Source organism: Phaseolus vulgaris, chromosome 5 (assembly GCF_000499845.2).
Source record: "Phaseolus vulgaris cultivar G19833 chromosome 5, P. vulgaris v2.0, whole genome shotgun sequence".
Lineage (NCBI taxonomy): Eukaryota > Viridiplantae > Streptophyta > Magnoliopsida > Fabales > Fabaceae > Phaseolus > Phaseolus vulgaris.
The window spans coordinates 1862427-2006605 of NC_023755.2; the positions used below are offsets into that span (position 1 = coordinate 1862427).

The 144179-nt window shown below is 29.6% G+C and overlaps 9 protein-coding genes, 2 long non-coding RNA genes and 1 pseudogene across 20 annotated transcripts in view; 2 read left to right on the forward strand and 10 right to left on the reverse strand.

Annotated features, from left to right (window-relative positions):
* Nucleotides 1-25953: 25953 nt before the first annotated feature.
* On the reverse strand, nt 25954-39462 carry LOC137834747 (telomerase reverse transcriptase). 9 transcript variants are annotated; one of them, XM_068642919.1, is made up of 14 exons: nt 37944-38376; nt 36821-36877; nt 36267-36332; nt 36010-36163; nt 35316-35370; nt 34940-35228; nt 33449-33581; nt 32840-32984; nt 32455-32593; nt 30953-32185; nt 28283-28827; nt 27807-28079; nt 27039-27321; nt 25954-26278 (listed from the first exon to the last, which is right to left on the reverse strand). In XM_068642919.1, the coding sequence occupies exons 1-13, from the start codon at nt 38235-38237 to the stop codon at nt 27048-27050; spliced, it is 3657 nt and encodes a 1218-aa protein (XP_068499020.1). In that variant the 5' UTR covers nt 38238-38376; the 3' UTR covers nt 25954-26278; nt 27039-27047. The 9 variants fall into 9 exon arrangements, with proteins under 9 accessions (XP_068499020.1, XP_068499019.1, XP_068499016.1 ...); XM_068642918.1 differs by having other exon boundaries at nt 36797-36877; nt 37944-38375; XM_068642915.1 differs by having other exon boundaries at nt 34940-35370; nt 36797-36877; nt 37944-39462.
* A 12-nt stretch (nt 39463-39474) lies between these two features.
* LOC137836126 (MLP-like protein 43) lies at nt 39475-44347 on the reverse strand. Its single transcript, XM_068644984.1, has 4 exons — nt 44343-44347; nt 42899-43135; nt 40041-40344; nt 39475-39885 (listed from the first exon to the last, which is right to left on the reverse strand). Exons 1-4 carry the CDS (start codon nt 44345-44347, stop codon nt 39601-39603), a joined length of 831 nt encoding a protein of 276 aa, XP_068501085.1. The 3' UTR covers nt 39475-39600.
* Nucleotides 44348-45630: 1283 nt separating this feature from the next.
* On the reverse strand, nt 45631-47063 carry LOC137834748 (MLP-like protein 43). The gene is made up of 2 exons (XM_068642924.1): nt 46834-47063; nt 45631-46147 (listed from the first exon to the last, which is right to left on the reverse strand). The coding sequence occupies exons 1-2, from the start codon at nt 47024-47026 to the stop codon at nt 45873-45875; spliced, it is 468 nt and encodes a 155-aa protein (XP_068499025.1). The 5' UTR covers nt 47027-47063; the 3' UTR covers nt 45631-45872.
* Nucleotides 47064-51417: 4354 nt separating this feature from the next.
* LOC137834749 (MLP-like protein 43) lies at nt 51418-52689 on the reverse strand (annotated as a pseudogene).
* A 6229-nt stretch (nt 52690-58918) lies between these two features.
* LOC137834750 (uncharacterized) lies at nt 58919-61597 on the forward strand. The gene is made up of 3 exons (XM_068642925.1): nt 58919-59721; nt 60637-60822; nt 61297-61597. Exons 1-3 carry the CDS (start codon nt 59128-59130, stop codon nt 61579-61581), a joined length of 1065 nt encoding a protein of 354 aa, XP_068499026.1. The 5' UTR covers nt 58919-59127; the 3' UTR covers nt 61582-61597.
* A 218-nt stretch (nt 61598-61815) lies between these two features.
* Nucleotides 61816-63152, reverse strand: LOC137834751 (uncharacterized). The gene is made up of 3 exons (XR_011084956.1): nt 63025-63152; nt 62799-62873; nt 61816-62023 (listed from the first exon to the last, which is right to left on the reverse strand). It is a non-coding gene; the product is annotated as an uncharacterized lncRNA (long non-coding RNA).
* Nucleotides 63153-90525: 27373 nt separating this feature from the next.
* On the forward strand, nt 90526-99603 carry LOC137834754 (protein DETOXIFICATION 43). Of its 2 annotated transcripts, none has more exons than XM_068642928.1 (13): nt 90526-90945; nt 95077-95182; nt 95278-95399; nt 96108-96431; nt 96927-97120; nt 97217-97352; nt 97573-97669; nt 97760-97860; nt 98003-98166; nt 98572-98760; nt 98856-98951; nt 99049-99170; nt 99289-99603. In XM_068642928.1, the coding sequence occupies exons 2-13, from the start codon at nt 95103-95105 to the stop codon at nt 99332-99334; spliced, it is 1671 nt and encodes a 556-aa protein (XP_068499029.1). In that variant the 5' UTR covers nt 90526-90945; nt 95077-95102; the 3' UTR covers nt 99335-99603. The 2 variants fall into 2 exon arrangements, with proteins under 2 accessions (XP_068499029.1, XP_068499030.1); XM_068642929.1 differs by having other exon boundaries at nt 90764-90945; nt 95046-95182.
* Nucleotides 99604-100422: 819 nt separating this feature from the next.
* LOC137834755 (uncharacterized) lies at nt 100423-105035 on the reverse strand. The gene is made up of 4 exons (XR_011084957.1): nt 104896-105035; nt 104634-104799; nt 104410-104506; nt 100423-100770 (listed from the first exon to the last, which is right to left on the reverse strand). It is a non-coding gene; the product is annotated as an uncharacterized lncRNA (long non-coding RNA).
* Nucleotides 105036-105770: 735 nt separating this feature from the next.
* LOC137834756 (zinc finger CCCH domain-containing protein 30-like) lies at nt 105771-110343 on the reverse strand. The gene is made up of 2 exons (XM_068642930.1): nt 109854-110343; nt 105771-108513 (listed from the first exon to the last, which is right to left on the reverse strand). Exon 2 carries the CDS (start codon nt 108500-108502, stop codon nt 106334-106336), a length of 2169 nt encoding a protein of 722 aa, XP_068499031.1. The 5' UTR covers nt 108503-108513; nt 109854-110343; the 3' UTR covers nt 105771-106333.
* Nucleotides 110344-124579: 14236 nt separating this feature from the next.
* On the reverse strand, nt 124580-132715 carry LOC137834752 (cellulose synthase A catalytic subunit 3 [UDP-forming]). The gene is made up of 15 exons (XM_068642926.1): nt 132137-132715; nt 131575-131817; nt 131247-131442; nt 130326-130546; nt 130066-130177; nt 129768-129945; nt 129337-129603; nt 128875-129220; nt 128626-128763; nt 128145-128270; nt 127848-128060; nt 127435-127699; nt 126927-127129; nt 125915-126265; nt 124580-125544 (listed from the first exon to the last, which is right to left on the reverse strand). The coding sequence occupies exons 2-15, from the start codon at nt 131599-131601 to the stop codon at nt 124960-124962; spliced, it is 3228 nt and encodes a 1075-aa protein (XP_068499027.1). The 5' UTR covers nt 131602-131817; nt 132137-132715; the 3' UTR covers nt 124580-124959.
* Nucleotides 132716-134683: 1968 nt separating this feature from the next.
* On the reverse strand, nt 134684-139320 carry LOC137834753 (uncharacterized). Its single transcript, XM_068642927.1, has 13 exons — nt 139131-139320; nt 138961-139051; nt 138694-138871; nt 138529-138619; nt 138287-138322; nt 138078-138176; nt 137864-137994; nt 137698-137746; nt 137499-137588; nt 137358-137411; nt 135696-135761; nt 135041-135138; nt 134684-134954 (listed from the first exon to the last, which is right to left on the reverse strand). Exons 1-13 carry the CDS (start codon nt 139212-139214, stop codon nt 134888-134890), a joined length of 1134 nt encoding a protein of 377 aa, XP_068499028.1. The 5' UTR covers nt 139215-139320; the 3' UTR covers nt 134684-134887.
* A 3293-nt stretch (nt 139321-142613) lies between these two features.
* Nucleotides 142614-144179, reverse strand: part of LOC137834757 (xylulose 5-phosphate/phosphate translocator, chloroplastic) — a 1626-nt gene continuing 60 nt past the window's right edge. Inside the window, exon 1 of the mRNA XM_068642931.1 lies at nt 142614-144179. This exon is cut by the window's right edge and continues 60 nt beyond it. Within this exon, the coding sequence (XP_068499032.1) occupies nt 142821-144080 (1260 nt within the window). The 5' untranslated portion in view covers nt 144081-144179 and the 3' untranslated portion in view covers nt 142614-142820.

The following is a 144179-nucleotide window of genomic DNA, read 5'->3' on the forward strand; positions in this document are numbered from 1 at the left end:
TATACAATCAAAATAAATGAGTAAAGATTAGATTAATCAAGAGGGTATCATAACCATCATATGGGTTTCGTTTCTAAAACACGTGTCATTGTGAAATTTTGGTACGTATTCAATTCCAAATTTACATGATTGGTAGTTACATTCTAAGTTCATAATAGACAACATAATCAAAATGAATAGTTAATTCTTTATATGTACCTACAGTCACTACAGAGCTTAAGCAAGTTAACTCAGAAACTCCCATTATAATTTTGTAAATCATGATTCCTGTAAAAGGTATTAATTAGGACCCGAACAAAGTGATGAAAAGAAAAAAAAATCGTAATGTAATTGATATGTATGCAATATAAGGTAAATAGTTTGAAATCCTTCAATAATTTCCCCTATAATGAATTTCTGCGAAATTACAAAAAGAAATCCATGGATACTATATTTCCTATTAGAGGACAATCACTCATTGAACTCGTTAAAAATGTTGAAAGTTGGCTTGATTAGAAATAATTTATAAATTCAATTAATCACTTGAAAAGTTACTGTTACCAGTATTAACACAAGGAATACACTCAATACAGTAAAATGAACCAAAGTCATCAATCGTTGCATTATTGATTCGGCCTCACACGGAGCTCACACAAACAAATATCAACTAGTGGAATAAAAATAGAGTAATAGTAATTAATACCTGTGCTGAGTTTCAGCAATACCCATCAAAGTAAGATGATGGCTAAAGGCACGAGAAAGTGTGAGAGCTTCTTCTAATGTCATCTTGAATAACTCTGAAGCCAATCGCTTCTCTACCAGCCCAACCATGTGTTCAATCCCCTCATGTCTCATATTACAAGTACCGCAGCAATTACTATCTCAAATATGCTCCATAGTATCCTATCACATCCATCTCATTGACAAAATTAGAATTAGCTAGCCCTGCAGTTGAATCTCAGTTGAATATCGAGAAGTCAATGCATTTGGAATTCCTTGATTACTAGGACCAACCTGAGCACTTTCTTTTGTCATTCTCCTTTTGATCATTTTCTTCAGCTGGATGAGATTATCTAACACTGCTCAGTGAGGAACTGGATATCCTTCCTCATACTACCAAGGCAATCACAAACCAATATTTACAATGCCCAAACTATTTCCAGTCATAAATGATATTAAGAAATTTAGACAAGAAAATCCTTGAATATATGATGAGAATATAATATGATATTTGATATTGAAGCTCAACATAGTTAGAGATATGGGCACAATCACACTGGAAAGTAATACACCTTTCATATCCAAATATCAGGAAGAATGTGAGTTTAAATGAAATTGAAACCTATTCTAGAATAGACCAGCAGTGAATCAAAAAATACAACAACATTATTGATCCGGTCGGTCATCGGTTTAGGATGACGTCAGCGGCAGATGGCCACGTGGGCCGTTCTTAGCGGGACATGTGGGCCAGGGAAGCTGATGTGTCTTGAAGAGGGCGATCAAGCGGGGATCAGAGATCAGGCGGAGATCGGTGATCAGAGGGGATGCGCGGTCGTCGTCTAGATGAGCCACGAGGCTGATCGGTCGTCGTGTCACACGCAGTTAAGCCAGGATCGAGAGGGGGTTCCCGGTGAGAGCGTTGCATGCGAGCCTCGTGTGGCAGAGTATCAGAGATCAGAGAGGTTATGCGCATTGCGGTACCATGCATGAGAGTGGTCTAAGGGAGCTGGCAATTGGTCGGTGTTTGAGGCTCTCTTAGCCCATAACATGCATGGGATAGAACAGAGGTGATCGTTCGCGCGATAGGTAGTGCCTGGTATGCGTGCTTGTCCAAGTCGCACCTGGTACTCACGCTGAGGCTGCACGAGACACCCAATGAAAGAGACACGCTAAGTTACTTCGTACGCGAATAACTTGGGCGCGCGGCAGGGTATATAAAGGCATTCCACGCTCATTGCGAAGGTACGTTTTCATACTGGCAAGAGACTAGTTTTGCATAGAGAGAGAAAGGGGAGAATAACAGAGTGCACGAGTCTCACTGAGATTCTGAGTACACGATTCTTTGGTGGTCTTGTTTTACTGACTTGAGCATCGGAGTGCAATCGGCCGCTAGAGGCGCCGTTTGTGGTGTTTTCTCAGGTTCGCTCGGAGCTGGTTGGAACGCACTTGCGGAAGATGAAGTTTAACGTGGCGAGACCTTCAACGATCAAGTCACCTGTAAGGTCAATTATTAAATAAATAATAAGGAATAAAGAATAAACATAATAATCATCATTTTTCATCGGTAAAATATCGGTGCTCATATTATTTATCGTAGAAGATTTTATTACACACTAAATGTTTCATATGAAAAAAACACGTGCACCCTATTCTAATCATCGGCATCGGCATCCGAAACCGACGGCGGCGGCACCGAAGAAGACGCGTCTTCCTGTGGAGGTTCAGGATAAGTAGAAACAGGGTTCGACGACTCCGGCAGCGGGTTATTTGGCTCCGGCAGCGGGTCACTGAGATTCTGAGTACACGATTCTTTGGTGGTCTTGTTTTACTGACTTAAGCGTCGGAGTGCAATCGGCCGCTAGAGGCGCCGTTTGCGGTGTTTTCGCAGGTTCGCTCGGAGCTGGTTGGAACGCACTTGCGGAAGACGAAGTTTGACGTGGCGAGACCTTCAACGATCAAGTCACCTGCAAGATCAATTATTAAATAAATAATAAGGAATAAAGAATAAACATACTAATCATCATTTTTCATCGGTAAAATATCAGTGCTCATATTATTTATCGTAGAAGATTTAATTACACACGAAATGTTTCATATGAAAAAAACACATGCACCCTATTCTAATCATCGGCATCGGCATCCGAATCCGAATCCGACGGCAGCAGCACCGAAGAAGACGCGTCTTCCTGTGGAGGTTCGGGATAAGTAGAAACAGGGTTCGACGACTCCAGCAGAGGGTAACTGGGCTCCGGCAGCGGGTCACTGGGCTCCGGCAGCGGGTCACTGGGGTCTGGCAGATATGGTGACTGGACTCCGGCAACAGGTCACTGGGCTTCGGCAGCGAGTCACTGGGCTCCGGCAGCGGGTCTATAGGGTCTGGCAGATAAGGTGACTGGGCTACGGCAGCGGGTCACGACGGCGGCGGCCTTGAAGAAGACGCGTCTTCCTGTGGAGGTTCGGGATAAGTAAACACAGGGTTCCGACAGCGGGTCACGATGGAGGCGTCTTCCTGTGGAGGTTCGGGATAAGTAGAAACAGGGTTCGACGACTCCGGCAGCGGGTTATTGGGCGCCGGCAGCGGGTCACTGGGCTCCGACAACGGGCCACGACGGCGGCGGCACCGAAAAAAGACGCGTCTTCCTGTGGAGGTTCGGGATAAGTAGAAACAGGGTTCGACGGCTCCGGCAGTGGGTAACTGGGCTCCAGTAGCGGGTTATTGGGCTCCGACAGCGGGTAATTGGGCTCCGGCAGCGGGTCACTGGGGTATAGCAGATAAGGTGACTGGGCTCCGGCAGCGGGTTATTGGGTTCCGGCAGCGGGTTACTGGGCTCCGACAGCGGGTCACTAGGGTCTGGCAGATAAGGTGATTGGGTTCCGGCAGCGGGTTATTGGGCTCCGACAGCAGGTCACTGGGGTCTGGCAGATAAAGTGACTGGGTTCCGGCAGTGGGTTATTGGGTTCCGGCAGCGAGTTACTGGGCTACGGCAGCGGTTCACTGGGCTGGGCTCCGACAGCGGGTCACTAGGGTCTGGCAGATAAGGTGACTGGGCTCCGGCAGCGGGTTATTGGGCTCCGGCAGCGGGTTATTGGGCTCCGACAGCGGGTCACTGGGCTCCGAGAGCGGGTCACTGGGTTCCGGCAGCGAGTCACTGGGTTCCGACAGCGGGTCACGACGGCGGCGACACCGAAGAAGACGCGTCTTCCTGTGGAGGTTCGGGATAACTAGAAACAGGGTTCGACGGCTCCGGCAGCGGGTTATTGGGCTCCGACAGCGGGTAATTGGGTTCCGGCAACGGGTCACTAGGGTCTGGCAAATAAGGTGGTAGGAAGTTTGGCTGCCGGGGCGGCACCGGGAAAATGGGAAGATGGTAGGAAGGAGATGGAAGGAATGGGGGGGCAACGATGGGGGGCCTCCGAGAAGCTGGAAAGAGGGGGCCACTAGCGGTGAAAGACGTCGACATAGAAGAAGAAGTGCTGGAAGAAGAAGTGGAATTCGGCAGCGGGTCACTGGGCTCCGACAGCAGTTCACTGGGGTCTGGCAGATAAGGTGACTGGGTTCCGGCAGCGGGTTATTGGGCTACGGCAGCCGGTCACTGGGGTCTAGCAGATATGTGACTGGGCTCCGGCAGCGAGTTATTGGGCTCCGACAGCGGGTAACTGGGCTCCGGCAGCGGGTCACTGGGTTCCGACAGTGGGTCACGACGGAGGCGACACCGAAGAAGACGCCTCTTCCTGTGGAGGTTCGGGATAAGTAGAAACAGGGTTCGACGGCTCCGGCAGCGGGTAACTGGGCTCCGGCAGCGGGTCACTGGGGTCTGGCAGATAAGGTGGTAGGAAGTTTGGTTGTCGGGGCGGCACCTGGAAAATGGGGAGATGGTAGGAAGGAGATGGAAGGAATGGGGGGGCAACGATGGGGGGCCTCCGAGAAGCTGGAAACAGGGGGCCTCTAGCGGTGGAAGACGTCGACATAAAAGAAGAAGTGCAGGAAGAGGCACTGGAAGAAGAAGTGGAATTCATATATGAAAATATGGTGATCAGCAAAATAACTTGAATTTATAACAAATTTACTTGGAAAGTTGTTAAATGTTGTTATATAAAATTGTTTTGAGTGAATGCATGAAGCTGTACTAAGAGAGAGCGAAATTGTTTTGAGTGAATGCATGAAGCTGTACTAAGAGAGAGCGGGAAAAAGCAGAGACTCAACAGAGCAGGTCGGATTCAGTTACTGTCAATTTTATTTTATTTTTCTTTTTATTCTTATTCTTATTTTATTTTGTTTTATCATATTTTATTTTAGTTTTTTTTTGGTTTAGCTTAAGTTGTTTATTTAGAGTTTACGTAGTTTTTATTTATTTATTTTAATTAGTTATTTATTACTACTAGTTTCTGTTTTATTTTAGTTTCATTTTTATTTCATTTATTTATTTTTTCTTAATAGTTATTTATTTTATGTTATTTTATTTTTATTTTTAGTTTTATTATTTTCTTTGTTATTGAGCTCCGGCAGCGGGTCACTGGGGTCTGGCAGATAAGGTGGTAGGAAGTTTGGCTGCCGGGGCGGCACCGGAAAAATGGGGAGATGGTAGGAAGGAGATGGAAGGAATGGGGGGGCAACGATGGGGGGCCTCCGAGAAGCTGGAAAGAGGGGGCCACTAGCGGTGAAAGACGTCGACATAGAAGAAGAGGTGCTGGAAGAAGAAGTGGAATTCGGCAGCGGGTCACTGGGCTCCGACAGCAGGTCGCTGGGGTCTGGCAGATAAGGTGACTGGGTTCCGGCAGTGGGTTATTGGGTTCCGGCAGCGGGTTATTGGGCTACGGCAGCGGGTCACTGGGCTGGGCTCCGGCAGCCGGTCACTGGGGTCTAGCAGATAAGGTGACTGGGCTCCGGCAGTGAGTTATTGGGCTCCGACAGCGGGTAACTGGGCTCCGGCAGCGTGTCACTGGGTTCCGACAGTGGGTCACGACGGCGGCGACACCGAAGAAGACGCCTCTTCCTGTGGAGGTTCGGGATAAGTAGAAACAGGGTTCGACGGCTCCGGCAGCGGGTCACTGGGGTCTGGCAGATAAGGTGGTAGGAAGTTTGGTTGTCGGGGCGGCACCGGGAAAATGGGGAGATGGTAGGAAGGAGATGGAAGGAATGGGGGGGCAACGATGGGGGCCTCCGAGAAGCTGGAAACAGGGGGCCTCTAGCGGTGGAAGACGTCGACATAAAAGAAGAAGTGCAGGAAGAGGCACTGGAAGAAGAAGTGGAATTCATATATGAAAATATGGTGATCAGCAAAATAACTTGAATTTATAACAAATTTACTTGGAAAGTTGTTAAATGTTGTTATATAAAATTGTTTTGAGTGAATGCATGAAGCTGTACTAAGAGAGAGCGAAATTGTTTTGAGTGAATGCATGAAGCTGTACTAAGAGAGAGCGGGAAAAAGCAGAGACTCAACAGAGCAGGTCGGATTCAGTTACTATCGATTTTATTTTATTTTTCTTTTTATTCTTATTCTTATTTTATTTTGTTTTATCATATTTTATTTTAGTTTTTTTTTGGTTTAGCTTAAGTTGTTTATTTAGAGTTTACGTAGTTTTTATTTATTTATTTTAATTAGTTATTTATTACTACTAGTTTCTGTTTTATTTTAGTTTCATTTTTATTTCATTTATTTATTTTTTCTTAATATTTATTTATTTAGTTATTTATTTTATTTTATGTTATTTTTATTTTTAGTTTTATTATTTTCTTTGTTATTGAGCTCCGGCAGCGGGTAACTGGTCTCCGGCAGCGGGTCACTGGGGTCTGGCAGATAAGGTGGTAGGAAGTTTGGCTGCCGGGGCGGCACCGGAAAAATGGGGAGATGGTAGGAAGGAGATGGAAGGAATGGGGGGGCAACGATGGGGGGCCTCCGAGAAGCTGGAAAGAGGGGGCCACTAGCGGTGAAAGACGTCGACATAGAAGAAGAAGTGCTGGAAGAAGAAGTGGAATTCGGCAGCGGGTCACTGGGCTCCGACAGCAGTTCACTGGGGTCTGGTAGATAAGGTGACTGGGTTCCGGCAGCGGGTTATTGGGCTACGGCAGCGGGTCACTGGGCTGGGCTCCGGCAGCCGGTCACTGGGGTCTAGCAGATATGTGACTGGGCTCCGGCAGCGAGTTATTGGGCTCCGACAGCGGGTAACTGGGCTCCGGGAGCGGGTCACTGGGTTCCGACAGTGGGTCACGACGGAGGCGACACCGAAGAAGACGCCTCTTCCTGTGGAGGTTCGGGATAAGTAGAAACAGGGTTCGACGGCTCCGGCAGCGGGTAACTGGGCTCCGGCAGCGGGTCACTGGGGTCTGGCAGATAAGGTGGTAGGAAGTTTGGTTGTCGGGGCAGCACCGGGAAAATGGGGAGATGGTAGGAAGGAGATGGAAGGAATGGGGGGGGGAACGATGGGGGGCCTCCGAGAAGCTGGAATGAGGGGGCCACTAGCGGTGAAAGACGTCGACATAGAAGAAGAAGTGCTGGAAGAAGAAGTGGAATTCGGCAGCGGGTCACTGGGCTCCGACAGCAGGTCACTGGAGTCTGGCAGATAAGGTGACTGAGTTCCGGCAGCGGGTTATTGGGTTCCGGCAGCGGGTTATTGGGCTACGGCAGCGGGTCACTGGGCTGGGCTCCGGCAGCGGGTCACTGGGGTCTAGCAGATAAGGTGACTGGGCTCCGGCAGTGAGTTATTGGGCTCCGACAGTGGGTAACTGGGCTCCGGCAGCGGGTCACTGGGTTCCGACAGTGGGTCACGACGGCGGCGACACCGAAGAAGACGCCTCTTCCTGTGGAGGTTCGGGATAAGTAGAAACAGGGTTCGACGGCTCCGGCAGCGGGTAACTGGGCTCCGGCAGCGGGTCACTGGGGTCTGGCAGATAAGGTGGTAGGAAGTTTGGTTGTCGGGGCAGCACCGGGAAAATGGGGAGATGGTAGGAAGGAGATGGAAGGAATGGGGGGGCAACGATGGGGGGCCTCCGAGAAGCTGGAAACAGGGGGCCTCTAGCGGTGGAAGACGTCGACATAAAAGAAGAAGTGCAGGAAGAGGCACTGGAAGAAGAAGTGGAATTCATATATGAAAATATGGTGATCAGCAAAATAACTTGAATTTATAACAAATTTTCTTGGAAAGTTGTTAACTGTTGTTATATAAAATTGTTTTGAGTGAATGCATGAAGCTGTACTAAGAGAGAGCGAAATTGTTTTGAGTGAATGCATGAAGCTGTACTAAGAGAGAGCGGGAAAAAGCAGAGACTCAACAGAGCAGGTCGGATTCAGTTACTGTCGATTTTATTTTATTTTTCTTTTTATTCTTATTCTTATTTTATTTTTTTTTATCATATTTTATTTTAGTTTTTTTTTGGTTTAGCTTAAGTTGTTTATTTAGAGTTTACGTAGTTTTTATTTATTTATTTTAATTAGTTATTTATTACTACTAGTTTCTGTTTTATTTTAGTTTCATTTTTGTTTCATTTATTTATTTTTTCTTAATAGTTATTTATTTAGTTATTTATTTTATGTTATTTTATTTTATTTTTATTTTTAGTTTTATTATTTTCTTTGTTATTGAGCTCCGGCAGCGGGTAATTGGGCTCCGGCAGCGGGTTACTGGGTTCCGGCAGCGGGTCACCGGGGTCTGGCAGATAAGGTGGTAGGAAGTTTGGCTGCCGGGTCGGCACCGGGAAAATGGGGAGATGGTAGGAAGGAGATGGAAGGAATGGGGGGGGGGGGGGGGGGCAACGATGGGGGGCCTCCGCGAAGCTGGAAACAGGGGGCCACTAGCGGTGGAAGACGTCGACATAGAAGAAGAAGTGCTGGAAGAGGCACTGGAAGAAGAAATGGAATTCATATATGAAAATATGGTGATCAACAAAATAACTTGAATTTATAACAAATTTACTTGGAAAGTTGTTAAATGTTGTTATAAAATTGTTTTGAGTGAATGCATGAAGCTGTACTAAGAGAGAGCGAAATTGTTTTGAGTGAATGCATGAAGCTGTACTAAGAGAGAGCGAAATTGTTTTGAGTGAATGCATGAAGCTGTACTAAGAGAGGGGGAAAAAGCAGAGACTCAACAGAGCAGGCCGGATTCAGTTACTATCGATTTTATTTTATTTTTCTTTTTATTCTTATTCTTATTTTATTTTATTTTATCATATTTTATTTTAGTTTTTTTTTTGTTTAGCTTAAGTTGTTTATTTAGAGTTTACGTAGTTTTTATTTATTTATTTTAATTAGTTATTTATTACTACTAGTTTCTGTTTTATTTTAGTTTCATTTTTATTTCATTTATTTATTTTTTCTTAATAGTTATTTATTTTATGTTATTTTATTTTATTTTTATTTTTAGTTTTATTATTTTCTTTCATTTCATTCTTAGTTTTTATTTTACGCAAGTTTTTTTTTCTATCTATATATTATGTTTTAGTTTTCTTAGTTAGTTATTAAAGTTTGTTTTATTTTGTATTTTTTTTATTTATTATTCTTGTTTTATTTATTTTATTTTTGTCTTTGTTAAAAAATTTAGTTTTATTATTTTATTTAGTTTTTAGTTTTTATTTAAGTAAGTTTTTGTTTCTTTTATTTTTTTTATTGTTCTGTTTTTCATTTACTAATTTATTTCTCTTTCTTTTGTTATTTTAAATTTTCTGCTTTTCTTTATTTCTTTTAGAAAAAAAAACTATTTGCTTGTTATACTAATCCTTGCTTGAGTTGTCATATGATATGAAGGAAACAAGTTTTTATAGATTGAGCAATTGAGAAGACAACTCTAGAAGTTAAAAATAAATAAAAGAGAAGTAAGGAAAAGTTATAAAAGAATGAGAGATGATGATGACTATATCTATCACCAACTAAGAGAGAACATATGGTTTTAATAATGAAGTGACTGGGGAATTTTGTCTAGCCAATCACTCTTATCAAATAAGTCCAGTTGGGAAACCATGGAGAATTTTAAGGGAAACCCAACCCATATATGTCGCCTTGAAAGAAATAGGCGTCAAGCTATATGACGTTAAACGAGCGCTTACTAGGAGACAACCCAATATAAAATTTACTTTATAATTTGTTTGATTTTTACTTTTAAGAAAAAGAAAATTAAAAAAAAATCCTCAAAGGCAACCCAATTCCTATATGCTTCCTAATCATTTTGCAAGTTATGTATTTTGGCCTGGGGACAGGTTCTATTATTCAGGGGGCAAATCCAGCAAATGAAGCAAGACTATAGATGAAGATTTTAAGAAAGAGTTGGATGACTTCTTAGGAAGAGACACGGGTAACCACTTACATAGACACGGGTAATCAGTTTTTTGAACGAGTGCGTTGGTGCGCGAAATTGGGGGTTTGCCAAGTCCATGGTTGGTCCAATTGTGTGTAGTTGGCAATTTGGAGTGTGTGGGGGTTGAGCGTGAGATTTGAGTGTTGTGATGTTCATGAGGAAGTCATCATTCCTGGTTTTTTGGATAAACTTGGTCCTGTCAAGGGTTGATGACAATTAATGTAACACAGGTAACCACTTACAGAGACACGGGTAACCAATTTTTTTAGTAACTGCGTTGGTGCATGTTAGGGGTTTGGCAAGTCCATGGTTGGTCCAATTGTGTGTAGTTGGCAATTTGGAGTCCGTGGGGGTTGAGTATGAGATTTGAGAGTTGTGGTGTTCATGAGGAAGTCATACTTCCTGGTTTTTTGGATAAACTTCGTCTTGTCAAGGGTTGATGGAAGTTAACGTAACACAGGTAACCACTAACACACACACGAGTAACCAGTTTTTTGAGTGAGTGCATTGGTGCACAAAATTGGGGGTTTGCCAAGTCCATGGTTGGTCCAATTGTGTGTAGTTGGCAATTTAGAGTCCGTGGGGGTAGAGTATGAGATTTGAGTGTTGTGGTGTTCATGAGGAAGTAATCATTCCTGGTTTTTTGAATAAACTTCGTCCTGTCAAGGGTTGATGGCAGTTAACGTAACACAGGTAACCACTTACACAGACATGGGTAACCCGTTTTTTAAGTGACTGCGTTGGTGCGCGAAATTGCGGGTTTGGCAAGTCCATGGTTGGTCCAATTGTGTGTAGTTGGCAATTTGGAGTCCGTGGGGGTTGAGTTTGAGATTTGAAAGTTGTGGTATTCATGAGGAAGTCATCATTCCTAGTTTTTTTGGATAAACTTCGTCCTGTCAAGGGTTGATGGCAGTTAGCATAACACAGGTAACCACTTACACACACGAATAACCAGTTTTTTTAGTGACTGCGTTGGTGCGCGAAATTGCGGGTTTGACAAGTCTATGGTTGGTCCAAATATGTGTTGCTGGCAATTTGGAGTCCGTGGGGGTTGAGTTTGAGATTTGAGTGTTGTGGTATTCATGAGGAAGTCATAATTCCTGGTTTTTTGGATAAACTTCGTCTTGTCAAGGGTTGATGGCAGTTAACGTAACACAGGTAATCATTTACACAGACATGTGTAACCTGTTTTTGGAGTGAGTGCATTAGTGCGCAAAATTGGGGGTTTGGCAAGTCCATGGTTGGTCCAATTGTGTGTAGTTGGCAATTTGGAATCCGTGGGGATTGAGTATGAGATTTGAGTGTTGTGGTTTTAATGAGGAAGTCATCATTCCTAGTTTTTTGGATAAACTTCGTCCTTTCAAGGGTTAAAGTAACACAGGTAACCACTTACAAACACGGGTAACATGTTTGTTTAGTGAGTGCGTTGGTGCGCAAAATTGGGGGTTTGCCAAGTCCATGGTTGGTCCAATTGTGTGTAGTTGGCAATTTGGTGTGCGTGAGGGTTGAGTGTGAGATTTGAGTATTGTGGTGGTAATGATGAAATCATCATTCCTGGTTTTTTGGATAAATTTGGTTCTGTCAAGGGTTGATGGCAGTTAACGTAACACAAGTAACCACTTACACAAACACAGGTAACCAGTTTTTTGAATGAGTGCGTTGGTGCGCGAAATTGAGGGTTTGCCAAGTCCATGGTTGGTCCAATTGCGTGTAGTTGGCAATTTGGAGTGCGTGGGGGTTGAGTGTGAGATTTGAGTGTTGTGGTGTTCATGAGGAAGTCATCATTCCTGTTTTTTTGGATAAACTTCGTCCTGTCAAGGGTTGATTGCAGTTAACGTAAAACAGGTAACCACTTACACACACGGGTAACCAGTTTTTTGAATGAGTGCGTTGGTGCGCAAAATTGGCGGTTTGCCAAGTCCATGGTTGGTTTAATTGTGTGTAGTTGGCAATTTGGAGTGCGTGGGGGTTGCGTGTGAGATTTAAGTGTTGTGGCGTTCATGAGGAAGTCACCATTCCTGGTTTTGTGGATAAACTTGGTTCTATCAAGGGTTGATGGCAGTTAACGTAACAGGTAACCACTTATAGAAACACAGGTAACTAGTTTTTTCAGTGAGTGCGTTGGTGCGCGAAATTGGGGGTTTGGCAAGTTAATGGTTGGTCCAATTGTGTGTAGTTGGCAATTTGGAGTCCTTGGGGGTTGAGTATGAGATTTGAGTGTTATGGTGTTCATGAAGAAGTCATCATTCTACGTTTTTTGCATAAACTTCGTCCTGTCAAGGGGTGATGGCAACTAACGTAACACAGGTAACCACTTACACACACACGGGTAATCAATATTTTGCACACACGGGTAATCAATATTTTGAGTGAGTGCGTTGATGCGCGAAATTGGGGGTTTGGCAAGTTCGTGGTTGGTCCAATTGTGTGTAGTTGGCAATTTAGAGTCTGTGGGGGTTGAGTATGAGATTTGAGTGTTGTGGTGTTCATGACGAAGTCATCATTCCTGGGTTTTTGGATAAACATCATCCTGTCAAGGGTTGATGGCGGTTAATGTAACACAGGTAACCACTTACACAGACATAGGTAACCAGACAAAAACCACTAACTACGGCCAACCCATGTGTTGAAAAATGAAAAGTGGACACCCAAGTTCCAAAAACCATACATTGCAAAAAACAACACTTCATTACTTCGTCAACAGACAAAGACATTTACTTTTACCTTGTGTCGAACGCCGTAGAAAACAAATGACACCTTCTAGGGTTGTTTGACCCTCCCTCTAACAACATTATGGTTATTTCTCCCTCCCTCCGCCAAGATGACGACGCTACGAATGTTTCTTATGTGCTTTGATTAAAACTTTTTGCGGTTCTTTGTCCCTCGCTCCAGTAAGACCACGACGATATGGTTGTTCTTTGTCCCTCCCACCTCCAACAACAATGCTCTCAGTAAACCCTTTGCCTCCAAATTCTCCCGCTTCCACAACAAAGTAAAAACCAAAACCCACGCTCAAACCCTAAAGTTGCCATTCTACCCTCATATAAATGAATTTTCACACCGGTTTCCATTACAAACTAATGTAATATAACCACACAACTAAACTGCCCTCAGTTTAAAATACATGTATTACATCGGTTTCTTCTACAAACTGATTTAATATTCAAACGCATTTGAATTTGAAAAATATGCATTACATTACATCGGCCTCTTCTACAAACCGATGTAATAAACCCACACCTATGAATTTGCAAAACATGGCTTACATCGGCTTCCTCTACTAAATCCTAAACCCTAAACCCCACGAAACCACCATTAGTTTAAGAGCTTCACAAACGAAAGAAACAACCATGGGGGCGACGATGGCACAACGAAGACGTTTACTAGTTCCATCAGTTCATAACCGAAAGAAACCCTCTGCACATGGCAATGACAAAACAAATACGTTTACTTACATCGGTTGGTAGTGACGACGTTGCCATATTCGGTACGTGCGAATTACTATTACGCCTATTTCTTAACATTTGTTGCATTCCCCTTATTGCCACATCACTACTAGGACAATTACCATAAACCTCATTGCCTCATCGTCAATTACTGTCACACAAGCGGTGTCAAGTCTGTGTTAGTAGCAGAGAATTTTAATAAAACATTTTCGATTTTATATACATATAGACACATGTAGATGCAATATTTCATAATGAAATATAGGTTGTTATGTTATTACTTACATCAAACACTTGATTTGATTATGTATTATTTTATAATATTCTAATATAATCATGTACATATTCTCTTATCCTTTCAATATTATATTATGTTGCAAATTTTTTAACAATTTCAATTTCACACATTAATTATAAAAAGTGAGTAAAACTTTTAAAGATTTTAAATAGATAAATTATGTCAAACTAACACTACCTCTTCAATGAAGGCATGTTACATTAACACGACAAATTCATTACCTTAACACACGATTCACCCATTATAATAATTTTTTAAAAAGTTTATCTCACCTTAACATGACTTACTTACTTTAATAATTTTTTAAAATTCTACTTACTTGAATAATTAATATGTAAAATTACACTAGTAAGATATCGTTCCCTAATAATGGAGCCGAGTTATGAATAATTATATGTGCAATGAAGACGAAATCAAATTACTTGTAAAAGGGACAAGATTAAAATTTGTATGCATAATTCAATACATTTGAGGTTAGTGAAAATGACTTGCTTTTCTTAGATGTTTGAGATAGAAGATTTTGCTCATCATTCATAAAAATGGTCTAATTTCTAGTCATACATTTTTATGTTAAGTAGAATATTGAATGCTGTTATTTTTTTCAAAATAATTTGGTAAACCATGAATATAACCAGAAGATTCAATCCACACTCCAGGTGCGCAACAAAACTTTCTTCTCACTTTAGTTTTAATTCAATTTTGATTTCATTAATTGAGTTAAAATTGTTTGCTATTTTTTCATTATAGAAGTTGTACTCATTTGTTTTACATGTTACTCAATGCAAACACAAGTCGTGAGAAAAAAAAAAGTAGCTTCACTTCAACACAGGTTGTTCAAGACGTGTTAGACACAAGTTGCCAAAAAACTATCAACACTACGTTTTGAAATTTTTTTTTCTCGAAATGTCACCAATCTCGACTTTAACCCATCCAGATTTAAGCATATTCTGTTGTAAATATGCGTTATATATATATATATATATGAAGAAAGCGAATCGTTGCAGTGCACATTCTTCAGAGTCGTTGCAGATCGATGGACACCGCGAGATCTTCTCCGTTTTTTCTGGTGATCCGTTTCTCCACTTGCTTTCAGTTTCAAGTTCGTGCCTTTGAGTTTGAAAGGGTTTTGGGAACGTTGCAAGACCTGTTCCACGGTCTTCCTTTTGTTGTGGTGGCCTTCCACCATTTTCGACGCGTCTCCGGCGTCACCTTTGAACCGCCGGAACAACTTTCTCCATATCCCCTTTTTCGTGGGTTTTGAGCTTCTCTCCTTGCCTATAAATAAGAGGCACGAGAATGCTCAAACACACTGGCTTACTGCACATCCTTCTCCTCTTCTTCTTCCTCACAGCACTCACCACCGTGCCTTCCTCTTCCTCTCCTCTTTTCATTCTTTTTTTTTTAAATTATAACATTCCATTATAATAGATCTGGGTTTATTGTGTTTTACTCCTAGAAGGGCACCTTGCTAGTTATGATCCTCGGAAATTACTGGGAAGTTCCTATTATATCCTATGGGACTTACGCAATACATCGCGGATAAGTCCTTACGGACAATGATTACTCACGCCTCGGGAAACCAATTTTGTTCGTGTTTTAAAGCCTATTTTACTATAATCGTAAGGATTTATGGCTGAAAATACGGACAACAACAACACTGCTCCGGGACTGTCAAATGTTGTTTCCGCAACGCAAACCATTTTTGCGAAACCATTTCTGGATGTCTCCAAAATTGAAGTCTTCACTGGTCAGAAATTCCGACGTTGGCAAGAACGCGTGTCCACCCTATTGGACATGTACGAAGTTGCTCTTGCACTTACAACTTCCAAACCCGACTCAACCACGACTGCGAAACAAGTTGACGATTGGATCCATGCAAATAAGGTATGTCGTCACACTTTACTCAGTGTGTTATCTAACGATTTGTTCGATGTTTATGCTTCTTATAAGAATGCGAAAGATATTTGGGATTCTCTTATCCTCAAATATACTGCCGAAGACATCGTCAAACAAAGATTCGTAATTGCAAACTACTACCGCTGGGAGATGATCGAAGGCAAAGACATCAAAATCCAAATAAACGAATATCACAAGCTAATTGAAGATATCAAAACTGAAAGCATAACCTTGCCGGATGAATTCGTGTCTGAACTCTTGATCGAAAAGCTTCCACAATCTTGAACGGATTACAAACAACAACTGAAGCACAGACAAAAGCAGATGCCACTATCAGATCTGATCATCCACATCATCATCGAAGACACAAACAGGAAGGAGTGCACTGCTGCAAAGGCCAAAACTCTGTCTGCCAAAGCAAACGTGGTAGAAGACAAACTAGCTCCAAAAAGGTACGAGAAAAAATTTGATCATAAAAAGAAATATAACAAATTCTCTCGTCCCAGTGGAACTAACCCCTCTCTCAAGAAAAAGGGTAATTGCTTTGTCTGTGGAAAGCCATGTCATCATACACCTCAGTGCAGACATAAGGCCAAAAACGACTATCCTCTTAAGGCAAATCTAGCCGAAGGGGAAGATACTATTGTGGCAGTCGTTTCACAAGTAAACATTGTGACAAATGTGAGCAAATGGGTGATAGTATATAAATATATTTAGAAAATAATTAATAAAGTAAAACTTTAAAATTAATTTAATGTAAAAAATATTTTTTTGAAAATCTAAATTAAAGTTGAAATGAAATTGAAGTTAAAATACAAAATTATTATATAACTTAATAAATAGATAAATATTCCACAATAAAAATATATTGAAATAAAATTATCAGAATTTAAATAAATGGTTTTTTAATATAAAACATATAATAATAAAATATTAAATTTATTTTATTTTATTAAATATTTTCGTATTTTATTTTATTATTGATTTTAAAATAGTAATAAAATATATTTATAAATATTCAATTATTATGTACTACATATCAATTTAAAAATATATAATAAAGTTAATTTAAAATTTAATTGATTAAATTTATTTTTCTTATACATTAAAATAAGTTTTTTTATAAAAATATTATAATTCAAATTATTTTATTTATTATAATATTATTTATTTTAATGATAATTAATTATGTTTGTTGTTTAGAACTTTCAAGAAAAAACTACAAAAAAAAATTTCATCACAATTTTTCTTGCTTTAACATTTTTATTTTTGCACTTTTATTTTGGGAGCCGTCTCCATATTTTCATAGTGGGAACAAAGTGAGGTGTGCCTTTTGAGTGCCTAACTAAATGACATAATTAGTCATCAAAGCTAGCAACTTCATGGACCACTTTTCATTGCATATGAAAATACACTTAAAAAAATTTAAATTTTTTTATTGATATCTAAAATAGTTTCTATTATTAATAAAAATTTAAATATCAAAGTTTTAGTTAATAATATTTTAGATTTTAAATTAATCTTTATTGAAACCAATCTAAAATATTAGCAGTTAAAATCCTCATAGCTAATTTAGATACCAATTTAGAAATCATTTTATAAATTTTTATTAATAATAAAAATCATTTTAGATATAAATAATTTTTTAGTCTCTAAAATATTATCTAATTAAGTTAATATAGTGACTAATTATTTTTAATATCTAATTTTGGTTGCTATTTAATAAATTTTTTGTAATAGTGATATTATACTTCCTTTATATTTACAATTAACGAGTTTAACTTTTATTCATAATATTTACAAGAATATCATCTAAAAGGTATCACCATTTTTACTTATAAATATGCATTTGAAAATCATGCTTTTCAACAACATGGATACTACAAAGAAGTCTAGTGTGGCACTACTTGCATTTTCACTGGCTTTCTTCTTCATTGCTTCAGGTTAGAAATCATGTTTTATTTTCAACTAATAACTTGTTTTTGTCATTGGTTTTTATTTTTATTCAAACTTTATACTATTTCTGTGTTTGAAAGAAAATGATTCGAATAAATCATTTTATATGTGAATTTTATTTAATTTAAAATTTTACTATATTAATCCATTGAAAGTAATTATATTAACATCCGTCATCAATCAAAACAACGGTGAAATTTAAGAAAAGCTAACAATTTTTTGGATGTTCTAAAATTTTGAAAAAAATAAAACTAATTTCGTTATAATATAGTGACGAAAAATATATTTAATCTGTTATTTTAATATGAACCAAGTTAACTATTTTTATATATGCAAATATATTAATTAAATGTTAATTTATATATGCAGATATGTGTATGAAATGTGAAGCAAGGGACCCATTGTGCATATTCATTATGTTAGGAATGAAGACTGTGCACATCGTCCTTGAAATTTAAACTCTAAATCCTTTAAATTTTAATCCTAAATTCAGGAATTGTATATAATTTCCTCTTATGTCATAATTTTAATAAAAAAATATAATAAAAGATAAATCATAAATTTCTAAATTTTAATCCTAAATTCAAAGAGTTGTATACAATACTCCGATGTCATAACTTTAATAAAAATAAATAAATTTATAATTAAATAATTTGAAAAATTATTAAAATAATAGTATTGGAGACGGTAGATGTAAAAAGAATATATGATTCTTCATTTGATTATGATATGAATAACAAAATATAATTAAGTTGATTGATTTTAGCTTTTCAAAAGTGATGAAACTGAACCTTGAAATGGGAAAAGCTTATCAAAAGTGGTGGAAGGTGACAAAGGAAAAAAAATTAAGTAATTGACATGCACACTTGCTAAGAAGGAAGGTGTGCATGGATTTTTCAACAAGTAATTACAATTTTTAAAAAAATGATAAAAATAGAGAGTCATTAGTTTATAGTTAATTAGATATAATTTGATCTGCTTTTTATTTATTTGCATATATATATGGAAACAAAATTGATATTTAATTAGTTATTAATATTTTAGCTATCAACTTTACTAAAATAATTAATGATTAAAACTATAATAGCTTATTAAATATCAATTTAAAAATTAGTTTATAAATTTTATTAATAATAAAAACAACTTTATATATCAGTAATTTTTTTAATCTAAAAAATAATATTTAATTATTTTAGTCAATAAATAAATATTTATTTTTTATTTTTTAAATTTTTTCTAAAAGTAGTTTTTATTATATATATAGAGGGAGAGAGTTAAAAATGAAAATTCGTTGTTTTGTTATTACGGTAGAGAAATTGAATGTTTTCAAATCTCATAAATACTTCATGTAACTGTAATTTAGTTAACTTGAAGTCAAAAAAACAAAAATGTTGTGGTCAATTCATGTGATTTTGGATAAGTGTTTTTATGATAATTATTTTTATTCGTATCTCTAACTAACCTAAAAGTAAGAAAAACAAAATACATCTTAATTAAGTAATTATTACAATTCCTTCAATAAATAAGAGGAGTAATGGAGAAGAAAGAAAACATAGATAATTTAGAGAAAGAGAAAATTTTATTATTCTAATCTTTTTTCTTTTTTATTAGCATTTCAAATATTAAGGTAAGAGAACAACACATTTGTCATATTATTTACTCATTTTATAACTATTTTTTGTTGAGTGATGTGTCTCCAATTTTATTATATTTATTTTTATTGATTGTATAATTATCTTTGTTTAGGTATATTTATTTATTTATTTTATAATTATCTTTCTTTAATGTCTCTAATCTCAGCTTATTTATTTATTTATTAATTTTATAATTATATTTGGTTATTTTATTTATTTGATTACTTTATAATCATATTTATTTAGTAGGGTGTTCCTAATTTCATTAAATTTTATTTAATAATTATCATTAATTGACTGAGAAATTAAATTTTATTTAATAATTATCATTAATTGACTGAGAAATTAAATTTTATTTGATAATTATCATTAATTGACTGAGCAATTAAATTTTATTTAATAATTATCATTAATTAATTGAGTGTTTCTAAATATTTAATCTTTTATTTTTATTTAATATATATATATATATATATATATATATGTTAATGTTAATATTTATTATTTTTCTTTGGATGTAAATAAATATTTTTTTCTCATAGTTTTTCTTAATTTTATATTTTCATATACAAAATAATTATAATAATAATATCATTATTGTTAAGGGTAAATACTAAGTACAAATAAGTATTGATATATTTTATTTTTAGAACAATAAAAAAACTTACCGTCTAAATATAAAAGCTTTAATTTTGTGAATTTTTTAAATACAGTTATTGATTATGATAACTGACCATATGTTTTGTCTTTAGTAATAATTACGTATATTTATTAAAGGGAGAAATCAATGTTACAATGCAATTAAAATTAAATGAATAACTAAGGATTTTAAGTTTAAAAAAAATAGTCAAAATAAGTCTTACCAAAGACTAACACTTCATCCAATGTTAAAAACTTAGATTATTAATGAATCTAAGATAAAGGATTATGGTAAATTTAATAAATCCAAGTCGTGCATTTCATATGTCACGGTGTGTATGAATTCCTCTATTAGTTTCACCATTTGATATCTTAGTCTATATGACTTAAATCGGGATAAAAGTTAGATGATCTTGGCTAAACATGTGTTCTTCATACTTAATGTATCATCAAACAATAACTCATACATTATATCAAATGTATGTCATCAATTTCATACAATTTTCATTATTCATATATAATACATATCATTCAATCACAACATTTAAAAAATTCATAACATTCAAGAATTTTTCCAACATCAATATTTAACTTCCAAACTATAAAAAATATAATATTTATACATGCTCTCACAACATAAAATCAAACAATTTTATTAAATAAAATCCTACAAGACAAATTGAAACTTGGAACCACGTCTCATCCACATTCAAAGCCTAAGGTACTCTTGAAAGTTAAAGTTAATTTCTGTTACCTTAATTATTTGTTTTCCAAGAAACCTCTTGAATTTTATCCTCTCGGTCTGAATTAGCTTCAAGATATAAGGGTCTAATACAAGTTATCCAAACAGAACATAAATTCAGTCAGTATACAGTAGAATAACTTGAGAGGACTACTTTTCTCAATTGACCTCATTAAGATTGACGATTAAATACTAATAAAGAGAATAAATGATCTTTATAGCAAATATGAACTTTGTTTGATAATCTGTTCGAATAAGAATGTTCCTTAATTTCTTAGCTACAACTTGGTGCAATCAGATTCTAAAATAGATGAAAATTGAAAGAGGAAATTAGGAGAGAAGAGAAGTTGGGAGAGAGACTAAATTAAGTGTGTGAATTTTGGTAGTTAAAACCTTGGTAGCTAATTACATAACAATTTAAAAAATATTTATCAATAATAGAAACTAATTTAGAAATCAATAATTTTTTTAGTCTTTAAAATAATCTCTAATTTAGTCACTGTAACAACTAATTATTTTTTGTCTCTAAAATTGATTTTTATTTAATGATTTTTTTTGTGGTGGATCATATTTTTTTTATCATATTGTCAAATTAAACTATTTATTTTAATTTTTACGTTTTATTTAAATTAAAATTAAAAGACCTAATTTGAAAGTCAACTCTATATAAGAAAGTTGGTAAATGAAAACTGACATTTGTTCAAGACAAAAAAAATAATGTTTTTATTTATAATTAATAAATTAATTAATGCAATTTGACTTTTAGAATAGAACAAAATGCTTAAGATAGTGTCACCTTTTCCTTATATAAGTGTTCATTTGAATATCATCTTTTGCAACAAAATGGATACAAGAAAACCTACTGTTACTTTATTGACATTTTTATTGGCTTTCTTCATCATTGCATTAGGTTAGAAATCATGTCTCATTTTTCAGCAATAATTTCTTGATACAATCATTTAAAGCACAAAACTATAACATTTATCATTTTCTCTTACCCTTACATAATATAGTTTCTATGTATATTTTTCTCCATGACTCTCACTATATGTGATGATTTTTGTATAGAAATGTTATTTTGAAAAAAGTGTTAATTAGTTATTACTTTTTGATGCAGATATGTGTATGAAATCCGAAGCAAGGGGACCTATTGTGCATTTGCACTGTAGTAGTGATGCAGATTGTCAATATCGTCCTTGTGCTGATAAATGTGGTTGCATATGTATTGATTCATTATGTCAATGTTTAAAACCTTCTTTTTTGGATAATGTTCACACCCATCCACCCTCAAATTGAGTAATAGGTCTTCTTCACATGCAATCACTAAGACTCAGAATGAGGACAATGAATTTTGCAATTTTATAGTATTTAAAGGAAAAGTTGTACTTGTATCTTATAAATGAAATAAATGTTATGTTTAGTATTTCTTTATGGTAAAGAATGAATTAAATAAAATAAAGCATTTGATATATGTTTGAGGTTATCTATCTGTCATATATAGTCTCCAATACCAAGTCCAGTCATGAGGCCTTCATCTGATATTAGTTTTTGGAGTTTGCAGCATACACCTATTGAATGACCAGTTCAATAGTTATATATAATGAGATAATATAATGATTGAGACATGTGAATATTGACTACATGAACTTATTAAGGAAAAATGCTCCCTAACTTCACTAACAATTCAAATAATGTATATTAAAATATCAGGTGTGACAAATTGAAAAAAATTCTGTGACAAATTGAGAAAAATTCTTACACTACTATTGCGTATATGATGATTATTTTAAGATAAATGTATCAAATCATATGTATATTGAACCTACAAAGGGCAGTTTTAAAATCTTAAGTATAACATTTATTAAATAAAAGATAATATGTAAAAATTTGTTGAAAGGTTGTTTGTATTGTGAATTTGGAAGAAATTAAATAAAGTAAATAAAATGATTTGTATGAGTCAATTAGAAAAATTGGGATTAGGGTTCATCCGTCTCACTCATTTGTGTTTCTCAAAAGAATAAATATTTAATCTCGATTGATGTTGATGCACATATAAACATCATTTATATCGATTCCTCGCATACAAAATTATTAAGAAACTTTCCAAAATATCGATTCACGCATATTTATAAAAAATATTTATCATTACGAACCGATATTATAAAAAAATTAACATTTCAAATCAATTCCTAACATTCAAATATGTTAAGCATTACCATTTAGATTAGATGCTTAAAAGCACTTTCTAGTCATATTTAAGGATCAAAATCATGAATAATTCAAGCTTTGAGAATAAAATGATAATACCAATCATCGATAAGAACTGAATATTATAGATAAATATCATCTCAATACATAAGAGTTTGAACGAATTACTCCCAATCCTAAAGGGAAGAATTAGTCACTCATGTTAGCCATTACAAGCTTGGAAAACAAGAAAAGAAGATCCATGATGTTTCTCCTTGACGCTTATCTCTCCTTTAGGGTTTTTATACTTGTATAGGCAAAAGACCTAAACAGTACATGTGACTGGGCGTACAATTGTTGACGTGTCGATGTTGCTTCCTTCAAGCCTTCTTCCTCAAATGCTGACACTTGGTTGGGGATGACCTGCAAAAGGTACTATGACGCTTAAGTAAGTATTGTGTATTCTGGTAAATGGTAAAAACGTACATTATCATTTGGAGAAGGTTTTATTTATAACATTGGTTATGGGCATTTGCCATGATGGGCTGGATATCAGTTATCAACTGATATGCGTCGTGGTCCCTAATTAATAGGCATCTTTCAGTTAATCAGTTTATGACTGATTCTTGGAGATATTTCTCACATATTTCAAGATACTAATTATGACTCATTAAGTATCGTTGTAACTTTCGTTACTATGATTCATTGTGTGTCATGATATGTTATTCGACTCGGTCGGTTGGTCGTCGAGGTCGAGACTGGTTCATCTGGTACTGGTACAATTTTCTATCTCTCTCTATTCTCCCCATGGTATCTAAGGTTACACCTCACGCCTTCTATTTAACCTAGTTGGGTTTGGGCTAAGTGACATCTCACTTAAGCGAGTTTGACGAGAAAGCCTAACTTCATTGGAATGAACTTGTTAGGGCGAGTTCCTATGGAGTGATCTTGCTTGGGTAAGTTTGAGTGAGTTTTCAATATTTCAACTTTGTCTTTTTATCTTGTCTATTCTTCTTTAACCCGTTTATCTCCATCTTCCTCTAAAAACCTGAAATTAATATAAATTTGAGAATAAATTATTCACATTCCTCTTATAATAAAAAAGATATAAAAAAAATATAAATTCCAAAATTAAAAATTAAATTATAACTATTTTATTAATTAAAATTCATAAGTATTTTTTTAAAAAATATTATTAAATTACTACACTTATTAATGTATATTTTGTACCAGGATTTACTTAACAAAAATTGGTATACACATGAAATGAAATGGATATGACATTAGTCTCTAATATAATTCACTAAATGTGAATGTTATAAAAAAATATCATATTATATTGAATTACTTTGAGCTCGAAATCGGTCTAGGCCCGGACGACTCGACATCGGTTCAGGTCCGGACACTCGACAACGACCCGGGCCGAACGACTCGACATCGGTTCGGGCCTGCTCTGCTCGACATCGGCCCAGATTGTCTTGGCTCAACTTGGATCGGGCCAAGTCAAAACCCAACCCAAAATGCAATTTGAATAATCCAAAAATGTATCCAATCCATATCTAATCCATATCCAATTAAATGGATTGGATTTAAAATCCAAAAATATGGATTTGGATTTAAGATAAATCCATTTAAATGGATTAAAACTAATATGGATTTGGATCCTTATGGATTGGATTTTGTAATATGGATTTTTTGCCCATCCTTAACAAAGACAATTGTGTATCGACGTGGATAACATTACTCTGGTCCGACGTCCACACATATACATATATTTTTTTTAAATAAATGGGATACAGATGCACAAAAGCTTCATCAATATTCAAGTTAGATTATTATGTGACCAATAAACTGGAGAAATGCAATAAATACTAATGGGATAGGTAGAAAAATTTGTTATGACAGGTTTTGATTTTTTCGAATTAACAGAAATTATTTTTATACATGGATATAGTATATTCGTCGTATTTGTTAAAATAAGTTAGAAATTCTTAAATATAAATATGAAAATAATACTATTTTATTTAATTTTAAAGATTAGTTTATTTACAATTTGTCATTGGTATTATATAATATAGATCTAAATTCTCTAATTTCTTTTTAAAAAAAAATCTTGTAATTTAACTATTAATATTAATAAAATCAAATTTTAATTTTAATTTTACTAGTTTTATAAAAAAAAATACATTGATGAGATATTTATGGAGTTTTTTTTAAATCCCTACCATATTTTTTAAAAAATTAAAAAAATCTAAAAAATTAAATAAAATTAAATATGTTAATAAAAGTAAAATCAGTAATTAATTGTATCTACTAAAATAGTTACTTATAGATGCAATTAATTGTATCCTCTGATCCCAAAGTATCCTTAAAAAAATGGGAACCTTTTCTCATAGGTTTTGATTTTTTTTTTTAAATTGAGTAAAAGTATTTAATAATTTTGTATTAATTATTAACTTATGATAAAAAAAGTGAATATAAATTTGTTTGTCTGTAATGATTTGTTTCATAGTTTGTTGTTTGAGTATGTGTATATGCAATTTTTTGTTGAATATGAAAAGCAACCTATAGAGAAGAAAGCAGTAGCAGAGGAAATCTTTTAGAATTTCATGAAGCAACATGAAAGGATTGCTTTCACAGGTCAAATACAAAAGCAACTATCCATCTAAATAAAATCCCAAAGAAAAGCAGAGCAACAAACATGTATCATGACTTTTTATTTGTTTCGTCCAATCTTATTGCATCAACCATGTGTTACCGTGTCTAAGAAAAAGAAAGAAAAGTATACCTGTTCTTTTACAATACTTACAATTTACAAAATAATATATATTAAAGTAATGAGATGAATTCTCCATTTTTATTTTGCATCAATAATATATGCATGCAAATAATTTTCACCAAATAAGACTACTGGAAAGACCAAATCTTATAATTATCATTAGATAAAACTCTAGCTTTCCAAATTAAATCAGATTTGATATCTATGTTTTATTTTCCAAATAAAAGATGTTTTGGACTGGGACGGGAATTTCAGTGGCAGCATTTATAGAGTATGTTGGGATACAAAGTTGAAAGTGGTTAATAAAAGCTTTTACTGAAAAAGGCTATTTCTAGAAGAGAAAATTTTAAAAGAACTTGATTTTATATCCAAACAAGAACTAAGGCTTGAGCATTCAACATCTGACCTTTCTAATTTTCATTCGATCATATAGATATTTGTTTCACCAAGGTATGTAGGTACCATTCATACCTGCTTTACATCATTACACAGCAACGATGAATATATAGTAGAAGCATTTGCATATGTTATGTAACTAAAAAAGCAAAGGAGGAAGGTGAACCTCAGATTTCAAAACTCCCTTTTTCTAATCATTTTTTCCTATTGTTGAAAGCCAGGTAAAAAAACAAAACCAACTTTACCATTCAGAATCATGTAAACCCAAAAAATTGAAAGAGTGAGCATTCCCATCATGTTAGGACTATCTCTTACCTGCAAGGAAGGGCATTTCAAAATGTAACAATTATCAGTACGTAATCGTTTTTTTCTCTTTCCATTTTAAAAATTAATCACTAATCATGCTGAAAAATTGCTGCTAAAGTGTTCAACTTTGTCTAAAAAACTAGCAATTTTTTTAAAATACATTTTCCATGAAAAAAAATATACAAATTTAGACAAGTTATTCAGTTTAGCAATAGTTTGTTTACACAATTACTGAAATTTATTTTTAAAAAAGGACAGCATGTGTAAAACATTGCATTATCCCCCAATGCCACAGGCTAAAGTAGAAGGCTGGTACCCGAGTTAAGGGGAAACTCGAACCAATTAACTATGGTCAGGTCAAATTGGCTAGGTTTCTCAATAATATAAACTAACCTAGCTTGAAGCAAACCAATCAAATTTAGGTCAGGTTATGATATTGGTTATGAATATTTATATATTTTTTAAAACTTTGACAGAGAAAATTAAATTAAATAGTAAGGAGATTTCAGATTGTGTATTTAAAAAATTTAAAATATTATTCATAGAAGAAAAAAACTGCAGTTCAAGACAGTTTGAACTCAAGTGGTTCGACTGTATGAGTATGACCTCAATAATCGTTGGTTACATCCCTGTGGACCTGATTTAACCAGTTTATCCAAACTAGAGGTATTTTGGTTAGGGTTCATCAATCTATCCGGATTCTTGATGACCCCATAGAACTTGCAATGCAATATTTGAACAGAGAACTACAGTAATTATCGAAACTAACCTTTAAGAGCTAATACTTGATGTCCCAAAGCAGAGAGGAATTTTTGGTATCAATCGCATATTTAAGATCAGGTGACACCCTCCCAGACATTCTATGTGATAACAACCTTGACTTCAAAACAGCCAGCAACTCCTTATGACGTGATTCCTTTCTCTTGAGTACTTGTATGTAAGCATGGAATCCAAGCCATTCCACTTCTTCCTTCTCCAACTCCAGAATCGGCTCTACATCTGAATTAAGACTCATGGAGCACATCCTTTTCTTTATCAGCATATGCATATATCTGGCAGTTCAGCATGAAAGAAAACAATTGATTAATGGTTGTATACTCCATAGAGTTGAAGTATTCAGAAAGAAATACATAATCATTTGATCGAAAACTCATGCAGAGCATTAGTTTGATGAAAAATAATAGGTTAGACACTTCAGAAAGAAAACTACATAATAATTCATTGATTCTGAAAAGTAAAAAAGATAAAAGTTCAGGGTGCTGCTGACTAAGTATTTCTAGAGTTAAGCTAAACAAGTTTCCTAACTGACTAGTAAGATCAAACTGTCACCAAAAGACTGGTTTAGATCCATCTGTCAACTAACTAACGACTTATAATTACACAAACTTAAGGTAAAACATACAGTATAAACATGTGTATGTTAGGTGCTAATTCATCCGAGAAAGTATACTCTGATAAGAAAAGTCTATCAAATCAAAATGAGAAAAGGCAGTCTTAATATAAGCTCGAAGGTAAGATCATGATATTACATTCATACCTCAAAGATCCCTGAATAATGTTTGAACAATATCTTTTGTGAAGTTTGAAGATGAATGATAGATCCCGAATATAACAATGAAACTTCATTGCACATAACAGAAATACTTGAAAAATATTTAATCTGACAACAGCTGCTGAATTTATATTCGAATCAAAGAATATCGGGTGGCATTTAGGTCTTAGAAAGAGACGCAGCTTCTCCTTAAGATTAATGCCTGGTTTACCTTGCCAGCGAACAGTAAGTGTGGAGCTTAAATGGTTACCCAAGTACCTGTTAGGCACATGGAATGGAACTACTTATTTCAAGGAAAAAAACAAAATCTTATCAAAATTTGTAATAGAACTCAAAAAATCTTATCAAAATTTGAAACTCTACACTCAAAATGATTAATAAACATAGAAGAAGATGCCTATCTATCAAAAATGCTAATTATGACAACAAGATCTATCAAAAAGCTTTAAAAGAATATTAACCTAGTGTAGTCAGCCTGAATTTCCATAGTGGAGCAATTGATAAGAAGACCACTCCATCGAAGAAATGAAGTAGCACCATCTTCACCCACATAAACCCTGTTCAATGAGGAACCTGATATCTGTTCTACATCAAAGTTCGCACCAAACTTTTTCCCATTCATGTAGCAATTGTAACCACGAAACCCTCTTTGTAGCCTGGAGAAAAAGCTATCTGCCTGCTTTTTAGAGGTTGATATGAAAAGGAAATCATCAATAAATCGCATTAGCATGTAAGAGGAAGATGATACTTTATCATCACAGTTGGTTTGCCCATCATCATTCTCCTTGCAGCTACCAGATTCAAGAGTCTTTTCAAGAAATGGAAATATTATATGTTTCTCCAAATGTCCATAATACATGGAACAAAGCAAAGATGACAAAATTCCTCCCTGGGGAATACCAATATCTTGCAAGTAAAATTTTCCATCAAACTGCAACACATTGTGCTTCACATGCTCCGTAAGATATGAAAACAGAACTTTCTTTTTTACAAGCTTACACCGTTCCTGATATAATACACGAGTTTAAATTAAGTAAAAGAATTTTTAAAGTAAAACTTGTTGGACATAAATAATCATATACTTTGAGAATTTACCACAATTTCTTTGAAAGTAAAACAATACTAAGACATTATAGCTTGAGAAATATGTACAGTTTGGCAATTAGGCCGGCTTACCCCATATTTATATCAACCATATACATTTAATATTCCTAAAACACAATAAATTTAACCCACAACTCAATCGCTCTTATTGTTCTCAAAGATAGATGAGTCACAATTAGAACAATAGACTTAATTATTTCATTTATTTAAATTACATAGCATTAAACGATCATGTTTTGCTAGATTTGGATACGAGTACCAAAATCTCATAAAAAAAGCCACACTAGAGACATGGAAAAAAATGCATGACATTGCACTATAACTAAAATCTATGAGAAATTTGAGTTATCATTGTTAAGAATGAGATATCATTTGTCTGCTCTCTCTCCTTTCTAGTAGTTACAGGTCTCGTTTTGTGCCTTTAGAGATTTCACATCAAAATCTGTAGGGACTTGGATATTATGAGATGCTCAGTCCCAAATCGAGTGGTATGAGATTCTCGATGGAATATTTAAATATTGGTTGACCCCCTTAATAGCTAACTTTTAAGGAAAGGTTTCCCAAGTGCTTAGGTGTTTATCAATTGGTATCAAAGCTGACTGTTGATGGAATGCTCGGTAGAGTAGAATAATTAAGCTTTTGGTTCTCCGCCTTTAACAATTAGATTTTAAGGGTGGGTTTCCCAAGTGCATAGGTGTTTATCATTTTCTTTTCTCCAAACTGTATTTCCTGCTGAGATTTGGACAAAAGACTGTCAACAATAGTAAAATTTCCTGCACTGGGCTAAAGGTCATCAATATTAAGTGGGGTATGATATGCAACAGTGTTTTGGAGAAAATGAGGAACTATTTACTAAGGATGTTTCCATGAATTTGCAGGAAGCACTAGCTGACTAAGTTGTGGTATGATATGATAGACTGAAATTCTTTTACTTCTATATATGGTTTGAATGGAGAACATTAAAAGATAATAGGCTTATTGCTTATTATTGCGCAATTGGATTAGCTTATTTTGATGAAACATCGCTTTTGTTTGCTGCATCCTGAGAAAGCTTTTAAAAAAAAGAAAAGAATGGTTCCTAGAAAAAGAAGGCAATACCAAACATGCATTTAGTCTTATTAGTGTTAGGCACGGACCTACACTTCTAGTACTAACATAGCTATCAATCTTGAATAGCAGTATAGAACAGCTGATCCCAAAACAGCCTCAACGGGAAAGCAAGTAGTGTGACGGCCACTATTACAAAATTTTATATACAATTTACATAATATATATACTAGAAATGTATACAATTTCCTAATGTATAAATAAATAGTGCAAATTAAATCATATTAACTGAGTAGAAAAGGATGCTTCAAATTGTCTTTTGTGCCCAAGCCAATGCCTGGACCATGGAATCTAGTATAAAAAGATAATTAAATAAAACAAAATGTCATTTTAAAATATGAGTAATTTTAGTGCCTTTCTGCAAGGGATAAAAAGACAGTTTAAATTAAGGAAAATTCTTCCTACACCCAATCTCAATCTTTTTGAACATGCACCCTACATAATTTTAAATTTCCAAAATTGCCCTTCATTCTGAAAATAAAATCTGAAATGGAAAATAATACATTCCAAAAAAGTTGATCCAGAAGAGATTATTGTGTTCCGGCATAAAAATCTGGAAATCAAAATCCCTTTCCAGATAAAAAAAATTGTAATACAAAAACTTCATTCCAGAAAAAAAAAATCAAAAACATATTCCCAAAAAGGGGTCCAGAATGTATTTTTACATGTACCCCATTTTATTTAGGGGTATTTTTGTCTTTTCATACTAAAATTGGGTGCAGGAAGTAATTGCCTTAAATTAATATACATCTCCAATACCCAGTCCACATGTTAATTAATCATAAATAGGAGGAAAAGAAATATCATATTTATACATTTATGCTTGAATGTGTAAACTTGTGACAAAATTAAACAGAATAGATGATGACGTGACGTGCAGTATACACACCAAGTTGACTTTCTCCCATGAAAAATAATACCTGGTTAACAAAGACAGAATGCCGGGAATGAGCGGATGTAAATGAAGTGAATCGTGTGTGACCATTGTTGCTTGTTTCATCCAACATTGTAAATTGCTTTTGAACCCACAAAGACTTTTTTGTGCAAACAACTTGATCACACTGCTTAAGAATATATTCATCTTTCAGTAGAACATTTTTAACTATGCCAAGAAGGTTGTTCTGATCAATAGAATCAAATGCTTGCAACACATCAGATGTAACAATGAATAAATTAGGCATAGTTCCTGGTTTTTTCTTTTGGCCAACCAAAAATGGGCATAGTTTTTTGTAAACATCATTGTAGTCAAACACCGAAGAACCTAGCTTGTCAGGATTCTCGAACAGAATTCCTTTTAGAATAGTGTGGGCATCACGAAGAACAGAATTTACAGATGGATAACGTTTACACTTGATTTTCTGGTGGTTTACCTTCCCTTCGGTTCTACAATTCCGAACTCCCATAGTGGACAAAGACAATGGCATTGTTGACGAACCTTTCAGATTTGCCACCATCCTTACTCCATTTTCTTTGGGTTGAAGTCTAAGTTTTGAAAACCCAAATGGTCTACCTCTAAGAATATTATGTACAGCTACATCATCCAGGTAACTGTATCTCCGGTCTCTGAAGCAGGCAATAGTGTTAGCAACCAACTTTTCCCAAACTGGTTTTGGATAATAGTAAATATCTTGCTTCCCTTTCTCACTTTCAGTAACATAAAAGTTTGCTTGCAGCAAAGGTACAACCAGACAAGAGAAATACCAGAAGATCCACTTCTCCAACAGCTTGCGTTTGACAACATGCACAACATCATTCCTATTCTTGAATTCTTTATGAAACAATTCATTTTGCCCTTCTATATACTTTAGAACACGGGCATTTTTACTACTTAAGAAATATTTATTTGATAAGAAAGGAAACAATGATATTTTAAGTTTGTGCATGCATAGCTTTAAAGGGAATTTCTCAAATCTTCGTAGGTGTATGAACTTTGAAATATTTCTCCTCATTATTCTCCAAGCAGGAGGAGTACCTAATATTTCCGAAGGAAGTAAACTCCTAGAAACAGCCCATATGAAAGATACAACTTGACTTTTTGAGCAGTATGAATTAAATTCATCAGATTGCGAAGATATTGCTTCCAAAGTATCCACACAGTCTTTAGTACCCAACTCCTGATATTTCTTGCGCAAATTTGTCCCTGATTCATTGACCTGCAGTAAAAATTTAGTTTCAAAGGTATATGATATTTCTTTGAATATGGAAAAGTAAGAGTATCATAACTATTAGGAAAAAGCTACAAACTTGCAAGCACTAGAGAGATTCTAATTTCTATGTGTGAATCAACTTGAACACAAAAATGTACCCATGCACATCCACTGAGAATTCTAGGGAAAGTTATACATAACCTCACCAAGGAAGTGGAAACTTCTTGAATCAACCGACTAGCACTTTAGTATTCTAAAAGGGGGGGAAATATAACCTGAAGTCCGGAACTTGATCTTCTAATTTTATTTTTAACCAATGACGGAAAAACACAATGCTTATTCAAGAGTTTTGTATGCTGGCAACACCGTGTCCTACGAATGAGATGCTTAAACCACTTAACAAGAGAGTGATACCTGCAGAAAGAGCACTTAATTTTTTTTTAAATAATTACAATTTATAAGAAATTAGATAATTCATCATTGACTTAAATCTAGTATATCAAAAGATCATCTAAACTGCTCGATGCGAATCGTTAGAAAACTGAAATAATAAAAGGAGCAATTCGAAAACATGAAGAAACAAGTGTAATTAAAATTGAAAGTGTAATAACATTCATATTTAAGAATGTGTTGTAATAAAAAGGGCCTGCCTGAACTTACAGGCATTCAGAGTCAATGAGACATGAGTCATTGCTGTGCAAACAAGACGTTGGCGGAGCACTCACATTTACATCAGAGAAGCCAAAAATATGGCCAATGAGATGCTTTGAACAAGCCAAATTTGGCTTTAAGGAATATAAAATATCTGAAGATAATCAGTGAAGGAAAAAGCATACTATCTTTGAATTAGAAGGAGCAACACAATAGGCTCTTATGACATTATTATAATAGGGTAAAATAATGTCTTTAATACAAGGGTAAAATAAAGTAATGTCTCTATACGGAATTTGAACAGCAAGAAATTGTGTAAGAATTAATAAAACAGTTCAAGCTTGAGCTTGTAAATATAGGAGCAAATCCATGTAAAGTATTAAAGTATCAATGATGAAGGGAAACCAAAATATCCCATCCAAGAAGTGCCAAGTACAACATTGAACGTCTTAGCTTTGGTGTATAGATAGGATTGCTGGTAATTGTGTGTCTTGTACACATATGAGTACTCTTATTTATAGTGAAGAAAAACAAAAACAATAACTAAAAATGAGAAATGTTTGCTAAGATATTTCCCTATTTAATGTAATCAAATCATATCTCTAACATGGTGGATACTTTTCTTTGGAAGAACTGAATGAGAAGATTCCAGGCTATAAAAAATAGATTGCCTTTGGATATTGGTCCTCTTAGGAACAGCTGGAAGAGATTGCAAGATTAAACAGCAAGAACATTGCAATGACATCTGCAGCTAAACAACATTTAAGAAGCATGTGAATATAAGATAAACAATTATTGGAAGATAAGTTATGCCAAATCAGCATTGAAATAGTAAATTACTGTTGGTGAAGATTGAAATAGATCCTATGGTCCTCTTGTAGCTCAGCATTAATAATTTTGGTAACGGAGTTGTAACCTACCATCAACATCTCAACGCTCACTCCATCATTAACATATTCCAAAACTATAATCTGCATTCTTCTGAAAAAAGGATTTACTGTAGAGTAACTAGAATCTGAATGAAGATATGTCCATCAACAGTTTTCATCAGGCAGGCTAGTTTCCGTTGCTTTTTTTTGAGATTTTGCTAGCTGGATTTTAAAGCTTGCCTGGAGAATATGCTTGAAAATATTGTAGGTCTTATGACTGAAGCAAATTCCTTTACTCTTTTATGATGTTACTTTGTAACCTAAGGTATATTATTATGCCTCCTTTCTATCTTGGTGAACTTTTCTATTATGAAGAAAAAGTACTTTGTGCTGTGCCTATGGTAGATATGCTAACTTTCAGGGAATTCATTGCATGTTTCTCATTGTAATTAGTTACTTTTTTGCTCGTGGATTCCACCACGGTACAAATTTCTACACGCCAGAATCTAGCTTTAGAGAATTACTATTTTCAATACCACTTATTGATGCAAATGATTATTGGAAGCAGACAATCTAAACTATTTCAGCACTTCATAAAAATATCACATGATTCTATCAACAGTAAAGACCAAAGGTAAAAAACATCAAATATAATGGAAATAGATTAGAATATGTAACAAACTATGTGAACTTTTCTAGCACTTTATAAAAATATCCCGTGATTCCATCAACAGTAAAGATCAAGTATAATGGAAATAGATTAGATTACATTTCCTCCAGTTAGAAATGAACCGGACCAACTCAAGTACTCAACTACAACGTTAGCTAAATGAAGGATATTTCCCAAGTCTCATAAGGAGCACTATGTTCATATTCCGAGTCAATAAGGAATCTAATACCTACAATATCAAAGTACAATGAAATGTCTTTAGAAGTTTAACTTCCTCTAAATGTTGAATGATTACAGAAGAGTAAATAATTATTATCATTATTGCACTATGCACTGAATCCAAAAGAAGTAAAACAGCCTAAAGATTTCCTTCATTCTTATCAATCCATACAATTATAAAAATTATTACACAAAAAATTATCAATATTTTGCATTGATGCTAATAAAAAAAAGTGTGGAGTACATGAAGAATACAAGTTCTATACAAAAATGAATCAAATACATACCAAAATTTCAGGACAAATGTTTGTAAGTGGCATTCTATAATAGTTGATCAAAACAATTAATCACCTTTGCATGATAACTTAAGCTGCTGGTGCTTGGCGGACGCAGGCAATCCGAACCAGTGGGAAGTATATTGCAATGTATATTTAGACTATTTCCTTCAAGGGTTGACTGATTTTGCATTTTGCAACGGCGTCGCTGCCATCTAAATGGCCTACAACGCTTTCCTAGCCTAGGTGTAACACAATTTGAACCTTGTTTTCCTTCAGACTCCAACTTCCTTATTACAGTTTCAGTTCTTGTCGACTTAGGAACTTCAGAAACACTGACATCATAATTCCTGCTCCCATGATGCCTGATCAGTTGCATTGAAGACTTATCAGTTATGCCAAGGTTACTTGAAAAGCCCAGAGGATCATTGATACTACAAGAAATATCACACTTTCGTTTCTCTACTGGTAGGTCATCAGCATCAGCTCTCTTCCTCTTTTGCTCGCCTATTGCAAATAAAACCCATTATTGCAACATCTTACATTCCCAATATGTCACGTTTCTCGAACTAATGATTTAAGTTGTCAGGAAACATGACACAAGATAACGATAAGAATAAATTGGTTCAAAAACATCCACAGTTCATTGATTTCTGAGTTTATCCATAACTGATATACAGCAAAGACAATGTTTACTGATTTCTCAAATGTGTCAATTTACATTAAAATCTTCTAAGAATTTCTGAATTTCTAGACAAGTAATTTTAAGATCATAGAATCAAATACTGATCAACAGTCTGGCACTGTATGGAAGTCTAAATCAATAACAAAACCTTGTATGCTTTAAGAAACACGGTGGATTTATGAGTTAGGATCCATTTATACCAGGTGTAATGTAAGTATGAAGACTTACACCCAATCCCAACCATTAATTTTATCAAATATGATGATGTTGAAAATTTAATCAGAGAAGATTTTACAACCATATCCATGAACTGATTCAAACCATCAGATATGATAAATTAATGGTAGGGATTTGGTGTAAGTCTTACACATATTGTAAGCAGGTCCTAATTGTGGATTTAAACATGCTAAATGCATATATATTATTGCAATAACAAAAATCATAGATAAACAGACACTTACCATATGCCTGATAGCCAAACCTTCGCGAACCCGTGAGCATATCAAAACATAGACGACTGATAGGAGGACCTCCCACCTGGTGGTGTTTTCCAAGGGGAGTTGCCAAGAATATTGATGTATTCCTTAGTAGGTAAATCATAAAATCATCCCCAACCTGCATTGATGAAAGTTTTTACCAAGTTTTGATAAGAATAAAGCATAAAAACTACATAAATCTAAACAATGATGATCCTAAAAATCTTTATATCATCAAATACCCTGCTTAACAGAAGACACCAAGATGCACTGGATAGAAGCTCCACAGTAAGGCTTGAACATTTACTCTGCATATGAAGTTCAAACGGGAAAACAAACACCCTAAATCATAATAGTCTTCATAAAAAATTGTATTATTGCATCCTTTGATATTCCTCCATTTGACAATTTATATCATGTCAACACTCAGTATTTAACTAAAATATCAGATAACAGACCTAGTGTGCAAACAAAAACCATTAACAAGAATGCAACCTTGAGAGATGAAATAGCATAAAAGCCACTTAATTCGCAGTGCAAAACCATAGTTGAAGAACTAAGGATCAACAACGTCTTAATTAATAAAACAAATCACTTTAGGTAGTACCGAATGAACGCAATTGCATTATAACTCCGTGAAATATCTAATCCATCAGTATGAATATACAATGGAAAAACGGCAACATAGACAACAAAAAAAACAATTCCCGAGTGTAAAAAATAACACAAATAACCTAAAAAATGGTACAATAGAAAGGAAGAAACTTGTCACCCTATCATAACCAGAGCACAATACATTGGAATCTGCTGGTACCCTTTGATGCAGCATCTGTTCAATGGTCCTCTTTACAACCTGAAAGCCAAAAAAAGCATTTATAAACCATTATCTCGAGGATTCTACCCAAAAAACCAAACCCCAACACAGGGGAAAGCATATCCTACATTTTTCAACAAGTAAACTGTCAAAAACAGAAATCAAACAGTGATAACCATAATCTATAACGTTCAGAATGAAGTGGAAAACTGTATTAATCTCACTATGGGATGGAATTAAATATCCGAGTATCAGAAACCTAAATATAAATTAGCAGAAAACAATCAAGGAAACCCTCTATTTCCTTGCCCAAGCTAGGTTTAATTCTCAAGGACATATTTCCTCCCCGAGACCCCTCTCTCTGTATAACAGATACCTCCTTCCCCCAACCATCATAGCCCCCTGCATCGTGCCTTCTCATTTTAACTATGTTTTTGGAACCTAACTCAACTCAACAAATCTGGTTTATTGGTAAGTAGTGTACCCCATTTATTTACATGTTCGTGACAATATCTCATAAGTTTATGTGAGACTTGGGTTGTTTTTCTAAGCACTTTTGGACTTGCAGCAGTAATAATATTATAAGTAGACAATAATGGATTAGACAAACTCTGACATCATATAATAAAATAATATGATATCAGAGTTTCTCCCAGTTATGTACATTGTTATCTTGGTACTATCGCTAGTCTATTGGAACATTTTTCCCAATAATGATTAAGGATACAGTAGAAAAAAAAATTATTGTTCAGTTGATTGTTGAATATAATATATTGAGTCAGTTATTAACAGTCTAATGATTAAGAGGTTCTTATAATGCATTGCAGTCTTTTGTGTTGTCTAACTTTTTTTATTTGTCAGTTTTTTAGAAGGAGACTTATTGGTTCTTATAATGCTTACAGTTCTGCAATGTATCTATTTAAAACGCTATATTACTCTGAATAATAGGTATAAGAGAAAGAAAAAGTAAACTCATATAAAACACTATGATACACATTCAACGTAAAAACCTTAACTATGAGTGATTTGGATCTCTTTTTTCCTTAAATCTCACTTAACTTTCAGATTTCTAGTAGCTCAAACTTGTACTCTTAAGATTTAGTACCTGATTTTGGGACAAGCCGGAGAGGGGGACGAAGACCGGGAGCGAAGGTGCGTTTTCGGAAACGACGACGTAGCACTGACTGAGGAGTTTGCGGTAATCGGAAGGATCGTCGGGTCGGAGGAGAAAGGACTTGGCGTCGAGGGTGCAGCCAAGGCAACGGCGTCCGTTGCAGCGGCAAAGCTGCGGCGGAGGAGGGAGCAAGGATGTGACGGTGTCGGAGAGGGTTCGCGCTCGGTGGCGGAACATGCGCCACAAAACGCCGGGAACCGATCGCTTGTTGCGCTTCCGTGCCATTTTGGCGGGAAAGTGATGGAAGAGTGAACGACAGAAATAATTTCAAATTAGAGAGAGTGAATTATTAATTACTTTAGATGATAAAATGGAAAGTAAAAAAAAAGAAAATTAAAATAATAATAGAAAGTAAGATTATTCGGTTTAATTTATTAATATTTATAGCCTTTACTATGAAAATTAAAAAATATTAAATAAAATAAAATTATTAATAATAAAGAATTTATCTAAGTTTTTAACTTTTTTATTTTTTATCCAATCTATCTAAAAAAAATCTTTTTTTTCTTCTACTTCTTCATTTTTTTCATCATGCAAACTCTGTCAGTGATGTTGATGGAAATACCTAAATGATATAACTTAAATAAAATAAAAAAATCATTTTGATACTAAAAAGGAAAAAAGAACCAAATTGAAACTAATAAATAAAATAAATGTAAAAGGTATAGTTAAAAAAATGAAGTCTATTTTTCAGAGATATGTTTGGGTTTGCTTTGCTGGAAGACTTTTTAAAGGCTATTTATTCTAATTATAATAGTAACATTTTATATTATCATGTAAATATATTGTATGTATTTATATATAACTATTTATATAAAACGTAACATAGTAAATTATTTATTTAAAAACTTCTTTGCGGAGTAATAAAAAAAAATCTGTCTTTCTCTTTCTATACGTATAAATACTTGTTAAATACTTGTTGCTTTAGTATTGATCGATGGCAAAAAAATTTATTTAATTTAGTTGAGAAGAATATAAGTTTTTTTTTTTAACAGCAAGAAGAATATAAGTTTGATAATAAGTGTTGAGTAAATTTTTGTCAACCTAGTTCGAATGAGTTATCATTTTAATTAGCAATTCACAACCAACTGTTTATTAATTAATTGTTAACAAGAAGATTAAGAACTACTTATTAGTTAATATTAATAAATGTTCATCTCAAAATTATTGCATAGCATTTAAAATTATACACAATCAAAATTCACAATGACTAAACACAAAACATAAATTTGTTAAGCTCACTCCCGTTAATTCTTGATGCACTAGTTTATAATACTTTTTTTTGGACAAAACATTTTTTTTTATAATTTTTCTTTTTACTTTTGATAATACTTTTTTATTTTATAATAGTTTATGATTGTTGTTACTTGAGGTGTGAGTCTAACTGAGATGTCAAGTGTCTAACTGATATGTCAAGTTGCATAATGATACCTAATATGAAAGCTTTTATGACAAAAAACAATTTATACATAATATTGATGGAATTAATTAAGGGGTAATTAAGTAGGCCCCACAATACATCAATTATTATTTCTTAGATAGGAACAACACGAGATATGAGCTTTATTTATATTTGACAACTAATGATCTAGTTGTGCTCCTTAATAAGCTGAGTATCAATGTTCTTGCTGAGCTCAACTCCCCATTGCATAAAGTTGTGAGGATCAGGAATGTGGTTTTCTTGTTTCTCAAACTCCATTGCAAACTGCATCACACTGCCATTTTTCTTTGGAGTAACTTGCAAATTAAATTTAAAGCTCTTGTAATGTTCCAACAGGTCTCCCTCTATAACTTTGAAACTCACTTTATAATTTTCCCTATCTATGCCTTCAACCACCTCCTTTGCCACACAACTGTTTCCATATGTTGTTGTTCAAACTAAAATTTTAGCTTCTTTATAAACTTATTTCTCTTTAATTTCTCCAAAAAAATGGCACCAAGAATCACAATGTCTCAAATTATTCATGTAAATCAAATTCTGATTATGATGCTCTTAAGAGAAATTGTAAGGAACATAATGTTTTGTTAATGAGGTTTTGAAGTGGAAGTTTGCATACCATGTGTGTAATTCCAAGAAATGATGGATCCCTCGGTGCCCCATTCTCCTTTGTGAATTTGAATAGACTTTACTTTCTGAGGTGACATGTTAGCAATATGGTGTGGCCTATTGCAAAAAACATCATAAAACTGCTTAGCAGAAGCCTTGATATGGATCTTAGTTTCAATCTTTTGAAGTTGAGAGTATGCCATTTTTGCTTCACTCCTGAGAAGATATGAAAAATATGTGGACAATACACCTATATATATACTCATCTTGTCTTGTTGGAGTAACCTAACAACACATAACCTAATTAAGTCTTTTATAAATTGAGTTATTTATTAAAAGTTTTCCTTATTTTAGATGAAAATAAAAGTATATTTAAAATATTTAATATAATTTAAAAAAAAAATTAAAAGTATTCCAATTTATGAAGCAATTAAAACTTAATTATATATAATATGATCTAGAAAAAATCACATTAGTTTAGGAAAAGAATTGGAGGCAACATTTCTTAATAAAAAATAACCTTAGAATTCATTTTGCGTTTGGTTTGATCATTGATTTTTTCTAAATTAAAGGAATATGTGTTTTTGAAGTTTCAGCTGAACCACCACTAGTGGAAGAGGCATCTTCTTTTCTTTGCAATAATATGACTTTATGGGCTCACATGGCAGAAGATTTTAGTTTCTCCCAATCTGATTTTTTTTTCTATAAATGTATACTTAAATTAAGTGTTAGCATTTAGAGAATAAAATTATCAGCCTTAGGAATAAATTGAAGTTAGTTTTGTTCACACAAATAATTCAAGGTTAGCTTACTTTAATAAATCATGCTTAAGTAATATACTAGTCAATAATTTAAAGTTTGAGTGGAATTAATAGTTGGAGATCCCACATCGACTAGAAATTAGAGTCTTTCATAGTATATAAGTGGGTGCAAACCTCTTTTCATTGAATTAGTTTTATGAGGTTGAGTTAGATTTAAAGTACACTTTGTAATATTAATGTTAAGATATTTTTTTATTCTATGGAATTCTCATCATTCAAACAACAATTAGTCACTTAAATTAGAGACTTTCACCTTTTTGTCAGTACAAGTCACTACAAAGAATGTCTATTGCTCAAATGACACGTCTCTAATTTAAATTACATGCTAATTAAGTAAACACTTATTTTTGTATGCTTCAAAATATATATATATATATATATAAATGAAATCATTGAGTTGACGTGTATGAAATAAATGGATATATTTGAGATATAAGATTGAATTGAGGGAAAAAAAATTAATATTTAGAATGGTAACATAGTCAAGTTATTTTTGTTAAGAAAATAATAGATTTTAACTTTACTAATAATTTAAATTACATATATTAAGGTATTTCAAATAATGAGAAACTGAAGAAAGGTTATTACGTCATCTTCCATATCATAGGTGCAAAAAATCACCTCAACATAAGAAATTGAGGTTGAATTATCAAAAGTACTTAATATGAATATTCTATAAGGGATCAAGTTGTAGCAAAATTATCTTGATGCTATAAGAGATACAATGCGTATTTGTGTTGGCTTTTAAAATAAAAAACATTAGCAAGGATCAAACCCATACTAAATTAAATACATTTTAAAATATAAAACACTAGTGTGGGTTAAGCGAATGCTAAATTAACTAAAATTTTAAATAAAAAATATTAATATGAGTTAAACGGACGCTAAATTAAATAAATTTAAAAAAAAAAACTAACATGGATAAGCAGACGTTAAATTAAAATAAAAAAATATCAACTTGAGTCAAACTAATGCTAAATTAAATAAAATTTAAAATAAAAAACATTAGTGTCAACTAAACTGATGCTAAACTACATTAATTAAAAAATTAATTTAAAAATGAGTGACAAATCGATCTTCAAAAGTGATATGCTCATTATTTACACAGTAAATTACTACTAAAGAAAATGTTTTTTTGTCTGATTTTTAGTGAAACGTAGGACATACAACATTAATTTAAAAAAGTAACCGATATAGTATGCACACTTTTTACATCAATTGATAATCGATATAGAAACTTCCCTATTTTTTATATCGTCTGCATCATCTATGTTGATCATGCAATCGATGTAAAAAATAATTTTCTAATAGTTATTTTAATAACTAATAATATTTTATGACCAAATTTAATAATAATTAATTTAATGACCAATTTTAATGATAAAAGAAATCATTTATTAGAAATTCAAACTTTATTTAAGAAAATAATTAAAATAAATAAGTATAATATAAAACATTGAGTTCATAATTAAAATAAATAATTATATTATAACAATGTAACATTGTTAGGCCAATAAATGTCAAGTAAAGTCTTTCCAACTTAATTCGAATTAGTAGTCAGCGATTGATAACTAATTATTTATTACTTAATCGTTAACTAGATTAATAACTATAAGCTTAGTAACATTCAAAGTTCTACACAAAGGAAAATATTGTATGATAGGTGATTGTTGAAGTTTGAAATGTTAGTCCAGATAAGATGTCAGACTTCATAGTGATATATAACATAAAGATTTAAAGGAAAAAAAAAATTTCAATGCAAACTTTGTGTCCCAAAGTTCTTAATGACAAAACACCAAACACAAATCATACAACATAACATAAATTTGCTAAGCTCACTCCTACTAGTTCTTGATGAACTTTATTATAAGTACTTTATACATAAGATCGATGAAATTAATTAAAGAGTAATTAATTAGGCCCCATAATACATCAATTATTATTTCTTAGATAGCAACATCATATAAGATATGAGATTTATTTATATTTGACAACTAAGGATCTAGTTGTGTTATTCAGTAAGGTATGAATCAATTTTCTTGCTCATCTCAACTACCAGTTGCAATAAGGTGTGAGAATCAGGAATGTGGTTTTCTTGTTTCTCAAACTCCACTGACCACTTAACCACACTGTCATTTTTCTTTGGAGTAACTTGCAAATTAAATTTAAAGCTCTTGTAAAGTCCCAACAGGTCTTCCTCTAAAACTTTGAACCTTAGTTTACAATTTTCCCTATCTATGTCGTCAACCACCTCCCTTGCCACAACTTTGTTATAAACTTATTTCTCTCTAATTTATCAAAAACTTGGCATCAATAATCACAATGTCTCAAATTATTCATGTAAATATTATTATAAAACTGATTTTCTTTTAATCCTTGAAAATAAATTGAATGTGAATAAATAAATAAAAGAATATAATGCATAAAAATAATACTTGAGTGTTACTAAAGACGTCAAATAATATGGTTAAGCAAATCAGATTATGATGTTCATATGAGAAATTGTGAGGAATGTAATTTTTTTTTTAATTAACACTATAAAAAAATTATTAAATCAATTTTAGAGAAAAAATAATTAGTTGTTATATTGACTAAATTAGATAGTATTTTAGAAACTAAAAAAATTATTGGTATCTAAAATTACTTTCTATTATTGATAAATAGTTTATAAATTGGTAGCTAATTAAATAACAATTTAGAAACTATTTATCAATAATAGAAACTAATTTAAATATCAATAATAATTTTTTTTCTCTAAAATATTATCTAATTTAGTCAACATATAATAACTAATTATTTTTTTAAATTAATTTTTATTTAATCATTTTTAGTAATGAAATTTTATACCATGTTGAAATTCCAGGAAATGATGGATGATGAAAATGAAAATATATTTAAGATATTTAATGAACTTTTTAATAAAAATTTAATTAAAAATACTACAATTTATAAAGTAATTAAAACTTAACTATTTATAATATGATATAGAAAAAATCACATTATTTTAGGAAAATAATTGGAGGCAACATTTTTTAATAAAATTAACCTTGAATTCACTTGGCGTTTGGTTTGATCATTGAATTTTTCTAAATTAAAGGAACATGTGTTTTGATCATTGAATTTTGCACAAAATATGAATCAATATTTTTAAAACCCATTTCATAAAATACATTAAATAATTAAAATAGATAAGAAAAATATTTCTACGTGTAAATGAAGATGAAAACCATAAATAAGGGAACAAAATATAAGGTGACTTGGTAAAACATGATTAATTTCTATCACAAAAATTTCTTATAAATTTTAAAAATTCATTTCTATAATATTTTTGTCTTTTAAGATTTATTGACCTATTTGAATTTTGAGTAACTACTTCATATATATAGTTAGAGAATAAATTTTAATTTCATCTTTCTTGTGGTTTAATAACACGATCTTAGAAGAATTATCGTGTTCACATACCTCATCATTTTATGATACTTGTTGCTTTAGTATTAATTGAAGACAAATTTTTTTAATTTAATTTAGTTAAGAAGAATATAAGTTTGATAACTTGTATACAATTTTTTACAGTTATACTGTGAAATTTAGGATAAATCAAACAATTATTATTAAAAAAAAAACACTTTCTACATTAGTTGTAGATTGAACCAAGGTGATATGTTCATTATCTACTGATTCTAGTAACTATTACTGAAGAAAATGTTTTTTTTTATTGTTTTTGAGTTATATTACTAAAGTTTTTTTTATTGTTTTTGAGTGAAACGTGAGACCTACAACATTATTTTAAAAATTAACTGATATAATATGTATACATTCTACCTCAGTTGATAATTGATATAGAAACCTCCTACTTTTTATGTTATATTTATGTTGGTAGTAGAATTGACACTAAAAAAATTATTAAATAAAAATTTATTTTAGATATTAAAATAATTAATTATTATTTGATTAAATTAGAGATATTTTATAAACTAAAAAAATTAAAACTATTGGTATCTAAAGTAATTTCTATTATTAATAAAAATTTATAAAATAGTTTCTAAATTTGTATTTAATCATTAGCTACCGGTTTTAGCTACTTACTATTTTATATTCTAAATTAGTCTTTATTAATTCTTTAGAGCAATTTAAAATCTAAAATATTAGTCATTAAAACTTATGTAGCTATAATTTTGTAGTCTTTAAATTAGTATATATTTTAGTTAATATAGTGACTAATTATTTTTGTTTCTACATTTGGTTACTATTTAATTATTTTCTTGTAGTGCGATATAAAATATCAAAAATAACTTATATACAAAATTAGTTTTTCTAGTAGTTATTTTAATAATTAAAAATATTTTATGACCAAATTTAGTAATAATTAATTTTATGACCAATTTTACTAATAAAAAAACATAAATTACGAATTCAAAAAATAATTAAAATAAATAAGTATAATATAAAACATTAAATTCATAATTAAAATAAATATATAGTATAAGAATGTAACATCGTTAGACAATAAGTGTTGAGTAAATTTTTTTCAAAACCTAATGAGTTATCATTTTAATCCGCAATTGAGAACCAACAATTTGTTAATTAATTATTAAAAAATTAATAACTATTTATTAGTTAATATTAATAAATGACCATCTCATAAATTATTGTAAGATTGATGATTGTTGAAGTTTGAAGTGTAAGCTTATTTCATATGCGAGATTTCATAATGATGTTTAGCATAAAGTTTTAGAGAGAGAAAAAAAGATTTCAAAGCAAACTTTGTGTCTCAAAATGATAAAACACCAAAAACAAATCATACAACATAACATAGATTTGTCTAGCTCACTCCTATTAGTTCTTGATGCACTTTATTATAAGTACTTTATACATAAGATTGATGGAATTAATTAAGGGCTAATTAGTTAGGCCCCATAATACATCAGCTATTATTTCTTAGACATCAACAACATAAGATATGAGCTTTATTTATATTTGACAACTAATGATCTAGTTGTTCTCTTGAGTAAGGTAAGAATCAATGTTCTTACTCATCTCAACTACCAATTGCAACAAGGTGTGAGGATCAGGAATGTGGTTTTCTTGTTTCTCAAACACCAGTGTCCACTGCACCACACTGCCATTTCCCTTTGGAGTAACTTGTAAATTAAGTTTGAAGCTCTTGTAAAGTCCCAGCAAGTCTCCCTCTAAAACCTTGAAGCTCACTTTACAGTTTTCCTTATCTATGCCTTCAACCACCTCCTTTGCCACAACTTTTTTTCCATCTGTTGTTATCCAAACTAAAATTTTAGATTCTTTATAAACTTATTTCTCTCTAATTTCTCAAAAACTTGGCACCAATAATCACAATGTCTCAAATTATTCATGTAAATACTATTATAAATTAGGTGTTCTTTTAATCCTTGAAAAATAAACCGAATGTGAATAAAAAAATAAAAGAATTATAATGCATAAAAATAATATTTGATTGATAATAAAGACCTCAAACAATATAGTTAAACAACTCTGATTATGACTATCATAAGAGAAATTGCAAGGAATGCAATGTTTTGTTAATAAACACTACAAGAAAATCATTAAATCAATTTTAGAAAAAAAATAATTAGTTTTTATATTGATTAAATTAGATACTATTTTAGATACTAAAAAGAATTATTAGTATCTTAATTAGTTTTTATTATTGATAAATAATTCCTAAATTGATATCTAATTAGTTACCAGGATTTTAGCTGGGAAGTATTTAGATTTTAAAGTTGGTAGCTAATTAAATACCGATTTAAAAACTATTTATCAATAATGAAAACTAATTTAAATATCAATAATAATTTTTTTTAGCCTCTAAAATATTATCTAATTTAGTCAATATAACAACTAATTATTTTTTGTCTCTAAAATTGATTTCTATTTAATGATTTTCTAGTAATGAATTTAGAAACTAAAGTTTGCATACCAAGTGTGTAATTCCAGGAAATGATGGATCCCTCAGTGCCCCATTCTCCTTTGTGGATTTGAACAGACTGTATTTTTTGAGGTAAAATGTTGGCAATATGGTGTGGCCTGTTGCAAAAAACATCATAGAACTGTTGGGCAGAAGCCTTGAGATGGACATTAGTTTCAATCTTTTGAAGTTGAGAGCATGCCATTTTTGCCTCACTCCTAAGAAGGTATGAAAAATATATGTGGACAATACACCTATATATACTTCTCTTCTCTTGAATTTGTCTTGTTGGAATATCCTAACAACATATATTATTTATTAAGAGTTTTTGTTCTATTATATGAAAATAAAAATATATTTAAAATATTTAATATAAGTTTTTAATAAAAAAATAATTAGTTATGGAAGGAATATATGTGATATGTGAGCCCATAAATGAAAGGAATATATGTGCTTTGAAGTTTATATGTGCTTTGAAGTTTCAGCTGAACCACCACTAGTGGAGGAGGCATCTTCTTTCCTTTAGATTTTATGGGCTCACATGGCAGAAAAGGGATAACCATGATTCAAAGTTCATAATAAAAATGGCAAGTGCATATTGTAAGTGCTGATAGAATTTTAATTCTCCATGTTACTAAAACATTATTTTAATCCATAGTGTAGAATATTCTAGTTTCTCCCAATCTGATTTTTTTTCTCTCTAGAAATTTATACTTAAATTAAGTGTTAGCATGTTTGAGAATACATTGAAGTTAGTTCTCTTCACACAAATAATTGAAGGTTAGCTTAATTTAATATTTTGTATAAGTAATGTGATTATTTTACTCTAATCACAAGTTTAGTCAAGACACCACCCTTGGTAAAAAAAAACTGTGGTTAGTGGTAGATAAAAAAAAGGAAAATTTCCTTATGACACCACTATTTAAAAATACATCTATTCCACAACTATTTTTTATATTAAAATAATAACTTTATATGGATATCAAATGAATGAAATAATAATTTTATACGGATATCAAATGAATGAAAAAAAAATTAATGATAAATGATTTAATGTAGCTAATAAACTCCAAGCATAAAAGTTTTAAAATCTATACTTATTGTAGTAATATCAAACTCATGAATTCACTTAATTTTAATCGAATCAAATTTTTTTTCGCTCTAACATAAGTTTTTATTAAAATAAAATAATGTTCATTAATTATATATATATATATATTCGATATTTTACTCCTATATTTAGTAGAAATGTTAAGTAACTCATAAGGGAATAGTTATTGTTTTAAGTGAAAGGTTAGGACCGGTTAAAGCACATTATTAAACCAAAAAGAAAGTAAACCAAAAAGAAAGTAAAGAGAATTACAAGAAATATAAAAGGATTGCCAAAACTTATGAAAGAAAAAAAAATTGTCTCACAAAATGAAAAAAAAAGGAGAGATTTGTCTTATTTTGAATAAAGTCATAAGCTATGAGTTTTTTTGGGATGATTGTTTTCACTTAGGTTAAAAAGTATAATGAGATTGATTTACTGTGATAATGAGTGAGACTCGTAAGAGTGTAGGTTAAATAGTCTCTCATTCTTTTGTATCTCATTCTTTGTATATAGTTTGGAACATTTCTTAAATATTTCACTTTAATTTTAATTTATCTTTTATATTAAATAATACATTTCTTATTGAAAGTCTAAAGAAAAGTCACATTCAATCTATAAAAAATGTCATTCCATTTTTACGATGTACTCCAAAGCAAATATGATGGAAAATATTACAACAACAAGAACTAACTTTGTATTTGTAGAATGTGGTTAGGTCATAATACTAGTCACTTTGCATGTATTATGAGCAATCTCTATGATTCTATTTATGTTTAATCTTAAACATTGTTACATATTTAAGTTAGTGCCAACAATCCTATACTTATATTAGTTGACTAGGTGATTAGGTTCAAAAAAGAAAATAAGAAGAAAATACTCTAAGAGCAAACACATTTCATGATTTAATGGGGATGACACATATTTGGATCTTTTTAGCAAGACAATTGGATGAAACAAATATGTCTATTTTGGAATAACTCAATTTGGATTATATGTGAATAGAAACTAATTTTAGAAAAAAAAATAATTAGTTACTATATTTACTAAATTAAATATTAAAATAATTATTTTAGTCTCTAAAATAGTATCTAAAAAAAATTAATTATTTTTTGTTTTTAAAATTAATTTCTATTTTTTTGCCTCAATCTTAATTTTTAAATATTGTATTCATTATTTCTTATGGAATTTGTGCTCGAAAATGACACTGAACCACTCTTTGATTTCTTATCCAGATTCTAGTAATAATTGGTTTTTAAATTGATATTTAATTATTAGTTATCAAAATTTTAGCTTACTCACAACTTTATATTCTAACTTTATATCTATTAGTCTTTTAGAGATTAATTTAGAATTTAAAGTATTAGTAACTAAAATCTTGATAGCTAATTTAGATAATAATTTAAAAATTATTTTATAAATTTTTATTAATAATAGAAATCACTTTAGTTACAAATAATTTTTTAATCTCTAAAATAGTATCTAATTTAGTTAATATAGTTAATATAGTGATTAATTATTTTTTGTCTCTAATTTTAGTTATTATTTGATAAATTTTTTAGTGTAAAATATATAGTTTTTGAAAATTTATGGTAGATATGATTTATTAAAATAAGTAAAATATATTTGTTCATTACTATTTATAATTGAAAGTAATTTATATTTTATTGTTGGGAAAGTTCACAAATTTGTAAGAAGCTGAACTTGAAAAGCTATTTTCGGAAAACATTTTTAAGGAATATTATTTTTTTAAAGCATCAATCAAAAACCTTGAAACAAACAATTCTTAACTTCTTATTTATGAGAAACTACTTTTTCTTTATATTAAATATTTCTAATATTTCTTATGCCTCATTTAATCAAATTATTATTGTCGATAAAAATAAATCACCCCAAATATTTTTATGTTAAAATAAAAATATTATTTTTATATCTTAATTGAGGGACTTTCGCCTTTTTTGTGAATACAAGTTGTTAAAGCGAATGTGTGTTGCTCAAATGACACATCTCTAATTTGAATTATATGCTATTATATATATATATATATATATATAATCATTGAATTAATGTGTATGAAATGAATGGATACATTGAGATATATGAAGATTGAATTGAGGGAATAAAAAATTAATATTTGGGATGGTAACATAGTCAAGTTATTTTCGTTGTTTTAAGTGTAAGAGTCCGTAAGAGAATAAGATATTGTAATTTTACTAAATAGTTTAAATCACATATATTAAGGTATCCCACAAAATGAGAAACAAAAGAAGGTTATTACGTCAAGTTTTCATATCGTAAGCACAAAAAATCACCTCAACATAAGAATTGAGGTTGAATTACCAAAATTACTTAATATGAATATTCTAGAAAGGGTCAAGTTTGTAGCAAAATTATCTTGATGCTATAAGAGATACAATGTGTGTGTGTGTTGACTTTTAAAATAAATAAAAAAAACATTAGCAAGGACCAAACCCATGTTAAATTAAATAAATTTTAAAATATAAAACATTAGTCTAGGTCAAGCGAACGCTAAATGAAATAAATTTGTAAATAAAAAACATTAGTATGGACTAAACGAACACTAAATTAAATAAAGTTTAAAATAAAAAAACACTGACATGGATCAAGCGGACGTTAAATTAAATAATTTTTAAAATAAAAATATTAGTGTGGGTCAAGTTGACGCTAAATTAAATAACTTTTAAAATAAAAAACATTAGTGTCAATCAACTAAACTGATGCTATACTACTTTAATTAAAAAACTAATTTAAAAATGAGTGACAAATCGATCTTAAAAAATCAACACTAAAGAACTTCAAATGTGATATGTGCATTATCTACATTGACTTTGGTAAATTACTACCAAAAAAATGCTTTTTTTTATTGATTTTTGGTGAAACGTAGGACATATAACATTATTTTTAAAAATTAACCGATATATTTTGGAAACTTTTTACGTTGTTGATAATCAATATAGAAACTTCCCTATTTTATATATATATATATATCAAGTAACCGATGTAAAAATTGGTTTTTCTAGTAGTTATTTTAATAACTAATAATATTTTATGATCAAATTTAGTAATAATTAATTTTGTGACCAATTTTAATGATAAAAGAAATAAAAAACTTATTTAAAAAAATAATTAAAATAAATAAGTATAATATAAAATATTGAGTTTATAATTAAAATAAATAATGATAATATAACGATGTAAGGCCATAAGTGTCAAGTAAAGACTTTTCAACCTAATTTGAATTAGTAGTCATTTTAATTAGTAATTGATAACTAAATATTTGTTAATTTACCACTAACTAGGTTAATAAATATAAGCTTAGTAACATTTAAAATTTTACACAAAAGTAAAGAAGATCGTTGTAAAATGGATGATTGTTGAAGTTTGAAACGATAGCCTAGCCGAAACGTCAGACTTCATAGTAATATATAACATAAATTTTTAAAGAAATAAAAAAGATTTCAAAATGACAAAACACCAAACACAAATTATACATAACATAAATTTTCCTAGCTCACTCCTATTGGTTCCTGATGCACTTTATTATAAGTACTTTATACGTAATATTGATGGAATTAATTAAGGGATACATCAAATGTTATTTCTTAGACATCAACAACATAAGATATGAGCTTTTTTTGTTATTTGACAACTAATGATCTAGTTGTGCTCTTGAGTAAGGTAAGAATCAATGCTCTTACTCATCTCATCTACTAGTTGCAACAAGGTGTGAGGATCAGGAATGTGGTTTTCTTGTTTCTCAAACACCAGTGTCCACTGCACCACACTGCCATTTCCCTTTGGAGTAACTTGAAAATCAGTTTTGAAGCTCTTGTAAAGTCCCAGCAAGTCTCCCTCTAAAACCTTGAAGCTCAGTTTACAGTTTTCCTTATTTATGCCTTCAACCACCTCCTTTGCCACATATTTTTTTTCATCTGTTGTTATCCAAACTAAAATTTTAGATTCTTTATAAACTTATTTCCCTCTAATTTCTCAAAAATTTGGCACCATTAATCACAATGTCTCAAATTATTCATGTAAATATTATTATAAAGCTAGTGTTCTTTTAATCCTTGAAAATAAATCAAATGTGAATAAATAAATAAAAGAATATATAATGCATAAAAATAATATTTGATTGATAATAAAGACCTTAAATAATATAGTTAAGCAACTCCGATTATGATGCTCATAAGAGAAATAGCAAGGAATGTAATGTTTTTTTAATAAACACTACAAGAAAATTATTAAATCAATTTTGAAGAAAAAATAATTAGTTTTTATATTGATTAAATTAGATACTATATTAAAGACTAAAAAGAAGTATTGGTATCTAAATTAATTTTTATTATTGATAAATAATTCCTAAATTGGTATCTAATTAGCTATCAAGATTTTAGTTACCCACTATTTAGATTTTAAAGTTGGTAACTAATTAAATATCAATTTAAAAACTAAAATGATATCTAATTTAGTTAATATGATAACTAATTATTTTTTATTTTTAAAATTAATTTTTATTTAATGATTTTCTAGTAATAAAAGTTGAGCAATGGAAGTTTGCATACCAAGTGTGTAATTCTAGGAAATGATGGATCCCTCAGTGCCCCATTCTCCTTTGTGGATTTGAACAGACTGTATTTTTTAGGTAAAATGTTGGCTATATGGTGTGGCCTGTTGCAAAAAACATCATAGAACTGTTGAGCAGAAGCCTTGAGATGGACCTTAGTTTCAATCTTTTAAAGTTGAGAGTATGCCATTTCTCCTTCACTCCTAAGAAGGTATGAAAAATATATGTGAACAATACACCTATATATATACACTTCTCTTGTCTCTGTTTTGGTCTTGTTAGAGTAACCTAAAAACATATATTATTAATTAAGAGTTTTTGTTCTATTATATGAAAATAAAAATATATTTACACTACAATAAAAATATGAAATAGAAAAAAAAATAATTAGTTGTTATAGTGACTAAATTAAAGACCATTCTAGAGACTAAATTTTTTATTTATTTTTAAAGTAGTTTCTATTATTGTTAAATAGTTTCTAAATTTCTTGGTAGCAAAAACCTTGGTAGCTAGTTAGATACCAATTTAAAAACCATTTAACAATAATATAATAGAAACTAATTTAGAAATATTTTTTTAGTCTTTAAATGGTCTCTAATTTAGTTAATATAATAACTAATTATTTTTTGTCTCTAAAATTAGTTTCTATTTAATAATTTCTTTTATAATTTTTTAATAAAAGAATAATTAGTTATCAAATGAATATATGTGTTATGTGAGCCCATAAATTAAAGGAATATATGTACTTTAAAGTTTCAGCTGAACCACCACTAATGGAGGAGGCATCTTCTTTCCTTTGCAATAATATAGCTGCTATGGGTTCACATAGCAGAAAAGGGATAAAAAAAACTTAAAAACTGTGGTTTAAACAACTCTCACCAATCTTTAAAAACTTAAAATCGCATGTAAAAAAAAGGAAAATTTCCTTATGACACCACTATTTAAAAATATATCTATTCCACAACTATATTTTATATTAAAATAATATTTTTTTATGGATATCAATCAAATGAAAGAAAAAAAATATTAATGATAAATGATTTATGCAATGTAGCTAATAAAATGTAGTTAATAAACTCTAAGGATAAAAGTTTTAAAATTTATACTTATTCATGTAGTATTATCAAACTCATGAATTCACTTTAACATGAGTTTTTATTAAAATAAAATAATGTTCATTGTATACGTATTTTTCTCTCTTCGACATTTTACTCCTATATTTAGTAGAAATGTTAAGTAACTCATAAGGAAATAGTTATTTTTTTTAAATAAAAGACTAGGACGGGCTAAAGCACATTATTGATCAACAAACCAAAAAAAAAGTAAAGAGAAATACAAGAAATACAATCAAATATTTCACTTTAATTTTAATTTATCTTCTACATTAAATAATAATTTTCTTATTGAAAGTCTAAAGAAGAGTCACATTCATCTATAAAGAATGTCATTCCATTTTTAGGGTTTAATTCCATTTTTACGATGTACTACAAAGCAGATATGATGAAAAATATTACTAACAACTAGTACAAACTTTGTATTTGTAGATGTGGTTAGGTCATAATACTTGTCACTTTGCATGTATTATGAGCAATATCTCTATGATTCTATTTCTGTTTAATCTTAAACATTGTTACATATTTAAGTTAGTGCCAACAATCCTATACTTATATTAGTTGACTAGGTAATTAGGTTCAAGAAAATAAGAAGAAAATACTATAGGAGCAAACACATTTCACGGAGATGACACATATTTGGATCTCTTTAACAACACAATTGGGTCAAACAAATATATCTATTTTGGAATAACTCAATTTGGATTATATGAGAATATTTTTAGCGATATAGTTGGATCAAACAAATATGTCTATTTTGGAATACTTCAATTTGGACCAGAGTCTTTTTACAATATATACTACTAAAAAATCATTAAATAATATAGAAACTAATTTTAAAGACAAAAAATAATTAGTTGTTATATTTACTAAATTAGATACTAAAATAACTATTTTAATCTCTAAAATAGTCAATATAACAATTAATTATTTTTTGTTTTTAAAATTATTTTTTATTTAATGATTTTTTTATAGTAATATATGTATTTTGGAAATTCAGTTTTTCTTATCATGCTTATAGAATATTAGATGAGAACATAATTTGATTGAAATGTTTTGATGACCTACCGAAAGTTTTTATATTGGTGGATGATGTTCATCAATCTAATTTTTAAATATTGTATTCATTATTTGTTATGGAATTTGTGCTCGAAAATGTCACATTCTTAGAGAAATCTTTTGCTTTCTTATCCAAATTCTAGCAATAAAGATGATCACATCTATTGTATTTTAAAAATTTATAAAATAGTTTTTAAATTAATATTTAATTATTAGTTATCAAAATTTTACTTATTTATGTTTTTATATTTTAACTTAGTTTGTATTAATCTTTTAGGATTTAGGGTTTTGATAACTAATTTAGATATTAATTTAAAAATTATTTTATAAATTTTTATTAATAATAAAAATCACTTTAATTATAAATTATTTTTTAATATTTAAAATAATATCTAATTTAGTCAATATAATGATTAATTATTTTTTATCTCTAATTTTAGTTATTATTTAATAAGTTTTTAGTGTGAAATATATAAGTTTTTAAATCATAAATTATGGTAGATATGATTTATTAAAATAATTAAAATCTGTTTGGTCATTACTATTTATAATTGAAAGTAACTTATATTTTATTCTTGGGAAAGTTAACAAATTTGTAAGAAGCTCAACTTAAAAAGCTATTTTCGGAAAACATTTTTGAGGAATATTACTTTTTAAAGCATTAGTCAAGAACCTTGAACAAAAAATCCTTAACTTCAAATAAGAGAAACTACTTTTTCATTATATTAAACACCTCTAATATTTCTTATGCTTCATTTAATCAAATTGTTATTGCCGATAAAAATAATTTTTTTTGTGAAAATAGAAATATTATTTTTATGATAACAAATAATATTAAATATGTAGTACTGTTCTAGTTAAAATATTTGTTGAATAATAATCAATAATTTTTTTTGTTATTTTTTATAGAGTTTATTTTTTTTATAAGATGTTGGCGAATAAACCATTTCTTTAAAAAAGTAGAATAAGATAATGCTTTATTTTTGTGTGGAAATGATTAATTTTTCTTTTTACTTTTAGTTACACTTTATTTTCTAACGGCTATATTTTTTAGAATTACATCATATTTCATAAATATACTGATTGTTTTATGAGACTTTCTTAGAAGTTAGTTGTTAAAAGTTAGTTGGAGAGAGGTAGGTTATTTCATCGAAAAGAAATTAGTTACTTTTTAAGAAAAAAAAATATGAATTTGGATTTCTAAAAATCTAAACTACTTACAACATTTAAAGTGATGTAATTTATTGTTATAAAATATGAATTTTTGACTGGTAAAAATATTAAAAAGGCATACATAATAAATAATTAATAGTATATGACTTCGGATCAGCATCTAATAAAAGATAAAACAATTTTTTTATACACTCTATATGATACTTAAATCGTTTTACTCGAATCTAGAAGCAATGTAAATTCACAATTAATCTTCTCTCACTTATCTCGATGAAAGGAATAATCAATCGAAGACTACCGCGCCTAGAGGTCGTGAAGACAAGAAAAATAAGACAAAAATAGTTATTTTAGAATGAATCCTTCCTTGTAAGAACAATATATAATTTGAAATTATAAAAAAAATTTATTAAGCGACCTAAGAGATACATTCTTAAATGATTAAAATATAGAATAAAATTCTAATACATTTTGATTATACATTCATAAATACTTAGGTCGCTTAATAAGATTTTTAGTATCTAATTAAAAGGTTAGAAAGATTTCAGAGTGGCCGAATCATATTGCCACTCTTTTCATCCATCCATACTTACATTACCATTCAATAATTAACTACAATCAGCGTATAGCTTTTGGTTTTGATGAATAACTTCTTTAGGTTGAAGATTCAACATTGTTTAGAGATGTAGTTAACATAAAAAAAAATATAAACTAATATCAAACTTCTTTTATAAATTCATTTTTTAAGATTAAATTAAATTTAAAGACTATTTTCTAATAAAAATTAAAGAACACTTCCAAAGTTAAGACAAAAAATAAGAGCAAATTTTATATAAGTAAATGATATTTTAGCATATCTTAGCCAAATCAGAATTTAGGGTTTAAAGTTTAGAGTGTAGGGTGAAATCACTCCAAATAAAAAAAAAGGATTCTACACTATAAGGAAACACATAAATAGTGTCATTTGTAAAGGTGGAATGGTAGATGTTTTAAAAGTTCTCTTGTTCAGTTAAATGTTTGGTCTTGGGTTACGTTCAAGATACATTCAATTGTTTTCTCTTATTTTGACTGGTGTCTGGATCATTTGGGTTGTATGAGGATGGTTAAATGATGTATTAGATTGTTGGTTAGATTTTTAGTTGAGTTTTGGTAGTTTGCAGGTTTTTTGGGCGAGTCTGAGTATTTTTCTTTCTTGGTTTGTATAAGAGTTGAACTACCTGAAGTAATTCACATTAATTTATTCTTTCCTACTGATAAAAAAACATTATAAATAAAGGATAAAATGAAAATGAAAATGAAAATGAAAGAAGCGCAAAAAGTTTTATTGAAGATGAGTAATATATATGCTTTGGAATGTACAATGATGGTACTAGAGGTGCGATTCATAATGTTTTTGTACAAAAGCAAAAGATACCCTCTTCATTACTCTATTTTGCTCAATCTTCTCATCCTTATCTCACAATCATTACAATATATGTTTTTCACTTCCAAAGGAAGAAATGATCTATTAAATTCTATCTCTACTTCACTCTTAATCTTTTCCTCACTTTTCTAAATCTAAACTTCATCCAATATTTCTATGTTTTACCATTAACTTCTCTATCTAATTTATTGCGAAAGAAATTAATTAACATGTAATGTAAGAAACACGAGATAGTTAACTTAATTATAAGGACGTTTGATTAATTTTTTCTAAAAAAAATGTAAGAGGAAAAAATTAATAAATTAAAATTAAGCTGTAAATAAATTAAATTATAAAAACCTTTTCATTTGGCTTTTTAAATTTTTATTTCTTAAATTATAAAAAATCTATTATATTTTTGGGTTAAATATGTTTTTCGTCCGGTAATATAACACAAAATTAGTTTTGGTTCATAGTCCAAACTTTAGATTATCCAGTTACTTGGTATATGAAAATAATTGGAATGAGTTTGGTGTAGAATTAGTTTGATTTGAGATTTCATTTTATCACTGAAAGTAGTTATTGAACATCAATTTGCAATTAAAACAATAACAAAGTTTGAAAAAAAACTAACAATTTAAAAAAAAAACTAACAATAATTTCATATACAAAAAGTCTCATTTCAATATTTTTATACTACAAGACCTAAAACTACTTTAATGTTCTAATATTATACTACAAATAAAAAAAAAACATATTTAACCCTTTATCTTTTTATTTTTTTTTCAAAAATTTGCAAGGGAAAACTTCTCTAAATATTTCGCCATCTGAAAATATTGGTGCACGAAGTTTTACAAAGGAGGATTAATTTTCAATCACACCAAATTAACATTGGGATGAGGGATTAATTATAGTGTATACAATGCTAATTTATATGGAAAATTGATATATGTCTAGCTTGAGAAGAAGCAATGGAAGAATCATGATTGCTAACATTCAAATGTTTTGAGTTCTGAATCCTGATATTATAAAAGTGTTGAGATTATTTTACTTAATCATTTTCTTGACTTCAACGCTAATCTTTAGATATATTTTTGGAAAGAGTAAAAAATAATAAATATGAGAAGTTATAGTAAGAGAAATTACAGAAAAATAATTGTTTATTTCACCTTTTATTTTGATAGTTTTAAAGAGCAATCAAATTTTAATAATTAAATTATAAATTATAAAAAATAAAATAAAAATGGAATAAATCCTTCATTGGTGGCATTAAATAGTATTATCCTTTAGGGTTAGATCTGAACCTTTTGCAGAACATTAGAAATATGAAACATTATGGTTAAAGCGTGCTTACTTTGTTATCATTTGTTGGATGTGAAAAGAGAAACAATTCGGTGTAAAGCAAAATTAATTAATGCCCTCATAGGTATGCAAATCAGAGTTATCATAGTGCCTTTTTCCTTAATAAATAGATTAATTGGATTTACTTTCCCTAATAAAAAAATGTTTCTATTTATTTTTATTAAATATTTTAAAAAAATAATAATATATTAGTATCTTATTAATGTTTTAACCATGTGGTTCTCACTTCTCCATTTGTTACTTTAATATACAAATATTTTTGCACCAAGTGGCATTTGTAATATAAGAAGCAACAATTATGTTCCTCCATAGTTGCACTCATGTCCCTTAATGAACACCTAAAGGAGTGCTATAATGCACCAAACAAACACAAAACTTTAGGCATGAGGAAAAAAAAAATGCCCTACACTTTGCCACTCCTTCATAATGCAACCCTTCTCTTTATTCCATTTTAAAAACCCCTCCCTCATACCTTCTTTCTCCATGTAAGATAAAACACTCACAAACACAAACACACACAATAATGTCCAACCATAATGCAATGCACCACAACAACGTTGTTGAAGATCATGAGGCTCTCATGTATCAAACCTACCCTTGTCCATACTATGTCCAGAGCCCCTCTACTCTCTCCCATGCTAACAGTGCCGACATTCGTATTCAAAATGATCCAGAATCAACTTTTCACTCTCCTATTCGCTCTGAGACTCATCCTTTAAACCCTACTCACGAAGAGGATGAAGCTTCACGCTTCGCCCTCTGTCGTTATACGTCTTCTCGTGGTTCTAGTCACTCTTTCTCCCATCATAAGAAGGTTTCTTATGATGGGAGTCATGTTACTGGCACCGAAAATGGTGACGTAAACCGTTTTGTTATTGTTGATGGTGGTGGTGAGAATGGGAGGGATGAAAGGGAGAGTAGGGAGGGAGGGTCATTTTTTGAGTATCATTATGGGAAGAGAAAAGGAGGGTGGAAGAGGTACTTCTCTTACCGGAACTCGGATTCTTGTGCATGGATTTGGTTGCAAATGTGGTGGAGAATTTTGGTGAGCTTTGGAATTGCTTTGCTTGTGTTCTACATTGCTACAAAACCTCCATCACCTAATATATCCGTTGAGGTAAGTGCACATTTACATTCTATAAGATGATCATGTGTCAATTGCATTAATTGAAAAAAATGCTAAGTATTAGTGTTGTTTCTATTTATATAATTTAAGTTTTAGTATATATATTATAAAAAAAACGTGTTAATTAGATTATTTCTCTTTCAAATTTCAACAAAAGAGTGTTTATATGTTAAGAATCCTATATCAAATTATAATTAGAAAGATAAATAATTTTTTACTGAAATTAATCAATATTACAAGAAAATCATTCAATAGAAACCAATTTTAAAGACAAAAAATAATTAGTTGTTATATTAACAAAATTAGATACTATTTTAGAGACTAACAAAATTATTGGTATCTAAATTAGTTTGATAAATAGTTTCTAATTGGTCTCTAAAACCTTGATATCTAATTAGATACCAATTTAAAAACTATTTATCACTAATAAAAACTAATTTAGATACCAATTATTTTTTTAGTCTCTAAAATAATATCTAATTTAGTCACTATAGAAACTAATAATTTGTTATCTCTAAAATTAATTTGTATTTAATAATTTTTTAATAGTAAAATTTAAAATTTTATTCACCAAATTTATGAATGTATAATTGTGAAAAGTAATATCTTCTTTCCAACAATGAAAGTAGGTGGCAATGTAGGTGAAATCATTGTGTAAAATTAGATGTGTCATCTTTTTGCTATAACTTTCATGATGCTTCTATCTTTTGACTGTTGGTTGTGTTGCAGCTATCATACACTAGTCAAGTCAATCAATATGAAATAGTTTTATAAAATTAATAACTTTATAACATATTAATTATATGGAGTATATGTTGTTTTAAGTATATGGTTGGTTCATTTTTTTATTTTATTTTTATTATTATTATTTTTTAATCAGCATATGGTTGGTTCATTGATCTGCAGATTGCAAGGTTTCCACAATTTAAACTAGCAGAAGGGGTGGACAGAAGTGGAGTAACAACAAAGATTCTGACCTGCAATTGTTCCTTGAATTTAATTGTAGAGAATAAATCCAGGTTCTTTGGTCTTCACATTCATCCTCCCACCATGGACATGAAATTTTCAAACTTACCCTTTGCATTTTCAAATGTAAGTACACCCTAATCTTGAACACATATATATCTCTATTTTCTATATATCAATAATTTTTTTTTATTAATAAAGATATTATATAATACATAAGTAAGGAGAAATCTCATCTTTTAAGTCGATTTATAAAGTTAAGTTAGACTTAAGAGTTTACTTTTTAATAGGGTATCAGGGTCATTTATATAGTGAAAGTTTGTTAGGTTTATTATATCATCCGTTATTATATTATCCATGAATATATAGTCTTTACACACGAGTTGAAGAGTATCAGCGTGTAAGAGATATGTTGAAAATTTCACATCAACTATATATTAGGACATTTCATAGTATATAAATGGATATAAATGAGTGAGTTGGGTGAGGCCTCACTGAAACTTTTAAGATGGAATGTTATATAGTAGTAATAATTTTATAAGCTATATTTTTTTTTTTAATCAACAATAAATAATTTAACCTAAAAGTCGAATATTGCAGGGTCCTGAACTGTATGCTGAGAGTGGTTTAACAGTGTTTGAGCTGCAACTGGGAGCAAAGAACAAGGCAATGTATGGTGCAGGAAGAAACATGCAAGACATGCTGGATTCTGGAACAGGATTGTCTCTAGTAATACGTGTAATGTTGAGTTCTAGTTTCAAAGTGGTTCCAACTCTCATAAAACCAAGCTTCCATCACCATGTTCAATGTTTGGTGCTTCTCAAGAACACTTATGATAACAAACATCGAACCCAAGCATTTCATAGCACCTGTGCTCAAAAGTAAAGTTCTTCATTCAACTGCATGCATGCCTTTCATGTTCTTCAGCTCTACACACATTATTGTATGATATAGGATGAACACCAAAAGTAAGGGTGGACAAAAAGTTTAATTGGATGAAACTGCTCTATTTTTGTACGAATTATTTTAAAAAATAAATAGATCTTTATTTTTGTATGAATCCCTTAAAAAAAATGTATTTTATTTTATCAAGTCTATGAATCTTTTCTTCATGCACCAGATCAATTATGACGTACACCCGGTAACACCCCAGAAAATAACATCTAACTATTACAATACAAGTTCTACGTATTTCTATACAAACTTGAAGTTTTTCAAAACATTCCTAATACATGATTAAGATTTATAGAAATACAAATATTTACATATCCATAACTCAAAATAAAACTCTGAAACCTCTAAGGCTTTCCTGCACCTGTATGGTCATCTACTCGTGTACATAGTACAGTCATCGCAGTTTAAACACAACACAAAAAGCAAGGGTAAGCTAGTGAAAATAAAATTTTATAATATATGAAATTAAATTAAAATAGAAAATCAAAATTACATGGTCAATTTCTCAATTATTCAATCTTCTTCAAATTCCAACATAAATCAACCACATAGATCTCACATGAATCTACACATCCAGAATATTCAACAAACAACGTCTTCCGGAAGACCCGTATTAAGTAAGTCCTACCAGAGACTAACACCTGATCCAAAGATTACCAGCGAATCCAACAGAAAGGATCAGGGTAAGTTCAATGCAACCCAAACCGTGCATCTCATATGTCACGGTGTGCATGAACTCCCCCATCAACTTCTCACCACCTGATATCTTAGTCTATGTGACTTAGATCATCAGTGAAGCTCGGAGATCTCTGTTACCACATAGGCATCAATACTTAATACACAACAAACATTAGTCCATACATTATCCCAAATGTATGAATTCAATTCCATACCATTCCGTCACACAATATCATTCAAAAAGTGATCCACAATATTCAAAAGTCTATTTGACATAAGAAAAAATAACACTTTAATACTAAATCATCAAAATATAATATTTTTAAATTTAAATAATACACAAACAAACAACCCAATATATAAACACACAACATCCCTGCAAGAAAAATTGAATATTGGGACCACGTCCCTTCCGCATTCAGATCTTCTATCCTAGGGTGCTATTAAAAATTAAATTTAGCTTCCCTTACCTCAATTGCTTGCTTTCCAAGCAACTTTTAGAATTTTATTCCCCACGATGTGGATAAGCTTCAAGATTTATGGGTCTAATGCAAATTATCCAAACATAACAAAAATTCAGTATATAATAGAATAAGTTGAGAGGATTAAACTTCTCAACTGACCCCACCAAGATTAATAACTAAATCCTAAGGAAAAACAGAGAACAAAGGATATTTAGAGTAAAAATGAACTTACTCTGTTTTAAAATCTGATCGGGTAGAAATGTTCCTTAACTCCTCAGCTACAACGTGGTATGATCAGATTCTAAAATAGATAACGTATGGAGTGAGAAATTAAGAGAGAAGGGAGAGGAGAGAAGTTGGTAGAGAGAGAAAGGGAGATAAGGAAGAAATGAAAAAAAATGTGTGCAGGTGAGGGTTTCTGTTTTGTTTTTAAAAAGTTACGTTTGTACACACCCAATACTGATTTTTTTTTATATTTTACCCTTATTTTTTCAGATATTTATATCCGCAACACAAATAAGATAGTTCTGGATATACAAATCCAGAACTGAGATGTGCCTTCTGGATATGACTATCCGCTACACAATAATGTTTTCTGGATACTAAAATTCGAAAGTTATTTTTCATTCAGATACGAAAATCCAGAAAATATGACAAGGGCCATTTGAAGTTTAAATATAAATGATGGGTGCAGATCAAAATTAATCGGGTATAGGAAGAATTAGCCATTAAAATATCCCTTGATAATACATATTCCATTTGAGTAAGTCTAATTTAAATTATTTTGTTTTAAAGTAAAATATCCACGGATAATTTCTCCTATTTAGATATTCACAACTAAAAAGTATTAATTTTTTTATTCAAATAGACCCAAAAAAAAAAAAAGGTTGAAATGCCAACATATCCATGAAAAATTCATTCATTTAAATTTAATTTTTCTTTTATTATTTTTTAGATTAAATTTTCATTTTATTTATACAAATTTTACATATTGAAAAATATAAATTTTTATATAAGGATTAAAACATTTTTAAAATATTTTAATTTATTTATTTTGTTCGATAAAAAGAGTATGTAAAAAATAACATATGAACACAATACCCATAGACCCTCCTTTGTTGCCATTTAGTACATCAGGGACAAAATTGGTACTTTAACATTTATGTGGTACTAAGGAAAGCATAGAGGTGCAAAAATAAAACCCCTTATATGTTTAACTAGAAGCCCAGATATGGGTCCAACGTCAAGGGGAAAAATGGTACGAATTGCATGGAGGCTGTTTCTTGGTACACCTCCATATATTCTTCTCTCGCCTCCATAAATTTTTATATTTCCAAAATTACCTTTCTGTAATATTTTGGATTATATAATTAAAAAGTTTTTTTTCAAATTTGTAATTAACTTTTAAATAATTACATAATCTGAAAGTTTTTTTTAAATACGTGTTCGAATTACATAATCCGAAAACTATTATAGAAGTGACACTAAAAAGTTAAAAAGATATTTTCACTATGTGTATAGTTGTGACAAAAAACCTCGGGTGCAGAAAGAAACAGTCTTGCATGGAATGTACTGAGTAAAAGGTTATTCTAGCAAAATTTATAATAGAACACATTACACTTCAAAAATTTATTTTCTACCATTCTAATTTCTAATTTTTTAACTGGTCAAACGTCAAATAAGATTGAATTTATTTATATTTTAATACTAACTAATTAAATTATCTTAGATTTTTTCAATCGAAATTTCTGAGTATTTTTGCTATGGTATAGGAAAAAGTTTAATATTAAAGTTAAAATTTTAAAAAGAATTATATTTTGAATTAAATTTCCGATAAAGTTGGAAATAAAATTTTGGTTGATACATTTAGGATGAAGCATCGTCATTAATTAATATTTGTGTATAATAATGATAAAAATAAAGATTGTTTCTAAATATACTAGACAATAATTTATTCCACACTATTAACAATATTCTCGTTTCAAAAAAATAACAATTTAAATGTTAAATAATAAATCAAATCATTCCCCATTAATGATCCTTTTTTATAAAAAAAAGTTAATAAGTTATTTTAACATTTTAAATTTTTTAATTAAGATCTAGGATTCAACTTTCAACTTGAATATAAAATCATAATTGAAGACTCTATTTCATAAAAAAAAAATGGGTCTCTTTGATTAAAGAAGTACTATACCTCTTGATTATAAAAAAAGTTATAATGTTTTAGAAATAAATTTTTTTATTTTTTAATTAGTGACGAAAGTAACGGGTCTAATTTTATATTTTTTAATTAATATGTTATAAGAATAGGGAATTATTTTCTTATTTTATTTTATTACTTTTTTAAGCTCCTATATTATTTAATTAAATTATTATGTGACTAATAAAAAAATTAGAGCTATTATTTTGAGAATAAAAAAGATTCACCACTTGTCCACTTGTATTACCAAAATATTCCCACTAGTCCACTTGCGATATTTGGTTCCCATGTCTAATTATCAATTATTTATAACATTTAATAAAAAATAATTATACAACTTTATCATATCATTAAAGACTTAATCATAATATTGTAAAAATAACCTATTTAGTCTTTTAACATCATTTGCATATGTAACCTCAAAAGTTCAATAACATTTTATTCGTTACTATTTTTTTCTTTTACAAATATCGTAAAATTTAATTAGAAGTGCTTCACATAAACCATTTTTAAAAGCAATAATAATTTTGATTTGAAATTTAGTGATATATTATTATTATTAATATATATATATATATATACATATATATATATATATATATATATATTTATATTTAACGGGAGAGTTTTGTCACTTAAATGAGTTCTATCAAGTTCAATAATTTTTGTTGTTGTGAAAGAGACTTCTAGTTTGAAAAAAAATAATAATTCAAAGTTATTGTACAAGTAAAAATTAATTATTATATTAATTAAATTAGATATTATTTTATAAATAAAAAATATTAATATTTAAAGTAATTTTTATTACTAATAAATATTTTTTAAATTATTATCTAATTAATTACCAAAATTTTAGTTATCAACTTTAGACTCGAAACTAAAAAATTTGGTAACTAATTAAATACTAATTTAGAAACTATTTATTAATAATAAAAATTATTTTAGATATTAATAATATTTATTTAGTTAATATAATAATTAATTATTTTTTATTTAATTATAGTGTTGATTTATATTTTGTTCACTAATAATAAAAATGAAATGAATATATAATTCGTGTTAATTAATATAATAATTAAAATTAAATTGTCACAAGTTATAGCAACATAAATATTTGTAAAAATTATTATAAGTATTCTAAAGTGAAAACAGAAAACATGATGTTTACTTCTAAGTTAATTTTTAATTTAAAACTTGACATACTGCTGTTTAACTGTTTTTATTTTTTTAAATATTCATAAAAGTTAATGTTGATATTGATATAGATATTTAAAAATAGAAAACAAATAAAAATCAGATAAACTAAAAGTAAAACAGAAAATAAAATTATCCCATGTTTTCCATAACTTCATTGATGTGAAAGAATGAAGAGGAAAAATAAAAGGATTTCATTGATAAACAAAGTACAATTTTTTTAAAAAAAAAAAAAATTACAAACAAAACTAATTTATGAGGTGAGGTTTACACCCACTTATATATTATGAAATTTCTTGATCTCTAGTCGATATGGGAGTGAACTTTAAGTCGGTTTTCATCCACATATATTATGAATTTTTTTAATCTCTAATCGACGTTAAACATAAAGTAAATAATTTTTTTTTCTATTAAAATGTAGAAAAGAAAGTTAATAATTTTTTCCTCTTATTCTTTGTATTCACCCACCACAATGAAAAAAAGCATAATGTGTGTGTTTCTTTAGTTTGTATACTAACCCTAGAAAGAAAAGAAGAAAAGAAGAGTGGGAAAAGATATAAAGAAGAATGATGAAGAATGGTAGAAGAGCATAGAAAGGGTTTTTGAAGATGTTGAGTTAGAAAGATGTTGAAGAAGAGTTGTTATATGTCAAATCCATCACCAATGTTGGCAACATTACGACATGGATGCCATGATGTGCATCAAACTAAACTCACTTCTGCTATCAGCGTGCAAAGAACAACAAGATATTTTCTCTATCACACCACTTTCAAGCTTTCAAAATGGAGCCTATCATCCACTTTCCATTATCTTTCAAAACCTTCACATTATTGTGGGAAAGAACCACCAACACCACCAACCATTACAATGCAACACTTTCATCTAATTATACTTCAATTACAAAATAATATTCAATTTTTACATTACAAGAAAATCATGAAATAGAAACCAATTTTAGAGACAAAAAAGAATTAGTCGTTATAATGACTAAATTAGAGACCATTTTAAAATTAAAAAAAAATTGGTTTCTAAATTAGTTTCTATTATCGTTAAATGGTTTCTAAATTAATATATAATTAGCTACCAAGATTTTTGCTACCAAATTTAGAATATAATTAATTGGTAGTTAAAACATTGGTAGCTAATTAGATACTAATTTAAAAACTATTTAACAATAATAAAAACTAATTTAGAAACTAATTTTTTTTTTAGTTTCTAAAATGGTCTCTAATTTAGTCACTATAACAACTAATTATTTGTTTTCTATAAAATTGGTTTTTATTTTATGATTTTTTTTAGTGTTGATAAGAAGTTATAAACTCTTCCATGCAATTTTTGAAAAAATAAAATTATTGTTTTTTTTATAGTGAGTTCAAGCTACCCCATTCAGTAATGTATCTAGGTATCTAGATTTTCTGTAATGTATCTAGGTATCTAGATTTTGATAGGATATGTTTATTGGCTGAATATATTACTTAAATGTGTTTTTTATACCAATTATTTTGTATATTAGAGGTCATTATTTTGTATATGTGTTCAAGTAACTCTACTACTCCTCCCATTTAGATAAAAAAAAAATACACAAACCAACCAATTTTTTTTATTAAACTATTCATTTTTACATTATTTAAAGAACTTTGATGAATAGCTACTTAAAAATGAGTAATATAAAGTTCTATGAATTAAATATAGTAGTATATTTTGTTTCAGATAATATCATAAAAAGAATGATAAATCTATCGTTTGGTTAAATATATTATCATGTTAGTTTAGTTATTGGCTTTTTGTCTATTAGTAAAGATTATTTCAATATTAATTTTTTCTTAGATTTTTCAAGCCTAATGTTTTTATGGAAAATGAGTGTTGTATTTTCCATGGAAAATTACCAACCAAAGTTTTTTTTTTTTTTAACTAATTAGATATCAATTAAAAATTTCTTTATAAACTTTATTAATAAAAAAATTACTTTAAATATCATTAATTAATGAATTTAATTAATATAGTAGTTAATTTTATTTTATTTTAAAATTATTTTTTATTTAATAACTTTTTTTATAGTATGCTTCTCGAGCTTTTGTTAAAAAGTCATCTATTGTTTTATAGATTTTAACACATGTGAGATTATATTAATAGATATTTTCATTGCCCAATACCCACTATCCGCATGAAACTATAAAACTATAAGTGAATTTAATTCAAATCTTTCATCATGTTACTTTTTATCTCTTTTAATCATATCATACATATCGTTTTCATCTTTCTTGTTTACATCATCATTGTACACATACACACCATTTTTTCTTTAATGTGATACTGAAAATTTAGGTCATAGAGATGAAGTTTTATGTTTAAGTTTTACAATTTGAGTGAAATTCTATATAAAAAAAACTTAATAATTGAAAGCTTTTTCAAAGCTCACTATTGAATTACAGAAAATCGAGTTCATGAACTTGAGAGAGATAAGTTTTTATTAATTTTTCTCTGTAAAAGAATTTAGTTCATAGTGTTGGGGAAGGGATCCAATGATGAAAACTCAGCTACAATGAAGATGATCAATCATTTTTATCTCTAAGTTACGTGATTTTATTTAAATATTTTAAAAATAAAAAATTACATCCGTCCATGGGTTGACAAAATGAGAAAAACTAGAAAAATACACTACAAGAAAATCATGAAATAGAAACCAATATTTAGAAACCAAAATAATTAGTTGCAATAGTAACTAAATTAGATACCATTCTAGAAACTAAACAAAAAATTGGTTTCTAAATTAGTTTATATTATTTTCTATTATTGTTAAATAGTTTCTAAATTGGTATCTAATTAGCAACTAAGGTTTTAACTACCAAGTATTTAGTTTTTAAATTTGGTCTCTAAAACCTTGGTTGCTAATTAGATACCAATTTAGAAACTATTTAACAATAATAGAAAATAATAGAAATTAATTTAGAAACCAATTTTTTGTTTAGTTTCTAAAATGGTCTTTAATTTAGTTACTATTACAACTAATTATTTTGGTTTCTAAAAATTGGTTTCTATTTCATGATTTTCTTGTAGTGATATTAAAACAAAAACAAATTTTCATCTCAATTTTTTTTAAAAGTAAAAATTTAGGGTAAATAAAACTAGGTTAAACGGTTAAAAGAAAAAAAATAAAGATTAAATATTTTTATCAACTAAAAAAAAAGCATATTATAAAGAAATAGAGTAAAACATGTGATAAAATCTAAATTTGTATTTACAAATATACAAGTATAAATAAATATGAATTATTTTCAAGTGATTACATTTAATCATTAAATTCAAGAACTCATGATAAATTTTTATACCACTACGAAGAAAATCATTAAATAAAACTAATTTTAGATACTAAAATAATTAGTTATTATTTAATTAAATTAGACATCATTTTAAAAACTAAAAAAATTATTGATATCTACAATGATTTATATTATTATAAAATAGTTTTTAAATTAGTATTTAATCATTAATTACCAAGGTTTTAGCTATTAACTACTTTATATTCTAAATTAGTCTCTATTAGTTTTTTAGAGATTATAATTTATAATATAAAATATTAGTAGTTAAAATTTTGGTAACTAGTTTAAATACTAATTTAAAAATTGTTTTATAAATTTATATTAATAATAGAAATCACTTTATATATCAATAATTTTTTAGTTTTTAAACTAATATTTAATATAATAATGATTAATTATTTTTTATTTCTAAATTTAGTTGTTATTTAACAAATTTATTGTAGTGTATATACAAAACATGTTATTAATAATATAGTATAAATAAAATAATAAATACAAATATTCAACATACTAACAATTGTACACAATAATAAAAAGTTAAAAAATAAGTTTATGCAATTTCAAATATCTATGTCACCACATTAGTTTTATTAGGGACAGTGGACCCGTTGAAGTTGTCCTAAAGGTTATTGAGAGTTAGGTTGGTGTTGTGAAAAATTGATTTTGTAGATAAATTTTGAAGAAATAATTAGGATGATGAGTCAACTTTTTTATTTGTCTTATGTACCATTGAGAAAAAAAATATTTAAATTAGTAAATGACTAAATATTTTCATCTCTCAGTTTGTGAATAATCGGTTTAAACATATAGAAAAACATAAGAAATAACTACCAGAGCCTATAATAAATGGGTGAAGTCCCTTAACCCAAATATTAGAATATTTAATTAAATGAATTAAATAACTTAATAATAGTAACATGTAATAGTGTTTGAGGGTGTATTGAATTACGTAATACAAGAAAATCATGAAATAAAAACTAAATTTATAAAAAAAATAATAATTAATTGTTATAGTGATTAAATTAGAAATCATTTTAGAGATTAAAAAAAATTAATTTTTATTATTGTTAAATGATTTCTAAATTGGTATCTAATTAGCTATCAAGGTTTTTGCTACCAAATTTAGAATCTAAATAATTGGTAGTTAAAACCTTGGTAGCTAATTAGATACCAATTTAAAAACTATTTAACAATAATAGAAACTAATTTAGAAATTATTTTTTTAGTTTCTAAAATGGTCTCTAATTTAGTCACTATAGCAACAAATTCTTTTTGGTCTTTTTTATTTCATGATTTTCTTGTAGTGAGCACATGATTAAATACTATAATAAAATCATTAAATAGAAACTAATTTTAGAGATAGAAAATAATTAGTTACTACATTGATGAAATTAGATACTATTTTAAAGATTAAAAAAATTACATGTATCTAAAGTAGTTTTTATAATTAATAAATAGTTTCTAAATTGATATCTAATTAGATACCAAGTGTAATATTAAATATCTTTTTAAACCTATTTATAGCTTGGTCCTTTTGTCTTTTCATATCTTGACTAGACTAGGGAAATGTTCTTGTTTTTTTTGCAGATTCTCTTGGTGAAGTCTGACGGAGAAACTGGTAAAAGAAAGACTACAACTGGCGTGGAGGCTTTTAGAAAGCTATTCGACATGTGTTACAGTGTCTTCTTAGAGGTTTTTGGAGCAACTCACGCATGGAAATTTGTATCTGTTGTGGAGTTTGCTTTCTGGGGAACAACACTGCATGCTGATTTCCAACACAAGCATGCTTTGGATTATGTTGGTGGGATCAAGAGGGTGGATGTTGCTAGCACTTTTGGGCTTTGAACTCCTACACTTTGGCAACTATGTATTTTCCATGGTGAATCTAGAACACATAACAGATCGAAGCACGATGTTTATCGGGTTTTGGTTGCCACAACTACAAAGCTACCAAGAAATCTAAGTACTCTAGACAACTTGTGGCTTTGATATTTTTTGTTAATTATTGCATCATTATGTGATGTTTTGAGTTTCTAGTTAGGTTTTTATGTTTAAACCATTTTATTCAGATATTGCATAACACACGTATATAAGTTTTTGAAACAATATATTGTTAAACATTTCTTAATTGTTCAATTTTATTTAACGTAATTAATTCACTGGAAATAAAAAAAGGTTTACAACTTAAAACCTTGGTCTATTCTTACTTTTAACCATGATTTTTTTTAATGGTGATAGATGTAGACATGATTGTATTATGAATTGATGTGGTTTGTTATAGATGAGGACAAAACCCTTAGTAATTAGGGAAGTTTGTGTTACTTATGAAAAAATGATGGTAAGGAACATGATATGATGAAGTTTGGAAAAATAACGATGTTTATGGAGTTTGTACTTTGAACATTCTCAGTCTGAAAGCAACAAGAAAAGGTTGTTCCCACCAATGTCTTAACTGATACTGATATGATCACAAACATTTTATTCGCGCATGGATCCATTGTTTGCCTCATGTTTAGAATGATGCAAGAACCGGACAAGTTCGTACACACAAATTTCAACTCAAACCATAATAATTCATCTAATATGGTAAGCCACAAATCTAGGGTTTTGTGGCCGACAACTCTCACATAATCATCATCAACATTTTCTTTATTTTCATTATTATTATTATTATTTATTATTATTACTATTTATTATTATTATAATGTCTAAATCCTATCTACCCAATCTAAATCAAGTGCTTTTATATTTCTATGGTGATTTGACATGGTAGGTTGTGAAATGTCTTCCATGGTGGGAAGTATATTTATATCTTAATTGGGTTTAATCAAAATTTAGATTCAATCTTTTAGGGTTTGCTTCCACCTCATAACTCTCCACTCACTCTCTCTCTCATTTTCACCTCTTAATTATCCATTTGTATGTTGTATCAAAGAAATTATTTTTTTTCAATAATCTAAAATTAGCTTATCCATGGTTTAATTTGTAGAAGTTATTTCATAGAAACATTTTTAAAATCTAGGTTTTGATTCATACACAAAATAGTTTCACCTTATGAAAAAATTAATTTAATTTTTTTTATATTTTTATCTTATAATTACTTATGCATAAATTTTCTCTAAAGAAATGGTTCTTTATAAAAATAATTGTATTTGAAATTTGAGGTGAGTGGTTTTTGTCTCCCAATATTAAAATAAAACATCATTTTAGTTTCTAAAATTAAGATGGGTTAAAAATGTTTTTTTTGTCTTTATATTATAATACGAAATTATTTTTTTTCATAGTCTAAACCATAACCTTCTGATTGTATTCTAATTGTCATGTAAAACAAATTTGTTAAGGACTATTTTAATAGTTTTCTTGCTATAAATATAAAAAAAAACTCTAAAATTTTGAATAAGGAATAAAATTATTTTTGTGCGAAAGTATATGGTTATTAAACATTAGAAAATGTTTAACCTAATTAAAAAATATTTAACCCAATTAAAAAGGAAACGATATTTTTATCTTGAAATCAAATGACATTAAAAAAAATGGTGGTGATAAGTTGATTAAAATGGACATGTTTAAAATATTGGTAATATCACATCACCCTCTTCCTTTAATACTATTAACACCATCTAACTCTAGAGATAAAAACCTATTTTTAAAAGTCAAAAGTGAAATAATTTATTTTGAAATTGTATTTGACTAAAACCGAATTATCCAAAAATTTGGAAAACTAAATATTTTAACCAAAGTTTCCGTACATTGTGTCACCATTACTAATTGACTTTGGAAATTAGTTCAGTACGATTACCTTTTAGGCCATTTGGTATTTCAACAATCAAAAGTAACACTCTATTTCGACAATTAATCATCTCTATTTCTATCTATTTTTTCTTTTGTTTTTCGTTTCAAAATCCTTCACATAACTTTTTATGTACCCAATTTATTAAAAACCATTTTCATTTGCACTTATGTGAATACAAATTTGGATGAATATCATCGCAATAAAGTAGACATGAATTTACAAGTCAAAGAAACGTATTTTTTAGGACAATCTGATAAAAAAAATAGTTACAATAACACATTATAATATTATCTAAAGTATATAGATATTTGCGGTAAATTGTTTTAAGTGAAATATTAATTATGAGTTAGATTTGCAATATAAGATTTTCTGTTTCGATGGTTCTAGAAAATGTAAGAAAAAAAATTATGCAGATAATTAAATAATCAAAATAAATACCAATATTTTTTTCTTATTTTATAAGAGAACTCCTTTATATGAAAAAGTAAAATAATATTATATGTTGGAACTATTAAGTTTTGAATTTAAAAGTGTATTATAATAATAAAAGTTTAGATAGTATCTGAAATTAATAATAATAATTATTTTTTATATCTTAATTGTTTTTTTTTTTTTATTTGTTCTTTCGTATTAGGTAGTAGCAAATAAAAACACAGTTACCACAAATAAAAACATCACAAAATTCATCTCAACTATTAATTTTGATTACTAGTCACCACAAATAATTACAAAAACAACCATCATCACTTTTAAATAAAAATTTAAAACGTGACACTTTCCATTGTACTAAAAAGAAAAATTTATTAAAATAAAAAAAAATAGTGGTGAAGAGAGAATGTACGGAAAAAGAATTTTCCTAAAACTATCATTGTCAAACAAAAAGGATCCAAAATTAATTTTAAAAAAATGCATATATCTCCTTGAAAAATATATGAAGATTTTACATGAACAAGATCACATAAAATTAAAATATATAAATAGATATAAATCTTATTTTATAAATTAATTTTATGGTATTAATTTAGATTTAAAGTGTATTCTTTTAATAAAAGTTTTGTTCTTAATAAAAAAGAGTTTATAAGTGATATTGATGGTGTCGAATCACGAAGCAAAGTAATGGTTTCCACAATTTCAGTAAGGAAATTATTAGAACTCAACGATTTAAATTAATTTATGTTCCTACGAAAGTTATCGTTTTGTCGTCTTATAATGCGCATTTCATCAATATGCCAACCTCTCATTTCACTCACCATGCATTTCATTTTTTCTCTCTTTTTAATTATGCCAATATTATTTTAAAGTTTCTTAAACAAACTACACTAACTTCTCTTAATTATTTATTATTTATTATGTTTTATGTTTTCCTCTGGACTAATTCATTCTTGATGGTACTAGAATATATTATATTGGTAAACAAACGATTAATTTAGGATAAATAATATGGAAAATTAAGAAATACATTGTTAATTTTGGCCAAACATTTTATTGTTGATTAAAGTCTTATAAATAAACACGATAATCAAAATTAAGATACACTATTATTATTATAATATTTATTATACTTAAATATTAAATTCTTATTTAATCGTCGTTAAAAACAATTTTGCAACTCAATCAAGAACCAAATATCATATGTTACGAGAAAAAGTGAAAAGAAAAAGAACATGACAAAAAGAATAAATCAATTGTTCATTCATTTGACAACTTCCTTACAATAACAAATTCTATAATAATATTACTTTGAAAATTTCTATAAACTGCACTATTATTTACTTATTTGAAAAATATTTTATTTTGTAATTATTTAAAATGGTAGTTGTAAATTTAAAAATAGAAAACTTAATATTGAAGTTTATAGATTTTAAGTTTTTCTTTTTTCTTTGGACCTTTTTGTCTAACGATTTAAGTTTTTTTCTCATCTTTCCTCTATTTTTGTCTTTATATAAGTGCGTCGAGCATCAACGAAGATAATAAATTTTGTAATCAACAATACATTAGACATACTTATACTCACTTGTGAATTATAGTGCATTAATTTTTTTTTATTTCTGTTTTTGTTTTTTTTTTATATTTTTTTTCTCATTAATGGAGGTAAAAATCAATACATAAATATTTTAGGGTTTTATGACCATCATGGGACTTTTTTTTTCATTTATACCAAAAATGAGGTCGTTTTCAAAAAAATTATAAATATGGGCAAGTCGTACCAACTTAGCACAACTTTATATGCAAAAGTCGTGCTAAATTGACACGACTTTGTCACGTCGAAGTCGTGCCAAGTTGACACGACTTCTGCCACGTCAACTCCTGAAGTCGTGTCAACTTGGCACGATTTTGTCCACGTCATATATATATATATATATATATTTATTTTTTTTTAATTTTCTTGTAAAATTTTCTTATTTAGATATTGACTAGTAAGTTATGTGATGTTTAAAATTAATTTGATACATAATTTTCTAAGGGTGTTAGTTTTAAGCAATAAAAAAATGAATAATTGTGTATGGATCATGTTTGACGATAATGTAATATATTAATTTGGTTATTAGATTAATAAAAGATATGAAAAACAAAAAAAATGTTCATATTGTAGAACCGAAGGTCACAATAAAAGTAATTGTCCGCACAAACAAGCTAGATAGTAAAATTCAATTTCAAGTTTGATTATTAATTTTCTCATAGTATTTATACCTCATAAAAAATTTATTTATCAAATTAATTTCAAATATTACATAACTTATAATTTTAATTATAATTAAATAATTATAATATATATTTATTTAAAAACAAAAAAAATTAAAAAATATGATGTGGACAAAGTCGTGCCAAGTTGACACGGTTTCAAGTTGACGTGGCAGAAGTCGTGCCAAGTTGACACGACTTCAGGCTGACTGGCAAAGTTGTGCCAACTTGGCACGACTTCTACATATGAAGTCGTGCCAAGTTTGCACGACTTGCCCCATATTTGTAATTTTTTTGACAACAACCCCATTTTGGTAAAAAAAAAAAAAAAGACACCATGATGGTCATAAAACCAATATTTTAGGCTATTTGAAAAAACTATAAAACTGTTATGTAATTTATTTATTTAAATTTTTATTTGTTATTTCCTTTCTATATGTTTATTTTCTAATATTATATATATAGAGAGAGAGAATTCTAAAAAATTATAATTGTTTAATTAAAAAAAATGACTGATTCTTAATAGAGATGACAATAGAGCTATACATGTATAAGTTTGATGATATCATTTCTATGTTTTTAAATAAAAACTCATACTTATTTTGCTTCTGATAGTTAATAGGTATAAAATCTATATTCATTGGTTTCTTTGTTAGGTAAAGTTAAACACATACTTGCTCAAATATTTATTATTTTAAAAGAATAAAAATCAAAATAAATATAAAAGAATATTATCAAGACACTAACGTATAAAAAGACTTACATTTTCTCCTTTACATCAAAATTATAATTTCATAAATTTTACAATAGTACTAAATAAAATAATAGTGTTTAGTAATTTATAATATAAATAAGTATGAGAATAAAGACAAGGTGATATCTACTTACATATTTTATATTTAATTTATTTAAAACTTAGATATTATGCATGTTTGGTTAATTCAAATATTTTCTATCTATATTATAATGAATTTGAACTATATTTGTAAGTATGAGTTTATTGGTTATCTATAATACTTTCTAAAGACTAAATTATTGGTTTACTTTATTTTTTAAAATTATAATATTTAGAAATAATTATACATTTTTGTTCTTATAAGAGACTGAATATCCACTATCAAGTATTTTCTATCCACTGTCTTCTTCCGTTATCCGTCTGTCAAGTCCAAAAAGTGGAGGTACCTGCAAAGACACTCCAACGTTCAAATTAACTGAGATTGTTAATATGCTTATTTGGGTTTAAAATTAGAAAAGTCATTACTTTTTACCACGAGACCTATCTCTATTTATACTTTTTTATTGGGTTTTATGCTTTATGAGAATCATCGCAAACCCAATAATCCTTTAATCATGCTTTATTATCCTTAATCTATTTTTTGACTTTAATTAACGTATGAGAATCTTGTTGCAACTCGATCAATCAACTTTTGGTAGGAGAACCTATATAAATATTATCTCTCAAAATAACAAAAATCTTGTAAAGTTTTGTTTGGTATATACAATTAAAATCGATTTAGAAATTAATTATTAGTATACATGAAAAATAAAAAAGTAAAAACTATGTTATAAACATTAATTTAACATGCTGAAACAAGTTAAAATGGTATTCTACGCTCGATAGTTAAACTATATGCGAATATGAAATTCATTAAAAATGTTATATTAACATTTCTATACAAACAAGATAAAAATAGGAAAAAAAGTCCTAGTCAATACACTTTGATTTTTCCAAGTTAGGTTAATAATTTACTACTCTAACTAGCTCAATTTATTTATGATCAACCCACTTTTATTTTTTAATTTCTTAAAAAAAACACTAACCTTAAATTAATAATATAATATTTTTTTTATTATGCATGTATATAACATTTATATAAAATTATTCACCAGATATCTTATTATTAGAAATGATTTCATCACAAGTGTGTTTAACTATCATCTTTATTTTCATCTCTATGTTGACTATCATATACATCCTCATTTGATAGTGACTGATGTTAGTGATTCTGCATTATATCAAATATTAATTAAATATATTTTATAAAAAATTAAAACTAAAATAAAAAAATATACTATCAATTATTTAATATTAAAAAAATCAATTTTAAATTTTTAAAAAATTTATAACTTCATAATATTAAAATGGATTATCAAATAATAATTATATAAATATCAATTAATTATATAAAAGTAAATAATTACATATTATTCAAATTTTAAAATAACTATAACATAAATTATTTTTATAAATACCGGAAGGAAAATTATTTTCAAAATTTAAATGAATTTGATGAATATTAAATATGTGGAATTTTTAAAAGAAAAAATAAAAAATTGTATGACAAAGTAAGAGTTTTTGAAGTTAAATAAAACCAACAACTAAATAAAAAAATATAATTTTTTTTATATAAACTGATAAACTAAGAATTTAAGTGGTTCAACATTCAAAGTTAATTCTTAGAAATTCTCACATCAGAAAAAGTAAACAATAAAAAATGTGCACTAAGATTTTATATGTGATGAGACCCAATGAAAGATGTTCTATTCCTGAATATAATAAGCGCATTTAACATTAACAATAGTTTAAAAAAAGGTTTATATGAAATAGTTAATAATATTTATAAATTATTCGTGCTGACCAAATTTTTTTTTATGAATTATTCGTGGGTTAAAAACAGTTTTTCTTTCTTTATGAGATTTATATTCGATAATTTTTTAAAATTTTGTTCCATTATAATATTTTTCAAATTTATTTATTTATTAAATTTATATTCAAGCATTTTTCTTCATTTTTTTAATTTATTAATTCTAAAACTGTTATTTTGTGTGTCTAAGCATATGGTTATTTTTTTTTATACCCACAACTTCTAATAATTTTCATTGTGTGTTTTCTTATAATATATATATACATTTCCTTATTTTTCTTCTTATTTTTTTCTGCTGTAAACTAATTAATAAAAATATTGAATAGAAAAAATTTGTCATTAATTATAGAAAAAAATGCCCAACATTTGTCATTTTTCTTTTATGTAAAACAAAGTCAAAAAGGTTCTTTAGACCCCTGATTTTCAGATAAATGTTAGTTAACCTAATTAGAAGAAAGATAAGTGCATGAACATTTTCACTCAAAAAAAAGTGTAGAATGTTCTAATCTGTCTTCAAAGTGAGAAGATATGTTAAACAAAATGAAGTAATGACAATGATGGGAACATAAGTTAGCTGAAATAAAATTATTTACTTTTCTATGCTTTATTTTATGTTTTATGAAACATCTCAGTGGTATAAATTTATAAAATGTCAACATAGAAAAGACATGCACTTCTCTGTTTATTATATTCCTAGAAATTTATCACTATGATTCTGGGAGAAGAATGAACCACTTGTTTTACTATATGCGCAATTTTTTTCTATATAAGCTTTGATTATTAAATGTGTTTTGCCAATAAGATTAGTATTTTTTTAATATGAAGAAAAGGAAGAGAATTTTTAAATATAAGGGATAAAAAGTGGGATAGGGATTTACATGGTTTGGGTCTTTCACATGCATGGCTTGTTTGATACAATGGGTGTTATTATTTTAATTTGATATCATGTTAACATCATGGAAATTGTACCAAATGATGCACTATAAGCTTGTTTTGATAGGCATGATGCACTATAAGTGTTTTTTTGATAGGCATGATGCACTATTGATGATAAAGTAAGGATCATTACACATATTTGCATTAGTTTAAATAATTTAAGTATTCATCCATAAAAGTTTAAGCATTTTGAATATTGAATTTCACATAGGTGAGTTGAACTTTAGAATCTAAATTAATCGGTAGCTAATTAGATATCAATTTAAAAATTAGTTTATAAATTTTATTAATAATAAAAATTACTTTATATATCAATAATTTAGCTTCTAAAATAATATTTAATTTAGTTAATGTAGTAATTGTATTAGTGGAAATCGGACGAAACCCAGAAGTTTTGGTACTCGATTTAGGTCAACCGACATGTTCAAAATGTATTAAGATCAGAAGAAGATTAACAAGCCTAAACAGGACAAAAACATTAGGTAATATGTTCTTAATCATGATCCAAACGCTAATCCGGCCTAATAATAGTGGACCTATAATAAACATATAAATAGTCATAAGTTTCGAGAAAAAAAATGTTATTATGGCGCATTTATTTGCACAAAGCACCAAATACCGAGTACTCACTTGAGCGTTGGAACACCTTTTGTAGATGTCCTCCCGATCGAGAGTCGGCGAAGAAAAAGAGAACTTAACTGAAGGGAGAGAGCAAGAATAGACGAAGGTGAAGTGAAGCAGCTGATCTGAGTGGAGAGAAGAGAAGTGATCGATCAATCGAAACTAGAAGGTAGAGATTCTCTCAGTCTCTTCTATACATAAACAATAATAATTGAATAAACATTAGGTAAGATTGCATAGCGCGACTAAAGCTATTTTTATTTAAGATAAATTAATCTATTTTTATTTATTATTTATTAAACTAAAAAAAATAACTCAAAGTATAATAATAATAATTAATGTATGCAACCTAATAGATTAATTTTTATTAAAAAGATCCAACTAAACTTGGAATTAGTGTCTTATAAATAGCATAAAAGAAAGCACCAAATTTACTTTGATCCCAACCTTAGAAAACATTTCACTTAACGAAAACAAAATTAGTAATTAATGTATTGCCTAATCAGAAGCAGATTGTTTACTAAGAATTGTTAATGCAGCACTAAAAAGTGAGTGATGTATACTTTTGTTAGATCAAACAATGTATGCTTATTAGTGTTTTCTTTTATGTATAATGGTGATGATGGAGATTGTACTAAAATTTTGTATGTTTTAGAACTTTCATCTAGATTGAACCTGGTTTTATGTACACTTTTGGTTAGTAATAAGCTAATTTTTTTATTTTAGAAACATTTCAAAAATATTTCAACTCGTTAGATTATGACTTAGCATTTCTTTTTTATCAGCAAGAAAAAATAAATAAATATAACTCACTTAAAGGGTGGTCCAACCCTTATACAAAACATCATCTCTCCAAATAAAAACAAAAACAACAAAGCTACCTCGAACTACCTACTCCAAAATTACCAGCTAGACAACGACAAAATCAAGAACAACTCGACTGCCCTATAAACAACTTTTAATCGAGTGCACACATACCAGGTGTTCTAGACACCAATCAGAGAAAGAGAAACTCAATGAAGGTATCTTTAAGAACATCCAAGACCAAATCTTTAACTGGACTAAGGAGAAAATTTCAGAATAATCAACCACTCCACCAATAAAAATGTATTTATTCTCATGTTTCCTTTACCATTGCAATCCAAACATTATGACTCCAAGAGAATCATCAAGTGTTTATACAGAAAAATGTAACCCTCTACTAATATTCAAAAAATAATCCATAAAAATGTTTTTTTTGTCTTACAAATGTCTAAATATTATAGAAGGAGACCCTAAGGTTTCTAAGCATTTAGAGTAAACAACTCTACAACACAAACTATAATCTTATAATTATATGAATTAATTAAGGTTCCAAACAATGTTCTGAAATAAGGTGAGTGGATTAAGTGGAAGCATCATGAATTAAATAGGTAAGTAAAGCTTGATAGCCCACAAAATTTGTGGAGAACGCAATGATTAGGTTCAATGAATTGCACCATTTGTATCCTTCATGTCTTTGACTACTTTTCTATCTTTGCTAAGCACGCTTCACTTTGTATAGCAATTAAATATAAGTGACAAAGAAGAGACTCCAACACATACATCAATTAAATACCAATACTTAACTTTTCTCTCACATCAAACTTCAATGTTTTCATAAATCCATTTAAGTTTCATAAAATGGTGTAACCATTCTATGATTTACTTCTCTTGAATTAGTTTTAATTAATTTATGTCATGTAGACCAATGTGTCATTGTGTCGTCATATGTTAGGTTCATAGGGCTTGTATATTTCAACATTAATTTAATATAAGTTTTTGAGATGAAGATGTACTATAAAGGATGTATAACATGACATTTTTTTGGCAAATGGAATAATTTAGTGAAGACTTAGGAAAATTACATTTCATAAATGTTTAATTTATTAAAATCAAATTAATCATTTAAAAATTTAATTAATCGTATCAATGGAGGATAATTGCACATTTCATAATGATAATGTAAAGTTTTTTTTTTAAGAGAATGGAAATATAAAGTTGTTTACACTATCATCTAATTAATTATACTTCACTGCTTATCTGTATATTGTTCTACTATATTTTTATAATAATAATTATTATTATTTAGGTTTTTTTTCAAAGAACAAATAAATATATTAAAAATAAAGTATTTGGAGTGCTCTAACTCTTTGTATGTACAAAAGTTATCTTGAAGAGACATGTTATTTATAATAGAGAATAAATTGTCTATCCAAAAATCACATTTTAGATAATGATTACTGATTTCAATGTTGACGTCCAAAATGATTCATCTAATGTACGATAATTGTTCAATAAGGTTATTGTACTCCTTTGAATATGCTTCCCTATGCATTATAATTGGTTTTGTTAGCCTTGAAATCGAACCAGAATCTAACACACATGGTTGACGACAACTCTTGGATTTACTTGATTTTTTATTTCTAGAATTGGTATGTTAATTCTGCATAGGCAAACGGTAACAGCAATGTTGTTCAAAGATTTGTAATTGCTGATATGTTATCAATCCTCTAAAATTGACATGCATAGAGAGTGAAAATCTAAACTAGAAAGTCTGATGCGGTATTCTATAGTTTTATTCTGTGTTCAAGTTTTTGGCGTGAAACACAGTACATGTCATTAAATTAAACCACAAGGATAACTACCTAACATAGATTTGTTAACAAAAAATATTGATGCAACAAATGATTTATTTCATCTCCTTAGTAATGTAGACTATCCCCACCCTAAATTGTGCTACATCTACCTATAAGTATCATGGTTCAGCCTAATCATTGTAGATTTAGATACTGACTTGTTGCAATTCGAATGCACTCAATTAGGCACTAGACCCAATCAAAAAATGAAATTTGTGTCGGAGTCTTGTGTTTCATCCAAGCCCAAGTTTTCAATTGTGCCATACTAAAGATCTCTCATGCGTCAACATTTTCTTGTTTGAAGCATACCCTATTTCTATGATTCCAAATGCACCAAATAACATATACTCATAAACATTTCCATAACTTGTTTATGTCTTTATTGATACACGTACAATCAAACTATTTGAAATGCACCATCAACAGGTTGTGGTGGACAAGACTAACACCTAACCACTTGCTGCACTGAATCCACACTTTGATGACTATTTGGCAAGTTATGAAAAGATATGTGATAGTTTTATCCTCCCTCCCACATAAGGCACCTAATGTATCCCCTAAAATTAATCCTCTTATGCTGAGACTTTCCTTAGTTGGTACCCTATTCAATAATGCTTTTCAGAAAGAAAAAAAATATATTGTGTAGATGGCAGCACCTTTAAACTCTACAACTCAAAATTGACCATGTGACATTGTTTCTTCAACTTATTGTAAGCAGATTTTACAATGTATTGTTGCACCACTGTGTCTCTCCATAACCATTTATCTTCCATATCTCTATACATAGAGTATTGTTGTGTTAAACACGTCATGAAATCTGCTAACTAAGTCTTCTCCCACTCGAATTACTCTCCTCCACTTCAATGTTCATTCTCATCCAATGTTTGTCCACCTTCCAAACTGACTTATTAGTTTATCTTTAATGTGAGAATTCCTATAGACCCCAGGGAACCTGATACTTAGTTGGGTATCACCTACCCATGTGTCATCCCAGAGTTTAATCCTAGATCCGCATCCAACTTTCTAGTATATGTATGGTCAAACCAGCCACCTTCGTCCCCTACCCTACAGACTAGTCTTAAATCTTTCAGCCACCTAGATGTGTTAGTTGTTCTAGTATTCACATTTAAACATGTCCAAGGGTTATACTTTGATTTTAACACTTGCTTCCATAAACTTGTCTCATCATAATCTCATCTCCACTTCCATTTGGCTAATAAGATTTTATTAAAGAGTTCTACATCTTTGACTCCTAACCCTCTTCTTCTTTTGATTTGCATATGGTGTCCCAACCTAGCTATGTTATCTTTCCCCTTTCCCCCTACCCCAAAAGAAGTTCCTATGTAAGCTCCTAATGATTTTATAAGCATTGGTAAGGGATTTATAAAATGAGAAAAAAATACAGTGGTAGAGCATATATCATAAATTTTATTAAGCATATACGTCAAACAAATGTTAAGTGTCTTCCTCTCCATTTTGACAACTTATTTTTTATTTTATTTACAACAGGCTCCCAAAAGATGTATTTAGCTAGGTTTTCTCCAAAGACAAACCTAAGTACTTGAATGATATTTCCATACTATAGTGCATGATGCCAGAGAAAAATTCAGTTACTCTATTATCAACCTCCAAAGCTTCTAATCTGCTATTGTGAAAGTTCATCCTAGGACTCAAACTCAATTCAAAACACCTAAGCATAGTTAGATAACCATAATATTTTGGATACTTGTTTCGTTTAGAAAAAATCTATCATTAACAAATTGAAACAATTTGATCTTAATATTATTATGAACACTATTTTCAAACCGTGTGCAATATTTTTTAGTAACAATCTTGTTTACCATCGGAATAGACCTTGTACCACAATTAAAAGCATGAAAGGACCAATTGGATCCCTTACCTTAGTTCTGTTTAGATGATAATTATTTTAAAGTCATGAATAATTTCTATTTGATTGATAGTGTGAAAAAAAATTAAGCTAACAATACATAAAAATTAAACATTTTATAAGAAATAAATAATATATTACTACTAAAATCAAGTAAGTTGTTTTAATATTAGAAAACAAAAAGTGTATGCACTGTAAGTTAAAAACTAAACCATAATAATCTAAGTGTAGATTTTACACTTTAGCTTTATGCATGATCATGTCAAAAAGTATTTCTGTATAAATTTAAAGAAAAAACTATTCAAATTGATTTGCAGCTGTCACTGGTTTTCAATAGTTTCTTTATCAATTGTTTGCTCCACTGATATTTTCAACTGTGAATTGATTGGTTCACCAATTTTTCATCAACCAGTTATTTTAATCTTCGTTTGTTCCCCACACAACAAAAGTATTTGTTTTGATTTTTATATAGCACGAGTACATGCCTTCCATAGGTAAAAAGTAAGTGGAAAAACCAACTCAGTTTTTCTATAAACTATAAATACACTTATAGAAATTTGATGGTATTGGATGAAATTTTCCACAACATTAAAAAAAAGAAAAAATAATAATTTTTCTTAAGTTGAAGCCAATAGTATAGACTAATTTTAGATTATGAATAAACTTATATTTTTTAAATCTTTACAAGAAACATTTTCAAGCATACTCTTATGTAATGGACTCTTATATTTTGCTAAGATTTTTTATACGGGTTAGGGTATTTTTAGTACTCTCATTAATTTTATTTTTTGTTACTAATAGAAAAAAAAATATTACATTTATCCACTATTTTTAATCCGAAAAAAAGATGTGAAATATGAGGAATCTTTAGAAGTTCAGTCATTTTAATACTACTATGTTTAATATAGTGTATAAGTAACATAAAAGAATATTCTTTTTTAATTGTATATGCTTTGAAGTATAAGATGAAACTTATTTTAGTGTGCATAAACTTGATTAGTATTATATGATCACTATGTTTGCTTGAAATAATTTAATGAAGTAATGGGTAGCATCGTGTGCCTCCCACACGAAAGTTAATTAAAGATTAATATTTAATAATCGAGGGCACGCAGCTTCCACATGAAAAAGTGAAAATGCCAACTTAGATATTATTGTGTGATTACTTTTAGTATGATTGTGATATCATTAGGACCAAAGTGATATAAGTGACATAAGCATATGCTTTAACGTTTTACCTTTTTATTCAATAACTTCTATATATGAATAAAAGGATTTGCTTTTGTAAGAATATTAAACTAGTGTAAAATTGTATCTTTCTTTCCATTTAAAAAATAAGATGGGATAGGGATCTTTTTGAAAAAATCTGGAAGATAAAGATTCTCCCTTAGAACAGTTTGGAGGATGCTGAATAATATCCTTGTAACAAAAGATAATCTACTGAGACGATGAGTCTTACTGGTAGATAGCTTGTGTGGATTGTGTGGTGAGGAAGAGGGGATAATTTTTCATTTATTCTTTAAGTGTAAGATTGCATGGAGAGTTTGGAGTTTGTGTTTGTCTTAGTTGGGATGCTCGTCAATGAATGACTTTGATGCTAAAGTACATTTCTTGTTGTTTGGACCAACAAATGATAAATGATCATTATCCAGAATCTTGGGATGAGTGTGGATTGCAATTGTAGGTGAAATTTGGAAACATCGGAATATGTGTCTTCAAAAATGGGAGAGTAGACCATATAGAGGTTTTTGCGATGACATAAAGAAAGTTTGGCTTGGATTACTAGTAAAGAAAAAGGATGCAGAGTTCTCTTATTCTGATCGGTGTTTGGAACCCATGGTATGTATGAAATCTGTTAAATAATTTTGTTTTCTTTACTTTGGTATGTAATGCTAAACCTTTGTTTTTGGAAGGAAGAAGTTGTGTGTTTTATAGATTGAGTGTAGGCAGTTTGAATATTTGAATGGAGTAAAGGGATTTTTGCAATAGGATTTTTGCAGATTGAGTGTTGAGCAAATATTTTGTATTTTTTTGTTTTTGTTATTTTTGTGGTTTGTTAATATAGGATTTAGGGTTTAGGGTTTAGGGTTTAAGGTGCTGTGCTTTAAAAAAAAGGTCTTATATTGTTGGAGGTTAATGTTTGGTGAGTTGTTTATATTTGTATGTAGTTGGGAGTTTGTTGTCATGATATACCCTGACTACTGTTATGGACAGACCTCTTTAGTTGTTTTTTGGAGTAAGGATTTGTTGGTGGTTTCTGTTGGGAGTTTAGGATAGACTGTGGAATAAGGTCCTATATTATTTTGTCTATATAAGGTTGGGTTACCCCTTAAGTGATTCATATTTATTTAATACTTCTTGCTGATATTTTTTATTTATTTATAAAAATAGATGGTACTCATATAAACACTTCTTATATTAATCTTCGTGTGTTTGGATCTAGGGGTGCACTGTTTATGCGTACATACGGATGTGAGGGTGCACCCCCTGTTTGTATTAGCTTATGCACAAGGGTGAGGGGGCGTGGAAAGAGAAAGAGAAGAGGAAGCCACGTAGGATATGTGATTTTACTTAGGTGCCCTCTCAATATATGCATCCGTAAATTGATCACTCACTCCCAACCACTGTTATGCATAACTACAAACCTCCTTTATTCATGCATGGAGAGATTCCTTATTTTTCAAAGAATCTCATTGACTGAGTGTCTATTGAATACATTGACTACTAGATTAATATAAAAAATACATCAATACATACACTCCTTCACGCTCAAGTTAGACTTTTTCATAGTACCTAATCGATTATATCTGGAAAAACACATAAGACTTAATCAGTTATATCATAAAAAGCAGTTGATAATAAATTAAGCATACAACATAATCGATTACCCTATATTTTTAGGAGGATAATTAATTATGTGGTGTGTGTTACAACAAACCTAATCGATTATGTTGTTAAGATATTATACATAATCAACCAGGTTTGTTTTTTAAGAGAAGGTATAGTCAATTAGGCTCCTAAAAACAGTGGATAAAAGGTTATGTTTTTTTTAAGGCAAAACATAATCAGTTATGTTATTCTTTTTTCAGATTTTCAAGTTTTTTGTTTTTTATGAATTTTTTCTTTGATTTTTCAGGTATTTTTGTTTGTGTTTTTTTGTGTGTTTTAATTTAATATTGTATTTGTATTTATTTTAGAAATATTAAAAAATATCTTTTATTAATCAAAACTAATAACATACATTATTTAAAATTACAGGCTATTACTTTTAGTAAATTCAGTAATCCAGATTTTGATTTATTAATGACTATGGAAAATTCATTTAAATATTTAAATTATAAAAATAAAAATAATAGAATTCAATTAATATATTATAATAATTCAGATCTTGATTTATTAATGACAATAGATAATTTATTCAGATCTTGATTTATTAATGACAATAGATAATTTATTTAAATATTTAAATTCTAAAATTAGAAATAATAGAATTCAATTGATATATCACACTAATCCAGATTTTAATTTATTAATGAAAATAGATAATTTATTTAAATATTTAAATTCTAAAATTAGAAATAATAGAATTCAATTGATATATCAATTTTAATTTATTAATGAAAATAGATAATTTATTTAAATATTTAAATTCTAAAATTAGAAATAATAGAATTCAATTGATATATCACACTAATCCAGATTTTAATTTATTAATGAAAATAGATAATTCATTTAAATATTTAAATTTTAAAACTAGAAATAATAGAATTCAATTAATATATTATAATAATTCAGATTTTTTAATTTATTAATGATAATAGATAATTTATTTAAATATTTAAATTCTAAAAATGGAAATAATAGAATTTAATTGATATATTACAGTAATCCAGATTTTAATTTATTAATGAGAATAGAGAATTCATTTAAATATTTAAATTTTAAAAATAGAAATAATAATATAACTATTTTATTTTTGTAATTGTTATTTTTGTTTTACTAAGTATCCATTTTAATATTAAAAACTTAAAATAATTATATCATATTTTTTGTATATTACATTATTGATATAAGATATTTTTAAAATATATTAATTTTTCATAATAGTAATAATGAAAATTATCATTAATATTAATATTCTTATATAAATAAATATATATTTAATATATATAACATAATATAATACAAATTAAATAATCATAAATAATATTAAAATAATCTAAATACACTAATTTAACTGACAAATTAAATTAACAAAATGAATAATGATATAATTATATTTAAATATTTAATTTATTTATTTATTTAAATTTTACATTATTTTTTTATTTAAATTGTAATTTTATATTATTTTAATTAACTAAAATATGTACAAAATTATTTAATATTTTATTTTTCTATTTTTTTATACATAAGGGTAAATTTGTAATCTTACAATTTACACCATTAAAAATAAATTAAAATACACTTATAGTGATCACATCACACTTCAACAATTTTTTCTTACATTTCCAGTCTAACCTACCTTAATCCAAACACACTCAACTTTTTTTACACTTTCTTCTCGAATTCTTACACTTTCACTCCCTTACACCATCAACTTTCCATTCTCTAATCTAAACAAAGCAACTTCACTTAAATTATAAAATTATAGTAAAAAAATATTGTAAATATATATTGAACTTAGTATGAGGATCTAGATTACTATAATATATTAATTGAATTTTATTATTTCTACTTTTAGAATTTAAATATTTAAATGAATTCTATATTCTTCTAATTAATAAATAAAAAATCTAGATTACTGTAATATTTCAATTGAATTCTATCATTTCTATTTTTATAATTTAAATATTGTTGGAAGTGAGTGATCAATTTACAAATGCATATATTGAGAAGGCACCTAAGTAAAATCATATATCCTACGTGTTTTTTTTTCTCTTAGTTGATGTTTCTTCGCAATAGTGCAAAGTAAAGAAAATAAGGTCTCTTTATCTTTCTGTGTCCCCTCACCCTTGTGCATTAGCTGATACAAACAAGGGGACCCTCGCATTCGTCTGCGTGAACAGTGCACCCCCTAGATCCAAACACACGCAAAGAAACTTAATTCAGCAAACAAGAAAACTTCTTAAATTTCACATTTTAGTATCAAATTGCCTCCACACCTCAATGAATATCAGGGTTTGCTTGGATAAACTTTTTCTCTAAAAACCCATAATAGAAAAAGTAAAATAATTATTTTCATAAACTAAATTAGTGTATATTCAAATTACAAAAAGTTATATAAAGTAAGTTATACTGGTTAGAGATCTCACATCCACTAGAGACAAAAATATTTTATAATATATAAGTGGGCATAAATCTCACCTTATAATTTGATTTAGTAAAGCTCAACTATTTAAAATCTATCATAGTAAGAATTTGTTGTTATCAGACCATTCAAGGTCTTTGCATGAGAATGTTAGAGATCGATAACAACATTTCATAGTATATAAATGAATGCAAAACTTGTAGTTAAACTATTTTTTTTTTTATGAAAAAGACAAACATTCCCACACGTACATGAAAAGTAAAAAATGATGATATGCATGTTGAAACCTGAAAAAATTAGGTCAGATTGTGGAAGTAGATTTAAATTTTTTGGAAGATTGGGATATTGGAGGTTAATGGGATTCCCACGTAGCCCACAATGCTACTCTCTTTGATGCCCAATGAACAAAGAATGGAAAGCACCACAATTTGTAGCATAAAGTAGAACAATATTATATACTTCACTTCACACCTTGCTTATCAATCTATCATAGTGGACATCATCAACCATTTTCCCTTCTCATTCTCTTTGCTTCATACCACAATTTCTTAATTACCAAGCCAACACCTGTAAATTGTTGTTGCCACATGTCACACTTCACACTTTTATTCACTATTTTATTTCTTTTTTTTATGTCCTTTTAAATGTATAATTTTGAAGGCCTTTCTCAAAATTAACAAGTTGCCATAAACAATATATAATATTACACGCTTAAGTCTCTCATGTGTCAAAATCTACATTTTTCTATGTGTTTTGGAAAATAGTGGGGCAAAGGGTACTTATAAAAAGGGGGGTGGTGTAGGTTGGGTTTGTCATGTAAGAAGTTTGTGATAGTGTTTTGAGTGAAGAAGCATTGAGAGAGTTGGTGAAAGCTTCAAGAATAAGCCTTGCTTGAGGAACCTTAAGGTGTTGCTTTCACTCTTTCATTCTTTGTTTGGATATGCATTTCTCATTTACATGCAATTCTTTTCATTTCTCACCTTTTTTTAATATGCATCTTGATTCTCGAGAGTTAGTTTTAACAAACTCTTATGTTATTTTTTTATACCCTAAATTCTATATATACCTATCACACTCGAAATATTATCGAGTCAATCATTGTATTTGAAATATTTATTTAATTAATTTTTATTTTCGTATTTTTTATTAAGTTATTATTTTTTATTGATCAAAGTCGAACGAATCACAGTTCTTATTAATTTTTTAGAGTGAAAATGATAAGATTGTAAATATTAAATACGATAAAGATACATGTTTTTCATCTTTCCACATCATTGATTTTTCATTCTTTGTTTTGTTAAAATGGAGAAGCTCTATCAAACCACACCACTAGGAAAACAATGCTTATTAAAAAAACCTACCATGATTCTTTCATTTTGTTGCATACAAAAACTTAAAATTATTGTAATCACTTTTGTGAATTCAACATCACCCCACACCAAATGGCTAAATTAGTCACACCTCTAACCTAAAGTTTATCAACTTCATGCAACTTGCATGCCACCTACCTTCCATACCCTCTAATTGGTCACTTGAAAACTCTTTTTTTTTTCTTATACTTTTTTCATACACATGAGCTCATTTTAATTGTTTAACATTCTAAAGGGGAATGTAAAAGTATAAATTATCATACCTACCAATTCACCATACACACTAAAGCACATGTTACTTATCACAACCAACCATAACAAAATATCTAAGTTTTTATTCTAAGTTTAAAAAAAAAACCTAACACATATTTGAAGATATTTAAGAAATTTAAGCAAAAGCATATTAATATTGAGTTTGATAAAAAAAAATGAATAATTAATCCACATTTCATATAATTTATAAAATAATGTATTTTTATGTGAAATTGGGTTAATTATATAAATGGAAAATTTGGGTGTTCATTGGTCTTGTACGGATTAGGTTGGGGGACCCACCAATATGTAAAATCTTAAACCTTGTTCCATTTCTTTGGGCCAATGTACGGTTTTCCTCTCTCAAACAACACATCATATTCAACTATGTTTCTTCTTTCTATCATTTAATAATAATTTTAAATATAGTGTTTATTGTTCATGATCCATTTTAGTTTTTTTTTTATAAAATATTCTCCTCTTCTAGACATTACTATCACATCTTAAAATTCACAATTCACATACTATTATTATTATAATTACTACTATTTATTTATTAACTTAAAAATATATGCATATTGTTTTTCATTATTTAAGTGAATTTTCTAAACTAAAACCAAAACTTGCAAGAGTTATATAACTTGTTATGCTACTAACTAACTAAGTATGATTCAACAATTTCAAACGTTTCATTCTAAAATTATGGCAAAACTATCCATGAAAAACACATAAACTTGGTTAAAACTAAACATTTTTTTTTTCTAATTTTTTTGTGTTTAACCAAGAAGAATTTTGGCATTATATGAATAGCTAAAGAAGTGGTATTAATTGGAGATAGTGGAGAAATAGTGGCCAACAAGGTAAGGGATTAGTACTATACTTTAGTCTATCATGCGTGCACACACAAAACTATGTGTAAGGCTAATTACTTATATAGGGTCATTATCCTAGCTACTAATTAATCTTCTACCTACTAATTAATTTAAGATCAATTTCATCTTATCTAAGTCTTATATAGGGTTGTAGTATTTCTAATATTTCATTTATTTTATTTTTTATTGTTGATAAAAAAAAATACTTTCTAATTATTTAGATGAATTTTGATAAATAGAAATTGATAAATTGAAATAGAAAGAAGAAGCCACATGATGAAAGTGTATAAATTTAATTTTACTCATCCTTTATATTTTCTAATTGAGATTTATGTATGTGTATGAAGTAGAGAGTGAGAGATATTTTTTTTTTATGTAATATCACATGTGATGTTATTTTTTTATATTCAAATAATGAAGCATAACTAAATGTACACTAAATTACACATTATTGGCAGTATTTTTATGTAAAACAACATAAAAGCCAGTTATTTATTTAATTAGAATTTTGAATCTCACACTAAGTTAATATTTAGCCTTGGCTTTAAGAAGTTCTGAATTTAATTTAAAAATTATTGAATGGTGTTTAAACTTAATCCAATGCTATCCTTATTTTATGTATGATTAAAAATGTAAAACTAAAATTTCATAAATATTTAATTAGTTAATATATATAGTATTAATTCCAGTTAAATAACACAAAGAATGAACATAAGCTTTTAATGATGATAAAAGGCAACTATTGGATGCAAAATTACACAATATTTTTATTACATTTTGAATTGTCATAATCTTCAAAGTTATTAAAATATTTTATAAATAGAGATAGTTGTCATCTTGAAAAACATCTACTTTTTTACTCAACATATATATTACAATTTAAACTATATCTGTCATTTTCTTGAGGATCTGATGCCACTGCATCTTCTTTTCCTTTTTAATTTATGCATGTATTTCATCATCATTATTATTATTATTATTATTATTATTATTATTATTATTATTATTATTTAAAAACACAACTTTATGTAGATTCTAATTCATCCCAACTTCAAATCACTAAAGTGTGTAAGTTTTCTTTTTATTTTACTTGAAAATATGCATTAAAATGGATTTAGATTCGTTGCTTAATGAATTTTGCTTGCTTCATTCATTTTTGGTAAATAAAACAAAACTATCAAAAAAGGAAGCAATGATGATCTGTTCATATCTGTGGGGTGTGAAACTTTTAAATGATTACTGGATTTTTTTTTTTTACGAATATGGACTCCAATAGGTAGAAAATTAACTTTCATGATTTATTTACATCTTATTTAATTAATTTGTATTTGGTTGATTTTTCAAATTTAACTTTAGAAGATATTAAAATTGAGTTTGGAATTAAATAATTTTATTATTATTATTTTGTAAGAAATTAACTGTAAAGTTATTATTCATATATCCTTAAAACTCTATGTTTTGTTTATTACATGAAGTAGCATTTTAAAAGTAAAGAAAGTTTGGTTCAACAAGCAAATATAACTTTTTTTATGGTAAAACTCCTATAATTTCATTCATAAAAAAATTATTTTTTCTAAAATATAAATAAATTTTTATGTTAATTTTCTTAAAATACTCTAACTTTAATTAATTTCTTATATTTGGTGCATCATTATTATATGTACTTTTTTCTTTCTGAAATTAATAGCAAGGGTTTTTTAAGAAAAATATTGGAGCATAGCTAATATGTGTGGAATCTTTTTCTAATGAATCATCCATGTATATTCTCATGTATAAACAAAATAATCCTTTTTTAAATATAAGCAAAATTTTAATTATTTTATTTCATTTAATAATACTTTATATTAAAATACCATTTAATAAAACGTATGAGCTTTGGTGGTATAATTATTATCTGTAATTTTTGTTTAAAAACGATATTTTTGGGAATATATTAAAAAATTGATAAAATTTAATATAGTTGATGATGATTTTCTGTTATTTTTTTTTTATAAATGAAATATGAGAGGTAATATCATGTTAGAAGACTTCAAAGTTTAGTTTTAAGATCAATAATGGATATCAAAAAGTATATGCATTATGGTGTAAGATTCCAACATTTGTGTCTTATTATTTCTAAGTGCTTTGCCTTTTATTGTATAAAAAAAGAAACTGACATGTTCTGCCTTGAATTCATACATCATATGTAACTAAACAAGTAATAAAATAAAATAAAACACATTCAAAGACATTATTAAAACTCATCTGAGGAAGGTTGAAACTATAATAGTGATGATACTTTTGTCAGTAACTTTTTTCAGCATTCCATGATCTCTGCAACACTTAAATTGGCATTGTTTATCTGGTTTTTGCATATATTTCTGCAATGTTACCATAAATAGGAACATTTTTCCTATAGTGATCTTTAGAAAAGGAGCACAATATATAGTTTATGTGAGGGAGAAGCTTGAGTTTCCTGCATGGAGATCAGTATAAAACATGTTTTTCTTTCTTTTTTGATGACTCAAAACAGTGAACGAAACCTGAAATTGAAAACTTGGCAGATTGTTGAGATTTAAGGGGAAATATCATGGACGAAAATGGTAGCTCAAGTAGTGAACCCAAGAACAAGAGAAACCTGCCTGTCTCAGTTTTCTTCAAAGATGCAAGGTACCCTTATGTTTTATCAACTCATGACCCTTGTGTTTATGGAGGAATGTGACTGCAAAATACTGATAGTTGCTTCAATAAATGTGAATATGTAGACATGTTTTCAAGATGGACTCCATTGGCAAGGAGATACTTGGGATTGCATTCCCATCTGCACTGGCTGTTGCTGCTGATCCTATTGCTTCTCTCATAGACACAGCATTCATTGGCCACTTGGGTACATTTCCTTGTCATCATGTCATGTTTGAACAAAAGACACACACATGTAAATTGCATTAATCAGGTTTTGTGCTTTGGCTTGGCAACTTTTTACCACACACTAGTTGCAACTTGCAAGTTCTAGTCTTTCTCTTTGCTCAAAGATTTGATATTGAATTACTTCTAAATTTTCTTTTATTTTTTTTTCTTTTTTAGATTGGCGTTTTGAATCTTTGATATGATTATACTCGTTTTAGCTTAAAATTAGACTATGTGCTTTTAGACTTTAAACGGTTTAGAACAATTTGGTTGATTTTAGAGTAGTTTGGTCAGTTCTGTGTTTAATGGTTGTTTTGGTATGTTGTATAAAAGGTTGGACTCTGAAGTGATCCAAATTTATTTATTCATTATTGTTGGAAAAAAAAACTTGCAAATTGTTGTTACAGTCATAATGGGATGGCTTTATATATCATTTGGTCCCTATACCTTTAGCTTTAGTCCCTATAAATGTGTTTTTGGGGTGTCCTCAAATTTAAAGAAACCACACTAATTGCAAAGACAAGTTATACCAAGAACAGTGTATAGGGTCTAAAACTTGAAGTTCTTTGTTTCTCATACATGAATTTGATTCCTACTGAAAGAGTGTCACTTATAAATAAGTTGTGGTTAAGAAAATTTGTAATGCTCCTACTTTTTACACTAACTTTTCATTATTCATGTGTTTTAGGACCCGTAGAGCTTGCTGCAGCAGGAGTGGCCATAGCTTTGTTCAACCAAGCTTCAAGAATTACCATCTTCCCTTTGGTTAGCATCACAACTTCCTTTGTGGCTGAGGAAAATACCATCGAAAGAATCAATAGAGACAAGAATTTGACTGAAAACATTAAGGCCAAGTCCAAGGAAGTAAGGCCTGAAGATCATCCGATTCAAGATATAGAGAAAGGAGCATCCAAGGAACACAATGAAACTCCAACAGAATCTTCATCTTCAAGAAGTGCCACAAGTGAGCTCGTGCCAAAAGGTTGTGCTCCTGAGAATGTGGAAATGGATGGTACTTTCTGCTCCTTTCTGGTTTTGTCTTCCTATTTTTGTGTATTATAGCATCATGTATTATACATTGTCTTTATTATCAGTATAAATAAATAAATATGAACCACTTCGTATTTAATCTAATCCTTATGTATATTTGGAAAAACTCACAATAGTTCTAAAAAAACAACATCTCCTCGCAAATAGCAAAAAGAAACACTTATCCAACGCAAAACAACTCATTTGTTTTTAATTGAAAACATGTAAGCCAAATAATCCGTACAATAATCTGAAAAGGAAAAATAAGTTGAATAAACTTTAAAAGTAAACTAATACCATACCTTCAATCAATCCATGATGTATAATGTATAAACACAAACTAATGAGTAGGAAATTCATCATGATAAAAGATAATGCATAAATATGAAATAGTGGATATTGAGTAGAGAGAAAAGAATGCACATTGAAAGTTTGTGCTCTTCCATTTTAGTTTAATAATAACTAATGTCCTTATCAGATTGCAATACAAGTACAAGCAAATCTACCTCTGCTAGTAGTGGTAACAAGAGTATGTCAAAAGCTGGAAGGAAGAAGCAACACGTTGCTTCTGCATCAACGGCACTACTTTTTGGCACAATCCTTGGTCTCCTTCAAGCAGTAACCCTTATATTTGCAGCCAAACCTCTATTAGCTGCAATGGGTCTGAAACCTGTATGTAATCATGAGTTATATGCTACAAATCTTGATTTTCTGGAGGGCATTTTTTTAATCTTTGACTAAAGTGTGGGGCTATTTCTCTTTGTGTAGGATTCTCCTATGCTAAATCCAGCTGTTAAATACTTGAGATTGAGATCTTTAGGTGCCCCTGCAGTGCTTCTCTCCTTGGCCATGCAAGGAATCTTTCGAGGATTCAAGGACACTACAACTCCTTTATATGTTATTGGTAGGTTCAAATGATCCATTGTCTTGAAATGAAGCCAATAATAGAGACAAAGTGAAAACATCAAAAGTTCAAAATGCATGAAGTTAAGCATGCAAGTCAAATATATGCACCAGGAAAAATAGAACAAACTCCAATTAAAGGCTTAATGGGAGATATTTTGTCAAAATTTGTCAAAATTTTCATTGACTTGATTCATCTCTGTGTGTGGTTTTATAATTAGTTTCGGGGTATGCATTGAATGTGGCTTTGGATCCAATTCTTATCTTCTACTGCAAAATGGGCATCAAAGGTGCTGCCATTTCACATGTTCTCTCTCAGTAAGTCTTACTCTGTTTTATCCTAGTTGTGTTCAAGCATTTCATTTGTCAAAAACATGAACTTACAAAATGGTGACCCTTTGTGATTAGGTATGTGATGGCAGTGGCCCTCTTGTTGATATTAACTAGAAAAGTGGATCTGGTACCTCCAAGTATTAAGGACTTGCAGATTTTCAGGTTTCTTAAAAATGGTATGTGGTGGAGGGCATTGAACACAACATGCTGGTTTTGATTTCTATACCATAACTGAAATCTCACTCTCCTCTATTAGACTGAAATTTCAGTTTAATTAGTGACCAAACTCATGTTAAAGTTTACTTTCAATTTCAATAGGAGGTCTTTTGTTGGCAAGAGTTGTAGCTGTGACATTCTGCCAAACCTTGGCAGCCTCATTGGCAGCAAGGTTTGGCCCAATTCCTATGGCTGCTTTCCAAACCTGCTTGCAAGTGTGGCTCACATCTTCTCTTCTTGCTGATGGTTTAGCTGTTGCTGTACAGGTACATAAACATTTTTCTTCCTACTATTGGTTTGTAAAATGTAATCATATTACATGTAAGAGCTTGTTTGGTTTAAAGATTATTGTTTTGAGTGTTGATATGTTGACAATCATGCACCAGACTAACTGAAAAGAGAAATTTTTTTTACTGAAGTGGAGTTTTGAAATTATATTAACCAGATCACAGTCGCAATCTAGTGTCTTTGTCTTTAGTTGTCAAAATAACATTATGTGACTTTCCTCTACTAGAAAGAAACAAATAAATAATACAGTTGGAATAGTTTGCATGAGATCATGAGCTTAAATCTTACTATATTCACGTTATTATACATAGAGGACAAAGAAACAAGTATAAGTTGTTGTTAAAATGAAATGAGTATTACTAATCACTTTCACCATCTCACAGGCAATTCTAGCTTGTTCCTTTGCTGAGAAAGATTATGGAAAGGTGATTGCTACTGCAACACGAACACTACAGATGGGTTTTGTTTTAGGAGTTGGACTCTCTTTTGCAGTTGGAGTTGGCTTATACTTTGGAGCTGGACTCTTCTCCAAAAATGAGCTTGTTGTGCACTTAATCAGAATAGGCCTCCCGGTACAAACATATATTTCTGCATCTCTTTCACTACAAAGAATTTGATGAGTGTTTTCTGTGTGATTTTCATCTGATGAATTTCATTTTATTACCAGTTTGTTGCTGCAACACAACCAATCAATTCATTAGCCTTTGTCTTTGATGGTGTGAACTATGGTGCTTCTGATTTTGCATATTCTGCATACTCCTTGGCAAGTTCACCTACCATGATTTGTTTTCAAATTTGTTGTAATGTGTCATTCATATCCAAATTTATTTAACTAGTTCTTATGCTCTTAATCTCTTCAGGTTACTGTGTCATTAGCAAGTGTTGCTGCACTGTTCCTTCTCTCTAAGAGCAAAGGTTTTGTTGGACTATGGATTGCACTAACCATCTACATGAGTCTTCGCATGTTTGTTGGTATATGGAGGTAAACATTCCTTGTTTTAGACCATGTTTTGACCACCTTCTACATAAAATTAAGCTCATATTACTTGAAAAAAATGAAGTTTTGAATGCAAATGATGAATTTTTTAATGCAAATGCAGGATGGGAACAGGAACAGGACCATGGCGTTTTCTGAGAAGACAATGAATGTGTTGATGATGCAATCTAACAAAAGAAATTGGGAAGAAAATATGTTGTTTTTCTATCAGTTTTCACCGTTTAGGATCAGTTTTCTTCAAGACATCTTTTGTTCTCTACTATGCTCATAGTCTTATTCTATATTGGATAACCCATTTACAAGTGTTTAAAACTATGGTTTTTTTTCCTTTTTATTTTTGACCTATGGTCTTTTATAATGTATTCTTCCTACTGTTAGTATGTAATACATAAGAGACAAATAAATCACTTTTCTACAACATTTATTCTTTCTTCCATTACTGCAAATTTCCAATCATATGGAACAATACTGTGTAAACATTTTCTAGTTTGTGTGTTTTGGTGAGAGTGCAAGAATAATACATTTACTCAATAAAACTTTGTATTAAAAAAATAAGTTTACAAGTCATAAAGATGAGTGAAAAGGAGAAAAAATAAATTAATTAACAACTTAACATCAAATAATTAAGCATAACTAGCTAATATCTTACTCAAGTTGGGTATAAAGGTTGAAGCATCTTTGAAATATTTCATTTTATTTACTGATAAAAAAAACTCACTCAAATTGGAAACAAAAAGATATTAACTTAAATATATTTTGTGTTACTGCATTATAACATGAAATTGATTTTCATTTCTTATTCAAACTTTAGACCATCGAAGCACTTGTAGTATATAAATGATTAGAATAGGTCTTTCTGTGTGTGGAATTAATTCAATTTGAGGTTTCACTTCATTAATTCATTGAAAATAGTTATAGTGACTATAAGTGTTGAATCAAAACAACAATGAATTTTGAAAAAAAAACTAATATTTTTTAAAAAAAAACTAATAATCATTTCACATAAAAAAAAAACTTATTTTAATCATTTTCATATATCTGAATAGTAAAAAAAATTAAAGCATGAATAAAAACCAATTTCTTATTATAGAAAAGATATTCAAAGAAGTTAATTTGTTAATGAAATTGTTCAAAAGAGGTTGTGGAGAAGGGTTTTGTAAACATATAGGAGATTTATGTATCAGTATATAGTAGCATATAATTGTGGGGATGTGAACTTTAAAATGTGTTAGAAGTCTTTCTAGTTAAACCAAATCACTTGATGCAGCAATGTATTAAGCCTCAATGGAAGATTTTGACACTGTGTTTTGTCTTTTGGAACTCCAGAATATTAAAGATTCTCCTAGGAAAATGACAAACCATGTTCTTGATCTTCTTGTACCGAGGAACCCTATCCAATCTTCATCATCGTATACAACTAATTGTAGCTTTGAACCTTCATCATGTTTTCTTTTGACAAAGATTGATTCCTTTGCTGCTTTCTAGCTATCTCCAAAGCCTAGGAAACTTTTGAGATTACCAAACACTTTTGACCTTGAAAAGTTTCTGTAAGGAAGTTTAAACTTGATGCTCGTAGCAATGGAACCTGCAAATATGATGTCATCAGTGTGTTGTTGAATCATTGTCTCTTTTCATGTCTCAAACCATATCATGAATTTTTCAGCTTACAAATAAGATGTTTTTTTATGTTAGTATGTTTTAAAAAAAAATTTTCACTCAATTAAAGATTTGGTCTTAGACACATATAATTTTGCTTTTGTATGTTTTTTTTTTGAATTATTTGATTATGATCAAAAGTCTTTGATTGTTTGTTAGATCGAGTAATTTAGTTTGATGATGTTGTTCTCTTTGGTATTTTTGCTGATTTTGAATTGACCTCCTTATTGATATGTATATGAATTGGATTATTTCTTAAATTATTTATTTATTTAATTTATTTTTTAATAAAAAAATAAATAAATGTAAATCATTTCAAAAATATGGTTCAATCCTATTGAAAGAAACCTTCAAAACCTTCCACCACCAATAGACAACATCTCATCAAACACTCAACCTACAATTTTGTTCGCTAATAAAAAAATGTTAGTATATTTTAGATACAAGGTCTTGTATAATTATATATATATATATATATATATATTCAGAAAATAATTATTGGTGATTAATTCTTGTCTTTAATGTTGCTGCAAAACATAAACAACCAAAACTTCTGCAGAGTATAATCAGAATCCATACCATATAAAAAGTTGCAAAAAAATAGATGTTTTTAATATTTGGATATGGGCTCAGTAACACAATTATAACACTAAAAGATGTTGATGTTTTTTTTCTACCACTGAAATTTTTATATGTTCTTTCAACTAAGATAATTGATCAATGGTGCCTTTCTCCATTATCTTTTTACTATAATCGATTATTATAACTAAGATAGTCAATTACTTTAAAATATAAATGATTATTTGATTATCAGCTATGCATTCCACATCCCATATTGGTGTTTCTTCCTGCAATTTATCAAAACTCTTTTTGCATCCCATCAATTTCTAAAAGAACTATTTGATCATTTTTTTTAAATGACTTTCAGAATATCTTTTCCTTTTCTTGAATAATTTTGGAAAATGTTTTTCAAAAAGAAACAAAAATTTGGGAAAAGGATATTTTAAATATGTTTTGAAAAAACTTTTTCAAAATATATTCTGAAAAGAAATTTTCAAGAGTGAAAATGAATTAGATGGAGCATTTGATCATTTCACATACTATTTATGGGGTGCAGGAAGAACTTTGAGGAAGTGCAGAAAGAAATATCCAATTGATATCCATATTAGAAACCGTGAAATTTTTTAAGAATTTATATGGCACTAAATTTTATTTAGAGATGTACCTATCATGATTTTCAAATTAAAGCATAACAGTGTAAATATTTTGTGAAGAATCTCATCAATATTAAGCTTTCTACTATTTTTATTGAAGTATGTTTAAATAATTAAGTAAATTACAAGATATTCCTAAAACTTTATCGAATTACACTTATACTCCATGTTTTTTCAACCATTACAATGATTTCTCCTATTACAAAGAGTAAGTGCAATATTTTAAAACTTAATAAAAAGGGACCATTAAATGAAAGAAAAAGGGATAACATAATGGTTTTAAAATAAAAGAAAAAAATTTGTAAAATTATAAAAATTAAGGTTTCAGTATAATTTAAGAAAATATGGAGATACAGTATAATTTACTTTAATAATTTGTTTTCTTCGATATTTCCTCTTTCAATAACTCCAAAAAAGAAATTGCATATAGAACCTTTATTGAAAGTCGAATCTAGCATAGTGAATCCTTTGTCCATTTCAAAGATTTCATTTTTGTTTTTTCTTTTTGGTTTTTTCTTTTTCTTTCTTTATGTTTCAATTTTATTCTGTTCCAAAAAAAATGGAAATGAACCAATCAAAATAAAGGTTCACAATTGGTCATCATTCTTTGCATGAGAAGATAGGATTAAGACAATCTATTGAACATCCATTATTAAAATCAAAATTCATGGATCCATATGATTTTAGTTTCAGAAACCAAGTGTAATTAATCATGTTTTTTGGGATTTGTGATGCACCTTTAGTTGTTTTCTCCATTAAATTTATCACCACTTATAGTTTTTGAAGTTCATTTTATTGTGTCCTTCACTTCTGCCTAATTTTGCATACTTTCACATGTTTATACGACCAACATAAGGGTCTTTCTGTCTATAACCCATAAATTTCTTCCTATACCCCCTATTAGAAATTATTTTTCTTTATATCTGAAATGCAATTTAATATATTTCCAAAAATATAATCTAGAATAGTATAAGGATACTTTTATATTAACAAATTTTAAAGAGATATTTGTTGTTATAATGTAAAGAATCTAAATTAGAAGATGAAAAGGTTTTTCATATTACAATATATAGAAAAATTTCTTATGGTTGTTATAAATCTATTAATTATGAGAGGAAGAAGTTTTTATTATTATTTTTAAAAAAAAAAAATATATATATATATATATATAATAAATCAGTTTACAAGTTATATATATTATTACTATAAAATTAATATTAAAAAAATAATTATTATATTAACTAAATTAAATACTATTTTAAAAATTAAAAAAATATTAATATTTAAATTAATTTTAATTTACACCATACTTATAATCATTAAAAACTATATGATTACTCATTAAACCAAAATGAAATCTCAAAAATTATAAATTTTAATTAATGAGTAATATATTAAAAACATGTAAAAAATGTGTGAATAACAAAATCTCTTGAGAATGTGCATCCCAAAAGAATGTGCAATGGGTCTTTTTCACTCCCCACTAATGCTTTGCTTAGTAGAGTTCCCAAATGATTGTAATGATTTTGGTGGGGAAGCTTTTTTTTTACCAGAGATCTTTGTCAGATTTGACATAAACATTTTTTTAGTGGTTTCTGGCCTGTAAAGTAATATATTGGAAATGGATATACTTTTTATTTTCACTCTAATTTCCATATATTTTTACCTCTTTCTTCTTTTCTTCATCACAATACTCATTGCTTTCTCTTTATTTCTATTTCCTTTTATCATGTACACTACCAAAAGGCATGTGAAAAAATTATATTTGTTTGAGAAATTACATGATTTGAAATCATTAGTAAATGATTTCTCAAGCACTGAGGTCCTTTACCTAAATCTATGGGTGTCTTTTAACCTTTTTGTTCAACCCTACAGTCTGTTCTGAATTATGGGAAATCATAATATCTTCACTGTTCCTTACCACAATATTAAGGTTACCAACCTGGCTACCCAACCCATCCTACAAGGAGTATCAGTATCTCTATTAATTCAGGAAAGAAAAAAGCAAATTAATAAAGCAGAAGTTCAGTAGGTGATTGTTTAACTCAGTTTCTTAGAAGCTAAGTGACAGCTTTGCCATGTGCAGCATTTCAAAAAAGATGACTCAACATTATCAGAATAAATCATATCTTTCTATTCCACCACGGCTTCTCTCACACACAGATTAATCTCATGCAATAGTGAGTTTGTTATATGCAGTAGATTCAAATTACACAGTTTTAAGGAGTTTTGGAGTTTCATTATTTTTCTGGGTCCACAGAAGCATGTGATTTGAAATATAGATAATATAAAATTGAAACAAAGCACGCTCTACCAACATTAAAATGAATAATGCACATGCTGCAACAGCTTACCCCAATATCTAATGTGGGTGGGTCCAGTTCCCATGATCCTCATCCAGAAAAAATCACCAATTTACAGTACATGGTCCTCCTGCATTTTACTCTGTTCCTGTGAAGGAGGTAAGAAAGATAGCACTATGAGATTTTGAAGTTTGAAATCGACACCCATTTACTTGGTTCGGACCCCCCACAAAGCAAAGTATGGTAAAAAAAAACTGGTAAGTTGTGAACTCAGCTCATGAAAAGTAGTCACATCTGAATTTGCCATTCAATTGATCTATCTATCTATCTATCCTTGTCTTTTCAAGTGTTTGTTCAAAATATATGATCCAAGCTAACCCTGGTCCCCATCAACACAATAATCAATGCGATCTTCACGTCAACCTGCAACTGTCCCATTTCCTGAAAATCAAGACACGTGTATCACATTAGCACCCAAATCTCAAACATAGAAAACTCATCCATCACTCAAGTTTGGCCCAATAATAATCTACCCACCTGCTTTTATGGCACTGCACCGCCCAGTGTCGCCTCGACTAGGACCCTCATCTTCAACTTTATGGTTCTCAGCAAACTTCATCACAGATTGCCAAAATCCGAGAAAGGACTTCTGCAACATTTTGCATTTTGGCTCCAGATATCCATTAAAAATACATATACTTGAAATACGTGTTCAATCAAAAATTTACAGATAGAAATCTTAAACACAGTATATATATACACACACATACAAGTTGATTTCAATTGAAGACTGCATGAAATTTTAAACTTCCCCGAAGATATATTCATCACCAGAAATAGAACCCTTGTTTAATTTTATAACAAGGGTGAATTATATGTGTACCAGAACTTAAGCTCCTCGCCAACATGTACTCAACACAACATCCATCCTGATAAGAGGATATTCTCAATTTGGAAATTTTAACTATAATCTTGAATTTGAAACTCATTTTTTAATAATTGAGACGTGCGGATGTAATATGATGAGAATCTAGAATTCATAAATTATATCTTATACAAGGTTGTATAATAATGAAAAATAATTTCTCATTATTAACAATCATGTCTTCAAAATGTATATACAAATAAAAATAATAATAAAATTTAGATCTTGTAAACCCAAAAATTTATAACACGCTTCCATTAGTAAAACCTCATAGCCATGGGCATAGGCCATTTGAACAAATCTTGACCCCTAAACCAAAAAATACACATTTACAATAGAACCCTTTTATTTATTTTTCAATTTACATAATTTCTGCTGAAATATAGAATAATAACCATAAAAACAACCACTGCATTGAATTATAAAATAACCAATACGACATACATTGCTTTTTCCAATTTTTATAATTTCCAATGAAACTAGATAATACCCATTAAATTACCATTACATTGAATTTGAATATAACCAATACAACATACATGGCTTATACAACCATGGAAAGATAGTGGCCTTGGTCTGCCAGAAATAAACATTCAATGATGATCACCACACTCTGACCTTCTATACATGCAATTGCAATATACTTACATAATCCTACCAGAAAATAAACTTCAATACAAATGAAGCTACTGGTTTTGTCCATATAAAAACCATCCAGCTTGGCTCAGAATAAAATGAAGGAAAGAGAGTCCTGAAACTTGATATACTTGGAAGAATATTTTTTCTCTTTTACTAGGATATCATCGACACCAGAGAGAGAGAGAGGCTTTCTTCTCCCTCTCCCTCCCAAAAGCTCTTCTTTAGTAAAATAATGAATGACAAAATAATTGGAAAAAATAGATTATCATTCGGGGAACTTCGCAGCCATCCACCTCCTTGCTTCAGTATCATCACATTCCCCTCTCCTTGCTCCACCCAAAAAAATTGACAAAAAGAATATGTACGTTGTGAAATTAAATACCTATCACAAGATGGAATGGGTCAATTTGATTAGACTACAAGCTGATCGAGCTGCATTTGCTCAAGCCATGCTCCCAGAACAGAGTGATCAATAGACTCAACTTGAGGATTGGAATTCTGCCCATCTGCAGATACGACAGGGCCAGAACCTGCCAACTTCTCTTTTAACTCGGATGGAGATTCCTTCACAAGGGACTGAACCCAGGATAGATCAGGCTCCTCCCCATTGTTTCCAAGCTCAAATGAGGATGATCTTTGCAATCGACCTAGCTCATTTCCATTTACCGACCAATCTACCTTTGCATTCCCATGAGGAGAACCCCAATTCGACCAGGAGTTAACTGGGGACCCCACAATTGAGACAGGATTGTGGGCACCAAGATCCCTTGAACTAAGACTCCGCAGCTGCTGCTGCTTGTCACGCTGTGAAAATGCAGATAATCGAGCACTCATTGGAGAGATTGGTTCCAAACTTCTTGGGGACATTCTTCCCGGAGAAGAGACACCAAATGAAGCCTGTAAAAGAGGATGCTCAATATTCCTAGGAGAAGAGACACTTGTATTTATGGGTGATAACGAACTTTGAAGTTGTTGAAACTGGTTAAATACAGCTGATTTGTGTGTTGGGGAAAATACACAAGCCGCTGCTGGGTCAGAATACCTAGGAGATGAAGAAATTTCAGGAGAAAATAGATCAAGATTTGATGGAGTTAGTGTCTTAGACCGACCAGATCGACTAACTGAAATGGCACCAGGACGGGGCTGAGAGAAACAGCTCAGGTCATTCAAAAGGTGCTGCTGACCATTAAAATCTTGCAACACATCCAGGTCTACAGGTGGCATGTCACGAGCATTAAGAGAAGACCTTAGTCGACTAGTTTGAATATTGCTTCCTGGTAAATGAAGAGCTGGAACATTCGGTTGTGGCCAAGCAATAGATGAGTGACTAATGCCACTTGAAGATGGAGACATTGGCTGAGCGAAGGGAGATGGAGACATGGCAGAAAGTGACGATGGTGAACCAGGAAAGAGGCTCATTGCAGCAGCCATGTCCATGACATTAGGAGTAGAAGCAGTTGAACGGGGTGAAGGAACAGCAGATCCAGTGGACACGTACAATGGACGCAGCTCTTCTGCTGTGTGGGCAAAAAAACAAACCCTTCTATTACAACTAACACCATCCTTGCACAACCTTGTCCGATATTGGGCAGGGTGTAGCCAGCACTCAAAGACTCCATGAGCATATTCACACATGTCTCCCCGTCTACAAGCCCCCTTTCTAAACTCAGGGCATGGCACACAACTGTAATGGAACTTTCTGGGGTCTCTCCTACGAGCATTCTCTCCAGGATGAACAAAAGGACATTCAGTCCAATCATGAGAGTATGCACGGGAACAAGGTCGCACCTTGAATGAAAACATGCGAAACTCATCTGTAGCATATATGCTGTTCTTTATATCAGGAAGTGATGGGTCAATTGGATATTCTTTCTTCTCAGAAGCAGAATTAACAGCTGTATCAGTATACTTGGAAGCCATAGGAGAAGATGGCAACCCATTTTCAAGTGATAAAAAATGAGTCGCTGAATCAGAACACGATGAATTAACTGATACTGGAATAAAACAGTCACCAACAGACCCATCACACGCACTATCTGAAAGTAGATCTTCAAGCGTTGCTTTCAGACCTTCGAGCTTAGGAGGAACAACAATAATATCAACAGGACGATTTCCATTAGCATCCACACATCTGATGTCAGCACCAGATGATAAGAGCAATTTCACAACATCAACTGCATTAACAGAACCACCTGACGCAGCACAATGGAGGGCAGTGCTTCTATCTGTCCCGCAGGAGAAATTGACATCAGCCCCCGGCCACGAGAGTATAAGTTTTAGAACATCCAGACTCCCATACATTGAAGCAACCATTAAAGGAGTTCGGTGCTCCAGAACAATTTGTTTGGATCCAATCTGGCGGACATACCAGAGGCCAACTTTGTTTATTAGAGAAATATCACTATCTAAAGCTAGCTTGAAATCTTCAAAATCATTGTTAGAAGCAAGCTCAAGTAGGCAGGAAAAAGAATCTTCAGCACAAACAGTTAAATCTTTCATGTCTTTGGCTTTAGTTGAACCTTCTACAGCAGATGAAGATGGAGTTGAAAGAGATTTTGATTTCTCTGGACCACCGCACATGCTTCGGTTAGCTGGATGATAATAATCATGGAATTTAATAAGTGACTAAAGATATAATTGAATTAAAAAATTAGTTAAACCCACCAGAGAACGAAAGACAAAAGAGACAGATAGATGCACAAATAAAAAATAAACACCTTCAAAAAATTATTTGCATGAACTAAAGCAGTTGCAAGTCTTCATACCTTACAAAATTCAAATAGATTCCTATAACCTTTTATATTTATGCTACATACTTCTAGCTTAAAAAAATTGTTTGGGTCCCTCGTAATCTGTGTCAGAACAAAATGCAAATTTAAACTGAAAGAACCTCTATGAATATCCCCAAAAACGCCTCACCTGTTAATCTATAAAGGCTAAAAAAGGATATCAATTACCCTAGTGAGTCTAGTAAGTCATGAAACAAAAACTAAATAAAATAAGCAAAACACACACACACAACACAACTGATCACAACATTTACAGGACAATCAAATGTCATTGGAATTAAAATTAATTTGGTAAAACAAGGAATTAATTCTCAAAAAACAACATAAGCACACAAAATACAAGAGTTGGAAGAAAAAAAACATGCTTAAAAAATATGCACCTAAAAATACCCGGTCAACTGATTATTAATAATAATAATAAAAAAGTAAAAATAGAAATAGTAGTAATAATAATAAGAGGGATCAGGTGACCAAATAATAATAATAAATAATAATAATATAACGATGATGATGAAGATGATGATAACAAAATCATACCTCTCGAGAAGATGAACTTAGACATCAAAAAACAAAACTCGAAGTTCAAACAACAAGCGCAGGAAACCATAGTACTCAACCCATAAAGTAAAACCAAATAAAAAGCCAAGCGAATATTCCAGAAAAGCTTGAGCAATGGAACAGATCTGAATAAAATCCAGAATCAGAATCATATCAAACAGAATGAATAAAGTTAAAACCTAGACAAAGAAAAAGTTAAGACCTTGTCACAAAAGCACAGAAGAAATTACACAAGAGAAGAAGCAAAAAAAAAAAAAACAGACGAGAACTATTCTTATTCCCAACAAAAAAAATTCCCGCAGCATCAAGAATCAACCGCTCCACAACTACCGCACAATTTTTAAAAAAAAAACATTTAAAAATTACAAATAGTACAAAGAAAAAAAAAATCCACAAATCCACATCAAAACTTACTTATGCTGTAATCACAAACATTATCATCAAATATCATATTAACATAATTAATTAAAAATAATCAGAATGATTCACACTCAAAATACACATGTTTCATCTACCTAAGCAATCAAGTTAAAGTTTGAGATGAACGAAGAGTTTAAATTGGATTTGGAGAGCGAGAAACTGACCGATTGGTAGAGGATGAAGTGAAGATCGAATTCCAAACCCGATGAAAAAATAACGGGAAGAGGAAAATGGTTTTGGTTAATCGAAACGGAAAATGGGAAAATCTAGACGGTGAATCGGAAGAAGAAAGTGAGAATCGGCGAAAACGAGAATCAGAGTTTCCTTCTCCATCTGTAGAACCGAGGAAACATTGGAAGAGTGTTCGCAGAAAGAGAGAACTGAAAATGAAAATGAAATTGAAATGCAGAGAAATTTAGGGCGAATTTAAAAAACGAAGGTAGAGGGGGAGGGCGGAATGGGAAATGAAATGATAGTGAAATGCACGCCAAATGAAGTCCAAATGAAGTCGCGGAGTGGAGAAGCGGGGAACTTGAAGGGCCGGTGAAAGGGAGAGATGAGAGTAGAAGGGTTTGCGGGAGGAGAGGATGGGTTGAAGCGGTTGACTGTGAAGGAACTGATTGAAAAGATGAAGTGAAATGAAATGAAGGGTTTGGATTCCGCCAATCAGAAAACAGCATTTGTAAGAGCGATAGGGACAAAAGGGTACTATGTGTTTTGGCAGTTTAGTTACTTTATTGTGTGTAGTATTAATATCCAAATTAAATTCTTTAATAAAAAAATGTTTTTATTTATTTAAAAATAAATTTTTTAAAACATTAAAATCAACATATAGATTTAAATTATTTTTCTTTATTTTAAATAAGGTGTTTTTATTTCTTTGTTTTAAAATATATAAATAAAAATTTGGAGAAAAAAAATTGTATTCTTCATATTGGACAATTTTTTCTACTGTAATATTTATTCTGATAATAAAAAAAAATGATCTATTTTAAATTAGATATTCATTTGGTTATAGTAGTTAGTCTTTTATGACTATTTAGTATGCATGTGAAACGCATATAAAAGGTTGAGAACGAAATTTGATTTTAATAACATAACTAATTACCATCAATGAAATAAAACTAAATTTCATAAACTTTATAGATGTTTTGTAATCTCACAGAATTCGTTATTAAATATATATATATATATATATATATATTCATTTAAAACTTTTCAAAAAAACATTTATTAAAGAAGTCAAAAGCAATTTGCAAAATATGCTACTTAAAATCATAAATCTATGTATAAATATTTACAAAAGAAAAGATAAAAAAAAAGTTTATAAAAAATTATATTTCAAAATGTTGGTCATGTATTAGATCTTCTCACATATAGAATATTACAATCATGATATATCATCCCACAAATAATAAAATATAAAAATAACACTAATAAGTCGTTCAAATAAATTTCTAACATAAAAAGAAAATAATTTTATTAATAATCCAATTTCAATCACACACCAATATACAAAAATGATAATGTACATGTAAAACTTCAAAGAATATTTAACAAATGAAATATCGATTAATATTTTTTAGAATACTCAGTATGTCCTACTATATATTAACAACTGATTCAATTCAATATTTATATTTATAAGTAAAGTCAAGAATAATGAATTAGGATAAGTTCATTATAACTCAAGTTGCACATTTACACATATCACAATGTGTAAGAACTTGTTATTCGAGACTTTTGTTATTCGAGACTTTTAACTACGTGATATTTTAGTCTATATAACTTAGATCATCGTTGAAGTGAGTACATATTTGTTAAAACATAAATATCAATACTTAATATGTAAAACAAATAATGATTCACTCATTATTCCAAGTGTATGACCCAAAATTCATATAAATTTCTTCAAGTAAACTTTATTATATAGTATAACTCATTTAAACAAAATCTTAAATCAATCGAATACAAAAATTAATATTAATTTTTTATTTACCAAACGCATAACCTGACTATCATGAAATCATTTTTATAACAAAAAAAAATAGTTAAAAGAAACCATAATTTTTTTCAACTTTAGCAAAATTCTCTTTCCTTAATTGAAAACTTTTTCATTAGAGTGAAATTTTAGTAGAAATTGGATTGAGTTGCAATGGTACGACAAAATTATAATCATTCATATGTTTAATAATATTTTCATATTTAATAATTTTCGTATAATGAGATGTGTGTTGATTATATATCTTATTTAAGAAACTTCGTTTAAAAATAATTTTCTAAAACACTTTCATTTTAGAATGGTTTTATCATTATATTTTACTCTATTGATTCATCTTCAAAATACAAAAGAATAATTTGCCTGAGTGTTAGATATAGTCAACATCTTCCATCTATGTCTATCATTACTTCATTTATCTTGAATATGATTTTCTGATTTGGTTGTGTTCTTCAAATATGCTTCTAAAAACATAAACATTAAAAAATTGTGTCATTAATGGTTCAATTTCAGGTTTTTCTAACACTTTTCCTTTTAATTTTCCCAAATCCACATTGTGGTCAAACCTCCAGCCTGCAATTAAGAATTTGAAGATGCATGTGTTTTCTTCAATTTTCAAAATATAAATGAAACTATGATTCTGATGAAGGAATCATGTTTAGTTGGGATTTGCTCAAAACTCATTTTTTTATGGATTAGGTATATATATATATATATATATATATATATATATATATATATATATATATATATATATATATATATATCATGAAATTAACAAATGAAACACAATACTATTTTAATCAATCCTCATGTTAAAAACGATAAAATAAAGAAATGGTAGAATATTGTAGCTTATCTAGAAAGGGTAAGTAGGTTCCTCTTAATTTTTATTCATATTTTATTTTCTTCTATCCATGATTGCTTTATCTCTCAACTATTGTTTAAAAAAAAAGAAATTATTGAAATTTTATAACCTTTTTTATAAAATTACTAAAAAAAATATGAAATAGAAACCAATTTTAGAGATTAAAAATAATTAGTTGCTATAGTGACTAAATTAGAGGTCATGGTTGAGACTAAAAAAAATGTTGGTTTCTAAATTAGTTTCTATTGTTGTTAAATGATTTCTAAATTAGTATCTAATTAACTACCAAGGTTTTAACTACCAATTATTTAGTTTCTAAATTTGGTAGCAAAAACTTTGTAGTTAATTAGATACCAATTTATAACAATAATAAAAACTAATTTAGAAAATGTACTACAAGGACCGAGACGTATAACCGAGAGTTGTGACCGAGAGAATATACCGAGAAGTATATATATATATATATATATATATATAAGATAAAGTAAACATATATATAATCATTGTAGCAAGACTTAAATCAATAAAAGTCCACGTTAATGGATGTGCATAAAATAATAAAGAGGTGCAGAAAGAAAGACCCAAAAAAGGTATAAGCCAAATAAGAAAATCTTATAAATAGAGGATCAACCCAAGAGGTAAGGTAAAGTGAATTTTATCTGATGAATGTAAAACTATTTTTGACTTTGGTATCGGAGCGTCTTGCAGGTACACACCCATCCGCGAGGAGAGCAGCCGAAAGCTCAACCTGGAGAGAAGCTGAAAGCCCGACTTGGAGAGAAGCCGAAAGCCCAACTTGGAGAGAAACCGAAAGCCCAAAATCGAAAGATCAGTTGTAAAAATCTATATCGTCAACTTGTTTGAGTGTTCTCGATCCCTTTTATAAGAACACATAATGTTATGAAAAAATATCTTTGATTATGACAAATTATATAATTGCTCTATAAATATTTTATATTTTATAAATATATATTTGTTCATTATTAATATTAAAAGAACATAAAATGGTAAAATGAATATCAAATTATTTTTTTATCTTTTTATAATGTGTTAGGTATAGTGTATGTGAATTTTTCTGAAATCTCACATTAGATAATGTTCTTATTATTTCATCTTGAATATAATTTGTTATTATGAGCTAAATTACCTCCACTCTAATTAACATGTTGATCATTATAATATATTTTTTAGGCCATTTTGATCTAAAAAGTCTTGATTATAGTGTTAGGTGGAACAAATTAGTAGGAGTTGATAAAAAAATATTTGTCATAGGAATAAGTTAGCAACAAAGCTAAAACAATAACTAATATATTATCATGACATTGAATATTTGTCATACAAATCAAGATATTTTATTATATTCATTTATGAAAGCACTAGAATGACTTTATGTCTTTACTTTACCAAAAGATTTAATGGTTTAAGACTTTTATAATATGTTCATAATTCAATACTAACAATAATAGATTCATGTTTGGAGTCTAACCATCATTATGAATTTATTGATACAATGTTCTAAGTTTCTAGGAGAAAATAAGGTTCAACATTAAAAATATATTGAACTTATATTCCATAACACAATGTATTGACAAAGAAAAAATATAAAGTAGTTTTGAAAATTGTTAAAGTCTCTCTTTTAACACAAATATTATCTTATTTCTATTGGTATAAACTAACAAATCAAGATAAATAAAAATGAAAAAATGTTGTGTTCATAAAGATCAATAAAAAGTCATTTGTCAGATAACAACAAATCTTTGAAAAATGAGTAAATGAGTAATTATCATAGTTTATTATGTAAAACAACGATTTTTAAAAAAAAAAATATATTCAAAACTACATTTATTATCCATAATCAATTACATGTAAGAAATATTAGTACCTATGTCTATTTTTAAATAATTTTTTTTAATTAAATGTGTAAAATAAATATAATTTTTCAAATATTTATTTTATTTTTAAAAATTAAACCAAGATTTGTGTAAATCTATCTTTTTATTTTTTTAAAACAAAAAAATATTTTTTAAATTATTTATTTAAGGTAAACAAAATATTGACTTACCTTAAATATTTCCATTCACAATAGAAAAATCAAAAGTTACAACAATTTAAGCGAGTTTGTATTTTAGTTTTAAAGTTTTAGTACTTTGAAGTGGTTTTTTTAATCAAATTTTACGTTTTCATAATTTATGCCAATAAAAATATAAGATATTTCAAGAAATTATACATAATAACCTTACGAATCATACAATAAATAAAAATAGTGTAAATTATATTAATATTATAAACTATTACATGAACTTTATTTAGAAAAAAAATATTTAAATTATAAAATTTATCATATTCAAAATATATTTTTAAAAACATAAATATTGAATATAAAATAAAATGATATGATTGATCATACATATAATTTGAATAATTTACTTTTTAGTTTATTTATTAAAATAATTTTTAAATACTTCATGTGGGTTTCCACACACTGCACTGCAAGGACCAGGACTATAGGTTTTTCGAGGTGAGAGTTCCAAAACATTGGAGTGATGACGAGTTAAGGTGTAAGATAAACAAAATTATTTAATATTTTTTAAGTTCTCTTAAATTAAATAAAAAAATACTTTTCTGTTTTTTCAATTTACCCTTTTAATGTACTTTTAATAAAAATAAATTACAATATATTTTTATATGTTTTAAAATGTTGTTAAACTTATAAAACACATTTTTTAGTTTTTATTGATTTAATCCGTTTTTAATATTTTACTATATTTTAAAAAATTTATCATTGTGTTTTCCTTAAATGAATTCCATTGAATGTTGACAGATAAAATAAGATATTGCACTTTTTTTTTTATGAAAAACATTATATTTACGATCAAGTAATAAAAGTATAATTTAGAGAAATGTTATTGTAATTTATTAAAAACTAAGTTTACATTGTTAATTATTTACTTTTAAGTAGCGGATTTTATAAGGTTGAATTAAGTTTAAGGTTTACGAATTTATTTCTTGGTATCAGATTCACTTCGAATCTATCTTAACGATTATTTGTTGAGCTTATCAAACCACTATCAGGTTGTTATCGAACCATCCACGATATATACTATAGTTTAACGCATGAGTTAGTAATCTTGGTTTGAGGAGATATTATCTCATATCGACTATAAATTAAAATATTTTATAAAATATAAGTGAATGCAAACCTCACCTTATAAATTAATTTTATAAGGTTGAATTAGACTTAAAGTACATTTCTTAATAATATATAACTAATTTACTATTTTTTACAATAATTACCTTAAATTTGATATTAACAAGGATTTTTTTTTATCTGATGGTATTTTACTTTTGATTTTACTGGTATAATTTATTTCAATAAAAAAAAAAGTTATATATAAAAATGCATATAGTGATGGAGTTGCTAAAATAAAATAAAAAAAATTGAAATGGTTTTTGCATGATAGGAAAAGTGAGAATGAGAGAAGAATAAAATTAAATTTGAAGTCTCAGTCAGAAGATTGGAAGTGATTGAATGAAATGAAAACGACGGCTGAAGGGTTTCGTCGCTTAACAAAACGACAACAGAGGCATCTTTCGGTCAGTGCAGGCGAGAAACCGAGAACGCATTGTGATTAGGTTAATGGATCACGCTTAACAATATAATAATAATATTATATTATATTATAGTAAGAAATAGACAAAACCTAATTGGGTCACAATCTTCAATTCAATTAATGCTACTTGTATTTATTTATTCATCAATAACTATTAATAAAAATATTTTTTTATAATAGGTTAAATATGTTTTTATATTTGAACGTGAATTTGATTTTTTTTTCTAATTTAATTTTTAGATTTTTTTATTATTATTTGTAGTAAGAGAATTATTATAATGAATCATTATTAGTAGTTTTTTTTTTAAGTGTGAAACCTATTTTTAGTGTGGACTAAAATGTTAAATTATTTCATTTCATGTTAATAATTTATCGGTGACGTGAATGTTATATTATTATAATATAGTTCATACAATAAAAATAGAAATTCTCTTGTTACATAGAAGAATACTGGGAAGACTCATTTAAATAATTCTTTTATTACAATTATCTAAGAGATGTGTATTGGACAGAGTGCTCAGTGCTTAGTGATCGGAGCTCAGGGCACGGTGTGGGTAGGTCAGCTCGGTTGTTGGGCTTATAAGGTGGGTCATGGGTTTGGTCCAATTATGTTAGTAAGCTCGTTGGAGAATAATTTAAATAGTATTTTCTATACGTTAATATAAGATTATTAGTAAAAGATATTTCTTAACCTAAAGGTGCATGTTAGTGCATGTAGTGGTTAAGTCATGTGAATATATTTTAACCTAAGTGTATGTGTTTTAGGGCACGCAATGGTTGAGTCGCACGCAATGGTTGTTCTGTTGTTATTTTATGCTCTCATTAGAGATAAGATTCTTTTATGTTGTAGCACATTGAGAGAATATAAACATAATGTTTTTTTGTTATGTATGTTTTTTTTTTGTTACGTATGCTTTTAGTTGAGATTAGATTCTCATGAGATAAAACTCTTACAATAGATAAGCTACAAAAGGGGCTTGAGACCTCATGTAAAGGTACGTTATTTTTTAGACTGGAACTGAATACTTCTTTGATTTTAGTAAGTCCTTATTGACTTAATCGTCGGAGTATGATTAACAGGTAACGAAGCCACGTTCCAATGCAACAAGACATAGAACATATTTTAGAAGAGATAGACCGAAACTAGAGTTTGTCACCAAAGTCAACCCACAAGAATAAGATGTAAAGTTTGGACTAGAAAAAAAAAATTAATTTTTAACATTATAATACATGAACTAAAAATATATTTAACTTTTTTTATAATTATTTTTGGGATACACATTCTCTAATCTATCAATGGTATCTTTATCAATATAATCTATTTTATTATTTTACTTTTTATATTTTGTAAGTGTTTTTTATCATTTTTTATAACATATATATAGAAATATACGTTACAATAATATTTAAAAAAATTATCATATATTAATTAAAAAACTATTACAAATTTATAATATAATAATATCATATAAAAAAATTTAATGGTGTTTGTTTGTATTTATGTGGGTGGGTTTGTGATTGGGGGCAGAAAGAAGCATATGAATGGCAATGGAAAATGACATGACATTTATTTGGAGTATTGAGTTTAGTAAATGTTATCGTCACCTTTCATGCTTCCATTGTTATCGTCAATGTCCTCATCTATTTGGACCTATTTCCAAAATCAATATTTAAATCATTTCTATAATACCCAATGTTTCTAAGATTATGAGATAATTCATTTCATTATTCCACAACTTTTTGACTAATAACTATTATAATATCTCAATTCATATCAATCCATCACTTCAACAAAATTCATCATATTTATTTTCTTCGTATAATTGATGATTTTCCTCTTTTTCAATAAAATCTTTAAACAAAAAATCAATTTTAAAGATAAAAAATAATTAGTTATTATATTAACTAAATTATTAATTTTTCTTTTTCTCAATAAATTTTTAAATTAAAGTTAATTTTAGAGATAAAAAAAATAATTATTATATTAACTAAATTAGATATTATTTTAGAGATTAAAAAATTATTAGTATTTAAATTAATTTATGTACTGACTAGGTCGAGAGGCTGAAAGTTCGTCAGAATATTAAAAGTTAAAATAATATAAATAAATAATAGAATAAAATAATATTGTATCAAAACTCAATAAATAGGTCCAAAACATTAAAAATATACTTAGTAACTACAAGGGGTGAAAAGTAAAAGTTTAATAACAACCACTATAAAAATGTAATATGTTTAACATGTAAGTAGAATGTTTTTATCTGATAATCAAACAAACTGATTATGACTTTATCATCGGAGACTCTTACAAGTACACACACCCATCCGATCTAGAAGCCAAGAGTTGAACCAAATCTAATAGCTGAGTGATGGTTCACATCCAATAGTCGAGAACAAGTCCAAGCCATATAACAGAATCCAAGTTAGTTGATCTAGTAAGTCCAACTCAACAGCAAGAGACTGAGAAGCCGAGAGAAGAAGGAGTTAATTGTTTCTAAGGCTATGTAAGAACATTTTATATTATTGATAAATAGTTTCTAAGGTTATCAAAATTTTAACTACCAATTTTAGAATCTAAATAATTGGTAGTTAATTAGATAGCAACTAATTTAGATGCTAATAAAACTTTTAGTTTCTAAAATAATATATAATTTAGTTAATATAACAACTAGTTATTTTTTATATTTAAAAATATTTTTTATTTAACAATTATATAGGGGTGCTCAAATTATATCTCACAATGAGGGAGTGAGGTAGTGTTTTTTTTATTTAAATTTAATTTTAATTTATCATATATAACAATAATTTTAAGTAGTATTGTCCCCTAACAATATAAGAAATTTATGTTGTCATAAAATTATTTTTATTTTCATCCTATCATATAAGTACACGAAAAAACTTGTTTACTAGTCTTTTCTTCTCTAAAATTCTAATGTGTTAATCTAAGAATGACATCTAGGTATCAACCTCATAAACCTTATGATGATAGAGTAAGAAATAAATTAATCTATAAATAATCAATTACTTGTTTGATATTAGGCCTTATTCTATTTTTGAACTTTGAACAATGTGAATGTTCACCAACTCCTTCGTCAGAGCATGGACAAAATTTTGACAACTTCATTGAGTTGAAGAGAAAGTGAATTGAACTATAAAGAATTTTAAAAATAAATTTTAGAATGAATTTTTAATGAGATAATCAATTCCAAAATTTGGTTAAACTCTTTTTAATTTGTTAAAAATGCAGAACAATAACAACATAACATGTTGAAGTTCTAAAAATTAACAAGAAAGAAAAAGAAGTGATGCACAATTTTAAACTTTCAAGATTTCACTAAATCAAAATGTTTAAACAACAAAAAAAATGTAAAAAAAAATCAAGAACATTATTCTTGAACCCTAAATAGCAAGACATTACATCAATAAAACATTTTTACTAAGCTCAGGAAACTTTATCCAAAACAACAATCTTACAAGAAATGAAAAGTACAATTGAAACAATATCACCTAATCCACCACAAGTACAAGAGAAAGATTAAATTTCTAGTGAACACACATAGCCATGAGAATTGATCTCAAAAAACACAAAAACAAAAGCTCCAAGAAAATGTTTTTACTTAGTGCAAACTCTATCAGATTTTGAGAGATATGAAACTCAATTTTTCAAATTCATGTTAAATGAGATGAAATGAGAGAGCTATATAGAATATGTTTTGTCATATTCAATGGATTAAATCTATGTTTTAATCTATTGTTTTCCTTAACAAGTGAAAGGAATTCGTAATTTCAATCTCTTAAAACAAAATGATCATATCTACTTAAAAACTCAAAACAATTTTAATTTGTTGAAAACTTGTTTTAACATATTGAATCAAACTTCTAAAACTACTCAAGATTTTAAAGTGATTTTAACATGTTGATTCTATAAAATAATTTATTAAAATATTCACTCAATTACATTGAATTCCAATAATAAATATTTCAATAAATTAAAATATCTTTTAATAAATTAAAATTATCATGTAACAATGATAAATTCTAAACAATTTAAAATTATTTTTTAGGTAAATAAAAATAAACAATTTAGAAAGCGAAATCAAAAACTAAAACACACATACATCTAACTCTTCAAACTCATTTTTGTAATACTTCATTGGTTGAATTCATAAAATACATCAACATCAGCTCCAATAAACTATTTGTGATTGGCACCATTAAACCTTCCTTAATTTTTTAATAGATCCAAACATTTTATTTTATCTTTGGTTGATATTTTTCAAGATATTTGTCATTCTTTATTTATTTCTAATGTTTGATATGTATCAATCTTTCTTGAAAATGATGAACAATTATCTTTGTCCCTTCTTAGTCAAAACTTCTAAGTTTCAATTATTTTCTAACAGATCTTTTAGAATAAATCATCACAAATATTGATTGTTGTCCTTAATTTCCACTTATTCATAAGAGTCTATCTATTTTACACTTTTGTCCATTAAAAAAATTGTAATAACAAAAAACTTGTATTTTTATTACTTTAATACCATTAAGTGTAATATCCTTAATATTAACATAAATGTTTTTGTTCAATTAGAATATGGGAGTGAGTTTTTTCTTATTTTTATTAAATTTTGAAAAGTTTTTATATAAAAAACCTTAATCATGACATAATCTCATAGTTAAAAAACAAACACAAAAAATAATGAGACTCATACATATAATTTAAAGTGAAGCTTAACCTAGTTACTACAAAGGTATATACATCATCTTATATTTAAAATAATTTATACATACAATTCATTTAAAAGATGAATGAAAAGTATATCAATAATATATATATATATATAAGTTTATTGGATTAATTTTGTGTACTTTTATCCTTTCCTTTATCTAAATTTGTTTAACTTAATATGTGAAAAGATATTTTTTTTCTAAAATATTTACGTAACATAATATAAAAATAAAAGAGAAAAGAATGAGTAATAGTGTGTAACCAAAAATAAATTAAATAATAAAATTTTGAATTAATTACAAAATAATATAAATTAAATTAAATAATAGAAACATAAAAAGAATATAAATAACTAACATATTTTTAGAAATAAATTAAATAACAAAAACATAAAATAATAAAAAAAGACTAGAAGTAAAGTAAATAATAAAAGTATAAAAGAATAAACAATTAGTTCATTATTAAAAATAAATTAAATACTAAAAACATAAAAAAAATTACTGGAAATAAATTAAATAATAAAAATGTAAAATGAAAAAAAAAGTATATGTTAAAATAATTTAAGTATTAGAAACATAAAAGATTAAAAGGGAATAATATATAGCTAAAAAAGTTATTGAAATACACGTAAAGTTTATAAAAATTAATCTAAAAAGAGGTTAATCTCAATCTTTTATCTTAATAGGAAGTTTAATGATAATGCTCAGAGGAATATAATGTAAGTTTGAGAGTTGATAATATACTTTTGACTTATTTTATCTCATTTAATATATGATGAATTATTCATGAAAAGAATAGCAAATATATAATTAAAATATATACTCATGTAATTTTATTTAACTTTAAATTATTCAATTTATTAGAAACATCAAGCATATATTATGCTTTCAATTAATTTATAAATTTAAAATACTTAGATATGTATTTTGCAATTTTAAAATACAAAATAATGGTATTGTTCTTTCAAAAATAGTAAATTTAGATGTAAGTATTTAAATATTCATAAAATACTTAAATGCAAATAAAATTTTGTGTCTAAAGATAACTATAACCCATTTAAAAAACTCATTAAACACCTATTATTTATTTTATCCATAATTATATATTTTTGCTACATTAAATTAAAAAATGAACATTACAATTCTCAAATTAAATGTTAACCCTATAAATGAATGAATGGATGAATAAATAAAATAAATAAAAGACATAATTTAAATAATTGTGTGAGGTTGGATTGTATATGGACAAATGATGTATCATTGTCTATGAAATATAACCATACACTTGTGAGCATCAACATTATATCTTTCTCTATCTTTTTTGTGGAAACTAGCTTGAGTATGAAAATGATATAAAACCTCTACCAAGGTTTTTTTTTCTTCCTTCTTTCTTAAACCCAATTTATATAGCTTTTAAATCTCATGAATTTTATTAAATTTTTATTAATATGAAGTAATTTTATCTTTTAATTATTAAAATAGATAACAAATTTAAAAATGATCAAAATGGGTAAGTCGTATCAAGATAACACGACTTCATTGTAAAGAAATCGTGTCAAAATGACACGATTTTAGTGTATTTGAACTGAAATTAGTATAATCAAATTTTAATTAATGTCGTGTCAAGTAACCCGATTTACCCATTTTGATATTTTTTTAAAATTTATTTATTTTGGTAATTTTTTAAAAAATTATCTATTTTAATAATTAAGAGATGAAATTGCACCAAATTAATAAAAAATCTGAATTTTACACTAATAGATTAAGGACATCTTCACTAGATAAAATTTTGTATAAATGTTTTTAGGAAATAATTTTTTTTTCTTACAAGTTAAAAACACATTATTTACTAGCTAATTTATAATCTTTTTCATATTAGTTTTATAGATATTATTTTTAATATACACATAAACTAATTTTAATTTATAAAAAAGTTATTTTGTTTTTCTATTCTTGGAATATTTATGAAAAATCTTTTAAAAATATTCTAAATCTTATTTTCGTGAAAAAAGCTATTAAATTTATTAAAAAAATGTAATTGCATCAACTCACATTAAGAAAAATTGGCCAATTTAGTTATTAATGTATCACATATTAATTATTCATTTAATAATCTTATTACTAAAATTTGAATAACTCAGTTACATCAACTTTTAAGTTATCATTCTCAGCTAAACTAAAGACAGATAAGGTAATGACTCCAATCTTTTTTTTTTTTTATTTATATACAAAGATTCAAATTTATTCTTTTAATTACTTGCATAAAGATGTTCCATTTTTTTGGTAAAAAATATTAGTATAAATTTTAATGTTAAGAATTCTAAATATGCTCTTTCAATATTGAATATTTTGTGAGATAATGTTTTTAAAAACACTACAATGATAATTTTAAAAAATATATACAAATTAATAAGTTGCGTTTAACAGGATTATTAGAAAGAAGTAATATTTGAAAATATAATTTTATATTTTATCATTTTTAAATTTAATTATGTTGAATTCTATTCTTCTATTTGTGCATTAAAATATGACTTTCATTTTCTTAACTTTTTAATAGAACCAAATTTGTTTCAAATTTACATATTAAAATTAAATTTTATTTTTTTTAAAACTAATATTATTTTTATAAGGAAAATCAAATTATGCAGGTACATTTTTTTATTAAATGTTAAAACGCTAATAATTTTATATAAAGATTTAATTTGGTTGATCTACCATTAAATTATAGTTTCACATTATCATGGTTATCCATATGAAATTATTTTTATCTTAATATATTCTGAAAACATATATTAAATTGTTTTTGATTCATATAAAGGAAGATAAAATAATTTTATAATAATATAAAATTGTGTATGCATAATCTATGTAAAAGAAATGTTCACTCTAACAATAAGATTTGTAAGAAAACATGACTCAATCTAAAAATATTGAATAGTAGAATATTTAGTAAAAGTTATATTTTAATTTGATCTCATGTTGCTTGTGAATTTTTGTAAAAATGAATAAAAAAATTGTACAATAGTTGATAATTTGAAGGGGAAAAAATTGATGGCACATAAGATATGAATAACATGAGTATGAATTAATGGTACCATAAAATATTTAAAGCTCACACGCCTTTTAACTTTTCTCATTTATTTTTACATGATGCTATGGGTTTGCATGAATGATATTAATGTTGTTTCTTGTGTATTTTGGGTTATATAGCTCATCCTTATGGGAGAAACAAGAAGAAACAATATTTTCATACTATATTATGTACAATTTCTATGAATAAACTAATTTCAATTTGTCCATGTCCTTAATACAAAGTTTTGAATAAAAAAAAAGAGAATTAACATATAAAATACATAGAATATTATTAATGAGAAAAGAATGAAGTTACTCCAAAAATAACTTCAAAAAGTTACTCTACTTTGCTCTTTATTTTCTTTTAGTTTAATGGTGTAAAATAACCTACTTCCTACAAATGTAAAATTGATTCAAACAAAGATAACCATTAATTAGTATATCTTGCAAAAGTTGATGAGGCAAAGAGAATTTCACATGATTAATGAAGCTATAACTGATTTTACTAATGCAAGTAAAAGCTCAACAATAGAAAAGGTCAAATGATAATATAAAACATATATCAGGTGTCTGCAGAATCAGAATTTGCTTATTTTGCACTGCAAAGAAAGGAAATCAGAAGAAAAACTCATTCAGATAGCAATGATGTGTATACAAGGATATTGTCTTCTGATGAATGGTTTATAAATAAGATGAACAGCTCCAAAAGAATGGAAGGTATGTTGAAAGTATTACAAAAAAATAAACAACCTTGAATAATTTGATTCTAATTTGATTTCTTCTGTATGGTCCACATTAACTGCACATAACTTAACATGATATCTTGTGTATGGACCATTTAACTGCACATAACTTAAACAAGCAAGAACAAATAACAAAATGTTGTAAACCAAAGAATTGGAAGACAATCACAACATGAGCCTAGTCACAACATTCCCACCAGGCTTATGTTGTTGGTTGACACTGGTGTGTGACAAAGTTGTTTGGTTTCTCTAGCAGTTGATTCCACACTGCTCAACATCAGGACCAGTGACTTTGGTGGTAAAAGGGTCGATTCTGACCCACAACAGAGAGAAAATGGAGGCAAGAAGAATGGACCAGACCACCACAATGGTTGGTGTTCTGTTCTGGCGTCCCATGAGACCTTTGAGGAAGGGATAGAGATGAATGATCACCCAAAATGCAAAGAAGAGCTTACCAAAGAGGGGACCCCATGATTGGTAGCCACTGTTGATGGCATAGGAGATACCTGCAACAACTCCAACCAGGTTTATGATGAGAAGTGTTGTGGGAGGGATGAGGAGGGTTGTCCATTTGAACATGTAGAGTTCTGCAAAGTCTCCATCCTCATCTGTTGCCTTTGAGGTAACAGTGAAGTTAGTGTCAATTCCAGCCAGCACTTTGAGTAAACCTTGGAACACGGCAAAAAGATGGGCCGAAACACCGCCGATAACCCAAAATTGTTCGTTTCTCCACCACTCATCAATTCCAACACCACTCCACCTCATCTCAAGGATACCCGTCGCGAAGATGGAAAGAAAGAGAGAGATAAACCATATACTTGCAATGTTACTGATCTGCAAACAAAATAGAAGGTACAGTGTTGTGTTACACAAGATTACATTCTGAGAAGTTATATATGTTTGCATAAGATATGGATGCCACAATTTAGGATAAAATAAGTCACAGTTAACCAAAATAACTTTTAGCCAAGAAAACATGCGTATGAACCATCTTGAACATTGATCATAGCTCATTTGGTTAACCATCCCAGATTGAAGACTGGGCTTACTATATTGAAATTCTCCTGGTAAAGTTTATCTTGGTTTTAGTAATATATCCTACCCACAAGTCATAACCAAACTAAGGCAATGAGTGAATTTGATCATTGAGAACAGTATCCAAATTAAGGCTACAAGGAATATGCTACATGAAGAAATCACAAACCTGTGGAATGATGAACTTGTTAGTCAGGAGACAGATTGCAGGTAAGGTACAATACATGAGAAGGGGAATGGAAGTGATTGGATAGATTGTGGTGTTCACATATGCGAACCTCTCGAGCCACTTTAGCCTTCCACTATAACCGTACCAGATGGGGCAATGTCGACTCAGAAGAATTTCCACCGAACCTAAGGCCCAACGAAGCACTTGGTTCAGACGATCGGAAAGATTGATAGGAGCCGAACCTTTAAACGCTGCGAGCTTGGGCATGCAGTATATAGACCTCCAACCACGGGCATGCATCTTGAATCCAGTAAGAATATCTTCTGTGACGGAACCATAGATCCATCCTATCTGTGGAACCAAAAACAAAACAGCGATTATCTTTGAGGAAATTATACCATTGCATCTTGTTTATTCTAATAACTAAAGGATGGCCAAGACAGAAAAACCATTGCATCTTGTTTATTGTAATATCACTCTTTATATTACATGCAACCATTAATGCTTACTGCAGAAGTACTGATAACTAAAGGATGGCCATAACAGAAAAACCAATCGGTTGTTTGAATGTTAAATGAGCCTTTTAACTTTCACATAGAGTGAAGGAACCACAAAATGTGAAGCACGCTTTCATGCATAGTGTGGCCATGAAGAGAGTTTAACAAAATAAATTGTTTATGGATGGAGGTGAATTGCTAAAGTCTATACCTTCATTTCTTGCTCTCTTTCATTGAATAAGTTAACAAGAGAAAAGGTTGGAAAAATATGCCTCAAGTGAAATCTCACACATTACAAAGAAAGAGTTAAGGCTTCCCCCAAAACTTTGTGTAAAGAGGGAAATATATTAGAGATCTCTCTAAAAAGAGAGCGCTAAACTGATTCATACTTTATCATATTTAAGTCTAATTGATTTTATCTTTGGTCCCTGAATGCACTAATCTGCTAACAATGAAATGATTGAGACTTGGGAATAAGAGACATAAAAGAGCCTTAAACGTAAGTTAACTCATACCTCACTTCCCCATTCTGTTTTATCCTCATAACCACAACTGATAACATGAATTGCCTCCTTAAGAAGAGTTTCTGGAGTTGCAGACTGAGGAACACCACCATTTTCCATGAGTGTAGAGGCAACAAATACAGCAGACTGACCAAACCTTTTCTCAAGGCTCATTTGTGACATAAGTAGTGATTTCTCATCGTCAAATCCAGCACCTAAATAAAAAGGTTGTATAAGAAAATGGTTTAGTTGAAAACAACTGAATAAATTGCCATGCAAAGTAATAAGGCATGTGCAAATTTATAGATGGGCCAGTCAGTTTAAGATGTTATTGGAAGATAAGTTCAAGTTCTCACAGAATCTCGATAGCTAGCTACCACACACTTTACATTAGAAATGGAATAGAAATAGATATACAAATCTTCATACATCAATATGTGGCAAAATATAGTTTACAAGGCATTCCTACCAATGAAAGCACAAAGGCCAAAATTAATAAAATTAAAAAAAACAGGTTTACCTTCCACCCCTTCTTCTATATCGTCAAGACTGAAGATCGGCACAGTTGGGTCAACATTCTTGCTAGATTTTTTCTTGTCCGATCCTTTCTTGCTAGATTTTGATCCCTTTTTCCGGTTACCACCGCAGATTGAAGAAAGCACCCCAGGCTTTTTATGCTTAGGTTTAATAGGGGGCTCATAGCCATATAATGCTGTTCGATTGAATACACACCCAGTACCCACATAAACAGGGCCTTGAATGCCATCCAAACCTCTCAAATTTATCTGTTCAGAAAGAGACAAGGTGTGGAAATAAGTATCACAAAGAAGTTAATGACAATATATGTTAACAAAGGATCATCCTTGCAACAGGATGTTGAATGTCTTAAATCTTTTATCTAAACCTCAGATGAGTATGGTGTGAGATACTTACATCAAAGAAAACAGTATTACGGTTGGCATATCGATCATTCCTATCAATACCATCAAACCTCTGTGGGAACTGGACATAGCAAACATTTTTTCCGAGGTTTGGATCCATCATAAAGCACATAGCTTCCCTCAACGCTTTACTATTGTTTATGTAGTGATCACAATCAAGATTCAATAAGAAAGGTCCATTAGTAAGGACCGCTGACACTCGAACCTGAAACAGTTATGGGAACCACCTGTGGTGAGACAAATACATTGGTGAAGATAAGTAATTTCCAAATTTTCTTTAGTTACTCACAAGTGCATTCATGGCACCAGCCTTCTTGTGATGTTGGAATCCTGGACGTTTTTCACGAGAAACATAGACCAAACGTGGAAGTTCATTACCCTCAGTGTCAAGTCCTCCACTTTGGCCCAAGAAAACCTGCAGGTAGAGAATGAGAACTTGGTGAATGACATGCTTATTATAATACCCCTAAATTCCTGACAAATCTGGCAAAGGCACGGATTAAGATGAGCCAAATGTAAAGTATAAAATATACATAAAGGTCATTGCATTTACAAGAGTAAATGATTTTCAAACGGAAATTCACAAAAGCCAAACATTAGAAACAATCAATATGTTAATTTCATAGCACTAACATTTACTCTATCTATGTAGATGAAACTTTTGAGATGATTCCAAAGTAATGAATGAAAAATGAAATGTTGTTGCAAGGATTCTGAACCATAAGAATTCAACCAACCAAAAAAGTTAAATAAACAAGTAAGCAAACTACCTGAATCATTCCTGGATGGTCTCTCGTATTGTTTCCAGGCCATGGCGTACCATCTTGCATCACCCACCCTTCTTCAGGAACCTTTTGTGCCTTTGCAACAAGTCCATTGACACGGATTTTAAATTCTTCATATTCTCTCTGAAACAGAAAAAGGAATTAATCTTAAAAAGTGCCTGTAAGAAATATGAGATTTATAGGTACATGGATAACCAGAATGCAGGATAGTCCATTTGTAGGTCAAACTCTCACCTTCATTGCTCTTCGATCTTTGACAAATGATGGTTGAACCTTATCTTTTAAATAGTCAATCTTCAGTGCAAAATACCACTCAGGTGCCCGGGGTTCAATGTTATATTTCTTGCAGAAAGGAACCCATTTCCTTGCAAATTCTGAAGTCTCAGCCAGTGCTTCAAATGTCAACATGGCAGCACCATCATCAGAGACATAACAGGACACCTTATCCACTGGGTAGTCAACAGCAAGAATAGATAGTACAGTGTTAGCAGTCACAAGTGGAGGCTCTTTTAATGGATCAACAGTACTGACAAAAATGTCAACAGCTGCAAGCTGCGATGGTTCCCCTTCTCGATCATATCTGCAACTCACATGGTGCTTTTATTAGAGAATATCATAATGAAAACGAAAAATGAAACATCTCAAATGAAAGATTATACAGAAAGAGAAAGTTCTGATCATCTAGAGAGGCCCTACCTTAATGCAAGTCTGTCAAGATATGTTTCACGATTTACAGGGAGCCATTTGGGGAACTGATCCAATATCCAAGATATAGCAAACCAAATCTCACATATGACAGATATCAACCACAATGCATATGCATTGGGAACAGGATTTGTTATTCGATAATGCAGAAATATGGATAGGATAACCAGCCGCAGAGCAATGACCATACGGTATGGATTGATTCTAGATGATGGAATAGAAACCTTCCTGGAGAGAGGTTGCCGAGCCTCATCATTCCTGCATAATAAAAACAAATTATTTAGTCCTGTCACACAGAATCTGAAGACAAGGGACAAGCATTATAGATGACTTTGGTTATTTAACACGACAGGGCTAAGAGTAAAGATAAACACAACAGAAATGAAGCAGCAAATATTTTCGTAATTAAATGAAGTACTTACAACAAGGAATCATCCACAAGCACATCAGTACTAGCATCAATATCTCCAGCTCCTCTTTCCGATGTAGCTTGGCCCGTGCTCATTGGAGCAACATTCTTATCCTGCTTCATTTTCCAGCCATCAACTCTTTCTTTCCATGCCACATTGCCCAATCCAGGATCCCCAACTCTAATATTTGCTGCACAAATATAATAACCAAACGCATAAAATCAGAAAGCTAAGCAAAAAAGAAATATATAACCATGACACTACTTGAAATTGTGAATAGTTCAAGGAGGAGGACGGTGGGAGGAAATACGTGATTGATTCATGTCAGACGAATATTGAAGATTGTGGACACGCTTCCCGCGGCCACCAGGAGATGCCATTGATAGCCTTTCAGGTGAGGCCGCAGATAACTCTCCAGAAACCTGAAATGGAAGATATACCAAAGAAAATTGAATTTCAAACTCCATTCAGAGATACTTGCTAAAAGAGTAACGATGGATAAAGTGGACAATTTCAAGGGTTGGGTGTGGGAGTGGAGAAAAGTATCACAGAGGAACCTAGTTGAACTACCTCCTGTCCACCGGAGAGCATAGGAATGTGATTGTGTGAAACTTCCTTATCATAATTTGGAGCACCAACATCCTCTGCTCTACCATATGCCATTTGCCAGCCCAACATGCGCTCTGCAATCTTCTGTTTTTGGTTCTGATTTTCTGAATTGTAATTGAAGTCACTTGCACCATCGTCAGCACCCCCATCCTCTTCCCGGTCTCCAAGAATAGCAGGACTACCTATAGAATTGTTAAAGTAAGCAGGGTGATTACTAATTAGTTTGGAAGGTAGAGGTCCTTCATATATGTACTGGTGATAGCAGATCAAAACAGAAAATTTTATATCATGAAATATACATTGTGTGGAAGAATAATTGTATTTTGGAGGCAAACAATCCAATAGGTGGAAACAAAACGATGTTGTGTTTTTGGGGGCACTGGTAAGAAAGCAAATTTCTTGAGCATAAATCTGATTATTTTATGATTTTGGATTGCAGTCAGCACTATGCATATCAGAAAACCTTCGATAAAGTTAATCACTGATTCACTAAGTTAACTGGTTGGTGTCTTCTCCTAATTCTTGGTTAAGTAGTTGGAATAAGTCATCAAGTACAGATGAATTCTTCTATAAACTATTTATATACTCAGCAGATTTGGGATGAAAAAAAGGTAAGAGACAGACTATGAATTGTAGGGGCACAACACTGTAGTCTGCAACTACCTACTCCAAGTGTGAAGAACTTGCTTGGTTTTACAGGCTTTGTTTAGTGGCTTTAGTACTCTAAAGCTTGTCATGGCTATAAAAGTTTGAGTCATGTAGTTCATTGAGAAAATTATCTTCAAACAAAAGGCTATAAAAATCTTCCCTTGCTTTTTTCTTACAAATCTTGCACTATATGCTTAAAGAATATTGAGAAACAAGGATTTTATCCTCACTTACCTTTGTGTCTCTTGTACCTGGTCTTGCATTGAGGGCAAGACTGATTTCCATCCTTCCTTTCATATTCATAGCACGGCCTGCAGACAGGGAAAGCACAAACATCGCAAGCAATGAAGGAACTGCCATCCACATTGTTCGCAATATTATCACCACAGATCTGGCAGACTTGGCCACCCAATGCATTCATTGGCTTTGCCTGCTCATTGGAAATGATACCAAAATGCATCATTGAACATCATCAATTCAAAATAATGGCACCCCAAACAACAGCTTCTCACACCAATTTAAGGAAAAATCAAGCAGAAAATTCATATAACATTTAACTCACCCCAGCTTCTCCTTCTGACTCCATCATAGACTCGTACTAAGCTCTATCCAGATGCCAATAACAACGGATCAAAAGACAGTTCAAGCTCAACAAGATACACACATGACTTAAAAGCCCTGTGCACTTTCTAATTGCTCAGAAGATCAGTTGAAAGATTCCTCTCTTCTGTTCCACCCCCAGTTCCACTTCAGAAGCAGCTCCCTTCACTTGGTATAGAAATTGAAGCTCGGATCTGTATAAGACCTATGGACAATACCATGAATCAGATCACTTGGTTCAACAAGCACCATCAACAGTTTGCAACACGGAAAAAAAAAGTTTAGATCTCTAAGACTCCAAACTAGCCCAGAAAAGATAGATGAAATGAAATGATAGGAGGGTTAAACTTATGTGTGACTGAGGCAACAATGCACTTCAACTCACCAAAGGCAACAAAAAAATGGCCTTCCCTATGACGCCAAATCTACTTCAAAAAACAAAAGAAACGGTTTCCATTTACCTGAACTTCCCCAACAACGAAACCCAACCCATCATTTTCGAAAATTGCATCACAAAGACTCACCTCAAAAGAACAATCTTTGTCTCCAAAGTAGCTGGATCACTAAGTTTGCGACAACCCCAGATGAAATTCCTGAGCAATGAAGCCAGAAAGCAGATCACAATCCCCCCCACTTGAAAGCTCACAAAGTGAGAGGAAGATACAGAATCAGGAGCACCCCAATTCAGCAATTCCCATGAAGGTGTGAGACAACACTCCACGAGATTCCGAACTGAATAAAAGAGACCCAGATCGAAAATTGACCGACAGAGAGAGAGAGAGAGAGAGTAAGGGTAGAAAAATGCTTCTCTCTCTTTCTCAGTGTATTCCTAAAGTTTTAAGCTTTTTTTTTTCTATTTGAACTGCATGTGCATAGCTGTAAATATATATAAAAATGTTCAAATGGCTTAGGCATGACGAAAGGGACAATGTAACTACGAACTTGACTATTATGCCGACACCGACACCTTCATACACAGTGTTTGTGTTTCTGTCTATGCACAAAGAGAGAGAGTGAAAGAGAGAGAAAAAAAAAATTGAAGCTTGAAACCTAACGGATCTGCATCAGACTCAATCATTTACTCTTCAACAACCCAATATTTCTTCTAAACATTAATCAATAATATGATATAACATGACAAAAATAATTATTCAATGGTCCAAATAAATAACAATTATTGTACATATTATATTAAGAAATGTTAAAAGTATAACTTTTTTTCATTATTAAGAACTAATTATGAATTTTGATTCTTATTTAGTAAATTTTACTAATAATTTATTGTTAACATTTCTATTCAACTACAACAAAGTTACTTAGAATAAAATGTTAATCTCTTCTATTTATTTTGTTCCACAATTGTTTTTTTTTTAAATCTATTTATTTATTTTTAATATTTTTAATAAAAATAAATTATTAAAGACCCTTACACAAGTTTTATAATGGTGGAGTGCCAAGTAGACAACAGCTGGAGATTGAAACAGTGGCAACTCAATAACTAAGTTTATAGATATTTTGGGAATACATTGTTGTCTAGAATGTGATTGGATGAAAAAATTGATTTTTAGGGTTTTTTTTTTCCTTTCTTGATCTTGTTTACTTCTATTTATTACATAACTTTAATTTAGACTTCTCTCCAACTTAAAAAATATTTGTTAATATATGTTTAGAGGAATTATGTTAAGACTTTCCCTAATTTTAAATTATAAATTAGATGAATCTTTTAAGTTTTTAATAAAATAATTATTACACTCTTCTTCATTTTTTAAAAGATGTCTACTTCCATTTTGTTTTTGATAAAATGATAGTTAACTCTTATATATTGTAATAAAATAATATTTATGTTTTATTTTATTTAAAATTTATATAGAAATTAAATAAAAATTATAAATATTTTTTTGCAATATAATTATTACATATTAAAAATGTTACAGTATCTGAGAACGTTATATTCTCACTCAATTATAAATTATCTTATAAAAATTTTAAAAATTATATTTTTGTGAAAAATTATTTTAATATAAAATTAATTATAAAGTATAAAGTTAAATTTAGTAATTTACTATTATAAGTATATATATAAGTATAAGTATAAATATGTTATAATATATATATATATAGTGAGAAATATAAGTGTTATTTTATCAATGTAAATGTCAACTTTAAAACTAAAATAATTATGAATGTCATTTTTAAAAAAATAGAAGAAAGGTTTATACGTTATTATTAATTTTATTAAGAACTTAAGGGAGAAGTCTATTTTAAAACTAGAAAAGGGTTTGCATGCCGAAACTTAAGGGGAAATATAATTTTTCTATATTTCTTAACTCATTTTTAATTAGTTAAATTTGTTAAAATTATAGTATTGTTAAATATTTGATGCAATTTCTAAATTAAGTCCTTTAGACACTAATTAAAAATTACTTTTTATTAAAAATTAGGATTACTACGCTCCCATTTTTGTTAGATTGCATTTGAACGACTAGTTTTATTTTCGAATCAAATATGATTATTCTAAAATAAATAAAAGTAAATAACTCTAAATGTTAATAAAAAATTAACTATATATGATATTAATAATTTGTATTAACAATTGAAATTTTAAAGTAAATTATACCCATTAGAAATTTGATCCATATGTTCAAAAGGACATTATACTTTATAAATAGAAAATACAAGAATATTCGTTAGTTAAAAATCATACAATTGAGATTAAAATCAACATTAGAGTTTGTTAAAAATCATACAATTACTTAGTTATGATAGAACAGGGGTTAATCACATTAACAACATTTTGTTTACGGAACCTTTATTCTAGAATCACCTAAAACTGAAAGGTTATTTTCGTATTTCAAAGAATGTAGGGGTGCAGGAAGAAAAATGTAGGGGTGCAGAAAGAAACTTCCAAGTTTTGAATGGAAAAAAAAAAAAAACTCTATGGACTAATCACGTAGCATGAATTAGTTCATTTCTAAAAAAATATTGCACAAATACCGTAATAGAAATATCCAGTTATTTTCAACTATTCTTGCATTATAGTCCATTTAGCTTCATTTATAATTATCAAAATATGATTTTAATTTTGATTTATATATCATAATTTTTATGGATTATACAATTAAAAAAGAAACCTCAATCTTTTTAAGAATCCTAACAAAATTAAGACATATACAATCATTCAAAACATTCATTTGAAGTGGATCCCAAAAAGTTGCAATGACGAATATGATCCCAAAATGACATTTTTGAGTGAATATGTTTAGAGATTGGGCATGTTACTGCTGAAGCTGACCCTCAGTGCATTGCCTCTTGAAGATCAAGGCCTCATCTGCCAGAAACTCACTGTAGAAACGATTCGTATAAGCTAAAGGAAAGAAGTGTTAACCTGATGGAAAAAGTGAAGCAAATAATATAAAGAAAGCACTCACCAAATACGCTCAGCCATCAGCAATGGTTCCCATCTTGGACTCCATGGATATTCAGACAATAGCCGTGACTTCAAAGGTGCCATTTGTGAATTAAAATGCTGCAATAAGCACATAAACAAATCACTTGTACAGTAGATCATGATTCCGTCACAAACATACATTTTTGTTCTACTATCCTCATTCGGAGATCCCCCTAACAAAATAATTTGGGAGGAGATAAATATAATACAATTAAATTAAAAGAATGTTTCCATGTTAACCCATTTAGAGTACAGTACTTCTTCTTTGAATAAAACGAGCATACTAGTTTCCAGCACATTATCCATACTTTCGAAATAGATTATAGACCTTTTCCTCTGTCTCCAGCAAAAGATGTATGGGATATAAAAACTATACCATACAATTAGGTCACCAGATTTCTGTACATTAACATCGTAACTGAAATAATTCAGTGTAATTTGATATTGCAAAACCACTAGGATTGGTCTCCCTGTGGGGGGTAGGATGGATGCATGAAGACTTATGTTCAACACTCAATGTCATCACACCAAAACGAAATGACATTTTACCGGTCAAATTCACTCCTACACAGTAAATAATTATCAATCTTAAGTTCTCAAGCAAAGAGATGTAGGAAAGTTGAAACAAATATAACCTGTGAACTTTGAAACATAAAAGCCGGCTGTTGCTTTGGAAATTGAGTTGGAATCAGGAAGTGTACCTAGGTAAACAAAAGCATCAGAATTTTGGTCAAGTGCAATATCAGTTATGAAATGTAAAAAATAAAATTCATACAAGATATCAGCATCAGCCTCAGAACATAAAACTACTGAACACTTGAAGTATTCAACGTTATAACAAGACTTTGCATGATCAAGACTAAACTGAAAGTTTCTCTCCAGTGGTTTCGGCTCCAGTAAGACTCCTTTACTCCAAGACCACATTTCACCACTGGCCCCTCTTTTAGATTGATATAAAAAATGAATTCTAGCCTTATGATCTTGATGAAGAAGTTTACCATTTGGTTTCATTGCGTAGGGGAAGTCCTTTAACATGGTATGTGATGTGAGAATGAAGAAAAATGACAAAAAAACAAATGTTTATCCCTTGGTCAAGAGTGGCGCATAGGTTTCTCAGAAAGTTCTTATCTTGAGTGTGTAATATCTCAAATCGCAATCCTCCTTCCCTTGCTTATCTAAAAAATGAATGGCACATTGAATTATTCAAAGTTCAAGATTGGTAGCTTCCAAGAGAAGCATTCTTGTTAATTCAGTCGAATTTTGTAGATTGATATAGTTGGTCCACAATGAAGAGAAAACCCCATCAGGGGGTTTCCATCAACATGTCAGCTTTACTACCTTCATGGATTTGAACAGACACCACAAACCTAGTTCAATCATTCTCACACACTTCTGTACATCAATTTGGGATGTTTGCAATAATGGCAACCAGTCTGCCTTGTATAACCATTCATCTCAGGGAGGCATTTACCTCATAAAGTATGTGGACGATATTGTTATCACAGTAAGCTCCAATGCTTCCTAGGTACCGAAGTTCCTCAATCCTAGGATGGGTAGGTGATGTCATGGATCCTAAAGTGAAACTACTACAATCGAGGGGAGTCATTACTGAATCCTAAAGTCAAACTCTTGAGTTAGTGTAATGAGTCAGTTTTTGAACTTTCCATACCAAAGGCCTTGGGATGCAATAATTGCGATATTGAAATATATTAACAGTTTTCCAAACAAAGGTCTAATTTGTGAAGATAGAAGACATGCCCAAATATACTCAGATGCTAACTAGGCAGGTTTACCCGACAATAGGCAATCCACCTCTGAGTACTGTGTTGATTACAGGAAACTTAGTATTTTGGAAAAGAGATAAAATGTTATTGCAAGATCTAGTGTTCAGGCAGAATTTTTCTTAACATTTTGGAAATAAGAAGTAATATCATCTTGCTGTTTGATGATCATAAATCCACAACTGGCAGGATTTTTTCCAGTTTCCAGGCTAACAGATGGTACAAAGGTTGTCACATCAGTGAAAAAAATAGGGAAATGGATAATTCTAAAACAGGGCCATCAAGTGCACACATTTTAATCAACTTTCTCTTTCGGCCAGCCTAGACTTCCATCAAATAAAAAAGAAAGATACAGACAATAGATTTCTGCCCTAACCTAGTCACATGTCATCGATGTCTTTAACTGACAAGTATAACATAAGTTATGCAATAAACTTCATTTGCAAAACACTTTCACTTTTCAAAAGCTTCTTTCAAATGAATACATGATATCATGTCACGAGTGCCATATATTACCAGGAATGTAAAAACACCGGATGCACAAAGAAAAGTTGCCTTCCTGCAAAATACCTAGAAACAGAGAAATCAGAAGTTAGCAATAAATATAAAAACAAAGCAACCCTAGCAAATTTGAGAGAAGGCGTCAAGGGCAGGTACAGGATCGGCTTCAACTGGCCTTCCAAACGGAATGGCTAAGGCTTCAATGAAGTGCCTCCTAACTTCAATTAATGAAACAGCATCTAAGACCTAAGTACAAAGAATATTTAATTATTTATAACAGTTTTAACATAAATGAGGATGTTCATTAAGCACTTATAATAAAAAAACAGACACAGTAAAGATAATGTCAGCTAACCTGTTTCCCAAGATATTCTTCCAGATTTGGAAGATATTCTGCCAAACACCTTTGCAAAATAGATCAATTAAAAGCAAGAATATTATAAAAAAAAAAAAAAACTATCTCAATCTTGAATATGCGTCCATGCAGCACAAATACAATAATAAAAAATTGAAATGCTTACATCCCATCCAACCAAGGAGGTAGCTTGACATCATCAATGGAAAAAACGGCTTTCAGCTCAGGAGAAGATACCAACTTCAGACGAGGAGCTGAAGGTAATGACGTATATTTTCTTCCAACAGGATATTCAACCTAGGTTTAACACATCATAAGCTGTTTGTCCTAAAGCAAGTGAAAACTTCAAAAGAATATTTAAAGAGTGAAACAAAAGCAACCTGTAAGTATATCTTCTGCGAATATCTCCAGGGACAGCAAGACACCATCTTGTTTATGTTCATGTCCAGTAGGGGCACAGCAAATTTAACCTCCTCTAACTATACTAAAATGTAAAGTCACAGAAGTAAACAAAATTGGCCAAAGGCTACATGAATTTGGTCATCCATAGATCATCAAAACATTAGCACAGTTTTTTCTAAAGGAATACCTTCTCAGCACTACAGCTCATATGCATTTCTATTCCCTGCAGCAGAACAATCAATCAAGCAAAAGGTCAACTCCACGCATTAAACAAAATATAATCCCTTATTCTTTCATAGACTTCCAGTCTTTAACCTAAAAACAGGCTTTAAACATGAAATGAAATTTCGCCACAGAAACCCAAATTTCTGAACATTGGCAAACGATGAAACTAAAACTGAAAATAAAATAAAACAAAACAAAATTTACCTCCCTGGACAAGATAGTGCTGATTTCGAATTTCAAGCGGTCATCGTCAACCTCTTCAACGCGCTTCCTCTGGTACAGCACATACTGATCCCTGTTAAACAGCGAATCATCCCGTCACAACAAAAAAAACCACAATCAGCATCACAAGAAGAGAAGAAAAAAGACCTCAAGAACTGAATGAGGGTCAAGAGACGCGAGGGGTCTTTGTGGTTCCAATCCGACAAACAGTTGGAGTTCGATTCGGGGGAAGGGAGCATGTGAAAGGGGTGAAAGCGATCGTCCTCGGGACCGAAGATAACATCAGGAGCAGCATTGGGAGACTCGGCATCGAATACAACATCCCCTGAAAGAAAGAAAGAAAGAAACCCTAGAAAGAGGTTCGGTTCCGTTCCGAACTGAACGAAAAGCGAAAACGATTGAAGGGAGAAATACATTTGATGAAGTCTAGGCAGTAGGGGATGAGGAGCGTGAAGCGATCGAGGGGTCCGGTGTTGAATTTGTCGCCGGACCACATTTGTTCAACCTGGGAAAGAGAAGAAGGGAAAATGTGAGAGAAAATGGAAAGAGAAAGAGAAGGAGAAAGAGAGAGAGAGAGAGAGTGCCTGGAGAGTGAGGCGGAAGTGGGAGAGGAGGTGGCTGAGCTGGGCGGCGATGAAGGAAGGGACGTTTTCGGGAGGTGCAGCCATGGCTGCGTGTGGTGGTACTGTAGCTTCTCTTCTGCTCTCAGAAGACGTAACTGATCAGAAATAGTATTCAGACACACACACAAGGAAGGAGGGTAAGAAAATCTCGAAATTAGATGGAATTAGATTTTGTATTTTTTTTATTAGACTAAATACAAAATACCTTTAATTATACGTTGAATCAAGTTCATTGCATTTTTTTCTACTATTTTAAATTTTTAATTAAGTATATTTTGATTTTAAATATTAATTTTGTATTTTTAAGTTGTAGTATAACGTAAAGAACTTTCTATTAACCTGAGTTGACCGAATATGGAAAAATTACAAGTTGATTCTTTGAATTAAGTATAAATTTGAATTAAAATAGAAAATAAAATATGAGAAAAATTATTAAATAATAGAATCTACAATGGTTCAGAAACTGAATTCGAACTAAACTTTAAGGATAAATTATGACATTAGAGTTTTCTTACTTTTCTATATTTTTTTATTTGTAATTGTTTTGTTTTATCTTTGCATTCAATAGTAAATTCGTTTGGTTTGTTTATCTTATAATTACACAATGAATTGAGAGATTATCTGATATTAAAGTTTTGTTCTTCAACATCTTATTGTGCTAAATGTCTAGTATTTCTCTGAGTTTAATTGTTGTTTTGAGAATTGTTTTTTAAACACATGTTAATAATTCAATTATGTCATTAATTAAACTCTAATTTTATGAACAATTTATTGATCGCATGATTCAAGTGATAAAAGATTAAAAAACTTATGATATACGCATGAAGACAAGTAAAATACTTAATAAATTAGTAGATGTGTGTTTCATTAATAAGATTAGATTGTCTTTGGATCGACTCATGTTTGGTCAATTCAATTATTTTTAGATAATTGAATGAATGATATATTTATCAATTGATGAAGAATTAATTGTTAGAAAAGTTTGAAAGTCAATATATTTTCTTTACTATTTTCTATTATTGTCTGTTAAACCAACTAAAATCCCGGTTTAATTTATTGTTATTTCTAATTTTTATTTCTTGTATAAGAACATGTCCATCATATATTAAATAAAGTTGAAGACAATATTCAAAAACTTGCTATCAATATGGACAATGTTCTTTTTATTTATGCACTTTATTATTTTTTGCTTTCTTTATATATTCTGTTCTTTTTTAGTGTTATGTATTTTCTTTAAGCCATGTTTACTATCTTTTCATGTTCAAATAATTTTGGTTTGGGTTATATTATTTTCAATCACATATTACTCTTTTATTAATAAATGTTTAAATTTTAAATTCTAATGGAAACTTCACGTATGACAATTTTTTAAGCTTTTTTACAACCAATAACGAAAATATTTTCAACCCATACTCAAATTCATTATTTCTTTACTTATAAATACATATATGCAAAATATATATATATATATATGATTAAAATAATTTTAGTAAATATTATTTATTTTACTTAAATAATTCACTTCATTGTTATCAATCATTAAAAAAATTTAAACCCATCATCAATAAAACACCACCAATGACATGTTAGTAATTCATTATTTAAAATAATTATTTTTAATATTTTTTCCAATAACATCAATCACATTTACTACATACTTTTCACTCAAATTCGTTCACTTTTTTATTAATTCAAACAACCTAACTCTTTAGGATCTTTTTGCTTTGTTTTACTTTGTGGTGTGAGTGCTTGTAATCCTTTCTTTTCTTTTGTGTCTGTTTGAGGTGGTGTGGTTGTTATGTTGGTTGTTTTGTTTAACTGAGGTGTTGTATGCTACTATAGAAGGTTCATGGATCTAGTTTACTCTATGCAAATGGATCTTCTTTTAAATCAATGACAGATCTGTTACATTTACTTGATTTTGCAACTTCAAAAGCAAGAAATTCTTCATCAATTGAAAAATTTAGTCAAGTTTTATCCAAAGTGTTCCACAAGTTTTGTGTGGAACCACAAAATTTAGGAACTACTTTGGTTTATAAATAAATGAAATCTTTTGCTTGAGAAGTAAAATTGGAACTGAAGATGACCTGAACACAACATAGTGATAAATAATTGGCACTTGTTGATCTAGAACAAGGATTCTACTTGACTAAAACTGACAAAACAAAGACAACAAAAAAGAGCACAATCAAAAGTCAATTACCAGTGGAAGCTTGTAGTTGCAGAATTACAATAACATGCATGCACAAATCAACCATAGAAGAAGCTCAACTTTCCCTGGCTAATATAGAGTTTGAGCTAACAATCAAACAATGGTACAAATAATAGAAAACCATGGTCTTGTTTGCATAAACTTTCCTATAGATACTTTTAAGAGAAGAAAATAAAAGGGTAAAATACATCAAGTTTCACTCAGTTTAAACCATCTTACAGACTTCAACTTTATGTAAGTTCTGTGATATAACTTCCTCTCAAAGTTATGGAACAAACTTGTGGAAAAAGGTTGTATTCAATTTGCTTTTATTTTCTTCTGCCATAAGTGATTATGGACACAAAAATACAAGTTTCTGATTACCCAATGAGCTGAATTTCTCATCATGCTTAGTCACAAAATCATTCTATGTGATTAGATATGGTCAAAGGGTATATTTGGGTTGGATGGAACAGTGGAAGGGAAGTGATGAGAGGGGTAATCACACAACAATGTGTGATTGGAAGATCGTGATAACACCAGTGCATACATAGGCATAAGCATAAAATTATAAATCACAGATGTAACTGAACTTGAGAATAACATTGCAAAGAGATAAAAATAAAATAAATAGATGCAAAAGATTGGAAAATCACTTTAGACCCATCACTAGCATGTCAAATCCATGATTATGCAGTATGAAAAGCTCAAGACAGACTGCTTATGCAGCATGAAATGTTTGACTAGCTAAAACCTGAAATTGTAAATTCCATGAGAAAACAGCTGAGCAGAACATAAATAAAAGTGGAGCTGTACCAGCAAAGTGAGGAACTCTTTAGTTCCACACATAGCTATTAGAATGGTAAATTAGGAAATTCACATACACACCTCAATTCACTTCTGATGAACAACAATAGAATCGAAAGAAAAGCAGATTCTTTTAAAGCCATGGGAACAGACAGCAGTGTGAGTGTTAGGGAAAAAAATTCTCACACTTATGCTACATAGTCATCAAATGAGAAATAGGCTTCATGATTTATAGTAGGTAATAAATAACAAATCCCAAGCAATAAAATGATAGATGAATATAATTTATAATTAGTATTGCAAGCATGAGTTGGGCAATATGAAAGTGGAAATAGATTTATAAGAAAGACACAAGATATAATCACTATACTTTCGGTCAACAGATGATGAATCCTACTGCCCAGCTGAAGCAGTAAAAAAACAAGGAAATTAACCAACATAGTATAGATCAGAAAGAAGATATTGCATTCATGATAACAGACCAAACAAAGATAGGACAATTCAAAATATCAATAGAAAAATCATAGGCAATAGTTCAGATGAAACCAAAATGGAAGATCTTATTCAATGTCTATTTCTAACAAGAGTAACAGTAATACTCAAATAATGAAACAGTTTTTTCATCTGTAATACTTTTTTTCCCTTCTTTTTGTCTAACTACTCTTTTCCCCTTCAATCTTCTTTTCTTTCTTTTTGGATGTTGCCTGTGAATAAAGGAAAGTCCCAAGAATTGCAATGGCAGAACCAAGGCCATTAAGAGGTCGAACCGGATTCCTGAACACCAATACCGTAGATACAATCACCACCACTCTTTTCATTGTGTTTCCCACAGAGAAAGATAATGGGCTGATTTCATCCAGTGCTTGGTATGATGATTGGTTATAAAGATGGTAGAAAACCCCAGACAACAACACCCAGATATAAAATGTGGATGGTTTCCCTATAGCTTCAATAGCCTTGTAATACCCAGGGATCCACTGAGACCCTTCTACAAAAACAGCCACTGGAAACAGGTAGAGGAATGAAAGAATAGTAATCCAGCCATACAAGTTCAAGCCATCAACTTCCTTGAAATTCTGCAAACTTTTTTTAGAGTAGATGTTCCTCAACACAAAACCAACATTGCTAATAAGGGCACACCACAATCCTTGTACATTGAAAGACACCTCAGTAACAGCAGCCAAAGAACAACCAAGCACAATGGGCAGAATGGAGAGCCAAACCTGAATGGGGTACCTATCACCAAGAACAGAAGAAAACATGACAGAGAAAACCGGTTCCGCTGATTTGATAACATGGGTGAAGGACACAGCCACCTTGGAGAATGAAACACAGGCTGAAATGTGGCCTATTGTGTGGAACAAAGCAGGTCCAAGGAGAGCAACGATGAAGGGTTTGGAGATTTTTGGACAAGGTTGGAGCTTGGAGGACCAAAGCACCAGCATCCAAATGGACCCAACAAAGAGCTGGAAAGAGGCAAGAAGCCATGGGAAAGGGAAAATGTTCAACACTTTCTTATTGTAAATGTTGAACACAATGTTTTGGAAGTACCATAGCCCAAACACCAGAGCAAGTTTGAGATTCTTGGATTTGGGGGCAGTGGGGGTGACATTTTCTCCTCCAGGATTTGGTTCAGAGGCAGCCTTAACGATTTGATGGGTGGGTCTTGGCGAGGGCTCAAAAGGGGGAGGGAGGAATCGGTTGAAAGATCTTAACTTTGGGATTGAAAGCTGGATCTGAGATGTTGGGGTGAAAGAAAGTTTGGAACTTTGGAGAGGGGTGGGTCTGTGATGGGTCTGAAACCTGGTGAGAAGATTTGGTTTGACATGGGAAGATGCATGCATGAAGAAATGGGGATTGGGTTTGGAGAAAGTGAGAGGGGATGATGATGAAACAACATTTGAAGACAGCATTTTTTTTTATCTGTAGCTGTTCTTGATCTCAGACACAGACACCTGAGACAAGGGAACTGAAAAATTGATTCTGAAAAGGGAACAAAAAGAATCAATGGA

Excerpts from the sequence above, each read along its gene's own strand:
- LOC137834754 (XM_068642928.1), top strand. The coding sequence starts at position 95,103 with ATGGACGAAAATGGTAGCTCAAGTAGTGAACCCAAGAACAAGAGAAAC. Across the intron at positions 98,761-98,855 it reads TAATCAGAATAGGCCTCCCG|TTTGTTGCTGCAACACAACC; the intron begins GTACAAACATAT and ends TTTTATTACCAG. Across the intron at positions 98,952-99,048 it reads CATATTCTGCATACTCCTTG|GTTACTGTGTCATTAGCAAG; the intron begins GCAAGTTCACCT and ends TAATCTCTTCAG.
- LOC137834752 (XM_068642926.1), bottom strand. The coding sequence starts at position 131,601 with ATGATGGAGTCAGAAGGAGAAGCTGGG. Across the intron at positions 131,443-131,574 it reads AGTCAGAAGGAGAAGCTGGG|GCAAAGCCAATGAATGCATT; the intron begins GTGAGTTAAATG and ends TCCAATGAGCAG. Across the intron at positions 128,764-128,874 it reads AAGATCGAAGAGCAATGAAG|AGAGAATATGAAGAATTTAA; the intron begins GTGAGAGTTTGA and ends TTTCTGTTTCAG.
- LOC137834756 (XM_068642930.1), bottom strand. The coding sequence starts at position 108,502 with ATGTGCGGTGGTCCAGAGAAATCAAAATCTCTTTCAACTCCATCTTCA.
- LOC137834747 (XM_068642915.1), bottom strand. The coding sequence starts at position 38,237 with ATGGCACGGAAGCGCAACAAGCGATCGGTTCCCGGCGTTTTGTGGCGC. Across the intron at positions 33,582-34,939 it reads GCTTAAGTTATCATGCAAAG|CTGCAGATGTCATTGCAATG; the intron begins GTGATTAATTGT and ends AATGTTGTTTAG. Across the intron at positions 32,985-33,448 it reads TTCAGTTCTTCCAAAGAAAA|ATATTTTATATTCCTTAAAG; the intron begins GTATCCACCATG and ends GATTATCTTCAG.
- LOC137836126 (XM_068644984.1), bottom strand. Across the intron at positions 40,345-42,898 it reads AAAATTGATTCATACCTTAC|GTTACTCCAACAAGACAAGA; the intron begins TGAATAACACAA and ends ATGTGTTGTTAG. Across the intron at positions 39,886-40,040 it reads CTTCCACTTCAAAACCTCAT|ACAACAACATATGGAAACAG; the intron begins TAACAAAACATT and ends ATTTTAGTTTGA.
- LOC137834750 (XM_068642925.1), top strand. The coding sequence starts at position 59,128 with ATGTCCAACCATAATGCAATGCACCACAACAACGTTGTTGAAGATCAT. Across the intron at positions 59,722-60,636 it reads CACCTAATATATCCGTTGAG|ATTGCAAGGTTTCCACAATT; the intron begins GTAAGTGCACAT and ends ATTGATCTGCAG. Across the intron at positions 60,823-61,296 it reads TACCCTTTGCATTTTCAAAT|GGTCCTGAACTGTATGCTGA; the intron begins GTAAGTACACCC and ends CGAATATTGCAG.
- LOC137834748 (XM_068642924.1), bottom strand. The coding sequence starts at position 47,026 with ATGGCATGCTCTCAACTTCAAAAGATTGAAACTAATGTCCATCTCAAG. Across the intron at positions 46,148-46,833 it reads TTCCTGGAATTACACACTTG|ATGGAAAAAAAGTTGTGGCA; the intron begins GTATGCAAACTT and ends GGATAACAACAG.
- LOC137834753 (XM_068642927.1), bottom strand. The coding sequence starts at position 139,214 with ATGGCTGCACCTCCCGAAAACGTCCCTTCCTTCATCGCCGCCCAGCTC. Across the intron at positions 139,052-139,130 it reads ACTTCCGCCTCACTCTCCAG|GTTGAACAAATGTGGTCCGG; the intron begins GCACTCTCTCTC and ends TCTCTTTCCCAG. Across the intron at positions 137,589-137,697 it reads AAGAATATCTTGGGAAACAG|GTCTTAGATGCTGTTTCATT; the intron begins GTTAGCTGACAT and ends CTTTGTACTTAG.